The 144179-nt window shown below is 43.0% G+C and overlaps 1 protein-coding gene across 2 annotated transcripts; it reads left to right on the forward strand.

Annotated features, from left to right (window-relative positions):
- Positions 1 to 18802: 18802 nt before the first annotated feature.
- Positions 18803 to 117826, forward strand: LOC124711249 (dentin sialophosphoprotein-like). Of its 2 annotated transcripts, none has more exons than XR_007005447.1 (5): positions 18803 to 18903; positions 62146 to 62274; positions 77361 to 77463; positions 98001 to 101399; positions 117542 to 117826. XR_007005447.1 is itself a non-coding variant. In XM_047241219.1 (5 exons), exons 1-4 carry the CDS (start codon positions 18837 to 18839, stop codon positions 101320 to 101322), a joined length of 3621 nt encoding a protein of 1206 aa, XP_047097175.1. In that variant the 5' UTR covers positions 18803 to 18836; the 3' UTR covers positions 101323 to 101339; positions 117542 to 117826. The 2 variants fall into 2 exon arrangements, 1 of the variants encoding a protein (XP_047097175.1); XM_047241219.1 differs by having other exon boundaries at positions 98001 to 101339.
- The last annotated feature ends 26353 nt before the right edge of the window (positions 117827 to 144179 follow it).

A 144179-nucleotide genomic window follows, 5' to 3' on the forward strand; every position in this document is an offset into this window, starting at 1 on the left:
CTGAAACTGTTGCAGGAGAGCAACGGCTTGCTGAGCGATGTGTGGGGGAGCGTTGTGATGGAGAATGTGAACGCCCTCGCTCAACATTCCACTTCTCCGATTCTGAATTGCCCGTTTGAGTTTTTTCAGAGTCTCACAGTACTTGTCAGCGTTAATTGTGGCTCCAGCGATTCAACTCCGAAGTCGAGGTGAAAGAAGAGGTTCATAACTTTCTGAACAGCATGGCGGCGAGCTGGCACGACATGGGCACACAAAAATGGCTGGTGGTTCAAATGGCTCTGAGCACTATGGGACTTAACATCTATGGTCATCAGTCCCCTAGAACTTAGAACTACTTAAACCTAACTAACCTAAGGACATCACACAACACCCAATCATCACGAGGCAGAGAAAATCCCTGACCCCGCCGGGAATCGAACCCGGGAACCCGGGCGCGGGAAGCGAGAACGCTACCGCACGACCACGAGCTGCGGACGCACACAAAAAATGCCGCAGCGTCTATAAAAATGCATCGACAGAAATGGTGATTATGTCGAAAAAATAGCTACATATTCAAGCTGTAAACTGATGTAAACCATTGTAGAAATAAACGGTCTGTGTACTTACAAAAAATAGCAGACCTTACTTTTGGGATTACCCTCGTATGTAGAGAACAAACAACGGTTTCTGAATTTTATCTCTCTACCTGCAAATTATAGTCTCAACGCAAACTGAAGTTCATGTCAATCATTGTAGCATGTACCGTAGATACCTGAGTAGGTGGAAAGGTTTCGAACGTCTTTATACGTAGACAGTCAGACATAGTTTTACGTTGGTGGAAACTTCGTTCCAAATACTGTGTTTATCGCTCGAGAGCTCAGTGCGGCCGGTGGACAGCGGTTTTCGTAACCCCGCGGAAGGATGCGGTCGAGTCGCAGGATGCGGGCTGTGGCCGTCCGCTTCTGCGAAGCTCACACCGGCTGCCCCGGATTCCTGCCGCCAGCGCGGACAATAATAAATTCGTGCAGCCCAGCGGCCTGGTGCAATTCTTCCAATTGGACGCCACCTGGACGATTTGTGCATCCCTAACCTACCCCAGCACTACTACCGGGCGAAAGGCACCTACACTTTACCACGGAATGCGAACCGCGTGTCGTTTTGCGACGAAGGAAAAGCAAAGCATTTAATTAATCGTAGCCACAAAGCGACAAGTAGCAAGTGTAGCGGCTGCAAGAACAGCTTCCCAGCAGCATGAAGATAGAGACCTATAAGCCCACTCCCCAAGAAGGAATCCGTCAAGAAGTCCTCCGACAAGCAGCCCATTTGCTTCCTACCTGCATTACTAATTACATAAATTTGTAAACGAGTACCAATCAGATTTCAGAAAAAATCGCAACATTAACAGTTCTCATTTAAAGCTTACGGAAGAACTGAAAATACACTACTGGGCATTAAAATTGTTACATCACGAAGATGACGTGCTACAGACGTGACATTTAACCGACAGGAAGAAGACGCTGTCATATGCAAATGATTAGCTTTTCAGAGCATTCGCACAAGGTTGGCGCAGGTTGCGACACCTACAACGTGCTGACATGAGGAAAGTTTCCAACCGATTTCTCATATACAAACAGTAGCTGACTGGCGTAGCCTGGTGAAACGTTGTTGCGATGCCTCTTGTAAGGAAGAGAATTGCATACCACCACGTTTCCGACTTTGATAAAGGTCGCATTGTAGCCTATCGCGATTGCGGTTTAGCGTTTCGCGACATTACTGCTCGCGTTGGTCGAGATCCAATGACTGTTAGCAGAATATGGAATCGGTCGGTTCAGGAGGGTAATACGGAACGCCGTGCTGGATCCCAACGGCCTCATATCACTAGCAGTCGAGATGAAAGGCATCTTATCCGCATGGCTGTAACGGATCGTGCAGCCACGTCTCGATCCGTGAGTCAAGAGATGGGGACGTTTGCAAGACAACAACCATCTACACGAACAGTTCGACGACATTTGCAGCAGCATGGACTATCAGGTCTGAGACCATGGCTGCGGTTACCCTTGACGCTGCATCACAGACAGGAGCACCTCCGATGGTGTACTCAACGACGAACCTGGGTGCACGAATGGCAAAACGTCATTCGATCCCTGCGAAACCCTACATTTCAGCAGGATAATGCACGACCGCATGTTGTACGTCCTGTACGGGCCTTTCTGGATACAGAAAGATACTCTTGCTGAACTGTGGTGTCGTGTGGAAGCTGCATGGGCAGCTGTACCTGTACACGCCATCCAAACTGTGTTTGACTCAATGCCCAAGCGTATCAAGGCCGTTATTATGGCCAGAGGTGGTTGTTCTGGGTACTGATTTCTCAGGATCTATGCACCCAAATTGCGTGAAAATGTAGACACATGTCAGTTCTAGGATAATATATTTGTCCAATGAATACCCGTTTATCATCTGCATTTCTTCTTGGTGTAGCAATTTTAATGGCCAGTAGTGTAGTTATGTATTAGGTTGCTGCATAAGTTCGAGGCGTGTTTACTTATCATGTTGCCATTCCGGCTGCTATGGGTTTGTTTACCGATTGTCGTTATTTATTTGTAGTTGATTGCATCTATTTGAGTTTACATATTGTCATTTTGTGATTTGGAGATAGTGAGGGGAGCTGTGATCGCTAGAATACTGGTTGCCAAGTCGACAGATCGGAACATTTCCAACATATTCTGCTGTTCTACTTCAGTACAGGAGTGACAGTAGCGAAAACAGCCAGAAACACTTGTGTCGTGCACAGAAATAATACCATTGGACACAGCAGCAAAAAAAGATTTTCCTTTTTTTAAGGAGGACCCTTTTGATATTAGAGACTCTCCACGTTCAGGAAGACCTGCGGGGTTTGATAAAGATCGTTTAAAAGCATTAGTCTAAGGTGATCGACGTCATTGTACTACAGAACTGGTAAATGTGGTGAACAGCGTCCATCGCACTGTCGTGCAGTATTTGCATACAATGGGGAAGGTTCAAAAATAGGCTGTACGGGCGCCGCACGCTTTAAGGCCAAGTCACAAAAATCATCGGATGTCTAAATGTGCATCTCTGATTATCCGTCATAAATTGGCTCATGAACAACACCTATCATTCCGATCTTGCGCTGTTACTGATGCCGACAAATGATTTTTTATGCTAACACAAGGAAAAGAAAGTAATGGTTGAACTCGAACAAAGAAGCTACTCTTCCTACAAAGACCTGCGCGCATCCACAAAATATGATGTTATGCACCTGATGGAACAGTGACGGTGTGGTTTGCTACGAATTGCTTCCCCGATGCGTCACTATCACTGCTGACATGTACTTTCGACAACTCAGACGTCTTGCAGTCGCAGTCCAAGAACTGCGACCAAGAAGACTGCGTGAAGTGATATTAATCCATGACACCGGCTGCCCGCATTCTGCTAGAGTGACAGCAAACACTGTACAGGAGCTGAGTTAGGAAGTCATTCCGTGCCCACCTTGTTCACCTGAACTTGCGCCCTCAGATTTTCACCTTTTCCGCTCTCTGTCGAACAGCCTTCAAGGAACTTCCTTTCCGGGTAAAAATACTATCCGAACATGGCTCGATGTGTTCTTTCTTCGCCTCGAAACCACTCGAATTCTACATTCATGGAATCGAAAAGTTACCCCAGAGGTGGCACACTGTTCTACTTTATTAGTGAAGGTTCAAATGGTTCAAATGGCTCTGAGCACTATGGGACTCAACTTCTGAGGTCATTAGTCCCCTAGAACTTAGAACTAGTTAAACCTAACTAACCTAAGGACATCACAAACATCCATGCCCGAGGCAGGATTCGAACCTGCGACCGTAGCGGTCTTGCGGTTCCAGACTGCAGCGCCTTTAACCACTTAGTGAAGGAGAACATATTATAGATGACTAAAGTCTCTGTTACGTGTATCTTTTCTGTTTATTAAACTTATGGAGAAACGCTACGAACTGATATACCAACCCTGCAGAAACAAGAGCAACAATTACGCACTTTCTGGACCTCAGATAACCTTTCGACTGCCTCGAATTTGACATTCCACTTGCAGAACTCACAAGCCAAAGTTTTTCTTCAAATGCTATGCAGGGATTCCACTCATATATTACATTTCCCCAGCAATGTGTAATGATCAGAGGAATGAGTTCACACTGGAGGGAGCTAGCATCAGTGCTCCTCAAGCACCAGTACTAGGTCCATTACTATTACTATCGTATGTTAATGATGTTTCAACTAATCTCTGCCATTACAAGTATCATCCGTTCGCTGACGATCGTCACTTATACCTAATAAGCTCCTGCTGTCCTAGATCGAAATGGCGTTAGATTATCGTAACGAAATGAAAGTATTAAGCGTAAATTCTATGAACAGACAATTCTTGATGAGGTACGGAGAGAGTTCAGCTGCAGTGATTGGTACAGGGGATCTCGTTGTTTGGTCCCCTCCCCTAAATCAACCAACCAATCAACAATGATTCCGATCATTGTAAAGTCCTCGCCTAATATCATTAATAGCTGTTAAGATTAAGTGATTAGGAGAGTTTGATTTATCTTGCATCCCCTAAATTTTAAATAAAAAGCTGGGATTTTGATGACTGTACTATACCAGAACTGCAACGAAAACTTCCCCACACTAGTTATGGGTTAATTTGATCCTATATTGTATTTCTCAAGATATTTGCAATTTCGATTTCAGGGCTTCCAGAGTGGCGTCTCATCCATAACATTTCGAATTTGTGTACCTCCTCTTACAAAATCACGATTTCAATGACCGATCTACTTAAAGGACTTGTACTACTGTTAAGGGTGTCACTAACTAATCAGAGGGCAGGCAATGATTACAGTATCTCCAGTAGTCTCCCTTATAAATAAATGTTGATTCCCATGGTGGCGAAAATTAAAATGTCACGGAAAATACATTGATGGAGAAAACTGGAACATCAAAAAATAATCAGTGTAAAGTGATGAAATATCGGGAATATTTTTGTCAAAGTAACAAACCTATAAGAGTAGACTGAAGTGTAAGAGATCAGTCAGGAAGAATCAACACACAAAAAAGTCTATAGTTACTGCAATAAGAAATAGCTCAGTAGGCAGTTCAGTTGAATAGGGATGGACATCTCTAAAAAGGGCAATCACGGAAGTTGAAGAGAAAAACATAGATACAAAGAAAGGAACTGCGCAGAAACCATAGGTAAAAGAAGAAATACTACAGTTGTTCGATGAAAGAAGGAAGTACAAAAATGTTCAGGGAAATTCAGGAACACAGAAATACAGGTCGCTGAGAAATGAAATAAATAGTAACTGCAGGGATGTTAAAACGAAGTGGCTGCATGAAACGCGTGAAGAAATTCAAAAAGAAACTGTTGTGGGAAAGACTGACTTACGACACAGAAATCTCAAAATCCCACTGTTAAATGCAGACGAGAGAGCGGATAGGTGGAATGAGTACGTTGTAAGCATCTATGAGGGAGAAGATTTGCCTAATGTGATAGATGTTGGTATGTAGAATGTATGAGTCTATCGATATACTGTCGGACTTTCGGAAACATATAGTCTACAGAATTTCAAAGACTCGAGAGCTGAGAAATGTGAGAATTATCGCACAATCAGCTTAACAGCTCATGCATGCAAGTTGCTGACGAAAGTAATATAGAGAAGAATGGAAAAGAAAATGGAGGATATGCTAGATGATGTTTAGTTTGGCTTTAGGAAAGGTAAGAGCACCAAAGACATAGATATGACGTTAGGGTTAAAAGTGGAAGCAAGACTAAAGAAAAATCAAGACACGTTCAAGGGATTGTCGACCTGGAAAACGTGTTAGACAGTGAAAAGCCGTCCAAGATGTTCGAAAATCTGAGAAAAGTCGGGGTAAGCTATAGGGAGAAACGGATAATATACAAGTACGAGAGCCAAGAGGGAGTTATGAGAGTGGAAGACCAAGAACGAAATGCTTTCGCCCCTACCGCTCAATCTATAAGTCGAAAAACCAATGGTGGAAGTAAAAGAAAGGTCCAAGAGTGGAATTAAAATTCAAGGTGAAAGGATTTCATTGATAAGATTTCCTGATGATATTCCCATTCTCAGTGAAAGTGGAGTCTTATGAGCTGCTGAATGGAATGAGCAGTCTAATGAGTGCAGAATACGAATAGAGAGTAAATCAAAGAAAGACTGAAGTAATGAGAAGTAGCAGAAATGAGAACAGTGTGAAGCTTAACATCAGGATTGATGGTCAAGAATGAATGAACTTGAGGAATTCTGCTACCTAGGCAGCACAATAACGGACGGAGCGAGGAGAACATCAAAGCAGACTAGCACTGGCAAAAAGGGCATTCCTAGCCAAGAGGAATCTACTAGTATCAAACATAGGCCATAATTAGAAGAAGTACTTTCTGAGAATGCACGTCTGGAACGCAGCATTGTGTGGTATGGAAACATGACTGTGGGAAAACCGGAAAAGAAGAGAATCAAAGGATTTGCGATATGGTGCTACAGAAGAATGTTGAAAATTCTGTGGACGGATAAAATAAGAAACGAGGAGGTTCTGCGCAAAATCGGAAAAGAAATGAGTATATGGAAAACACTGACAAGAAGAGGGTACAGGATGATACGACATTTGTTAAGACAACAGGGAATAATAATTTCGTTGGCATTAGAAGGAACTGTAGTGCGTAAAAACTGTAGAGGAAGACAGAGACTGGAGTACATCCGGTACATAATTGATGACGTAGGTTGCAAGTGCTACTCTGAGATGAAGAGGTTGACACAGGAGAGGAATTCGAGGAGAGGCTGCATCAAACCAGTCAGAATACTGATGACTCAAAAAAGAGGGTAACATATTGTACTGAATAACATTGCACGATCACAGGTTAACGTAAGCGGGAGGTACGTCACTGCAAATGTGAAAAGTTGGCGCGATAATATCGATGTAACCGCCAGAATGTTGAATGAAAGAATACAAACGTGTGTGCATTCTACTATACCGGTGCCGGATGTCAGTTTGTGCGCTGGCGTTCCAAGTCTGTTGTACTTGGTGGTTTAGTATGGCGACTGTTAATGCTGGTTGTGGATGAGATTGCATTTTTCATCCGATTATATTACATATGTGCTTGATTGGAGACAGATCTGGTGATTGTTCAGGCCAAGGCATCTGGTTGACATTCTGCAGAACATGTTCGGTAACAACAGCGGTATGTATACAAGCGTTATCCTGCTGAAAACAGCCCCTTGAATGATGTCCATAAATGGCAGCACAACAGGTCGAATCACTACACTGACGTGCAAATTCGCAATCAGGATGCGTGGGACAGTAGCGAGAGTGGTCCTGCTGTCATACGAATTCGCACCCCAGATCGCAACCCCAAGTGTAGGTCCAGCGTGTTTAGCAAGCAGACATTTTCCAGGCTCTCACTGGCCTCCTTCTAACCAACACACGGCCATCACTGACACCGAGGCAGAACCAACCATTATCAGAAAACACAACAGGCTTCGACCTTACCCGGCAGTGAGCTATCGCTTGGCACCACTGGAGTCTCAAATGGCGTTGGTTTGGGGTCAACTACAGCACGTCTGGCTCGGAGCTGTATTTGAACTAATAGATCTGTAACAGTTCCTTACGTCACTGTGGTGCCAACTGCTGCTCACGTTGCCGCTGAAGATGCATTGAGATGTTCCAGAGCCCTGTATCCAATACTATGGTCTTTCCTCTCGGCAGTGCCACGCGGCTGTCCAGAGTCCGGTCCTCTTGAGACTAGACTTTCCAGTAACCACCACTTCCAGCAGTCATGTACAGTAGCTACATTCCTACAAAGTCTTTCTGCAATATCGCAGAAGAAACATCCAGCTTGTGGTAGCCTTATTACACGACCTCGTTCAAACTTACTGAGGTGTTGATAATAGCGTCTTCGCCGCAGTAAAGGCATTCTTGACTAGCACAACTCACCACGTCCAATCTCAAAGGTTGTAAGTAGGCTGTTTAGATTTTTGAGTTGATAAAATCACGTAGCGCTCTGTATGAAAATCACTGACTGTGCTGTGTGCAGTCTGTGGCTGGTTTGCATTGTTGGAATATTCGCTATTGTAGTGTTGGGCAGTTGGATGTGAACAGCGCGTAGCGTTGCGCAGTTGGAGGTGAGCCGCCAGCAGTGGTGGATGTGGGGAGAGAGAGGTGTCAGAGTTTTGAGAGCGGACGACATGGACGTGTGTCACTGTGCAGAAAGAGGAAATTTGTAAGACTGCATATCATGAACTGATATATATATATATATATATATATATATATATATATATATATATATATAATGACTTCTGATCATTATTAACGTAAATACTTTGTTTGTTCTCTATCAAAATCTTTCATTTGCTAACTATGCCTATCAGTAGTTAGAATCTTTCAGTTAGCTGGCAGTATTGACGCTCGCTCTATTGCAGTAGTTCGAGTAACGAAGGTTTTTGTGAGGTAAGTGATTCATGAAAGGTATAGGTTATTGTTAGTCAGGGCCATTCTTTTGTAGGGATTATTGAAAGTCAGATTGCGTTGCGCTAAAAATATTGTGTGTCAGTTTACTGATGATCAGAATAAGTAAAGAGAGAAATGTCTGAGTACGTTCAGTTTTACTCAGCTGTCTCTGTATCAAATAACGTAGAAGTTCACCAGCAAGGTAATTTATAATTTTTCTAAGGGGACGTTTCAAGGTAACTAACGCTTGCGACAGTTACAGCGTGTATTTAAAGCAAAGACGATTTGCGCCCTCAAAGTGGCGCTACTAGAGCCATTTTTATAGGCTATAAATGGCGCGAAATCATCTTATCAGAGGTAGGAACACACCTACCAACTTTCGTTTATGTCGCACAACTGCATCTTGGTGCTGTATTTTTTTCCGTCGGGTCATTTGATACACCTTAAGATAGGCAACCTAACTAAGGTTATTGTCTCCAAGGGCGGACGCTGTAATCTGGGTTGCCTACGTTAATGTGCATGAAATATTTTCCAGGATATTTTAATTTTTCCCTCCCTGTAGGTATCAAGACGTCCAGCATGGTAATCAGCTCAGCTGCCACGTGGAGCTTGTGCAAAGCTTATCACTAGATTTTTTGGTGGGTCCGACAGACGCTGCTGGTGCAAATAGGTGATTTACGCCCATCTGAGTATACTGCGAAAGTTACGTCGTTACGATAGAGGACAGGGGAAAGATTAATTCCGAAAACATATACACACGATTTGTGTATGCAGCCGTTTACAGGCTATTGAGTACCATAGTTATTTCACTTATTGGAAATAGAGATATATAGGTTGAGACAAGTAAGATGTAACACCCCTTTCATTTCGTGAACGGTGGCACATATCGAAATTCGGTTTTCGACAAATTTTAAAGCGTCGAGGGGCACGTATCTTTTTGTTTGGTTAATGCTGTCAGCACTGGTATCAACGCAGATACTGAAGCAAATACTTTTTTTATTTAATGCAACCGTATACTGCATTCGATAGCTCTTGAGAAGACAATTATAGTGATATAAACTTTGTTAACGTTGACGTTCAAAACCGTTGTAAGAAAAATGTAATAGAACTTGAGAACATGATGGCTGTAATTGGAATTAATGGGCCAAACACCGCCAGGCAGAGTTCTAGTGTTATCTTGCGTCAGAATGTCAAAACATTTGTCTATGTACTTGTCTGCACGGCTGGCCGATCATTTCTGCTTCAACTTTCGTACACCAACGAGGAGAAGTTGGATATACTACTTTTATGCGGTGGATGTAGACGAAATAAGTTAAAAACAGTACAGGGCTATCTAAGGGGATCTTCAGTGTCCGAGACGCCAGGCAACTGCACGAATTGTTACATCGCTAGTGCGGACAGCTGCTTGTACGTCGAAAAGAAGACAAGAAAGAGACTGCAACTGACAGAGAACACGAAAAAGCTGTTCTGACTGCGACGATAATGAATCGGCACAGTGGTAGAGGCATATTGTCCTGAATGTGGAATCGGTCAGACGAGTGTCATTCGCATCAAGCGCTTGGCGACTGTAATTACGAACGTCGTACAGAATTTTGCCGGTTTGCCCTTCAGCAACCGAGAGGCGATCCTACGAATTCGAACAGGCCTTTGTGGTCGAGTGGTTCTAGGCGCTTCAGTCCGGAACCGCGCTGCTGCTCCGGTCGCAGGTTTGCATCCTGCCTCGGGCATGGATGTGTGTAGGTTCTCACCTTCGTTAGGTTTAAGTAGTACTACGTCTAGGGGACTGATGACCTCAGATGTTAAGTCCCATAGTGGTTGGAGCCCACGAATTCCAACGTGTACTCTTTACCGATGAAGTAACATTTACTGAACACGCTAATGTAAATTTTCATAACAAGAACTACTGCGCAGCCGAAAATCCGCACTGGCTCCGTCAGTTGCTACATCAACGGCAGTAGAGAGTAAACGTATAGCGCGGCCTCATATGAAGTTACAATAAGGGACCTTACTTCATCTCAGGCATTCATATGCACACTTTCTTACATTCTGCCGGTGGCGGAATGGTTTGCTTCAACCCGCCACAAATTCCTCTCCTGTGCCAACCTCTTCATCTCACAGTTGTACATGCAATCTACCTCCTCAATTATTTGCTGGATAGATACCAATCTCTGTCTTCATCTACATTTTTTGCACTCTAAAGCTCCCTCTAGTACCGTGAAAGTCATTTCCTCGCGTCATAACAGATCATCCTGCCCCTTCTCCTTGTCAGTGCTATTTACATATTTCTTTCCTCTCCCATTCTGCGCAGAACCTCCTCATTCCTTACCTTATCAGCCCACATAATTTTCATCATTCGTCTGTAGCACCACATGTCAAATGATTCGATTACGTTCCGTTTTCCCACAGTCCATGTTTCACTACCATACAATTCTGTGCTCTAAAACATACATTCCCCGAAATTTCTTCGTGAAATTAAGGCCTATGTTTGATTCTAGTAGACTTCTCTTGGCCAGGAATGCCCTTGTTGCAGTTGCTAATCTGCTTTTGATATCCTTCTTACTTTGCCCGTCATGGATTACTTTGCCGCCCAGGTAGTAGAATTCCTTAACTTCGTGTGCTTCGTAGCCATCAATTCTGATGTTAAGTTTTTCACTGTTCTCTTTTCTGCTACTTCTCATTACTGTCGTCTCTCTTCGCTTTACTCTCAGAGCATATTCTGTACTTATAACACTGTTAATTCCATTCAGAAGATCATGTTATTCTTCTTCACTTTCACTCAAGATAGCAATGTCACCAGCGAATCGTATCATTGATATCCTTTCACTTTTGGATTTTAATTTACTCCTGAACCTTTCTTTTATTTCCATCAGTGCTTCTTCGATGCGCAGATCGAACAATAGAGACGAAAGACTACATCCCTGTCTTACAACCTTTTTAACCGATCCCTTCGTTCTTGGTCGTCCACACTCATTATTCCCTCTTCGCTCTTATAAATATTCTATATTATCTATCTCTCCCTGTAGCTTACTCCTATTTTTCTTAGAATTTCGAGCATCTTCCACCATTTTACACTGTCGAACGCTTTTTCCAGGTCGACAAATCCCATGAACGTAGAGATACCGCGTCATTTTACACTGTCGAGCGCTTTTTCCAGGTCGACAAATCCCATGGACGTAGAGGTACCGCTGGATATTCGACTGTGTATGTGGCTGCAACACGACGGTTGTCCAGGTAACTGGTCCCATGTTGCGACGCAAAAACTGAATAAGAACTTTCCTGGAAGTTGGTGAGCACGAAATTCTGTTGTCAAATAGCCTGATAGATCCCCTGTTTTGACTCTTCTCTATTTATTTCTTTGGGGAGCACTCAAAGATGCTGTTTATGACGATGCCCCAACTATACCAGAGGATATGTGTCGTCGAACCGCCAATGCATGCTTTACCATATCATCCACTGTAATTACAACTGTTCTTTCGCACGGTGATTGTGAATGTGCCTTTCAGTCCATCGTCAACAGTTTGACCATATGCGTAAATAAAGGATAAAGCTATTTTTTGGAAGACAAAGTTTATGTTAAGTGATTTGGGTGGTTACCAAATCATTATTGCCGCGCGGGATTAGCCGAGCGGTCCGAGGCGCTGAAGTCATGGATTGTGTGGCTGGTCCCGGCGGAGGTTCGACTCCTCCCTCGGGCATGGGTGTGTGTGATTGTCCTTAGGACATTTTAGGTTAAGTAGTGTGTAAGCTTAGGGACTGATGACCTTAGCAGTGAAGTCCTGTAAGATTTCACACACATTTGAACATTTGAACAAATCATTATTAGTAAATTGTTTATTTCATTTACGTGTGTACGAAAATGCATCGCAGTGTCAAATAAGTCGACAGTGTGTATTGCGCGTAGCTGGTAACACTACATTACACTCTTACGTTCAGTATGAAACGGTGGTGTGTTGAAGATATTTTACAACTTAGATATCGTACTTGCTTGGTGGCCAAACGAAGTATTGAAACACATTAAATGTATTCGCTGTTGCGAATGTGGACAACCATCAGCTGTATATTGGAATGACGACTGAAAATTTATGCCGGACCGGGTCTCGAACCTGGATTTCCCCCTTATCTGGTGCGGTCGCCTTAACATTTGGCTATCCGAGCATGACTCAGAGCCAAACCCAAATTTTCATATGTCGTAAACCATGTGCCTACAACTTGTACTCATACATCTGTTATGTATATTATTGTACAGAGTAGACATTTACTTGATAGTCGCTTGCGCAATTTCGGCGGATAAATACGATATTGCAGTGCGTGCGTTATTCCGAATTACTATGGAAGGTTCCTTTGGACATTCATGCACGCCCGAAGCAACTTTGCATCGTAATTAGGAATAACACAGGCACTGCAATAAGCCATGGTAAATATTGTAGTATTGAAACTGTTAGTCGGTAGTGACAGGTAGTTAACATTTCACGATCTCGTGAAGCGGCGGGATTGGGAGGGGTGTAGATTTTGATTTTAGGAAGATTCGGGTATTCACAGTGTTGTTGGCCATAATAGTACTACTAACACTCAATACTGGTATTCAGAGCTCCCCTATATTATTTTATGCTTTCCCATTTTAGCAATACATTTTTTACGTATTGTTGTGTACGTAGTTCCGCGTAGTCAGCGCATACACAACTTACCCAATAGAGCGCGCCCTGCTAAGCACAACAGCGCAGGCGCAGCGTTTGTCCGTCTCTGCACTACATGATGGCGCTGTCTTAGAGACGGACCAAATTCTGCTTCGATCTGTGGGGATCTGCGTATTAATATGTCATGCAGCCAATGAGATTGCTGCTAACGTAGAACATTTTCTCCTCCCGGATCGCACTCGCGCAGTGATACCTGAACGCTCGAGGTATTATAACGAGTGTGCAGACCTCCGATTAGTCAGTCTGCATTAGTCTGTATCAGTCTGCCTTAGTCTATAGTCAAATTTCAGTCTGCGCCTAATAAGATTATCATATTCCTGTACATAACCATGAAGAGAAATGTATAGTCACTTTGTCAAGTATCAGAGATATGTGAGAATAAGATCAACGTACCAAGACCAAAGGAACTTCAGATTGTCAATTGTTAACAGCATCCAGAATCAAGTTACGTAATATCTATGATTTTTATTATTCTAATAAATGTGTGTGAAAATTAATCAAGTTCTGTTTAAAGTTGGTCAACGTCAATCTGCTACTCTAAGCGTGCAAGTGGCATTTCTATCGTCTGACCTAACGGCAGAAGATAAACACGCCACGATAAGACCACGAGACATTTTGCTGACACTCGCCTACTTCGTTAGAGCGACAAGTCAAATAATCTGATGGTGTGTGTACCGAAGGTCTTACAGTACGCACGCCACACATATATTAGTTTCAAACTTTTAGTCATCCTAATTATTCTGGCCATTAACGTAATTTAAATTGTACTTGATACTCTATATTACAATTCCTTTGTTTATACCTGTACTGTGCTGATGCTTTCCAGATCTGAGGACGGTAACTCTGATTTACCTAAACCGGCTATTGAGAATAAAGGTTATTATTAGAGATTTTGACAAAGAAGTTTATCTTCTCTAATCTTTTAATGTGAAAATTTCATCAGCAATTTTTTTAGAACACCAGTCATCTATAATAACTGTTGTGGTTTGTTGCTATGAAAATATTTAGCTGTTGAACATTATCATAGCTCACTGCCTGCAGACGCATCTACCGAGAGCTCCATGCACTAGCCTTAGGGGCCTAGTATGTTTTCATATACAGTGTGATGCGTGCAGCCAGAATATGTACTACACGTCCGGCATATTTACGATGTAAAGCTTCACTGTAGGTCTGATCTCGTTTTGTGTGCACTGACCTGCTCCACATGCTGTAATAGTGTATTCTGCTGCTTCCTCCTTATTTCCAGTGTGGGTTTTGAATTTGTGGATAAAGTAGACTACACTTTTTTTTTAAGTACCTTTCGATTATCTTCTCTCTTACTCTATTTCATATGACACCATGCATTGTTTTTAAGGCTTTGACAAGGGACCTTTACCTGCTGGAATATTTTATGCGCTGTATCCCATGTGCCCACTGCTACCAAATATCAGTAAGTTGTTTTGTATTTTCTTGGTAATCCAGTATCACTAAATAATGTCACATCACTATTATGAAATTTTATTTCTTCCATAGATCAATCCGAAGAAACCTAAATAAAGGTGTGTGGATATTACGAGTCGTAGATCGATAATAACACATTTTTTGCAGTCGAATGAACATTTATTTAAACACTGAACAAGCTGAATACAATATGGCTGTACGAACATAGGGCGCAGAGAGAGCTACAAAGAAGCAGAGTAAAAGATCATCAGGTACAAAGACATGGCGCTTCACCCCAGAGGCGCCACAGGTGAAATGCTCATTGGGAAATAATAATACTTACTTACTAACTTACTTACTTATACTGGCCATATAAACCACAGCCGGTCCTTGGCCTCACTCAGTCCAGCCTTCCACATTTTTCCTGTCATCTGCATCTTCATCTCCCAGACCTAGTATCTGCATATCTCCCATGGAATTATACCTCTATCTCTTTCCTTCAGCTTCTCCACCCATTACAGCCTTCATTACCATGTTTCCCCTCCCCCCTCTCCTTCTCACATGTCCATACCATCTTAGTCTCTTAATTTTCACACTCTCTACGATGTCAGGTAGTGTGTCTAATTGTCTGAGTTCTCTTTTTTTCCTTATTCTCCACTGTTCATTCCATATATTTTTCTGTACTTTATTTTCAAAAGTGATGAGTTTTTTCTCTGTTTTCTTTGTCAGGGTCCATGTCTCACTTGCATAGCACACTATTGACTTGATGATGGTCTGATATATTCTTATTATTGCCTGCCTAGATGGTAACTTCTATCTTATGATGTTGTGCATAGCTCCTAGACATCTTCCCCCAGCTTGAATTCTTGTTACTATCTCTTGTTCTATCAGGTTTTTTGGGTTGATGTTGACACCGAGGTACGTGAATGTGTCTGTCTCTGTATTGTTAGATTCCCGATTTTTAGGTGGTTTGATCCCAAATGAGCTCTTCTTCCTACTACCAGGAACTTTGTTATACTTTCATTTATACTTAGACCTAGTTTCTTTGCTTCTTTCATTAGCACAGTCCCCATTTTCTCCAGTTCTTACATGTTATTTCCTATCAGCACAATATCATCCGCAAAAGCCAGGACATTTCTCTTTTCTTCCTATGGTGTCTCCTTCACTTTCTCATGTTACTCTCCTCAGGGTGTTGCTGAGGGCCATATTGAACAGGGTTGGTGACATAATATCTCCCTCCCTCACTTCTGCTTTTACTTCAAATGCTTCTGAGAACTCCCCCTGTACTTTCACTCTACACCTAGATTCCATCACACACATCTGAGTTAGCTTTATCAGCTTGTCAGGTATCCCATGCTCTGCCATTATCCTCCACATTTCTTCTCTTACTATACTGCCATATGCTTTGTTGAAATCTATAAACAGGCCAAAGGTACCATGATTGTGCTCCCAGTTCTTATCTACAATTTGTCTTAATGTGAATATTTGGCAGATTGTTGATTTAGCTTTTCTGAATCCTCCTTGTGCTGTGTCTAATATTACCTCGATGTATGGGTTGAGCCTGTTCAGTATAATTCGTGACATTAGTTTAGAGCATGCAGTTCTGTGTCAGCATTTTGTCTCCTTTCTTGTATATCGGACATACAGCAGCAGTTTTCCATTCCTCCAGCATTACTTCTTTTCTCCATACCTCTTTTATCAGTTTGGCTAACTATTCATGTAGCTTCTCTCCCCTTCTTTGATGAGCTCTGCTGATGTCATGAATGCCAAGGGCCTTTCCATTTTTTGGTCATTACATTGTCTCCTTCACCCCCATCACAGTTGGTTCTTTGATTAATGGTTGTAATTCTAATTGTTTTCTGCCATGTTTTCATTGTTGTAGATATCTACCGGGCTGTTCAGCAGTTCTTTGAAGTATTTCCTCCAGTTCTCTAAATTTCCTTCATTCATAGTGATCAGTTTTCCATTGTCATCCTTCATTATCACAGCCTTAGAGCTCTGTACTCTTTTCTATAGCTATTGATTGTCCTGTAAAACTGTTTACTATTGTTCTGGTTATAGCCCTCCTCAGACTTCTCTACCTGTTTATATATGAGTGCTCTTTTCACTCGCCTTATTATACTCTTCATTTCTCTCGTGGCTTTCCCGTATGTTGTTTGGTTTTCATGGTTGTTATTGTTCATCATTGCCTGTCTGGCTTTCTTCTTGTCCTGTACTGCTTTTCTACATGTTTCATTGGACCATGATTTTTCGCTTTATATTGCTATTATTATCATCAACTCCTAGTAGCTCATACGCTGTCTCCCTCGTAACTGTTGTCATCTTCTTCCACTTTGTGTTGATATCTTCATCTTCTTTTCTGTTGTTGACATTCTCTAATTCAGCGAATCTATTTTTAAGCTTAATCTTAAACGGTTTATTCACCTCCTCCTCTTTCAGCCTACTGACATCTACACTTTGGGTTCTTTTACCACTGTTGTTCTTACTTGGTGGTTTTGGCAATGATTCTTTCATCTTTATAAGCACAAGAAAATGGTCTGAGCCTATCTTAGCCCCTCTCGTTGTCCTAACATCTGTTATTGCCTTTTTATGCGTTTTCTCTATCAAAACATGGTCTATTTGGTTCCTAATTAATCCATCTGGTGAGGTCCATGTTGCTTTATGTATGTCTTTATGGGGAAAGGATGTACTTGCTATTTTCACGTTTCTAGCTGTGGCGAAGTTGAAAAGCCTTATACCATTACCATTTGATTCAGTGTGAAGGCTGGACATGCATATACATGTTTCTAGAATGAAATTTTCACCCTACAGCGGAGTGTGCGCTGATATGAAACTTCCTGGCAGATTAAAACTGTGTGCCAGACCGAGACCCGAGTTCGAGTCTCGGTCCGGCACACAGTTTTAATTTGCGAGGAAGTTTCATGCCTATACATGGTTGGCGTTGCTGTTCTTGTCCTATTTTGGCATTTGAGTCTCCCATCACAATTTTGATGTCATAATGTGGTAATCTGGAGTACATCTGGTCTGGGGTGTCATAGAATTCGTCTTTTATGTCTCCCTCCTTCCCTACAGTTGGGGCATCGACACTTATTAATGACAAAATTTTGTACATGGCTGCACATTCAGAGATCGTGAATGGTTGCAATTGAAAGAAAACAGCCCTCGGTCACTATTTTTAACGAATTAACCGGGTTTCAACACTGCCAAGAGTGTCTTCCTCAGAATTTAAATCAATGAATGGTCTATAACATGGTCACAGAATTATGACTAAAAACGTATGATACAGAGTATAAGTACAGAATCATCGTGAAAGACTGGCAGTACTTATATGTCATTTGTAAAATAATAAATATGCCAAAAGGGCATTAGTCACAAAGATATTTAAGATAAAAAGTTGTGATGTCGAGCCGCTAAGGGCTGCTCGTTACTTACGCAGTTACAGGTTGCGATCGGAGTCTGTAAGTAACGAGCAGCCATTAGTGGCTCGCCATCACAATTTTTTATCTTAAATATCTTTGTGACTAATGCCCTTTTGGCATATTTATTATTTTATAGAGGACATATAAGAACTGCCAGACTTTCACGATGATTCTGTACTTATACACTTGTATCATAATTCTGTGACCATGTTATAGACCACTCATTGATTTAAATTCTGAGGAAGACACTCTTAGCAGTGTTGAAATCCGGTTAATTCGTTAAAAATAGTGACTGAGGGCTGTTTTATTTCAATTGTACTTATTAATGAGATGTTTCTATATTTGCCTTTGATTCTGATGTAGCAAATTCTTTCATTCACATTTTCTAGTGTCATCACATTGGCCATTATTTTATTCTGAACCGCAAAGCCTGTCCCAAATATGTGGTGACTATGTTTCTTTCCGCTGTATATGATCGTATGGGAAATAATAATAATAATAATATGAATAAATAACACTGCAGCCAAGACTACTTTTTTCTTCGGATCACAAATACCGGTTGCTGTACCAACCCCGTTATGAACTGGAAAAGGGATTAAATGGAAAATGAAGTTACGGATCAGTGAGATGTTTGTCTGTGCTGGTGGGGAGGGTGAAGCGGACAACGACCTGCACGCTGCAGAGGGTTCTGAGGACGGAAAACGCTACAGGTGCGGTAGTCGACCGCGGTGCGCTTCCTCTGGCGGCCAGGGGGCGGAAGCGGTCGCCCTGCGCTTCTCCACATAACGGCGGATCCGCCGCGCACGATACCCAGTGTCCTGAGCGAAGCGACGCCATGAAGACAGTGGTTCTGCTGTGCGCCGCCGCGGCGCTGCTGTCGCTACCGGCGCAAGTGAACTCTGGTAAGGCGACATCGCCGCTACCGCACTCTCGGTTTCCCTGAGTCTGAGACTCAGGTGCCAACTTGTGAAATTCCTATTCCCAAAACTTGGCTCTGAGTTGTCGAAATGCCTTCTGCTGCCAGTGTTCCACGGGTGTTTAAATGTTATTTTAATAATATTAGTTATTTATTGGAATCAATCTGAAATTATCATCACATCGTGAATAGCCCAGTTTAAAAACTTTTACATATCCTTCGTTTTCGAGTAGCAGTTGCAGAATTTTTACAGCATAACAAGTTACGATCTCCCTGGGTATCTAGCCTTACTGTAAAAGTTCTGGAACTGGCACTGAAAAGTGAAAGATACATAAAAAATTTCAAATATCAATGTAGTTTCTGAATTGTCTCGCGACAAATATGTCGGCTATAGTGACAACTTAGTTTGTTGACGTACGATGTCTCGCTAAACAGTGCCTTTGGACAAATATCGACGAACGTCCCTCCCATAATACTGGGTGATCAAAAAGTCAGTATAAATTTGAAAACTGAATAACTCACGGAATAATGTAGACAGAGAGGTACAAATTGACACACAAGCTTGGAATGGCATGAGGTTTTATTAGAACCAAAGAAATACAAAGGTTCAAAAAATGTCCGACAGATGGCGCTTCATCTGATCAGAATAGCAGTAATTAGCATAACAAAGTAAGACAAAGCAAAGATCGTGTTCTTTACAGAAAATGCTTAATATGTCCACCATCATTCCTCAACAATAGCTATAGTCGAGGAATAATGTTGTGAACAGCACTGTAAAGCATGTCCGGAGATATGGTGAGGCATTGGCGTCGGATGTTGTCTTTCAGCATCCCTAGAGATGTCGGTCGATCACGATACACTTGCGACTTCAGGTAATCTCAAATCCAATAATCGCACGGTCTGGGGACATGGGAGGCCAAGCGTGACGAAAGTGGCGGCTGAGCACACGATCATCACCAAACGACGGGCGCAAGAGATCTTTCACGCGTCTAGCAATATTGGTGGTTCTAATAAAACCCCATGTCATTCCAAGCATGTGTGTCACTTTTTACCTCTCTATCTACATTATTCTGTGGTTTATTAAGTTTTCAAATTTATATTGACTTTTTAATCACCCGGTATGTTGATAATATTGGCACATCTTACGAAGATCCAAGATCTGAACTAGTCAAAAATAAAAAAATCATTCATACAAGAGCTTACGGCAGTCCTAATTTTGTTTTTCTGGTTCAAGAGTTGGTAGGCCCTATGTCGGAATTCCGTTTTACCACCATGACTGAAGAAAACGTGCTGAGCTACCATTTCAACGAAGCAGTGACGTTATAGAAAGGCAATTTTCTCGAGACTGGATGTTAACCCTTCATCCCTGAATTGTTAGATTACTTAATTTTAAAGTTTTATACTTTTCAAGATAACACATTTAAATTAATAACAGAATTGCGGTAGACCCCTCCAGTGCGAGTACACGCTTAGTGATACACGGAAAGGAATGCGTTTCAAGTCGAACGCAGGCCATTCTGTTCAAGGGGAGTAGTGACAGATTTTCGACATTCTCGACACCTGATTTCTTTTTAAAACGGAAATTGTGGAAAAACTGTAGTACTAACGTGATCTTAGATACCTAGCAACACGGTTTTTTTCAGAGATTTAGGTACCTGCCATGCACGTGTCCGTATTGCAGTGCGATAAGATTAGAATTGTCTTTTGGAGCTGTTGTTCAAACGGTAGCTACTGTTATCTAAAGGCAAGCAACTTTAAACGTAACATCTACAATCGACCATACATTTTCCAACACATAATCAAGACGCAAGATACAGTTTAGTATCGGCCTTATAGAGAACTCATGTGCACCTTCCTGCAAATGGCATTTTTCGCATGAGAAGACTACTCAATGAGGTGGTGTTTCCTTCGAGAACAGTCAATGAGAATGATCGACAAATTCTACAAATAAAAAACAAAAAAGTAAGAACTGTTTATTTAGGATCTTTTCATTTACTCTTCTTCTGTCGTTACGTAGCTGGTCCTTCCTCCAATATTTAATCCATGTCTGAATCAACTGAAAAGATGTGTAAGGGCGATGAAGAAGTTTCCGTTCTAAGGCCGTACAGTTCCAAAGTAGGTATGCTGATCAGGCAAAATTTCCGTTTAGCATTGAGGCAATCATCCCAGCGAGGTAACAGATCTGGCAAAACACCGTTACCTGCTGCGTACGAAGAACGTAACTGCCGGTTGCACATCTCCATCCGATAGGAAATGGAGAACCTTCAGTGCCTTTTATAAGGCATTTGCGATGTGGGGACGTTCGCTATGACGAATTTCGGCGCACCTTTCGACAACGGTGGTTTCGACAGACATGCTGGACCATAATCTTTGTTCAGTCACCGATAGGTGTGTACCGACGTTTGTCCTTCGGCAGCCAAGAAAAGAATAGCGTCATGTTGGTACTGCTTGGGCGGATTTGGTAACAACGTCGCCATAGTTCACGTTTCCATATTTACCGCTCGCACGACCGAAAGTCACGGATGCCACACTAATTGCTTGCCTACATGTAGGCGCTGATAAACCCGTATCTGATGCATATACCTGCAGCAACGCCCTCAAACAGTAAATGTTTGATCGCGTCTTATGTTTAGGTTGCATTTACTATGTAATAAAGTCAGTGATCTAGAATTTTTTTTAAAGTCTGTATTATCCCTTCGATTCGTGACTGTACTGTGATCGCTCAGGAACATTTAGGACGCTCTGAGAACTAAACCACTCAAACAGTTGTAACGAAATGAATTTGCTACGTCACAACTACGAGATAACCAAAATGCCGGATATTTAGGTGGTCATATGTACATAAAAACCATCGTTCTTCTTAATACAAAACAACTACATTTCACCCGATAACTGCACTGATTCTTTGATGTGTCAAGAAACAGCTCTTAGACCGTCTGTAAAGTAACTTACGTTGGACACAGATTACTGAACTCATTCCAGAACCGCATGTACCACTGTTTTGTAACACTTCTTTTCATATTGAAGCACTGAAGCACATATTATTAACTGAATGTTCTACCTAGAAGCAAAAATTGTGCTTAAGCAAGACAGCTATACTCTTAAAGACAATGTTATCTCTATTTACCTGACAAAAACTAACTGACCCTATAAAAATTTGAGTACAAGTGTCCCGACTTCAGGAAGTCGTTTGACACCGTCCCGCAATCATCATCATCATCAGTTATCTGCTATATTAGCAGGTCCTTTGCCTCTCCATTTTCTGCGATCCATTGCTTCCTTCTTAAGGCTGCTGTATGTTGTACCGTCCATCATGTCATCCAGTATCTGGTATCTCTTCCTTCCTCGCTTCCTTTTCCCTTCTACATAACGTTCTAAAACTGTTTTTATCAGTCCGTCATTCTTTCTTAATATATGCCCAATCCAGTTTCTTTTTCTTCTCTTTATTACATCTAGTAACTGTCTTTTCTCTCCCACTCTTCTCAGTACCTCTTCATTTTTTACTCTGTCCATCCAACTTATTCTTTCCATCTTCCGCCATGTCCAGATCTCAAAAGCCTTCCGCCTTTCTCTGTCTTTTTTCCTCATAGTCCATGTTTCAGCGCCATATAGAAGAACACTCCATACAAGACATTTTATGAGTCTCTTTCTGAGTTCTCTGTCCAGACCGCTGCAGAAGATTCTCCTTTTCTTATAAAACGCCTCTTTTGCCATTCCTATCCTTGTTTTAATTTCTGTGGTGCACTTCCAGTCGGTGTCTATCCTGCTTCCAAGGTACTTAAAATTTTGCTCCTGTTCTAGTGTTTCTCCATTCAGCACAATTTTTATTTCCTTATTTCCTCCTATTGCCAATACTTTTGTTTTATTTGTGTTAATTTTCATTCCATATTTTTTTCCGTTAGTTGCAATGGTGTCCACCAAATCCTGTAAGTCTTTTTCCCCTGTGGCTAGAAGGACCATGTCATCAGCAAATCTCAAGCACCCTACTCTTCTTCCTCCAATTTCTACTCCTTTGTCATCTAATGAGCATTGGTCAAGGAAAAAAAAAAAACTGAACTCCATCCGAACAGGCCTTGGAAAGTCTACCAGTTTCGATCGGTCGCCGTGTCATGCTCAGCCCACAGGCGTCACTGGATGCGGATATGGAGGGGCTTGTGGTCAGCATGAGTTTACGAGGCCGGAGCCGCTCCTTCTCAGTCAAGTAGTTCCTCAGTTTGACTCACAAGGGCTGAGTGCATCCCGCTTGCCAACAGAGCTCGGCATTACCGTTTAGTGAAAAAAATACGAGCTTAGTATCCGACGAGGTTTGCGACTGGTTTCAAGACTTCCTTACAGATAGAAATCAACGCGTCGGTTTTGAAGGAAAAAAAAATCGACAGATGTAAAGGTAATTTCCGGAGTACCACGAGGAAGTGTGATAGGACCATTACTCTTGTACACGGTACACAAAAATGATGTAGCACAAAAAGTCGGAAGTTCCTTAAGACTGTTCGCAGATGATACCATTAACTACAGCAAAGTACGAGGGTCATACCAAAAGTAAGGTCTATTTTTTTCATAAGTACATATACCTGTTTATTTGGTTCAAATGGTTCAAATGGCTCTGAGCACTATGGGACTTAACTACTGAGGTCATCAGTCCCCTAGAACTTAGAACTACTTCAACCTAACTAAGCGAAGGACATCACACACATCCATGCCCGAGGCAGGACTCGAACCTGCGACCGTAGCGGTCACGCGGTTCCAAACTGAAGCGCTTAGAACCGCACGGCCACACCGGCCGGCCTGTTTATTTCTGCAATGGTTTACACCAGTTTACAGCCTGAACATTTAGATATTTTCTGACATAATCACCATTTCTGTCGATGGATTTTTGTAGACGCTGTGGAAGGTTTTGTGTGCCCATGTCATACCAGCTCGCTGCCATGCTGATCAGAAAGTTATGAACCTCTTCTTTCACCTCGTCGTCGAAGCTGAATCGCTTTCCGGCCAAATATTCTTTTAAACTAGGGTACAGGTGATAGTCACTGGGCGACAAGTCAGGACTATAGGGTGGGTGGATGATTATGTTCCACTGAAACTGTTACAGGAGAACAACGGTTTGCCGAGCGAAGTGTGGGCGAGCGTTGTCATGGTGAATATGTACGCCCTTCATCAACATTCCTCTTTTCCGGTTCTGAATTGCCCGTTTGAGTTTTTTCAGACTCTCACAGTACCTGTCGGCGCTAATTGTGATTCCAGCGGTTCAGCTCCAACGACGAAGTGAAATTAGGGGTTCATAACTTTCTGAACAGCATGGCGGCGAGCTGGTATGACATGGGCCTACAAAAACTGCCATAGCGTCTACAAAAATGCATCGACGGAAATGATGATTATGTCGAAAAATAGCTAAATGTTCAAGCTATAAACTGATGTAAACCATTATAGAAATAAACAGGTCTATGTTCTTATAGAAATATAGGAGTCCTTACTTTTGGGATTACCCTCGTAGAACCGCCAGGAGACAGTATCAATTTTCATGACGACCTACAGAAGATTGATCAATGGTGCAGGCTCTGGCAGTTGGCCCTGAACTTAAATAAATGTAACATATTGCGCTTACATAACAAAAAAAATCCACTACTGTACAACTTCATTATTGATGACAAATTGCTGGAACCAGTATCTGCAGTAAAACATCTATCTAGAGCGTCCTTAAGTAGAATGACCATAGAAAACAAATAGTAGGAAAAGTAGATGCCAGACTGAGACCCACTGGATGAATCTGAAGGACATGTAATTCATTCACGTAGGGACTGGCTTGCAAGTCGCCTGTTTGATTTATCGTTCAGGATTGTTCATCAATCTAGGACCCTTACCAGGTAGGACTGATAGAACAGATAGGTAAGATCCAACGAAGAGCGGTGGGTTTTGTCACGGGATCGTTTAGTCGGCGCGAGACCATTACCGAGATTCTCAACAAACTCCAGTGGCACACATTACAAGTGAGGGGTTTAGTTTCACGGATTACTAATGAAATTCAGGGAGAGAAATTTCGGGGAAGAGTCGGAATACATATTACTTCCTCCCACATACATCTCGCAAAATGGCCACGACAAGAAAATGGAGAAATTAGAGCTGCTACGGAGGCTTGCCCTCATTCATTCTTCCCACGCGCCGTTCCCGAGTGGAACAGGGAAGTGATCATCAGTTTGTTGAACCAAAATGGTTCAAATGGCTCTGAGCACTATGGAACTTAACATCTGAGGTCATCAGTCCCCGTGAACTTAGAACTACTTAAACCTAACTAACCTAAGGACATCACACACGTCCATGCCCGAGGCTGGATTCGAACCTGCGACCGTAGCAGTCACGCGGTTCCAGACTGAAGCGCCTAGATCCGCTCGGCCACACCGTCCGGCGTTTGTTGAACCAGAAGTACCCTCGGTCACATACCGTCAAGTGGATTGCGCATTATTCATGTAGATATAGATATTTACCGTCACGTCACAACGCACACCAAGTCTAAGGACAACAGTATAGGCCTATAACAAAGACGATTAACTTTGTAGTGTCCGACTATATGAGTAGTGGCGAACGTCATTAGCGCGCCTCAACGTACTGGGAAAAAATTGATAAGCCCTAGGAAACACGAAGCTAATACCGTGCAAAACGGTGAGGAAGAGTGCACAATGTGTTCAGGTAAGCCATATGCACGTCACGGCTTGTATCCTTACGGCTACCAAACTGCGGGCCGTTGATTACTGCGCTTCACTCGCTGTTGTAACTACTGCCAGACGTTTTCCGTGGAATTAAGGTCGGGTGATTTACCGGACCAGCTGACGTGTGATAGGGCGGCAGAGTGATTTTCAAATCGGGAACGTTGGCGTGAAGTCCTGTTCACACCGTTGTTGCCATCTTGGAAAATGGGAATGTAGCTGACATAGAAAATGTCGAAATAAACATCGCGATTCATGTTTATGTTATCCTGAATGGGTGATCTGAGTCGATGCAAAAACTAGCACCAAATAATTAAACAGGGAACCGACTCGTGGAGATAACATCTTGGACCTACTGATAACAAACAGACCCGAACTTTTCGACTCTGTAAGCGCAGAACAGGGAATCAGTGATCATAAGGCCGTTGCAGCAACCCTGTATTTGGAAGTAAATAGGAATATAAAAAAAGAGCGGAAGGTTTATCTGTTTAGCAAGAGTAATAGGAGGCAGATTTCAGACTACCTAACAAATCAAAACGAAAATTTCTGTTCCCACACTGGCAATGTTGAGTGTTTATGGAAAAAGTTCAAGGCAATCGTAAATTGCGTTTTAGGCAGGTACGTGCCGAGTAAAACTGTGAGGGACGGGAAAAACCCACCGTGGTTCAACAACAAAGTTAGGAAACTACTGAGAAAGCAAAGAGAGCTTCACTTCAAATTTAAACGCAGCCAAAACCTCTCAGAGAAACAGAAGCTAAACGATCTCAAAGTTAGCGTAAGGAGAGCTATGCGTGAAGCGTTCAGTGAATTAGAAAGTAAAATTCTATGTACCGACTTGACAGAAAATCCTAGGTAGTTCTGGTCTTACGTTAAATCAGTAAGTGGATCGAAACAGAATAGCCAGACACTCCGGGGTGATAATGGCATTGAAACAGAGGATGACACGTGTAAAGCTGAAATACTAAACACCTTTTTCCAAAGCTGTTTCACAGAGGAAGACTGTACTGCAGTCCCTTCTCTAAATCCTCGCACGAACGAAAAAATGGCTGACATCGAAATAAGTGTCCGAGGAATAGAAAAGCAACTGAAATCACTCAACAGAGGAAATCCCCCTGGACCTGACTGGATACGAATTCGATTCTACACAGAGTACGTGAAAGAACTTGCCCCCCTTCCAACAGCCGTGTACCGCAAGTCTCTAGAGGAACGGAAGGTTCCAAATGATTGGAAAAGAGCACAGGTAGTTCCAGTTTTCAAGAGGCGTCGTCGAGCAGATGCGCAAAACTATAGGTCTATACCTATGACATCGGTCTGTTGTGGAATTTTAGAACATTTTTTTTGCTCGCGTATCTTGTTGTTTCTGGAAACCCACAATCTACTCTGTATGAATCAACATGGATTCCCGAAACAGCGATTGTGTGAAACCCAACTCGCTTTATCTGTTCATGAGACCCAGAAAATATTAGATACAGGCTCCCAGGTATATGCCATTTTCCTTTACTTCCGGAAGGCGTGCGATACAGTTTCGCATTGTCGCCTGATAAACAAAGTAAGAGCCTACGGAATATCGGACCAGCTGTGTGGCTGGATTGAAGAGTTTTTAGCATACAGAACACAGCATGTTGTTGTCAATGGAGAGACGTCTACAGACGTTAAAGTAACCTCTGGCGTGCCACAGGGGAGTGTTATGGGACCATTGCTTTGCACAATATATATAAATGGCCTAGTAGATAGTGTCGGAACTTCCAAGCGGCTTTTCGCGGATGATTCTGTAGTATACAGAGAAGTCGCAGCATTAGAAAATTGCAGCAAAATGCAGGAAGATCTGCAGCGGATAGGCACTTGGTGCAGGGAGTGACAACTGACTCTTAACATAGACATATGTAATGTATTTCGAATACATAGAAAGAAGGATCCTTTATTGTATGATTATATGATAGCGGAACAACTGGTAGCAGTTACATCTGTAAAATAACTGGGAGTATGCGTACGGAACGATTTGGAGTGGAATGATCATATAAAATTAATTGTTGGTAAGACGGGTGTCACGTTGAGATTCATTGGGAGAGTCCTTAGAAAATGTAGTCCACCAACAAAGGAGGTGGCTTACAAAACACTCGTTCGACCTATACTTGAGTAGTGCTCATCAGTGTGGGATCCGTACCAGATCGGGTTGACAGAGAAGATAGAGAAGATCCATAGAAGAGCGGCGCCTTTCGTCACAGGGTTATTTGGTAAGCGTGATAGCGTTACGGAGATGTTTAGCAAACTCAAGTGGCAGACTCCGCAAGAGAGGCGCTCTGCATCGCGGTGTAGCTTGCTGTCCAGGTTTAGAGAGGGTGCGTTTCTGGATAAGGTACCGAATATATTGCTACCCCCTACTTATACCTCCCGAGGAGATCACCAATGTAAAATTATAGAGATTCGAGCGCGCACAGAGGCTTTCCGGCAGTTGTTCCTCCCGCGAACCATACGCGACTGGAACAGGAAAGAGAGGTAATGACAGTGGCACGTAAAGTGCCCTCCGCCACACACCGTTGGGTGGCTTGCGGAGTATAAATGTAGATGGAGATCACGGAACTACCTCCGGTCTGAAATAAACATGCAACTTAATGCGTGTGAAACACCTCGTTGGAAAGTCTTTGCATCGCTTTGAAAATAGAGAAAATGGCAACTCGAGGAACAACTTTACACGCTTCTACTCAGCTATCGTCCAGCATCTGTGCTGTTTGGCCTATTCTCCAGCTGTATGAACCACTGCGAGCAGTAACCGTTTTGCTAGCTATCCGATACCAGAGCGCCACTACCTGCAGTTCCCTTAGCAACGTTCGTTCAGAATCTGGCAGAGACGGACCAGCATTCTCTGCCACTAGCATCTGCACATCAACAAATCGGGTAATGTCTTTCAGTCTGTGGTCCTGGGCACGTCAAAACACGGCAGTTCCTTTCTGTGTTACATCGTCGTCGACCCATATTACAGATTCCATGCAACCGAATGGACATACTGCTGAATAACTTCCATGACTTACGGCAGCTGTGCAGTGTCACGTGATCCCAATGTGACTTGTTCTGTTCCGCATATAATGCTCCAAAGTGACCAGTGTGCAATTTTTAGAGAGTGACGACGTTTTATTCGGGGCACTTATTTTCGGGTAACACCAAGAAGCGATATGAAATGAGACTAACACATGAAATATCTGATGGGTAACGTGCATGGAATATTTAGATTTAAATGATAATTAGTTGAAACCCGCAGCTGCCGACAGGTGTTGTTGATATACCTCGATGGGGACAGCTGAAAATGTGTGCCCCGACCGGAGCTCGAACCCGGGATCTGCTGCTTTCATGGCACACGCTCTGTCCATCGGAGCCACCGAGGACACAGATGAATAACGCGACTGCAGGGACTTATCCCTTGCACGCTTCCCGTGAGACCCACATTCCCAACTGTCCACTATCTACATACGTAATGTACCTAATAGATATTTGCCCATCCACTCATTACTCGCGCACACTAAGGTCACGATTCCCGTAAGAGTTCGGGCAACATGTGCGCATTCGCACAGACGAAGGTCAATGGCTGGGAAGCCTTTAACTATATATATGAAGATAGTAACTGTTCTCTAAAGAACAAGGTAAGAAGGTATATCAACAACACCTGTCGGCAGCTGAGGGTTTCAAGTAATTATTATTTATTGTAGAGGAGCTGCACAGTCATCAATGGTATCTGTTCTTTCGAGAACAGTTACAGTCTTCATATATTTATATTTGTTGTAAGGGTTTTGAGGAAGTACGTCTCGTAAACCAGATTAAAGGCAAGGTGCTAATGCGAACAATCTGTAGGACTGTGTCTGTGCTTTGAGCCTTTACCAAGAACGCATGACGACAGACAGTGGAGGGAATTAAACAAGTGGTGCTAAGACAGTAATAGTTTACAATAGCTTAAACGAAAGCGTAACAGAGGAGGTTGGCGTACTTAGGAAAGCCAGGAAAGAAACCGACATAGTTCCCTAGAAACCATACTGCCAAAATTTTGAGATCCGGTACTCGTGCAAGACTCACAAACAACCTCTTGAGTGCGAGGTTGCAAGTTCAACCTTCAGTAAAACTCATCTGGCCGGCCGGTGTGGCCGTGCGGTTAAAGGCGCTTCAGTCTGGAACCGCGTGACCACTACCTTCGCTGGTTCGAATCCTGCCTCGGGCATGGATGTGTGTGATGTCCTTAGGTTAGTTAGGTTTAAGTAGTTCTAAGTTCTAGGGGACTGATGACCACAGAAGTTAAGTCTCATAGTGCTCAGAGCCATTAAAAAACTCATCTGAAAGTATCGTGTTAACAATTATGACATCAAAATATTAGCAGTTAACGACTCACCTTGTGCAGAAAATGAGTGTCCAGGAGGTGCAGAGATCAATTTTCTATGGAATGTATGTATTACACTTCACAAAACGGACATAACCGACATTCAAGAAACGTTCAAAATAAATTGTCAGCTTGTACTATGAACACCGAATGAAAAATTGCGCCGGCCGGTGTGGCCGAGCGGTTCTAGGCGCTTCAGTCGGGAGCCGCGCGACCACTGCGGTCGCAGGTTCGAATCCTGCCTCGGGCCTGGATGAGTGTGATGTTCTTAGGTTAGTCAGGTTTAAGTAGTTCTAAGTTCTGGGGGACTGATGATCTCAGAGGTTAAGTCCCATAATACTCAGAGCCATTTGAACCATTTTTGAAAAATTGCACGCCAAAGTGATCACAAAGATCGAAAGAATCAAGATCGAAGGCGATCTCCCTGGTTCATCTAGGTATTCACTCTTAAAGAACACACATAGAATCATGTTGGTGTGCCGTGCTGATGAGAACTGATGGAATGTGATGGCACTCTTTCGTGGAGCTTTAAGGCGTAGCTGCAGATAGTGCAACGATATGTTTTACGGGTACGGAAAAAGAACAAACATTCAGAGACTGCATTCGTCGAGTGGTTCGTAAACTGCAATGTTTTCTCTAAAGGAGTACGACTTTTATAAGCAGACCAGGAATCAAGCAAAAATAAGTTATTTTGACCAGCTGTTGGCTTGAAGCAGTGCTCGTACCGCAGCTGTAGTTCTCTTACGCGTATTTTCCCAGTCTTGCCTGCTGTGACGTAAATATTCTCTACTGCCCTTGCAAGATCACGCACACGAGAAAGAGTCGTAGGGAGCGCAACAGCCGGCCGCTGTGGCCGAGCGGTTCTAGGCGCTTCAGTCTGGAACGGCGCTGATGCTACGGTCGCAGGTTCGAATCCTGCCACGGGCATGGATGTGTATGATGTCCATAGGTTAGTTGGGTTTAAGTAGTTCTAAGTCTTGGGGACTGATGACCTCAGATGTTAAGTTCCATAGTGCTTAGAGCCATTTGAACTATTGTTGGAGCGCAACACCTCCAACTTTTCACAGCACTATGAATAACTTTCCAACCATTTCACCACCTATATTAACAATTGGGATAATTATATATGAATGTGTTAAGGCGTCGATGTTAGCTGATCTGATCCAACTCTCTTGGTGCCTCTAATTTCCAGGGTTCCTTTCACATGCGTTTCCTCTCCAAATTCTGATTGTTACGTGTTAAAACCAAATTCCTTACTGAACGATCGGATAAGTTCGTTTATCTCGTTACGAATTTTCTGGTCGATTCCGCTGTTTGTTGCGCATCGTAAAGTTGACATTTCGTTTGTAATTTTGTTACCTTGTGCTTCCAATTGTGTTGCGCTGTCTGAAGCTATGCAAACATCCACTGCTTCCCTTGAAATCAATGTAATCTGTACCGCGCAAAATGTGATTTGCTATCGTAGTAGGCCATTATCATGCAAATCCTGTAAATTGTATCGAGCATCCTTCAAACGCACAAACACCAGTTTCTGTAACAAGTGCGCCTTCTCCTCCATTGAATATCCGTAGTTTTTCTTATACACTACATGGTATATTGCTGCGGACTTATTCGCAGTCTTTTCATAGTTACTTTTTTACTATGCTGTGGAAGATCATCCACATACGTAATGACGTTTAGCGTCCGCTCCTTGGGCAACGATTGTCCTTTACTACGTTTCACTGGAGACTGGATTTGTGGCAACCTGTCCGACAGGGGTCATGAACTACGTGGTTCGACGCCGGCTTCAGTATCACTTTCACGTGTAACGGACGTATCGTCATCATTGTATTCCTCAAGTACATTGCCCACACACTCGAACCAATACGACATCCAACATTCCACTGACTCATCTTGCAGAAACGCTAATATTTCATCTGCTACTTATTTCTCTGCGAAATTCCCTGGGTTCGTCTCTAACGAATGTCAAATTTGGCCCCTGTTGTTGTAGATATAATGCACAGTTTGCTTTGTTGATCGTTGACAGTGCTCTGTTTTGTATCAACACTGCTAGCACTGCAGCAATGTTGTGAGCCACTCGTCGACTAAGCAGTTCAACTACGCTCCGCAGCCTCATGCTGTGCTCACCATAGCCGGTCTGAGTGGCCGAGCGGTTCTAGGCGCTACAGTCTGGAGCCGCGCGACCGCTACGGTCGCAGATTCGAATCCTGCCTCGGGCATGGATGTGTGTGATGTCCTTAGGTTAGTTAGTTTTGAGTAGTTTTAAGTTCTAGGGGACTGATGACCACGGTAGTTAAGTCCCATAGTGCTCAGAGCCATTGTTTTGTGCTCACCATAAGATACATCCAGGCCCATCCCTGTTCCCATTAGCAGCCAAAATGCTGCCGCAATAGTATGTCTCGCTGAGTACCATGGGAATAAAATGTAGCGTGTATGGATGCGTACAACGATACATAAACAATCAGTTTAACTTCCCTCAGTATACGGACGGAACAGGGCAGAAAACGACTTATTTTAGTACGATATACTCTGCACCACGCACTGTAGAGTGGAGAGGGAAGCACTCATACTGACGTAGATTTTACAGACTAAAGTACATAAAAACGTATCAGAAACATCAGGATAATGACGAAGACTGTAACAGAATTTGCAAACAGTAGACTGAAACAATAAATATCTCAAGATAATAATGATTTAGAAAATAATCAGAGTCAAGACAAGAGACAAAGTAAGTAAAAGACGGATCAAATTCCGATAAAAGTAAACTGAAATACGAGGGTAAGTCAAATGAAAATCTTAAATTTGTAATAACAAATCGAAATTTCGCGCCGTTATCCTGTAAGTTGGTAAGCGTGCTACAAACAGCCCGCAGAATGGCCTGTAGGTGGCAGCATAGTGCAGATGCACTCATACCATCGCAGTATCAGTATAAAGATGGCCGCCGCACTTGCGACTTGCACCAGGCAAGAAAAGCCTTCTGTTATTAGGTTTTTGCGTAGTGGAGGTGTGAAACCTATTGAAATTCATCGACGAATGAAGGTTCAATACGGTGATGCACGTTTGTCACAGCAGCAAGTCTATGAATGGAGTAGGAAGTTCGCAAATAGTGTGACTTCAGTGGAAGATGCTCCTCGTCCAGGTCAGGCTCAACGAATTTGCACAGAACATTGCAGCAGTTGAAGCCATAGTGAAGGAAAACCGCCGAGTGACACTGAATGACATTGCAGCATGTTTACAGATTAGTCATGGGTCAGCACACCATACTGTGCACGATGTGCTCCAGTTTCACAAAGTGTCTGTAAGATGGGTGCCACGGCAGCTTACTCCTGAAATGAGAGAACGACGTGTTGATGCTTGTGAAGAACTTCTTCGGCGCTTTGAACGAGAAGGTGATGGCTTCCTTGCAAGAATTGTTACTGGGCTCAAAACCTGGGGTCACTTCCACCAACCGGAAAAGAAGAGAGCGAGCAAGGAATGGCGCCATTCCTCATCACCAAAAACAAAGAAGTTTCGAACAGAACCATCAGCAGGGAAGGTTATGCTGACTTTCTTTTGGGACAAAAAAGGCGTCATTTTGGAGCATTACATGCCTAGAGGGACCACTGTCACCAGTGCATCATACACAGATCTCCTAAAAAATCATCTGCGGCCTGCAATCAAATCAAAGCGGCGTGGATTTCTGTCAGCAGGTGTCCTCTTGCAACATGACAATGCAAGGCCCCACACAAAGTACAACAGTTGCAACAATCACATACCTGCATTTTCAGTGTCTTCCTCATCCACCATACTCACCAGACCTTGCCTCAAGTGATTTCCATATATTTGGACCACTCAAAGACGCAATGGGAGGAATGACGTTCCGTTGTGATGAAGAGGTACGCCACACGGTGCATGAGTGGTTGCGCGGACTACCAAAAGAATTTTTTCCTAAAGGAATTTATGCACTTTGTAAGCGCTGGAGGACTTGCATTAAGCGTGGGGGAGATTGTATTGAAAAGTGATACAGCTTTGTACCACTTCTGCACAATAAATAATATTTTAAAAAATATTTAAGATTTTCATTTGACTCACCCTCGTACTAACTCGGATTATACAGATATGGGAACAGAGTCAGCCGCCAGTTTGTTGAAAGACTTATCTCAAGCTGTGCGCGTAGGCTTCCGCGGACGTTGTCACAGTTAATAAAATTCTTCTGGGTGTGTGACTGCATTGTCAGTGTGTAAAATTCACCGACGTTTCGGCCACTGTTGCAAATGGCTTTTCGCAGTGTTTTTCTACTAACTACAGAATGAGTTATGTACTGGTGGAAGAGGGTGTTACCGCAATCTAATACAATAAAGTTGTGGGATAGACGAAATTTGCGAGACTAAGCTGCGATTCTGAGTATGGGATAGATGGCTATTGTAATAGAAGGTGGACAATTAGCTGTCTTTTGTAAATTGGAAGGGATTTGGTTTCTCTGATATTTTGTGGAAGACTGTTCCCGTTACGGATACGGTGAACGATTTAGGGTATGTGACAGTGTTATGTGCTGGTACAGAGAGAATTTTACTGTATTGTGAGCGGGTGTTTCTGCTGTGCTGTTCAGATAGTAGTGTAAAACTTGACGATATTAATCCATTGTCTTCACCTAAGAAGCACCTCACTCGGTAACTACACACGGGAACTAAATTTGTGAAATTATCATGACATGCGTAAGTTACTTCTGAGCTTATCTTCATTACCCGTTGTTAGAGCACATAAGAAATTACTGTTAATATTTTTGTGGCGTACAGGAAACATCATCTAGTGGAATGCAAAAGATCAGATTAGTGAGGGAGCAACACATTGCACTAGACGGAAATGTATACCGTCGCCAGACAGTAAAACGTATAGAGTTGGGCTTAACGATGGTATTACAGTTTCTGTATTGATGACAATTTTATTTTCTATGTCCAATGCCTGCTTTGATCGTTATACAGTCTTAACTTTAAGAGTCCCCTGACATGACAGCTCACGCATCTTAGTAGTTGCCACACGCACTGTCAGTGATGTATCGTATTTAGCATCTAATGGTGGGTTTTCTGTTAGTGTCCATGAAGCTAGTGCTCACCCCGTGGCTTTGGTTTCCTGTAACTGTTATCTTGTTGAGACTGCCAGGCGACGGTGTAGTTCCATGTATGATAGCGAGGCTTCCGACACGTACTACTTACTTCCTCCTTTTCTTCCTACAACTTCCCTCTCCGAAACCGCCGTACAGGAAGAGAGGCTTGGAAATGCTTTACCAGCTTCTAAATAATGCAAACTTTCACAATGCAGGACATTTTATTCTTTTTTCCGCACCTAATCGTAAAGGGGCAATAGTTGCTACAATATTCACGCGTCACAAAATTTGAATGTTACCTGAATTATTTCTTACGATGCTCAGGTTAGGAAAACTATTTTCATATCTTCGTCGTCTTACATACAGGGATTACTCAGCTGCATGTTCCGTCAAAGTTCGCCACTGCCCTCTCCGACCTTTGTCCGTTCTTATTTTCGAATTATAATACAAGATTATCTCGGGAGCTCTTCCATCCTTCAGTCTACTCACATGTTGTTGCCACCTACACTTGTATTCAGTTATTTCCCCATTAACGTACACTCATTCCTTTCTAATTAGATATCTTCTAGCACAGTCTTTAACTCCACTCAAGAATCTTGTCTGTGTTACGCTGTCTTTTCCCTTTTATTTTTCCATCTCTTGCTTCCTCACAACAGTCATAGTATCGTTATAGTTATAGGGTTCCTTGAGATGATCTGTTTAAGATGAATTAATTATTTAATTTTTTGTATATTCCTGGATTTTTAGTTATGCATACTGTTTATTGTTCCACAAATTGCTTGAAAAACACATCCTGACAAAAAATTTAGGTACACAGATGGCCACGAGGAAAAGAAATGTAACTTTCAGAATAGGGAGGGTATGTGGTGTTATTTCAGTGATTACAAAATCGAGTCAAAAATACCTTACAGTCTGAATCCAGTTATCGGTATGAGGAAGCACACCCTCTTGCAGGCTGTGCGGTTCTAGGCGCTACAGTCTGGAGCCGAGCGACCGGTACGGTCGCAGGTTCGAATCCTGCCTCGGGCATGGATGTGTGTGATGTCCTTAGGTTAGTTAGGTTTAATTAGTTCTAAGTTCCTGATGACCTCAGAAGTTAAGTCGCATAGTGCTCAGAGCCATTTTGAACCCGCTTGCATGGATGCATACACTTATTCGGTTGGGAAGGGTGTCTGGACGCCATTGTGTCCTCTCCTGAGACAAGCTCGCCCACAACCCTAACTCTTCCTTGATATCCTGGATACTGCCTCTTTGATGGCGTTGACGTTTGAGCTGATCCTGGGGTCCTGGGTTCGATTCCCGGCCGGGTTGGGGATTTTCTCTGTATGGGGACTGGGTGTTTGTGTTGCCCTCATCATTTCATCATCATAATTCGTGAAAGTTGCTAGTTTGGTCTGTGTAAAGATTGGGACTTTGTAAGGACGCTGAGGAACGCGCAGTTGAGCTCCCCACGAACCAAACATCCTCCATCCTCATGATTATGCTAAAGAACTTGCCCCCTTTCTATCAGCAATTTATCGTAGATCACTGGAAGAACGTAAAGTACCTAGCGACTGGAAGAAAGCGCAGGTCGTTCCCATTTTCAAGAAGGGTCATAAATCAGATGCGAATAATTATAGGCCTATTTCGCTTACGTCAATCTGTTGTAGAATAATGGAACATGTTTTGTGTTCTCGTATTATGACGTTCTTAGATAATACAAATCTCCTTCATCATAACCAACATGGATTCCGCAAACAGAGATCATGTGAAACTCAGCTCGCCCTATTTGCCCAAGAAATTCACAGTGCCGTAGACACTGGCGAGCAGATTGATGCCGTATTCCTGGACTTCAGGAAGGCATTTGATACGGTTCCGCACTTACGTTTAGTGAAAAAAAATACGAGCTTACGGAATATCGGACCAGGTTTGTGATTGGATTCAGAATTTCCTAGAAGAAAGAACACAACATGTCATTCTTAACGGTTCAAAATCTGCAGATGTAGAGGTAATTTCGGGAGTACCGCAGGGAAGCGTGATAGGACTTTTATTGTTTACAATATACATAAATGACTTAGTTGACAACATCGGTAGCTCCGTGAGGCTATTTGCAGATGACACGGTTGTCTACAAGAAAGTAGCAACATCAGAAGACTCGTACGTACTCCAGGAGGACCTGCAGAGGATTAATGCCTGGTGCGACAGCTGGCAGCTTTCCCTAAACGTAGATAAATGTAATATAATGCGCATACATAGGGGCAGAAATCCATTCCCGTACGATTATGCCATAGGTGGTAAATCATTGGAAGCGGTAACGACCGTAAAATACTTAGGAGTTACTATCCGGAGCGATCTGAAGTGGAATGATCACATAAAACAAATAGTGGGAAAAGCAGGCGCCAGGTTGAGATTCATAGGAAGAATTCTAAGAAAATGTGACTCATCGACGAAAGAAGTAGCTTACAAAACGCTTGTTCGTCCGATTCTTGAGTATTGCTCATCAGTATGGGACCCTTACCAGGTTGGATTAATAGAAGAGATAGACATGATCCAGCGAAAAGCAGCGCGATTCGTCATGGGGACATTTAGTCAGCGCGAGAGCGTTACGGAGATGCTGAACAAGCTCCAGTGGCGGACACTTCAAGAAAGGCGTTACGCAATACGGAGAGGTTTATTATCGAAATTACGAGAGAGCAGATTCCGGGAAGAGATGGGCAACATATTACTACCGCCCACATATATCTCGCGTAATGATCACAACGAAAAGATCCGAGAAATTAGAGCAAATACGGAGACTTACAAGCAGTCGTTCTTCCCACGCACAATTCGTGAATGGAACAGGGAAGGGGGGATCAGATAGTGGTACAATAAGTACCCTCCGCCACACACCGTAAGGTGGCTCGCGGAGTATAGATGTAGATGTAGATGTAGATACGCGTTCTGTTGGGAACACGGTGGGGATCTTGCAGGTCACGGAATTATCTCAACATCAGACAGTTCATACAGGAACGTGCCGTGAGTAGGCGAGCACTGTCCTGCTGAAAAGTGGGATCACGATACTGTCATGTCAGAGGTAACACGTATGCCCATGACGTATAGTTGTGCTGAAAGAGTTCCCTCATTTACTAGCAACCATGACCTGAAGTCAAACGCGATGTCTCCTCACAACATGACGTCTGGTGCAGTATCACTGTGCGTTACCAAACCATTGGAAGAATAAGACTTCTTCTTAGGTCAACGCTATACTCACTGATGATGGACATGCGGAGTAGAGCAAACCGTGATTAATTCGCAATGTGACAACATTCATCAGCAGTCCACACTTCTTGGTCATAGCATCACTCTCACGGTTCGTTGTTTGAGTTGTGGGAGGGGACCAAACAACAAGGTCATCAGTCCCATCGGATTAGGTAAGGATGGTGAAGGAAGTCAGCTGTGCTCTTTAAAAGGAACCATCCCGACATTTGCCTTAAGCGATTTGGGGAAAGCACAGAAAACATAAATCAGGATGGCCGAATGCGGGTATGAACCGCCGCCCTCCCGAATACGAGTCCATCATTCTAAACACTGCGCCAGCTCGCTTGGTAGCATCATTCTAAAGGCAACCGTTTGTGTTGTGGTGTGACGGCCATTCCCTATTCTAACTGCTGGAATCCACTGCCCAATGGTGTGGGACAACAAACGGTGTTGCAAGGAGTTCGTTACTTAGACTCGGGTGGTAGGAGGAGATCTGAAAGAGCTCCAGTGTGGAAATGCAGAGATCCTCCCTTGTGATGGTCAGACATGGACGACAGAAACCTTGAAGATGAATATTTCTGCACTTACATACCCAAGCCATCCAACATCGGACTGTCACATCTGAATGTCCCACAAATGCGAACACTGTACTATGCGACCGACTGCCCAAATGGGGCCCCACAATGAGCCCCTTTCAAACTCTGTCGGATGCGGATGTCGCTGTCCCACTCGAGACCGCGCCGTTTCCGTGTCCTTCGACGTCGTTCAGGCCCCTGATATTCCCTACTAGGGCTGGTAACAGCACTAAACACAAACAATACTAAAGCACTCTGATGGTGTTCTACCTGCCAAAGGGAATTACAACTGTAATCATTTACATACCCACCAATGGTGTATACATGTGCGAAGTGACATGTCTTCTGGCTGCTTCACTTCTTGTCAGTCTACATGCAGTTTTTCTCCTACATCGTTATCATATAATACAGGTTGTAAAGGGGAGTAAGTGCAGATATTTCTGTTGGTGACTGAGGACAGTATACTGAGCAACATTACATCAGTGTTTACATCATTTGCAGACTGATAATGATAGCTGTTGCAAGCTCTATGTTTTTAGGTTTGGTAATACCTCCTAGTACACTACTGGATATTAAAATTGCTACACCACGAAGGTGACGTGCTACAGACGCGAAATTTAATCGACAGGAAGAAGATACTGCGATATGCAAATGATTAGCTTTTCAGAGCATTCACACGAAGTTGGCACCGGTGGCGACACCTACAACGTGCTGACATGAGGAAAGTTTCCAACCGATTTCTCATACACAAACAGCAGTTGACCGGCGTTGCCTGGTGAAACGTTGTAGTGATGCCTCGTGTAGGGAGGAGAAATGCGTACCATCACGTATCCGACTTTGATAAAGGTCGGATTGTAGCCTATCGCGATAGCGGTTTATCGTCTCAAGACATTGCTACTCGAGTTGATCGTGATCCAAAGACTGTTAGCAGAATATGGAATCGGTGGGTTCAGGAGGGTAATACGGAACGCCGTGCTGCATCCCCAACGTCCTCGTATCACTAGCAATCGAGATGAAAGGCATCTTATCCTCATGGCTGTAACGGATCGTGCAGCCACGTCTCGATCCCTGAGTCAACATATGGGGACGTTTACAAGACAACAACCATCTGCACGAACAGTTCGACGACGTTTGCAGCTGCCTGGACTATCAGCTCGGAGACCATCGCTGCGGTTACCCTTGACGCTGCATCACAGACAGGAGAGCCTGTGATGGTGTACTCGACGACGAACCTGGGTGCACGAATGGCAAAACGTCATTTTGCGGATGAATCCAAGTTCTGTTTACAGCATCACGATGGTCGCATCCGTGTTTGGCGACATCGCGGTGAAAGCACATTGGAAGCGTGTATTCGTCATCGCCATACTGGCGTATCACCCGGCGTGATGGTACGGGGTGCCACTGGTGACACGTCTCCGTCACCTCTTGCTCGCATTGACGGCACTTTGAACAGTAGACGTTACATTTCAGATGTGTTACTATCCGTGGCTCTACCCTTCGTTCGATCCCTGTGTAACCCTACATTACAGCAGGATAATACACGACCTCACGTTCCAGGTCCTGTATGGGCCTTTCTGGATACATAAAATGTTCGACTGCTGCCCTGGCCAGCACATTCTCCAGATCTGTCACCAATTGAAAACGTCTGGTCAATGGTGCCAAGCAACTGGCTCGTCACAAAACCCCAGTCACTACTCTTCATGAATTGTGGTATTGTGTTGAAGCTGCATGGGCAGCTGTACCTGTACACGCCATCCAAGCTCTGTTTGACTCATTGCCCAGATGTTCTGGGTACCGATTCCTCAGGAGCTATGCACCCAAATTGTGTGAAAATGTAATCATATGTCAGTTCTAGTATAATATATTTGTCCAATGAATACCCGTTTATCTTCCGCATTTCTTTTTGGTGTAGCAATTTTAATGGCAAGTAGTGTACATGTGGCAAGAGCCATCCATTAACGCCAATTTTTCCCTTGGCAGCAGGTCAGGTGTTGAAGCGTCGATGCGGGTAGTCTATACTGACTGGCGTAGTCCACTTAGTGGTGCAGTAACAACCGTGCAGAAAACATCAGCTCTTAAAGTTTGTGATGTGTTTTTGAAAAGAATGTTCGAGGGACACATGAAACAATCATCACACTGATCTGTGTACATATTAAGGTACCCACACAAAAATATCTGCAACTTATAAACGTTACACCCTTTACATAGTGCCACAGCCAATATATGTAAAACGTGACATCTCTTCAACTATTGTGTTGTTTGTTACTATCCACATATGTATTAATATTTATCAACAAAGGCCATATATTTCATCTGACGTAATGATATTTTAAGACTGTATTCTGTACGCATTTCGCTTGACCATAATACTCATGGCTAGAAGTTATCTTCAGTTTATTGTATTATTACTTATCTTGATTTCCTCAATAACTCCCTGATTATCAGTTATAAAGGAATCATCAATGAAATTGACAGATTTTTATCTCATCTGTCTCTGTCTTCAGTATTATTTATCGCTATTTTTATTTCATTAATTAAGCTTTCGATTGCCCTTTTGATGTGTGGCCTGTAGCCCTGTTACTCATTGTGCCCATAGCATATTTCGATTATCTACCCAAAAATATATACAACAATGTGGGTTTAAAGATGAAATGTTCTTCTTCTGTCTACGAGTCGTTTTATTACAAAAAAACAATGGAAGAAAGTACTTTCCAAAATCAACTTACTTGGAGAACTCACTCAGTAAGAACTGTTGTTCTATTATTTCGGATTTTTGACTAGATCTTGTACACAGGATACAGTAGAATAAAGCTCTACTTGTACGACGTTTGATTCTACTGTCCTTTTCCAATAAAGAGATAACTTCCACTGTCTTCCACAGGTTTAGGATTTATCACTCTTTCATGTAACTGCATAATCAACATTTTATTGTTGTAGGATGCATTGAACGTTTTATATTAACTCATCATCAATTATTTTGTACTGCATGTTTAATGGTGGATGAATTTCATAGTCGTCGTTTATTATACCGAAAGAAGTTCTGGGTCACACATCGTTAGTTTAGTGCTTTTGCACACGACTTACTTTTTCCTTTCCGTCCGTTTCACTTCTTCTCACCATCCCCGCCGACAGCTGCACACTGACAGGTCTGCGGGCTGTTTGATGACTTAAAGTCCTTCTTCTGGTATAAGGCATTTGCTTAAGCTACCTTCATACGTATCTACAGCGATCTTGCAGTATTGCCAACTTAAGCAGTTCTAACATGTCGTATTTTTCTCATCGGTTATCCACTCTTCAAAAGCGGTTCTTGTGCACGTCTACTGTTCTTTGCCATGCTACATTTCATCGATGCTGAACTGCTTATTGTCTTATAGAATGCACCATCTTACTGGACGCATGCCATCCATTTGAAACGGTTTTCTCCGCACCACGTCTTCCCCAACAACTCAGCACGTCAGAACTGTTGGTAACATCATTCCTGCATGTGCAGTTCTAAGAAGCTTCCCGATTATTCGATACCTTGTGGGCTGTAGCAAATTACTTCTGTCTTAATCCGTCATAGCGATACAGAGTGGTTTAAAGATTGGCCAGTACCGTGTGCAATTATTAGTTCCTCAGGTCTGTTTTGTGACGAAGTGATTTTGTTTTCCCATGGTGATTCTTTCAAGTAAAATAGTTTTGAAGTAAGTAAATATATTGTTTCAGAGAAAGTCGACAAAGAAAAGTGAACAAGACAAAAATTTAAAGAGATAAATCCGTTTTAAGGTGTGAGTTACTCGAAGTGATAGGCATTTCCATGGGATGCTACATAGAGAGGATGAAATATTTATTTATATTTATCATCTTGGAAAGAGATTTCGTCAACACCTATCCTTGTAGAGTGTGTTTATAGCTAACACTAAGCGTGTGTTGAAATGTGCCTTCAAGTTCGAGAAAATTACATGAAAGTAAGAAATCATTCAACAGCGTGGCATTTAAAGATGCGAGTAATTTAAAAGTTTCAGGTAGAGATTTTGCGTCATGAAGAAATATTCCAACAGCGATGGGACTGTTTCTCATTATCCGAGTAGTTGCTACTAAAACAATTTATTTCAATGTTAAGTAATTAAGCTACCTGTTCTCCCATCGCTGAATGTTTGACCAATGCATGATGAATGGCTCACGACATTGTTCAATACACTTTTGACCGTGAGACTTCCGTGAAATGCTTACACCACGGAAAAAAGTTAATGCCGTCGGCCTCTGACTCAAACTTAGACAGGTTCTTTCTCTAATGAGTGAGTAATTTACGAAAAGGACAACATGGGGCTCTAATCGTTTTATCATTGATCAGTAGCGGTTGCAATCCTTTTGAAAACAGCTACCTGCAAAATAATAATTTACCATTTTGGTTAGTTAAAGTCATACAAAAAATGACTGCTTCGAATATAAATAAAACACTTCGAAGAAATTTAACTCAGTAATTTTTCAAATAAATTTACTGCATGAATGACACTTAACAGTTATTTACCAACCAAGAAAAGGACAGAGAATCAAGTAGCACAAATCTTGTCGTGACAGAAGAAATACAGAAGCAATTCTTTAAAAGATAAATGATAGAAGAAGCAAGTAACATCTTAGACAGCACAAACTAATTGGAAAATGTATTATTCCAGTGTGGTATTTGAGTTGAGTATAATTAGAACGGTATTAGCAGTAATAGTAATAACAAGCTATACTGATGAATTTAAGTAATATATATGTGAAGTAAGTAATGTAAGTAATATATATATATATATATATATATATATATATATATATATATATATATATATATATATATATATATGAAATGTTCTTGGGCTTCCATCTGCGTGCTTTGACGTCCGCGACGTTTCGACTAGTGCCACTCTCAACACCTTCTGGAGAAGTGCAGAGATTGAGCGAATCTCCCATACATACACCAGATCGGTGGCCATCCCTCCCTATCTCTTCCCCCAGGCGCGGAGTGCTGCAAGCTTTGGTGCGGGGCGCGGATTCATTCGACTCTCGGTGCATTCAATGCACCCAGACACGAGTAGCGTCAACTGCTGCTTGCGTTCTTGGTAAAGGTTCTAGTGCACGGTTCCATACCGAACTTACCTGTTATCTCTCGTTCATGTTGACGAGACTGTCAGTTTATTCTTTAATGATGCTCTCTCAAAAGGGCCAGCCGGTGTGGCCGAGCGTTTCTAGGCTCTTCAGTCTGGAAGAGCGCGACTGCTACGATAGCAGGTTAGAATCCTGTCTCGGGCATGGATGTGTGTGATGTCCTTAGGTTAGTTAGGTTTAAGTAGTTCTAAGTCTAGGGGACTGATGACCTCAGATGTTAAGTCCCATAGTGCTCAGAGCCATTTGAACTATTTTTTTTCTGTCAAAAGCCGCATTTTTGTTTCTTCAAATTCGTACGCACGTCCCTCACTTAGGCTGTGTTCTGCCACTACAGATTTGTTTTTATGTCCCAGACGTGCGCATCTAATGTGCTCCATGCACGGTTGTGAGATGCAGGGCATTGTTTGCCCAATGTACCGGCGCCCATACACCGGACATTTGCAGTTGTAGTTTTTGACACTCGTCGAAACGGCGCGGAATTTCGACGCAGTCACCTGAATGGAAGCCCGAGAAGGTTTCATCACAAGTTATATAGTTCTGTAATCTTGTTAATATTCTGTTAAGTACGTTTCCCACAAAATAACATTCCTTTTGAATGATAACAATTTATATAGTAAAAGAAATGTGTGACTTCAGTACAGAATGGATCAAATAGAAAGAAAAAGTTGAAGAAGTTAACTGTTCAGGTGAAGAGCAAGAAATAAAGTAGGCACATGAGGTGGAAGAAGGAAAACATCTATACAGGGTGGTCGATTGATCGTGACACGGCCAAATATCTCACGAAATAAGCGTCAAACGAAAAAAGTATAAAGAATGAAGCTTGTCTAGCTTGAAGGGGGAAACGAGCTGGCGCTATTGTTTGCTCCCTAGATGGCGCTGCCATACGTCAAACGGATATCAACTGCGTTTGTTTAAAATAGGAACCCCCATTTTTATTGCATATTCGCGTAGTACGTAAAGATATATGAATGTTTTAGTTGGACCACTTTTTTGGCTTTGTGATAGATGGCACCGTAATAGTCACAAACATATGGCTCACAATTTTAGACGAATAATTTGTAACCGGTAGGTTTTTAAATTAAAATATAGAACTTAGGTACGTTTGAACATTTTATTTCAGTTGTTCCTATGCGATACATGTACCTTTCTGAACTTATGATTACTGAGAATGCATGCTCTTCCAGTTTGATTACCTGCAAATACCACATTCATGCAATAAATGCTCAAAATGATGTCCGTCAACCTCAATGCATTTGGCAATACGTGTAACGACATTCCTCTCAATAGCGAGTAGTTCGCCTTCCGTAATGTTCGCACATGCATTGACAATGCGCTGACGCATGTTGTCAGGCATTGTCGGTGGATCACGGTAGAAAATATCTTTCAACGTTCTTCCCGCGCCCGGGTTCCCGGGTTCGATTCCCGGCGGGGTCAGGGATTTTCTCTGCCTCGTGATGACTGGGTGTTGTGTGATGTCCTTAGGTTAGTTAGGTTTAAGTAGTTCTAAGTTCTAGACTTAGACCATAGATGACCATAGATGTTAAGTCCCATAGTGCTCAGAGCCATTCTTTCAACGTTCGCCACAGAAAGAAATCCGGGGACGTCAGATCCGATGAACGTGCAGGCCATGGTATGGTGCTTCGACGACCAATTCACCTGTCATGAAATATGCTATTCAATACCGCTTCAACTGCACGCGAACTATGTGCCGGACATCCATCATGTTGGAAGTACATCGCCATTCTGTCATGCAGTGAAACATCTTGTAGTAACATGGTAGAACATTACGCAGGAAATCGGCGTACATTAAACCATTTAGATTGCCATCGATAAAATGGGGGCCAATTATCCTTCCTCCTATAATGCCGCACCATACATTAACCCGCAACTGTCGCTGATGTTCCACTTGTCGCAGCCATAGTGGATTTTACGTTGCCCAATAGTGCATATTATGCCGGTTTACGTTACCGCTGTTGGTGAATGACACATCGTCGTTAAATAGAAAGCGTGCAAAAAATCTGTTATCGTCCCGTAATTTCTCTTGTACCCAGTGGCAGAACTGTACACGATGTTCATAGTCGCCGCCATGCAATTCCTGGTGCATAGAAATATGGTACGTGTGCAACTTATGTTGATCTAGCATTCTCAACACCGACGTTTTTGAGATTCCCGATTCTCGCGCAATTTGTCTGCTACTGGCGTGCGGATTAGCCAAGATAGCAGCTTAAACACCTACTTGGGCATCATCATTTGTTGCAGGTCGTGGCTGACGTTTCACATGTGGCTGAACATTTCCTGTTTCCTTAAATAACATAACTATCCGGCGAACGGTCCGGACACTTGAATGATGTCGTCCAGGATACCGAGCAGCATACGTAGCACACGCCCGTTGGGCATTTTGATCACAATAGCCATACATCAACACGATATCGACCTTTTCCGCAATTGGTAAACGGTCCATTTTAACAAGGGTAATGTACCACGAAGCAAATACCGTCCGCACTGGCGGAATATTACGTAATAATAATAATGTCATGTGACGAGGGCCTCCCGTCGGGTAGACCGCTCGCCTGGTGCAAGTCTTTCGATTTGACGCCACTTCGGCGAGTTGCGCGTCGATGGGGTGAAATGATGATGATTAGGAAGACACAACACCCAGTCCCTGAGCGGAGAAAATCTCCGGCCCAGACGGGAATCGAACCCGGGCCCTTAGGATTGACAGTCCGTCTCGCTGACCACTCAGCTACCGGGGGCGGAAGGAATGTTACGTGATACCACGTACTTATACGTATGTGACTATTACAGCACCATCTATCACAAAGCGAAAAACGTGGTCCAGTTAAAAGATTCATATTTCTTTACGTACTGCACGAATATGTAATAAAAAATGGGGGTTCCCGGGCCAACCATAGCGCCATCTGGTTTCCCCTTCAAGTTAGACAAGTTTCGTTCTTTGTAGCTTTTTCGTTTAACGCTAATTTCGTGAGATATTTGGCCCGGTCACTATCAGTGGACAACCCTGTATGATGAGGAGAGCTATGGTCGTGTTGATAAGAAGACGGAAATGCAAGTTCGCTGTTTGACATACCGCCGACAGCTGGAAGATAACCGTAGGGAAGCTATGCCTGTGATGATTGGAAACCCCTCAACTCTCGTACTGAAAACAGAGTGTTTTTTAACCAGGTGCAGGTTACTGGATACTTTATTCGAGAGCCGTACTGTTGAAATGGAAAAGCGCCTTGCCTCAGTCTCCTGCTAGGAGCGCCACCTGCCGATCACAGCCGCTCGCTTGCGGTGCCACGCCCCCTTTCAACCGTGTGGACCGCACCTCGCAGCACGCTGTTTCGTGTGAAGACCCGACGGCTGTCATCTTACGTGCTCTATTATATTCTTTGAAGGCATGTACCGACCCTGCTATTAGGCCATCAGCTCTATCTCTGTCCTCTCTGATCTCTCGTAAACCGGCAGGGAACATTCTCGGCTTACGGGCCATCCATTTGCCTGGCTACTGATCCTGCCCACTACAGTTTGATTTTTATTGCAGTTATAATTACGTCTTCCACTTGAGCCTATTGTCTTGTCCATTTTTATGTCTTCTTGTCTCTCATACACTACTGGCCAATAAAATTGCTACACCACGAAAATGACGTGCTGCAGACGCGAATTTTAACCGACAGAAAGAAGACTCTGTGATATGGAAATGATTAGCTTTTCAGAGCATTCACACGAGGCTGGCGCCGGTGGCGAAACCTACAACGAGCTGACATGAGGAAAGTTTCCAACCGATTTCTCATACACAAACAGCAGTTGACCGTCGTTGCCTGGTGAAACGTTGTAGTGATGCCTCGTGTAAGGAGGAGAAATGCCTACCATCACGTTTCCGACTTTGATAAAGGTCGGATTGTAGCACATCGCGATTGCGGTTTAGCGTATCGCGACATTGCTGCTCGCGTTGGTCGAGATTCAATGACTGTTAGCAGAATGTGGAATTGGTGGGTTCAGGAGGGTAATACGGAACACCGTGCTGGATCCCAACGGCCTCGTATCACTAGCAGTCGAGATGACAGGCACCTTATCCGCATGGCTGTAACGGATCGTGTAGCCACGTTTCGATCCCTGAGTCAACAGATGGGGACGTATGAAACACAACAACCATCTGCACGAACAGTTCGACTACTTTTGCAGGAGCATGGACTATCAGCTCGGAGACCATGGCTGCGGTTACCCCTGACGCTGCATCACAGACAGGAGCGCCTCCGATGGTGTGCTCAACGACGAATCTTGGTCCGCAAATGGCAAAACGTCATTTTTTCGGATGAATCCAGGTTCTGTTTACAGCAGCATGATGGTCGCATCCGTGTTTGGCGACATTGCGGTGAACGCACACTGGAAGCGTGTATTCGTCATCGCCATAGTGGCGTATCACCTGGCGTGATGGTATGTGGTACCATTGGTTACAGGTCTCGGTCACCTCTTGTTCGCATTGACGGCACTATGAACATTGGACGTTACATTTAAGATGTGTTACGACCCGTGGCTCTACCCTTCATTCGATCCCTGCGAAAACCTACATTTCAGCAGGATAATGCATGACCGCATGTTGCAGGTATCACCAATTGAAAACGTCTGGTCTATGGTGGCCGAGCATCTGGCTCGTCACAATACGCCAGTCACTATTCTAATCTGTGGTATCGTGTGGAAGCTGCATGGGCAGCTGTACCTGTATACGCCATCCAAGCTCGGACTCAATGCCCAGGCGTATCAAGGCCGTTATTACGGCCAGAGGTGGTTGTTCTGGGTACTGATTTCTCAGGATCTATGCACCAAAACTGCGTGAAAATGTAATCACATATCAGTTCTAGTATAATATATTTGTCTAATGAATACCCGTTTATCATCTGCATTTTTTCTTGGTGTAGCAATTTTAATGGCCAGTAGTGTAGTATTTCCCAGAATGTCTCTCTCGGTTGATCACTGAGTAAACCACGGTGTTTGAATGGATTTCAGATTCAATGTCCATCTCTCGCTGACATACGGCAGTAGAGGAGTAGTGGATAACACAAAAAAAAAATGGTTCTGAGCACTATACGACTTAACTTCTGAGGTCATCAGTCGCCTAGAACGTAGAACTAATTAAACCTAACTAAGCTAAGGAAATCACACACATCCATGCCCGAGGCAGGATTCGAACCTGCGACCGTAGCGGTCACGCGGTTTCAGACTGAAGCGCCTTTAACCGCACGGCCACACCGGCCGGCAGTGGAGAACACACTAACTTAAACTTTCCTTGTCAGTCACACCGAAAGTACAGTTACAGAAAACACAGGTAGTGTTCCAAAAGCAACACCGTTCTCACACTTTTTCCCCAGTCAGTCCAGTCATTGTCTTCAATTGATCCGAATATAAAAATTCCTATAATTCTTCTATAAATTCGCTATTACTTTGAACTATTTTATTTTCGATACGTTTCGATTTTGCCTTCCTCCAATCTTGGTTCCAATTTATTTACGCTAGAGGTACACAGTACAATATCTTGCGCAAAATATATGTTTCGTTAACTCGACATTCCTTTTTCGTTCTCCCAGTTTCTTTTCCTGGAACCTATGGTTGGCCGAAATGCTTCTGATGATGCGAAGTACCTTTGCCTCAGACGAATTGCGGTTATGAATTTTCTACTATTCATCTGCAGTTCAGTAACGTATGTGTTGTTGTTGTTGTTGTTGTGGTCTTGAGTCCGAAGACTGGTTAGATGCAGCTCTTCACTTCCGTCTCTAAGCAGGTCGTAGGTTGTGTTCCAAAAATGAACAGCATAGGGACAGAAGTGATGACACTTCCTGTAGAACCTGACCATCATTTTGCAGGACAATGCTCAAGCACGTACAGTGCAAGCTGCTACTGATTTGTTTCACTGATGGGGCTGCTAAGTGCTATACCACCCCTGACTTAAGCCCTCGTAAGTTCAACTCTACTTCTAAATTGAAGGAAACACTTCATGGCATTCGCTTCAGAACTGCTACAAATTTATCGGGCTATAACCGCGCCGCCTGAACTGTCAACACAACTGGCACTGCTAAAAGTAGCCGGTCGGTGTGGCCGTGCGGTTCTAGGCGCTACAGTCTGGAGCCGAGCGACCGCTACGGTCGCAGGTTCGAATCCTGCCTCGGGCATGGATGTGTGTGATGTCCTTAGGTTAGTTAGGTTTAATTAGTTCTAAGTTCTAGGCGACTAATGACCTCAGAAGTTAAGTCGCATAGTGCTCAGAGCCATTTGAACCATTTTTGCTAAGAGTATCCTACGACTTCCACATCGCTGGTAACGGGTTATACAAAGTGCTGGTGACTACTTTGAAGGTCAGTAAAACTTTAAAACACGTATCTATTTTGTACGAGCTGTAAATAAATACTTGCCGCTATTAAAGTTCCAACCCTCGTATTATGACTCTCACGAGGCGCAATGTAGTAAACGTAACGAACTATTTAATGAAGATACGTAGGGGGATCTGTGAACAGAAGAGAATAAGCAAAATCAGTATATCACTACGGTTTCATTGTTCAAAATGTGTGGTCTCTAAAATATTTCAAAACAATGATGGACTCACAACGAAACTTTGATATGACTATTTGCTTTACAGGTACTTTACCTTTGTGTATGCTGCACTATCTGCGTTGCAAATCCAGAAACAAATACCGTCCGCCATCAAATTCTGCCATGGCCTCAGAAAACATCTGAAATCTAAGTTGCTGCTCTTTATTGTAAAATACTTGCCAACCGCATGTAGATACACATTGTAAGGAAATTAGATACCTCCTAAGTTGTTTTTTTAGAGGAAAATTATACTGTGCTCTATTTTTTTATCTTTTATTCAACAGGTAGATGTCCTACAAGAGTCAGGAGAAAAGGCGAGGCTACAGTTAACACCATTGTTACAGTACCATTGATGAATGCAACTTATTGGTTTAAGATTCGATACGATTATAAAATACTCCTGTTTTGGCACACATTCTCATCAGGGGAAAGAAAATAGGTTATAGAAACACATCCGACTTAGAAATGCAAGGAGTTGCTTTCAAACTTAAACGAATGTTAGATAATGTGACAAATAAATTATTAGGAATGACAGAGGATTGAACCCGGCATCTTTGGGTATATACGGTAGTATTTCGCTTACGCAATTACCTACCAAGCCACAAAGAGACACGGTATAAGACTCACTATTGTTGCTCTCTGCTTGTAACATTACATGTAGTAGCTAATACAGACCTTGCTGATCATCTTAGAACTGTAGACTTGCATTGCATTTAATTTAAAAAGTAATTTGCAGACAGCATTTCACCAACAAAGTAAATGATCAGTGCAAGTTGTAAACTAATAGTGAAGGGGAAGAGTCAGTTGCTAAGAACGAAATCAGGAATAAAAGAAGATAGCTGCCTAACTTCGTAATTCAAATTATCTGCTAAAGGAAACCACAGGTCAGAAATACAGCGTTTAACATACCTTTCCCCAGCTAAAATCCGTTGTGCGAGCGGCGTTACTGATTAAATAACTAAGTAATTGTTCACGCTGCACAATTAGAAGCCAGGAAAACTTTACAGTTTCTAGCCACCGATAATATTGTTAGACGCGATTTTTCTCTGATGCTTGTGAGTATTGAGTCAAGTACACTAAATTTAGCATAACTAATAGAAATTGTTTTGTGAAGACAGTAAGATGCAATACAGGAACATCACTACAGCATGGTAATCGACATGTGACAGCATTCAGTGCAATGTGTTTACTAAAGAATACTGACGCCAAAGAGTTTAATGTTTAAACTTCTTACTGAGGGCGTGAACGAACTTTCATTCAAACAAGGCCAGGAACTGTAATCTACCACGCTAACGAAAAAGAGGATATAAATTGATGTGTTGACAGAAGTGCCGACACAGTGTGATTTGAGGGTACCGCAATGCACGCTATAAACACACGAAGGATGGCGTGAAGTCTGAAACAGGATACGTAATGAATGCTATAAAGAAAAGTACGTAGCTTTTGGAATACTTAACTTTAATCCATCCTTGTAGTATACATCGTTCTTGATGAGACATGCTTTATACGGTAAGTATCAATTGCTATGTAAGGCTAATGGCGCCTTGCTAGGTCGTAGCCATGGACTTAGCTGAAGGCTATTCTAACTATCTGCTCGGCAAAGGAGCGAGGCTTCGTCAGTGTAGTCGCTAGTAAAGTCGTCCGTACAACTGGGGCGAGTGCTATCCCGTATCTCGAGACCTGCCTTGTGGTGGCGCTCGGTCTGCGATCACACAGTGGCGACACGCGGGTCCGACATGTACTAATGTACCGCGGCCGATTTAAAACTACCACCTAGCAAGTGTGGTGTCTGGCGGTGACACCACATAAATTACATACTAATTTTCTCAAACAGTTTTTAAAAAATGTCCGCAATTTCTGCTTCCAACGCCTCTACAAGTTGGCATCAAAGAAGAAATGTTTTGTTTCTCCCTCGCAAAAATTCCTGGCATGCTGCGAATGATTACTGCGGCCTCTAAACCTTTTTTACTCTTCGGTGGTGTAGACTTCCGTGCTTTCGTCGCTGATTTTGGCTATCGTTTTGTGGCCACAGCTACACAGCGGTGCCTTCTCGTCCACTGGTTATGTGAAACGTCTGCTGTATTCGGCATCACCTATCCTGTCAAGACGTTATTTTCAGGATGCAGCCTGTAAAGCCAGCTGCATTAGCCTTAAGTATGCAACGACATGTATCATTTGGGCTAACAAGCGCTTACAGGCCGGGATAATGCATCGTTAGTAATACTGCAAATAAGCCCGTTCTACGTGGAAACAGCGCTGTATTGTTAAAGGAAGGACAGTCGAAGTAGGAGGGATGCTTGGAACTGAGCCCATTGCTATGAAGAACGACAATAACAGTTAAAATGTCAGAATTTGATTCTCTGTATCTAAATCACCTGTACACACTTTCTGTATGGATATTACGATGAGATAAACAAAAGCTCCTGAACTTTGACTTTTGTTTACAAATGGTTGCAAGTACACTGAAATTCCGCTAGGTGTCTCTCCATACAACCCTCTTGAATCACTATGAAAAGTTGCCGCGAGCTGACTGCTTTGAATAGTTGTCAGCGAGCACATTTCCACTGTCATGTGTACGTGAATCAGCAGTTTTTCGATGTCTTATGTGAAGGAGGGAAGTTGTTGTTGTTGTGGTCTTCAGTCCTGAGACTGGTTTGATGCAGCTCTCCATGCTACTCTATCCTGTGCAAGCTTCTTCATCTCCCAGTACCTACTGCAGCCTACATCCTTCTGAATCTGCTTAGTGTTTTCATCTCTTGGTCTCCCTCTACGATTTTTACCCTCCACGCTGCCCTCCAGTACTAAATTGGTGGCCGACCGCGGTGGTCTTGCGGTTCTAGGCGCTGCAGTCCGGAACAGCAGGACTGCTACGGTCGCAGGTTCGAATCCTGCCTCGGGCATGGATGTGTGTGATGTCTTTAGGTTAGTTGGGTTTAAGTAGTTCTAAGTTCTAGGGGACTGATGACCTAAGATGTTAAGTCCCATAGTGCTCAGAGCCATTTGAACCATTTGAACTAAATTGGTGATCCCTTGATGCCTCAGAATATGTCCTACCAACCGATCCCTTCTTCTAGTCAAGTTGTGCCACAAACTCCTCTTCTCCACAATTCTATTCAATACCTCCTCATTAGTTATGTGATCTACCCATCTAATCTTCAGCATTCTTCTGTAGCACCACATTTCGAAAGCTTCTATTCTCTTCTTGTCTAAACTATTTATCGTCCATACATGGCTTTTCATCTCCAATACCCAATTCCGTTTGCGTAACCGCTATAAGACCACATGGATGCACCCACGCTCCAAACATTGGCATCTTATAGACTACGTTATTACGCGACAGCGTGACAAGAAAGTCATTCTCATCACAAAAGCAGCACTAAACATCGATGAGTGCTGGACGGACCATAGACTTTTAGTCAGCCGTTTGAGAGTACCAAAGTATCGCAAGCCACGATCCCACTTTTCAAACCCACCACGCAGAAAATTCAACATAAGCAACCTGAACAACAAAAACGTTCGCTCACACTTCCAAGACATACTGTCTGAACAACGTAACAAAGCTCCAGCAACCACAGATGACGTCGAACAAGAATGGACCACATTAAAGAACATCATCAAAGAAACTGCTGAGAATGTTGTTGGTTGTAGTGCACGGAAAAGAAGTGACTGGTTTGATGACAACCACGGAGAAATCCAAGCCATCATCAATGCAAAGCGGGATGCTTACCTATCCCTTGCTCAAGATCCATCCTGCGCAGAAAAGAAAGCACACTTTCAAGAACTCAAGCAGAAATGTCAAAGTGAAATACGAGTAATCAAGAACAAATGGTGGCAACAGAAAGCCACAGAACTCCAAAATCTTTCTGATGCAAGGAACCTGCGTGGCTTTTACGCTGGTATTAAAGAGCTGTATGGACCTATCTGCTCCTCATCAGGAGCACTGAAAGCTGCTGACAACTCCACCATTCTTACTGAAAGTCAGGACATCTTAAATCGTTGGAAAGAGCACTTCAGCTCACTGTTAAACAGCCCTTCTACTGCCGCTGGAGATTTTCTCAAAAATGTCCCACAGCACCCTCCAAAACCCTGGCTGGCTGATCCTCCAACTTTTCAAGAATTTTGCAAGGCACTCAAGAGTGTGAAACCTGGGAAGGCTCCTGGACCTGACAGCATCCCGATGGAGCTTATTGAGGGTGGCGGCTTGCCTCTAAAAACTAGACTCTTCTCACTTATTATATTAATGTGGGAAACCCGCAAGGTACCAGCTGACTTGAAGAACTCCACAATTGTCACCATCTTCAAAAAGGGTGACAGAAGCGTCTGTGGTAACTACCGGGGAATATCTCTACTCTCTGTCACTGGAAAAATTTTTGCAAGAATCCTTTTAAATCGCCTCCAGACACTTTCAGAGACTATACTACCTGAGTCTCAATACGGGTTTCGACCTTCAAGAGGGACAATTGACATGATCTTCTGTGCACGACAACTACAGGAGAAGTGCAGAGAACAGCAAAAGCCTTTACTACTTGTTTTCTACGATCTAGAAAAGGCCTTTGATACAGTTCCCAGAGAAGCCATGTGGATGGTCTTAAAACGCTTCGGCTGCCCTGAACATTTTGTTGACCTGATTGAAGCTCTCCACGTTGATATGACTGGACAGGTCCTCTGCCAGAATGAAATGACTGGTGAATTCCCAATAACAAGTGGGCTTAAACAAGGATGCGTTCTTGCACCTACATTATTTGCATTGTATCTGGCAGCTATGCTTTACGAGACAACCGTAAACAATGCAGGAATAGAACTAAAGTACAGGTTTGATGGAGGATTATTTAACCAGTCCAGACTCCATTCAAAAAGGTTCACCAGTACCACTCGTGTGACAGAGCTGCAGTATGCTGATGACAATGCCTCTCCAGCTCATTCACCTGTAGAGTTACAGCTGTCAGTTGATTCCTTCAGCAGGGCGTACGAACGATTTGGTCTCTCCATCAATATTCCAAAGACAAAGGTGATGGCGCAGCCAACTCCTGGCTCCTCCGTTCCTGACTTCAGCATATCCATCTACGATACACTCTTGGAACAAGTGGACCATTTCCTCTACCTGGGAAGCATACTGTCATCCAACTGCTCATCTGGAAAAGATGTGGAGAATAGATTACGTGCTGCACATGTAGCATTTGGTCGTCTTACAAAGCGTGTCTTCCTGAATAAAGACCTAACACTGTACACCAAGGCCACGAGGTGCCCCTCTCAAACGTTATAAGGATCAGTACAAGAAAAATCTGAAAAACTTGAACATCGATCCGAGTAACTGGTCCACAATAGCAGAAGACCGAAGTCGCTGGCGCTGAGTTACCTCAAATGCTCTTCAAAACTTTGAGCTGGAACGTCGAAGAATGGAGAATGACAAACGCCAGAGACGTAAACTCCTCCAGGCTCAGCCACGTCCTCCACCTTCCATCAGCTGTAATGTCTGTGGCCGCCTGTTCCACGCTAGGATTGGATTGCTAAGCCATCAACGACACTTCCACGCCTGAACCGTGACAAAGGAAATCTCAGGAGAGAAATGAAAACTCGGATACGAGTATCAGCCGACGACGATGGCTACACTCCATACAAATACTTTCAGAAAATACTTCCTGACACTTAAATCTATACTCCATGTTAACAAATTTCTCTTCTTCAGAAACGCTTTATTGCCATTGCCAGTTTGCATTTTATATCCTCTCTACTTCGACCATCATCAGTTATTTTGCTCCCCAAATACCAAAACTCCTTTACTACTTTAAGTGTCTCATTTCCTAAGCATCATCCGACTTAATTCGACTACATTCCATTATCAGAAAACAGTGAAGAACTTGGGTGTAACTTTGGATGAGCATCTCAACTGGGCGGAGAATACAGTCGCAGTGTGCCGAAAGACGTCTGCTTGTCTCTATGCTCTCAAAAAGTTTCGGAACATATTTCCACAGGACTTGAAACGCCAGCTCGTGCAAGCACTCGTTCTACCGAACCTCCAGTATTGTGATGTGATTCAACAAGGCATGAGTAGTGAAAACGAAAGACGGCTAGAGCTAACCATGAATGCCTGTGTGCGTTACACCTGCAACATTCACCGATATGATCATGTTAGTGCTTCATACTCCGAGCTACGGTGGCTGCGGCCGGACAAACTGCGTGACTACCACACTCTATGTCTACTCCACCGACTCCTCATCGCGAAAGCACCCCAGTACCTTGCTTCAGAGATTAAAAACCTGTCATGTCATCATAATCGAAACACGAGGTCACTCTTATTTGGTATCCTAACTGTGCCCACTCACAAAACAAAAACTTTTGCAAACTCCTTCTCAGTTGCCGCTGTCCGCCTCTGGAACAAACTGCCCCTTACCTTGCGCAAAATTCGATCTCCTGCTGCTTTTAAGAAGAAGTTGAAGCATTTCCTACTATCATCCTCACAAAGTTCTCCACAAAATTAATGTACAAGGACAATCCCCCCATCTGTCAAATAGCAAAGCTAGCGTCTCCTATCTTGCTCCTGAGATGCCTTCCTCTTCATCTTTCTCTATTAGCCAAGCAATCTTCTTTTCCTTTATATTTCCTTAATTATGTTTCATCATGTCTCTATTCTTCTCCTCCCTTCACCATGAGTCTCCCTCATACTCCCTGCTGCCGGCACTCCTATCTAAAATCTGTCTCTTCAATAATGTCTAATTATAACAGTACTTGTGACCTAAGAATATAAACTCTATATGTATGTATATTTCCAGGTGTACCTTTCAAATTGTTTATTTCACTTTTTGTACTAGATGTAGTTTAACATGCCTACTAAAACATATGAATGTAAAATAAATAGAATGCCTGGTTAGATGTAAGAGAGGGCCTGATGGCCCTAATCTTGCCAGGTTAAATAAATCAATAAATAAAAATAAATAAATAAATAAATTATCCTCGTTTTGCTTTTGTTGATATTCATCTTATACCCTCCTTTCAAGACACTGACCATTCCGTTCAACTGTTCTTCCAAGTCATTTGCTGTCTTTGACAGAATTATGTCATCGGTGAACCTCAAAATTATTATTTCTTCTCCATGGATTTTAATACCTACTCCAAATTTTTCTTTTGTTTCCTTTACTGATTGCTCAATATACAGATTGAATAGCATCGGGGAGAGGCTACAATCCTGTCTCACTCCCTTCCCAACCACTGCTTCGTGTCCCTCGACTCTTATAACTGCCATCTGGTTTCTGTACAAATTGTAAATAGCCTTTCGCTCCCTGTATTTTACCCCTACCACCTTCAGAATTTGAAAGAGAGTATTCCAGTCAACATTGTCAAAAGCTTTCTCTAAGTCTACAAATGCTATAAACGTAGGTTTGCCTTTCCTTAATCTTTCTTCTACGATAAGTCGTAGGGTCAGTATTGCCTCACGTGTTCCAACATTTCTACGGAATCCAAACTGATCTTCCCCGAGGTCGGCTTCTACCAGTTTTTCCATTCATCTGTAAAGAATTCGCGTTAGTATTTTGCAGCTGTGATTTATTAAACTAATAGTTCGGTAATTTTCACATCTTTCAACAGCTGCTTTCTTTGGGATTGGAATTATTACATTCTTCTTGAAGTCTGAGGGTATTTCGCCTGTCTCATATATCTTGCTCGCCAGGTGGTAGAGTTTTGTCAGGTCTGACTCTTCCAAGGCTGTCAGTAGTTCTAATGGAATGTCGTCTACTCTCGGAGCCTTGTTTGGACTTAGGTCTTTCAGTGCTCTCTCAAACTCTTCACGCAGTATCATATCTCCCACTTCATCTTCGTCTACATCCTCTTTCATTTCCATAATATTGTCCTCAAGAACATCGCCCTTGTATAGACCCTCTATATACTCCTTCCACCTTTCTGTTTTCCCTTCTTTGCTTAGAACTGGGTTTCTATCTGAGCTCTTGATATTCATGCAAGTGGTTCTCTTTTCTCCAAAGGTCTCTTTAATTTTCCTGTAGGCGTTCTACGGATTGGAGCGTGTAATGTCCGATCCCTTAATCGGGCAGGTAGGTTAGACAATTTAAAAAGGGAAATGGATAGGTTAAAGTTAGATAAAGTGGGAATTAGTGAAGTTCGGTGGCAGGAGGAACTTATTGTAAGGAGGGAAGTACATGAATAAATTTTTGCTTTAAACTAGTAGGAATCGCTGCACGATTGCACCAAATGTTGAGTGAAGAGTTTAGAGGCAATGCTTTAATGTCAGGTACGCACTTAATTTACGACTGTGAAAGTATTCTGTTAGAAGGATTGAACATAAGAAGGATTGTGGTAAAGTTTGTGCCACAAATATCTCAAGGCACACAGAGGCAGCATTGCGTATTTGCAGGGAACTTAACATCGTCTTAGAGTCGATCCGGTCTTTCTTTCAACGAAATCCCTCTGCAAGTCAGCTTCCAAGGTGCATTTCAAAAGTAGCAGGAACACTGAGGCCACTGTATTCGCTAGCAAGGGACTACTTGAAGATGATGATGCAAAATTAAATCCAAGTAATAATTTTAATTAATACACACAAACTGACCAAAAAATGGAACGCTCCGAACGGGAAGCCTAAAAGAAATGAAATTTCACTGGTTGAGAAGGAATGTGATGTTAGTTCATTAATTATAACATCGTATAATATTTGCAAAAACTTGGCAGTATGAGCCCACAAATCAATATGATATTGGACCTCCTCTGGCAGATACTTATGCCTCCCTTATTCCGTTGAAGAGGGTCTCATAAAGTCGTAGTATCACCTCGTGAGGCAAGTTAACCCACAATAGTTAGTAGATACTGGTGCTGGGGCCGAATGGATGCCAGAACTGGTCCCACACGGTTCTGTCGGGGAAACATGGCGTACTATTCACAGAGACAGGTGCTATCTATTGATGAGCATTGTCCTGTTGAAAAATGATACCTCAGTACAGTCGCGTGACAGGTAGCACGTGATGACACAGGCCGTCCGTGCTTCCCGTTGTGCCGTTACATTTACGATTGTCATCTGTCTTACAGCAGCACCGTGGTTCAGCACTGAACACACTGCGATGCCATTCGTCAGCAGAACACGCTAACCGTCCACGTAGGCACTCCAAACCCGGCGGATTGTACTGTGGTGTTAACGGTAGCCTACGCATCGTCTGGCTGCTGCTGGTCTGCGACCAATGATGGGGGATGGCACAGAATTGCTTGTTCTCGGATAGCAGTCGCAGATGAATTTGGTGGAGACTACGGCGATCTTCCCTTGTCGTTGTCAGGCGTGGAATACCCGGCAGATATTGCATGATGCGACCAGCGGGCCAAATTCAAGAAATAAATGATGCCACTTTCGCACTCTGTTAGCTGCTGATAATGCTGTCTCACACGAAACGCGGTTTCTCCTTCTCCTTCACAGTGATCACTCAATATCTGAACGCTGTTCGCACCTCTTATACAGTCTAACAGGCCCAATAACAACAACACCGAGCAAGGTGGCGCAGTGGTTAGCACACTGGACTCGCATTCGGGAGGACGACGGTTCAATCCCGTCTCCGGCCATCCTGATTTAGGTTTTCCGTGATTTCCCTAAATCGCTTCAGGCAAATGCCGGAATGGTTCCTTTGAAAGGGCACGGCCGATTTCCTTCCCCATCTTTCCCTCACCCGAGCTTGCGCTCCGTCTCTAATGACCTCGTTGTCGACGGGACGTTAAACACTAATCTCCTCCTCCTCCCCCAATAACAACACTAAATGCGAAACACACTAATACAGGCTGGTGGAAATGAAGGAAACTGACGGAGTTACAAAATGTTCAAAAGTGTGTGAGTTCCTAAGGGACCAAACTGCTAAAGTCATCGGTCCCTAGACTTACGCACTACTTAAACTAACTTATCCTTAGAACAACACACACACCCATTCCCGAGGGAGTACTCGAACCTCCGTCGGGAAGGGCCGTGCAATCCGTGACATGGCGCTTCAAACCGCACGGCCACATCGCACGGTTACGGAGTTACACATGAGGCGATGTAGACTAAAGTGCCACATGCATTGGAGAATGGCAGTGTTTGAATGTGGAAGTGAAACAGCTGTTGTCCGTAATTGTGAGTTTAAAGGCTGTAAACTATAGTTTCCTCAAAAAATGGAGTAAACATTAAAATATCAGTAAACAGTTGCTCAGTAGGTGTAATAGCATAAAGAAAACGAATGTCTCTCAGTAATTAAACACATTTTTTTGTTGGGCCATAATTATTAGACAAAACTACAGTTTCGTCAAACATGGAGTAAACATTAAAATGTCAGTAAGTAATCACTCTGTAGGTGTAATAGCATAAAGAAAACAAATGTCTCACAATAATTAAACAGCATTTTTTTTAACTTCCTGGCAGATTAAAACTGTGTGCCCGAGCGAGACTCGAACTCGGGACCTTTGCCTTTCGCGGGCAAGTGTTCTGCCATCTGAGCTACCGAAGCACGACTCACGCCCGCTACTCACAGCTTTACTTCTGCCAGTATCTCGTCTCCTACCTTCCAAACTTTACAGCTTCGCAGGAGAGCTACTGTAAAGGTTGGAAGGTAGGAGACGAGATACTGGCAGAAGTAAAGCTGTGAGTACCGGGCGTGAGTCGTGCTTCGGTAGCTCAGATGGTAGAGCACTTGCCCCCGAAAGGCAAAGATCCCGAGTTCGAGTCTCGGTCGGGCACACTGTTTTAATCTGCCAGGAAGTTTCATATCAGCGCACACTCCGCTGCAAGGTGAAAATCTCATTCTGGAAACATCCCCCAGGCTGTGGCTAAGCCATGTCTCTGCAGTATCGTTTCATTCAGGAGTGCTAGTTCTGCAAGTTTCGCAGGAGAGCTTCTGTTACGTTTGGAAGGTAGGAGACGAGTTACTGGCAGAAGTAAAGCTAGGAGTATCGGGCGTGAGTCGTGCTTCGGTAGCTCAGACGGTAGAGCACTTGCCCGCGAAAGGCAAAGGTCCCGAGTTCGAGTCTCGGTCGGGCACACAGTTTTAATCTGCCAGGAAAGTTTCATATCAGCGCACACTCCGCTGCAGAGTGAAAATCTCATTCTGGAAGCATTTTTTTGTATTTTGTTGGTCCATGATTATTAGATAAAACTCTGTATGTCTTACGTAATAAACTGATTTAAATGTCTGTGGATGTTTTTAACTGATAATTACTTTCGAGAAAGTAAGTCCAGAAACTGATTTAGCAGTAAACAGGGCGGTGTCTTACTAAGTTACTGTAGCGTGCAGATGTCGGCAAGGCAGCTAAGGACGTAACGTGCAGGTTATTGCCCTCACTTACCTGTACGTGTTCACTACTTCAAAAGGGCCACTGTTGATTGCGCTACACCTACAAACCGGAAAATAAAGGAAACAAGAAGTAAATTAATAATTTTGTACAGGCTGTATCTCCTCATCCTTTTAAGAGCAACCGTTGTTGCACCTCAGGAAGAAGAACGTGAGTAACACCGACGATGACAGAAACTTGACAGAAATGTCTGACTGAGGATAGTGCCTCAAATCAGTGCGGGTGCACACGACTTATCCCTTATGCTGCTGCTTCGAACTGATGGTACCTTCGTTCGCAGGTATCATACGGCTGTGCACCCCGAACGAGGTCAGCTGGAAGGAGTGCAACACCTGTAAGTGTGACCAGTTTGGGTCGTTCCAGTCTTGCACACAGAGGCGGTGCCGGGAACTCCATCGACTCCGCAGAGGTGAGTGTTCTTGCATATTGTTACATGGCCTCTAGGTGGTAAGTTATGTAGGTTCTCACAAATTGAATAAATATTTGATGTAATTAGGGTACGTTTGTCATTCTAGTTCTGACCATTTTTAATTACATGTTGTCACTCCGAATAACTCAAACATATAAACCAAATATTCCTTTGACAACTGACCATTACATGTCAGTAATTATCCCAAAAGTAAGGTCTCCTATTTTTTATAAGTTCATAGACCTGTTTATTTCTACGATGGTTTACATCAGTTTACAGCTTGAACATTTAGTTTTTTTTTTTTCGACATAATCACCATTTCTGTGGATGCATTTTTATAGACGCTGTGGCAGTTTTTGTATGCCCATGTCATACTGTAAGTAGGCTGTTTAGGTTTTTATATTGGTCACGCCATGTAGCGCTCTATATGAAAATCACTGACGTTGCTTGTGTGCAGTCTGTGGCTGGTTTGCATTGTTGAAAGTCGCTATTGTAGTGTTGGGCAGTTGGAGGTGAGCTGCCAGCAGTGGTGGATGTGGGGAGAGAGATGGCGGAGTTTTGAGAGCGGATGATCTGGACTTGTGTCCATCAGAGACAGTAAGTTTGTAAGACTGGATGTCATGAACTGATATATATATTATGACTTTTGAACACTATTAAGGTAAATACATTGTGTGTTTCTATCGAAATCTTTCATTTGCTAACTATGCCTATCAGTAGTTAGTGCCTTCAGTAGTTTATTTAGCTGGCAGTATTGGCGCTCGCAGTATTGCAATAGTTTGAGTAACGAAGATTTTTGTGAGGTAAGTGATTCATGAAAGGTATAGGTTATTGTTAGTCAGGGCCATTCTTTTGTAGGGATTATTGAAAGTCAGATTGCGTTGCGCTAAAAGTACTGTGTGTCAGTTTAAGCACAGTCATGTATAATTTTTCTAAGGGGACGTTTCAATACCAGCTCGCCGTTATGCTGTTCAAAAGGTTGTGAACCTCTTCTTTCACCTCGTCATTGGAGCTGAATCACTTTCCGGTCAAATGTTCTTTTAGCCTAGGGAACAGGTGATAGTCACTGGACACCAAGTCAGGACTATAGGGTGGGTGGGTGATTATGTTCCACTGAAGCTGTTGCAGTAGAGCAACGGTATGCCGAGCGATGTGTGGGCAAGCGTTGTCATGGAGAATGTGTACGCCCTTGCTCAACATTCCTCTTCTCCGGTTCTGAATTGCCCGTTCGAGTTTCTTCAGAGTCTCATAGTACCTGTCAGCGTTAAATGTGGTACCAGCGATTCAGCTCCGACGACGAGGTGAAAGAAGAGGTTCATAACTTTCTGAACAGCCAGCATGGCGGCGAGCTGGTATGACATGGGAATACAAAAACTGCCACAGCGTCTACAAAAATGCATCGACAGAAATGGTGATTATGTCTAAAAATAGCTAAATGTTCAAGCTGTAAACTGATGTAAACCATTGTAGAAATAAACATCTCTATGTACTTATAAAAAAGTAAGAGACGTTACATTTGGGATTACTCTCGTAACAGCGTATGACCTCCGTTGTGAGTTTTATCGGTTTCAGCATTAGACATAGGCCTGAATGACACAGACTTGGCATTAACGCTGTGGCTGCAAATAACCAGCTAACGAGCAAATGACTACTGATACTAGGTAATAACCGGTGTGCACTTCTACTGAAGTCTGTGAAATAGCACCATTTCCGTAGGACGGTGTTTTCCCATCTTGGAATATTCAGACAATGTCAATCTCCTGGAAATATCTTGCTGTGTGAAATTAGAGTTTGGCTGTCAAAGGTTAACGATTACCTTATGAAATTTAGCCAGGAGACTGGTGTGGCAGCAACAGACGATTGCCAGAAGATTCAGACCTGCCAAGTATTATGTCCAATATTCGAAGTGTGGCGACAGTGAAACTCGAATTTCGTGGAGATGCGCAGGGTAAAATCCGTGTCGGATCCGCTTTCTTATTGTTGAAACGCATTCTTTCATAAACAATGAAGCAACCTAAAGAATGTTTGTCCTATAATGCAAAAAGGAAATACAGACACCTGGTTCGGTTGAATAAGAAACTGAATAATATTGCATAACTTAATAAATACTGATCTATCAAACTGTTTAACATGTGCCATGATGCAAATATGTTTGTACAAAAACGCACTGGTTGTTGATTCGAAAGTAAAGTTCTGTGTACTGACTTGGCAGAAAATCCCAAGAAATTTTGGTCTGATGTCAAAGCGGTAGGTGCATCAAAACATAATGTCCAGACACTCTGTGACCAAAATGGTACTGAAACAGAGGATGACAGACTAAAGGCCGAAATACTAAATTCCTTTTCCCAAAGCTGTTTCACAGTGGAAGACTGCACTGTAGTTCCTTCTCTAAATTGTCGCACAGATGACAAAATGGTATATATCGAAATAGATGACAGAGGGATAGAAAAACAATTAAAATCGCTCGAAAGAGGAAAGGCCGCTGGACCTGATGGGATACCAGTTCGATTTTACACAGAGCACGCGAAGGAACTTGCCCCCCTTCTTGCAGCGGTGTATCGGAGGTCCCTAGAGGAGCGTAGCGTCCCAAAAGATTGGAAAAGGACACAGGTCATCACCGTTTTCAAGAAGGGACGTCGAACAGGTGTGCAGAACTATAGACCTATCTCTCTAACGTCTATCAGTTGTAGAACTTCGGAACACGTATTATGTTCGAGTGTAATGGCTTTTCTGGAGACTAGGAATCTACTCTGTAGGAACCAGCATGGGTTTCGAAAAAGACGATCGTGTGAAACCCGGCTCGCGCTATTCGTCCACGGGACTCAGAGGGCCATAGACACGGGTTCCCAGGTAGATGCCGTGTTTCTTCACTTCCGCGTGGCGTTTGATACAGTTCCCCACAGTCGTTTAATGAACAAAGTAAGAGCATATGGGCTATCAGGCCAATTGTGTGATTGGATTGAAGAGTTCCTAGATGACAGAACGCAGCATGTCATTCTCAATGGATAGAAGTCTTCCGAAGTAAGAGTGATTTCAGGTGTGCCGCAGGGGAGTGTCGTAGGACCGTTGCTATTCACAATATATATGACCTGTGGATAACATCGGAAGTTCACTGAGGCTTTTTGCGGATGATGCTGTGGTATATGGAGAGGTTGTAACAATGGAAAATTGTACTGAAATGCAGGAGGATCTGCAACGTATTGACGCATGGTGCAACGAATGGCAACTGAATCTCAACGTAGACAAGTGTAATGTGCTTCGAATACATAGAAAGAAAGATCCTTTATCATTTAGCTACAACATAGCAGGTCAGCAACTGGAAGCAGTTAATTCCATAAATTATCTGGGAGTAGGCACTAGGAGTGATTTAAAATGGAATGACCATATAAAATTAATCGTCGGTAAAGCAGATGCCAGAATGAGATTCATTGGGAGAATCCTAAGGAAATGCAATCAGAAAACAAAGGAAGTAGGTTACAGTACACTTGTTCACCCGCTGCTTGAATACTGCTCACCGGTGTGGTTGATAGAGGATATAGAGAAGATCCAACGGAGAGCAGCGCGTTTCGTTACAGGATCATTTAGTAATCGCGAAAGCGTTACGGAGATGATAGATAAACTCCAGTGGAAGACTCTGCAGGAGAGACGCTCATTAGCTCGGTACGGGCTTTTGTTGAAGTTTCGAGAACATACCTTCACCGACGAGTCAAGCAGTATATTGCTCCCACCTACGTATATCTCGCGAAGAGACCATGAGGATAAAATCAGAGAGACTGGAGTCCACACAGGCATACCGAGAATCTTTCTTTCCACGAACAATACGAGACTGGAATAGAAGGGAGAACCGATAGAGGTACTCAAGGTCCCCTCCGCCACACACCGTCAGGTGACTTGCGGAGTATGGATGTAGATGTAAATGTTCATGTACACGTACATGTACTTACTATCCAAGTAATTAAAAGTACGTAGTATCATAGCAGTTGAATAATCTTTGACATGTCAACTGTTGTGTGAAGTAATGGTGTTGTGCCTGTTCCTGTGCTACTAGTGGCAGATAAGGATATATTCCCGCAACATGTAAGTCATGATATCGTCCAGACTATCCAAATATAAAATATCTAGATTATAGCACAATAAAGTAAATTAATTTATCGAGACTGGGACATAAACATTCGAACATAACCTCACTGGCACTCTCAGCAGGAACCCTTCTCGTCATGTCACTGAAACCGATGTATAAATAACAGTTAGGCAGATGATGATGGCAACAGGCAGCCGAAACGCACTGGTTCTGATCAATATCGGATCATAAAAGTGACTGAAACTGAGAAATTGATATTTTATAAAATTCTTGTTATTGATGTTACATGACGTCGAACAAATTTCAACTCTGAATACAGCTTTCTTTTCGAAATAAACAGGTGCATTGTGTCTTCCTCTCTTCAGCTTATAATACCCCCTTCCACCCGTGTGTGTATTTTATACTATTGTTAGAAAATGAATTTGATCGTATTGTAAGAATTTTCGTTACTGTATCTGTCACGAAAGTGAAAGATGGTTAGGACCATGTGTGTGTTGCCTTGACTTTTATCTAAAAAACTCGGATTTTAGTTATATTAATGAAACGAAACAGACGCGAACACGACCACACATTCTCTATACGTGAACAGTTACACCGAAGGTGCAAAATCATAAAACTCCAGAAGAGCGCGAGTACTTCACTGAGATACTAATCATGAATAATGCAGTACGCCCTTTGTGGTATTCTTATAATAACGCACGCCAGTCATACTAGGATATTTACTTACATCTATCTTTCATTTCTTTAATAGTATCGGATAAACGCATTAATTCACAGAAATAATAGCACTCCATTTTTAAATTTTCATTCACGTTGTGCAAAGAGAGGCATGTAGTCAATTTCACAAGGTATCAACACTGAACAATTTAGAAGTGGAATAAAACTTCAGACTGAAACTTCAATCACCATAGTAGCGTGTATTATCTATTACCTCAATATTTTAGTACTGAGAATTTCTCTCACACATCAAATAAGAGAAATGGAACATAGCAGTGCTGGTATCAACACCGTACACAGTGTACAAAATAATCACGAAAAATATACCAAACATGACACAGTTGAAGATAATGGACGGCTTTAAAAGTTATTTTCAAATACTTTTCGCAGAGTTTTTAAACGGAGTGATTATTTTAAAACTGCAAGAAAAAGCGTCTTACTTTGATATTGCTAAAGTGCCCTAATTCATCTACCTTATTGTTCTGTTTTTTTTTTTTTTTTTTTTTTTTTTTTTAATCAAATTCGTTATATTACTCACAAAATATTAACAAGGCACTTTTATCACCATTCGTATTTTATTCTCTTATATGTTTATTGTTTCGATCCTAAAGTTCAGAACTGAGAATGCGGGTTATGAACCTGTCTCAGATAAGGTGACGTGTGCTAGTCGATGCTCGAACAACAATATGCAACAGAAAATCCATATACTGAAAAAAAAATTCTGACCCTTGCGCATGCAAGTCCAGTGGTTACTTTGCCTCAAGACAGTGGGACAATGAGTCGAGTAGAACGTACGAGGGCATGAGAAAAGTAATGCCTCCGAATTTTTAATGTGAAAAATTTAAAGCATTTTAAATAAAATAAATGTTATTAACCATGGACTTTGCGTGCCTCAGCGATACAGATAGCCGTACCGTAGGTGTAATCACAACGGAGGGGTATCTGTTGAGAGGTCAGACAAACGTGTGGTTCCTGAAGAGGGGCAGCAGACTTCTGAGTAGTTGCAGGAGTCACAGTCTGGATGATTGACTGATCTGGCCTTGTAACACTAAGCAAAACGGTCTTGCTGTGCTGGTACTGCGAACGGTTGAAAGCAAGGGGAAACTACAGCCGTAATTTTTTCCGAGGGCATGCAGCTTTACTGAATGGTTAAATGATGGCGTCCTCTTGCGTAAAATATTCCAGAGGTAAATCCTCCCCCATTCGGATATTCAGGTGGGGCGTACTCACGAGAAAGGAAACTGGCGTTCTACGGATCGGAGCGTGGAATGTCAGTCCCTTAATCGGGCAGGTAGGTTAGATAATTTTAAAAAGAGAGACGGATATGTTAAAGTTAGATGTAGTGGGAATTAGTGAAGTTCAGTGGCAGGCGGAACAAGACTTTTGGTCAGGTGAATACAGGGTTATAAATACAAAATCAAATAGGGGTAATACAGGAGTAGGTTTAATAACGAATAAAAAAAATAGGAATGCAGGTTAGCTACTACAAACAGCATAGTGAACGCATTATTGTGGCCAAGATAGATACGAAGCCCACGCCTACCACAGTAGTACAAGTTTACATGCCAACTAGTTCCGCAGATGACAAAGAGATTGATGAAATGTATGATGAGATAAAAGAAATTATTCAGATAGTGAAGGGAGACGAAAATCTAATAGTCATGGATGACTGGAATTCGATAGTAGGAAAAGGACGAGAAGGAAACGTAGTAGGTGAATATGGAATGGGAGTAAGGTATGAAAGAGGAAGCTTCCTGGTAGAATTTTGCACAGAGCATAACTTAATCATAGCTGACACTTGGTTCAAGAATCATAAAAGAAGGTTGTATATATGGAGGAAGCCGGGAGATACTAGAAGGTATCAGATAGATTATATAATGGTAAGACAGAGATTCAGGAACCAGGTTTTAAATTGTAAGACATTTCCAGGGACAGATGTGGATTCTGACCACAATCTATTGGTTATGAACTGTAGATTCAGTGGCAGGCGGAAGAAATTGAAAAAAGCTAGGAATTTGAGGAGATGAGACCTGGATAAACTAACAGAACCAGAGGTTGTAGAGAGTTTCAGAAAGAGCATTAGGGAACGATTGACAAGAATGGGGGAAAGAAATACAGTAGAAGCAGAATAGGTAGCTTTGAGAGATGAAATAGTGAAGGCAGTAGAGGATCAAGTTGGTAAAAAGACGAAGGCTAATAGAAATCCTTGGGTAACAGAAGAGATATTAAATTTAATTTATGAAAGGATAAAGTGCAAAACGCAGTAAATGAAGCAGGCAAAAAGGAATACAAACGTCTCAAAAATGAGTTCGACAGGAAGAGCAGAATAGCTAAGCAGGGATGGCTAGAGGACAAATGTAAGGATGTAGAGTCTTATCTCACTAGGGGTAAGATAGGTACTGCCTACAGGAAAATTAAAGAGTCCTTTGGAGAAAAGAGAACCACTTGTATGAATATCAAGAGCTCAGATGGAAACCCAGTTCTAAGCAAAGAAGGGAAAGCAGAGAGGTGGAAGGAGTATATAGAGGGTCTATGCAAGGGCGATGCACTTGAGGATAATATTATGGAAATGGAAGAGGATGTAGATGAAGATGAAACAGGAGATACGATACTGCGTGAAGAGTTTGGCAGAGCACTGAAAGACTTAAGTCGAAACAAGGGGAGTAACTACATTCCATTAAAACTACTGATAGCCTTGGAAGAGCCAGACCTGACAAAACTCTACCACCTGGTGAGCAAGATATATGAGACAGGCGAAATACCCTCAGACTGCAAGAAGAATATAATAATTCCAATCCCAAAGAAAGCAGCTGTTGACAAATGTGGAAATTACCGAACTATCGGTTTAACAAGCCACAGCTGCAAAATACTAACACGAATTCTTTACAGACGAATGGAAAAACTGGTAGAATCCGACCTCGGGGAAGATCAGTTTGGATTCCGTAGAAATGTTGGAACACGAGAGGCGATACCGACCCTACGACTTATCTTAGAAAATAGATTAAGGAAAGGCAAACCTACGTTTCTAGCATTTGTGGACTTAGAGAAAGCTTTTAATAACGTTGACTGGAATACTCTCTTTAAAATTCTGAAGGTGGCAGGGGTAAAATACGGGGAGCGAAAGGCTATTTACAATTTGTACAGGAATCAGATAGCAATTATAAGAGTCGAGGGGCATGAAAGGAAGCAGTGGTTGGGAAGGGAGTGAGACAGGGTTGTAGCCTACCCTCGATGTAATTCAATCTGTATATTGAGCAATCAGTAAAGGAAACAAAAGAAAAATTAGGAGTAGGTATTAAAATCCATGGAGAAGAAATAAAAACTTTGAGGTTCGCTTATGACATTGTAATTTTGTCAGAGACAGCAAAGGACTTGGAAGAGCAGCTGAACGGAATTTACAGTGTCTTGAAAGGAGGATGTAGGATGAACATCAACAAAAGCAAAACGAGGACAATGGAATGTAGTCGAATTAAATCGGGTGATGCTGAGGGAATTAGATTAGGCAATGAGACGCTTAAAGTAGTAAATGAGTTTTGCTATTTGGGGTTCAAAATAGGTGTTGATGGTCGAAGTATAGAGGTTATAAAATGCAGGCTGGCAATGACAAGGAAATCGTTTCTGAAGAAGAGAAATTTGTTAACACCGAGTATAGATTTACTTGTCAGGAAGTCATTTCTGAAAATATTTGTATGGAGTGTAGCCATTTATGGATGTGAAACGTGGACGGTAAACAGTTTAGACAAGAAGAGAATAGAAGCTTTCAAAGTGTGATGCTACAGAAGAACGCTGAAGATTAGATGGGTAGATTACATAGCTAATGAGGAGGTACTGAATAGAATCGGGGAGAAGAGAAGTTTGTGGCACAACTTGACTAGAAGAAGGGATCGGTTGGTATGACATATTCTGAGTCATCAAGGGATCAGCAATTTAGTATTGGAGGGCAGCGTGGAGGGTAAAAATCGTAGAGGGAGACGAAGAGATTAATACACTAAACAGATTCAGAAGGATGTAGATCGCAGTAGGTACTGGGAGATGAAGAAGCTTGCACAGGATAGAGTAGCATGGAGAGCTGCATCAAACCAGCTTCTGGACTGAAGACCACAACAACAACAGCGTACCACATTTTTGTACTTCATGTGCGCATATTCACTTCTCAGCACAGCATCCTGGCAACCAACACATTTCTTTCAACGAGAGCCCAGTTGCTTGATACCGTTACCGAAGGATGTTTTGCTTTGTTCACGGAGCCACAACCTCATCTCTCCTTACACCTCTTCATCGTTGTCAGGGTGATGTCCTCGAAGGTGTTCTTCAAGTTTTAGAAATTTTAACCATATGGTCCTTTCAACTACACTCCTGGAAATTGAAATAAGAACACCGTGAATTCATTGTCCCAGGAAGGGGAAACTTTATTGACACATTCCTGGGGTCAGATACATCACATGATCACACTGACAGAACCACAGGCACATAGACACAGGCAACAGAGCGTGCACAATGTCGGCACTAGTACAGTGTATATCCACCTTTCGCAGCAATGCAGGCTGCTATTCTCCCATGGAGACGATCGTAGAGATGCTGGATGTAGTCCTGTGGAACGGCTTGCCATGCCATTTCCACCTGGCGCCTCAGTTGGACCAGCGTTCGTGCTGGACGTGCAGACCGCGTGAGACGACGCTTCATCCAGTCCCAAACATGCTCAATGGGGGACAGATCCGGAGATCTTGCTGGCCAGGGTAGTTGACTTACACCTTATAGAGCACGTTGGGTGGCACGGGATACATGCGGACGTGCATTGTCCTGTTGGAACAGCAAGTTCCCTTGCCGGTCTAGGAATGGTAGAACGATGGGTTCGATGACGGTTTGGATGTACCGTGCACTATTCAGTGTCCCCTCGACGATCACCAATGGTGTACGGCCAGTGTAGGAGATCGCTCCCCACACCATGATGCCGGGTGTTGGCCCTGTGTGCCTCGGTCGTATGCAGTCCTGATTGTGGCGCTCACCTGCACGGCGCCAAACACGCATACGACCATCATTGGCACCAAGGCAGAAGCGACTCTCATCGCTGAAGACGACACGTCTCCATTCGTCCCTCCATTCACGCCTGTCGCGACACCACTGGAGGCGGGCTGCACGATGTTGGGGCGTGAGCGGAAGACGGCCTAATGGTGTGCGGGACCGTAGCCCAGCTTCATAGAGACGGTTGCGAATGGTCCTCGCCGATACCCCAGGAGCAGCAGTGTCCCTAATTTGCTGGGAAGTGGCGGTGCGGTCCCCTACGGCACTGCGTGGGATCCTACGGTCTTGGCGTGCATCCGTGCGTCGCTGCGGTCCGGTCCCAGGTCGACGGGCACGTGCACCTTCCGCCGACCACTGGCGACAACATCGATGTACTGTGGAGACCTCACGCCCCACGTATTGAGCAATTCGGCGGTACGTCCACCCGGCCTCCCGCATGCCCACTACACGCCCTCGCTCAAAGTCCGTCAACTGAACATACGGTTCACGTCCACGCTGTCGCGGCATGCTACCAGTGTTAAAGACTGCGATGGAGCTCCGTATGCCACGGCAAACTGGCTGACACTGACGGCGGCGGTGCACAAATGCTGCGCAGCTAGCGCCATTCGACGGCCAACACCGCGGTTCCTGGTGTGTCCGCTGTGCCGTGCGTGTGATCATTGCTTGTACAGCCCTCTCGCAGTGTCCGGAGCAAGTATGGTGGGTCTAACACACCGGTGTCAATGTGTTCTTTTTTCCATTTCCAGGAGTGGAGTATGGGTAAGTAATCTTAGGATACAATTCTATCCACCACACACGGATCACCGTCTCCTTCAGCACGGCAATGCCTGGCCACTCACGAGGGCTGCGACGTCTGCAACAATCCGACGCTTTGGGGTTAGTGTCACCGACCATCCTTCATGCGGTTTTCATGTCCCAAGTAAGAAACTGACGACGCTTGTGGGAAATGTGTTAACCAACCACTACTTCAAGGTTAGCGTTGGACAAAAACAGAGCAAGTCATTTACCTTGAAAAATGGGCTCCTCCAAGGGTCCGTCCTAGAATCCCTATTTCTCAATCTGTACAACAGTAACATGCCAAACTCTGCTAGTGAAACATTTTGCTTGCCGAAAACCTTGCCATAGCCGTACAAACCACCACACTTGAGTAAGGAGAAGCTATGTTATCTAGAGACTTAGAAACTCTCAACACATACTACAAAGCTTGGAGACTCCAGCCAAATGCAGCAAAGACGGAAGTCTGAGCATTCCATCTAAACAGCAGAATTGCAAACCGGCAGTTGGATGTACCTTCTGCCAGCAAAAGGTTAGATACAGTTTTCCAGCCTAAATACCTCGGTGTCACACTAGATCAGTCTCAGACGTATAAAAAAACGTTGGAAATGTTATATTGCTAGAGAAGGCCGAAATGCACGCTATAAGCTCACGCAGGATGGCGTGAGGTCTGAAACAGGATACGTAATGAATGCTATAAAGAAAAGTACGTAGCTTCTGGAATACTTAACTTTAATCCATCATTTGTATACATCGTTCTTGATGAGACATGCTTCATACGATAACTATCAATTGCTATGGCGCCTTACTAGGTCGTAGCCATTGACTTAGCTGAAGGCTATTCTATCTTCTCTGCAAATAAACGAGGCTTCGTCAGTGTTGCGTCGCTAGCTAAGTCGTCCGTACAACTGGGGCGAGTGCTAGTAAGTCTCTCGAGACCTGCCGTGTGGTGGCGCTCGGTCTGCGATCACTGACAGTGGCGACACGCGGGTCCGACATGTACTAATGGACCGCGGCCGATTTAAAGCTACCACCTAGCAAGTGTGGTGTCTGGCGGTGACACCACAGGAAAAAACAAGCCAAAAACTAAAGACCCGACACAACATTGTAAACAAACTACCTGGTACAACATGGGGTACCGGCGCATCGACTCTACGTACTGCAGTACTTACGCTGGTGTAACCACTTGCCGAATACTGTGCTCCAGTGTGGCAACATAGTGGCCACATGAGGAAGCTGGATGTACACCTGAACGAGTCAATGAGGATTATCAAGTGCACATTAAAATCCACCCCCTGGCTGTACACTATCAGCAACACCCCACCACCTGAAATACGACGCCAAGAAGCAATCAATCGAGAATGAAGGAAACTACACCACCCTGACTACCACAAAAACCGCCCAGTTCATACAGTCTTAAACAACCCTCCCCCAGACCGCTTAAAATCTCGCAGTCCACTGTGGCATAATGGAAGGAACGATAAGAAGTTCGACATCAGAGAAGAGTGCGCAGGAGGTGGAATGCTACAACAATAGCACATCAGGGAGTCCAAGACCCAGCTGCAAGCCTACCAGGATTTCATCTGCAGAAAAGTGAGTGGACAAGGCTGAACAGAATAAGAACTGGCCACGCCAGGTGCAACGCTATGATGCACAAGTGGGGACTCTGAGATTCTCCAGCCTGTTATTGTGGGGCCCAATAACAAAGTGTTCAACATATTGTTAAAGACTGTCCTCAGGGGAAGTATCCTGGACCATATAATGACTTTATTAATGCTACTCCCTCTGCTGTTAGTTGGCTTCAATTGTTAGATATTGAACTATGATTAAATGTATCTGTCTTTTTTTCTTTTAACTTGCAATTACATCAGTTAAAGTAGTAAGTAATTTGAAAGTAGTAATTTTCATAATTTAAAAATGTGTATAAAATTTGTGCCAAAAGTAAAACTAAACTATATGTAAATATTTAACTAGATATATATGTAAAATTAAACTTTATGTACCTGTCAATGTTTGCTGTTGTTGCCATAAGATAAATAAATAAATAAACTTTCAATTAATACATACAGGATAGAATTCGAAACTCGATTACAGTACATTGTTTCTCACGCAATGGCACAGTTGCGTTACACACCGCTATATTACGCGCTAAAATTCGGGGTCCTCTGGTGGCAGAGGGATGAAAGCACACAGAAACGAAGAATAAAGGTGCAGAATGTTAACAGTTTTTGTTTTACTTAAAAAGCTTCAAGAGTTTTCACATAAATTTTTAATGTCAAAAGTTTAAAGCATTTTAAATAAAATCTGTCGATAGACGTTACAGCCTGTCTGCTCACAGTACAACTTCTAATGGCTGATATCTAGCAGCCGACTGAATGTACTGTTCGTCGATCACGACACTCCTGATTCGGTGTGTCTGGCTTAGCAAGTATTCACTCCTGTTCTCCGCCTTTTACTTTTGGACTCATATTCGTACCTAATAGAGAGGTATTTTTCCCATGATTTTCCTTCACTAGCATTACAAAATTTATGTTTCAGACGAACAAAAATATTATTAAGTATATGTGTATAAGATCATGTGACAAATGAGCTAGTACTACAATCGCAGAAGCCTCCCATAACCGTCAGAATTCATCGAATTCCCCAATCTTCGTTCTAGCTTCAATGTCTGAATGAGGTAGATGTATTACTCTTCTCCAATTAGTTGACAATTTCCTTGTGTGTCATTCCAGAATAGCCTTTGGCACAGAGAAATTCAACTCTTCTGTAATTCCGTGGAGCTCAATAGCTTGGTAAAAATCCTATTGGACAACATTTCGACGACTTGCGCGTCCTTAACCTACACTATGTGATCAAAAGTAACCGGACACCCCAAAAATATACATTTTCATATTAGGTGCATTGTGCTGCCACCTACTGCCAGGTACTCCATGTCAGTGACCTCAGTAATCATTAGACAATGTGAGAAAGCGGAATGGGGCGCTCCGCGGAACTCACGGACTTGGAACGTGGTCAGGTGGTTGGGTGTCACTTGTGTCACACGTCTGTAAGCGAGATTTCCACACTCATAAACATATCCAGGTCCACTGCTTCCGATGTGATAGTCAAGTAGAAACGTGAAGGGACACGCACAGCACAAAAGCTTACAGGTCGACCTCGTCTGTTGACTGACAGAGACTGCCGACAGTTGAAGAGGGTCGCAAAGTGTAATAGGCAGACATCTATCCAGACCATCACACAGGAATTCCAAACTGCATCAGGATCCACTGTAAGTACTATGACAGTTAGGCGGGAGGTGAGAAAACTTGGATTTCATGGTCGAGCGGCTGCTCATAAGCCACACGTCACGCCAGTGCATGCCAAACGACGTCTCACTTGGTGGAAGGAGCGTAAACATTGGATGATTGAACAGTGGAAGAACGTTGTGTGGAGTGACGAATCACGGTACACAATGTGGCGATCCGATGGCAGGGTGTGAATGTGGTGAATTCGCCGTGAACGTCATCCTCCAGCGTGTGTAGTGCCAACAGTGAAATTCGGAGGCGGTGGTGTTATGGTGTGGTCATGTTTTTGATGGAGGAGGCTTGCACCCTTTGTTGTTTTGCGTGGCACTATCACAGCACAGGCCTACGTTCATGTTTTAACCACCTTCTTGTTTCCCACTGTTGAAGAACAACTCGGGAATGGCGATTACATCTTTCAACAGGATCATGAGTCTGCTCACAATGCACGGCCTGTGTCGGAGTGTTTACACGATAATAACATCCCTGTAATGGACTGGCCTGCGCAGACCTGAATCCTATAGAACACCTTTGGGATGTTCTGAAACGCCGACGTCGTGCCAGGCCCCATCGAACGACATCGATACCTCTCCTCAGTGCAGCACTCCGTGAAGAATGGGCTGCCATCCCCCAAGAAACCTTCCTGCGTCTGACTGGACGTATGCCTGCGAGAGTGGAAGCTGTCATCAAGGCTAAAGGGGGCTAACAACATATTTAATTCCATCTTTACCGATGCTATGAACTTGTAAGTCATTTTGAGCCAGGTGTCCGGATACTTTTGATCACATAGTGTACCACAGCAGTCCTACCATGGAAATAGACAACTTAACGTGAATTCTAACACACTTGTCGGTCTCGTCGAATTTTCACATCATTGGCAGTTGAAGGCTAGGTTAAAGACACACTGAAATGTTTCCGTGACACGATCATATTTTGAATCCGCGACCTTTCAGTTTACCACTGAACCACCAGGCATGATTGCTGATAAATTATTTCATGTACATCTAAGAGTAATAATTCATTTTCGAGTCACAGGATTCATATTTCTAGTTTCCCGAGGACGCTCCATGGATTTGTTAGAGTTTTAGGAGAGGTGAGCTGACCAGTTCCCTCATGTGCTGTAAAATCTCAGTATACTTCAACAGTGCCATTACATTAGTAGAGGGAGCCTAGGTGTAGCTGCCATAGCTGGTATTCCTTTCATGTTGCAGATACGCTGTGTCCACCGGGGCAGACTTTCCAGAGCGGCTGTGACATTTGCCACTGTGCGGACGATGGGAGCACCATCTGGTGTACCAACGATGGCTGTTCTGGGTAAGCTTCCGCGCCGACTCCTTCCTATATTTCTAAGGATATTTATGGTCTGATGTTTCATCGAGGCAACCGGTTTCTATAGAGGAGTTTTAACTCACATGTAGGTACACATAGGAAGCTGATTGTGTGCCCAGTATCTAGGTTCTTGTTGCTAATTTAATAAACTCTGATTATTACTCATTTCAATTCATTTGGATAATAATTAGTATGTAGACGGCTTATATTAAGTAATTCAGAAAGAAAAATTACGTAGATGTAATCAGTGTTTATATAACAAGCATTTCAGCTCTAACAGTTTCAGTTGCCACTCATAACCATTGTTACAAAACCTTTGTCACTACAGTCATTGTCACTCTCGTTTGTTCCCCTTGAAAACCATAAGAAGCTAGGTAAAACATTGTAAATTACATTTACTGTTTTTTCTTCATTCACACGTTACTCTTGAGCCACTTTAAATCTAATGGCTGATATCTTAATGATTCATTATTACCATCTGCGAACTACTATTTAACGTTCCTCTTCTCATCAAGTTTCCCCAGTGTCACTTAATGTCTACCTAAATCTCACATTTCACATTACAGTTGCAGTTGGCATTCATGACTGTTGTTTCAATATCATTCTGACTGTGGGCAGTGTCACTATGGATTGTTCCCCGTGAAAACCACTAGATGATATTCTCCTCATCACGTATGCGGTGTTACTTAACGTCTACCTGAAACTCACATATAATATTCATTAATATTCCACATAACACCGATCCTCAAAAGTTTGGCAGCCTGCACTGATGGGTCATCTGAGAACCGAGATCTACGAAGTACTCGATTACAAAGACTTCTTGGTGTTCTTGAGAATCGATTTCCGTTCTCGCTTCTCAATTCTCGAATCTCGGTTCTCTGTTCTCCGTTGCCACTCCTCAGTTTTCGCTCCACAGTGCTCCCTCCGCAGGCCTCAAATACGAATTCGTTTCTGTTAATCGAAACGAGACCAACGTTCTCGGTTTCCGGATTTGTACATGACTCAATTTGGTGTCTTCTGCTCCTTACCGTAGTAATTCGGCACTGATTCGCTTTTTTTACGAGGTAGAACATTGAATTGGAAGTGGCGTCAAAGATTACACGTGGAACACATTATATTTGTGATAAAAACAGAATTGCACTACGAAGTGTTTCATTAAATGTTATAAATGATTATGAAAAAAGCAGGGGACAAAGTATTTTGAAAACGGATGCTGGTGAATTAAATTAAGTGGTCTTAGGACTAACGGGATGAAAAGCGGCAACCATTTTTGAGCGATCCCTGAAAATACGAGTAAATGCTGCCTAGGAACATCATAGCGATCAAGTCACTGAGTCCATGAACGGCTGAAAATAGTCTCCAAGAAGCCGAGCATAACCATTTCACTATAAGTCCATCCTTGAGCAGATGTTCAATTTTTTTTTTAATTTTATCCATATTTTGCAGCTTCAAACGTAACTGTATTCAATACACTGGAAGTATGAATTAAAAAACGCCTTCAGTCATAACTTTTCGTGCTTTAGTAAATACACGATGCATTTCAGACCCTGTGGGTCCATCGTCAGGTGTAATTTGTCTTAATACTTGTTTCATTTGTTTTCTTGAATGAGGTGAAATGCATATTCCCGTCACGAAAAGGTTTAACGTTAGGTTATTAATTTCGTAAGTCGAACTTTGAAGGTATGTGCAAAATAGTGGAACAGATGAACAGTGTAAACTTACCACATAATTCAAGAAAAAGCGTTTTTAACGTTTTAGCACCATCAAACATGCTTTTCTCCGTCGTTTTCGTACATGTCACTTCAGTCGAGAGGCACATTTGCACACACATGTTTCTAAACACTTCACAGATATTTTGTACATGTTGTTGTCAAAGATGAATTTATTGAATTTATTCGTAGTGCTCATTCTGTTGGTAAACTTTCCTATTAAATGTAAAGTAATTGTCAGATGATATTAGCTGTGACATGTCCTGGATTTCTGGTATTTCAGCAATTGACAGTTTTTTATGTTTCATTAAGTTTTCAAAGATTATGTTTATTGTTTCTTGAGTTGGTCCATTTGTAAATAGGTTAGTTACATCAAAAGAGTCAAACCTGGCACCTGCAGGAACATTTATATCCTTTATTTTAGTTGGTAATTCATTTGTATTCTTAACCAAGTATGATTTTTCAAAAGTATAGCAGTGTTTCAGAATTCCACTCAGCAATTGGGGCTCTTTGGAGGCAGGTGTATTTTTAGAATTAACAATGTATCTCAATGGAACATGGATTTTATGGGTCTTAGGTTGAGCTCTTAGTCTTGGGGCTGTGGGGTTCATTAAAATGCATGTTTTTGCTTGTTTTTCTGTGAAGAGGAAATTGCATTTATTGACCATTTTTCTGATTTCGTTTTGGAATTTTATCGTTGGATCTTGTTTGAGCTCTGTTATGTTATTTTAGTGATGTATTCATCTTTGTTCAGAGTTACTATAGAACTGTTTTTGTCAGTTTTCAGAATCATGGCATTGTTACGATTGAGTTTCATGGTTATGCTATTTACCATCTTTGTCGCTTTATAAACTGCTTTGGCGGTTTCATTATACTCATTTACGCTTTTCTGGCTAATTTTATTTATATTGTTTGCTAAGACAGTTCAGTGTTATTTAGGTCAGCTAAATCAGCTGCGTTTTTAGTGTGTATGATGAGGTTTTGGAGGTTATTGTCACTTAATCTGGGTTTTACACTGTTTGTTAGCCGTTTCCTGAGTAGATGGTGTTCTTTTTCACTGAAGGCGATGCCAGTTTGGTTAATGACTCTTTCATAAACCTGTGTTTGTTTGATGGTTGGTTGTTCTGTTGCTGATGCAGTTTTAGTTGCAAGGCTTCTAGTTTCTTTTGGTATCTGTATGTGATTTCAGTTGGCATTTTGCTTACAATACTTTCAACATATTCTTCAGCAGCTTTTAGTTCTAATGGGTGTAATGTATTAGTTAATGAACCCCACAGCCCCAAGACTAACAGCTCAACCTAAGACCCATAAACTCCATGTTCCAAAGAGGACCATTGTTAATTTTAAAAATACACCTGCCTCCAAGGTCTCAAAATTACTGAATGAAATTCTGAAACAGTCCTTTATGTTTGATAAATCATACTCAGTTAGGAACACAAATGAATTAGCAACTAAAGTAAAGGATATAAATAATCCTGCAGGTGCCAGGTTTGACTCTTTTGATGTAACTAACCTATTTACAAAAGTACCAACTCAAGAAACAATAAATATAATCTTTGAAAACTTAATAAAACATAAAAAAACTGTCAATTGCTGAAATATCAGAAGTCAAGGACATGTTACAGCTAATAGTGTCTCTCAATTACTTTACATTTAATGGGAAAGTTTACCAACAGAATGAGGGTCTTGCCATGGGCAGTAGCATATCAAGTTTTTTGACAGACATATTTCTCAATCATCTGGAAAGTAAGTTCTTTAATGAAGACACTAGACTCAAAAGTAAAATAACATAATACTGGAGATATGTTGACGACACCTTGCTGCTATTTGATGGAACAAAAGATGAGGTCAAAGAACTACTAGCAGTATTCAGTTCTTTCCACAAAACATAAAATTCACAATAGAACACCAGGACCACAAAAGCATAAATTTGCTGGATCTTAAAATCACCAACCACCAAGAAAAACACAAGTTCAGCATACACAGAAAACGCACATGCACAGACATAACACAGTACAACTCATCATACCATCCCACCACTCAGAAACATGCTTCATTTAGGTCCATGCTACACAGAGTACACTCGCTTGATTGAGAAGGAAACACCATCGAGACTGAGATAGACACAATAAAGAGCATTGTCATGAGTAGTGGCTATACAGAAAAAATAATTGACAATTTAAGCAGACAAATACACAAAAGTAGGACAACGAATGGCCACACTGTGAAAGAAGGGAAAATATTCACTAACATCCCATACCTGGGCCTCATTATACAAAAAAACACTAACCTTTTCAGAAAAACAAATGTAACAGTTGCATTCTCAATTAATAATAATTTGGGGAACTCGCTCATCTATAACATAAAACCAAATACGGAAACATACGACAGCAGCGGAGTGTACATGCCCCAACTGTCCTGCCTACTATGTAGGGAAAACAGGCAGAAACTTCAAAATCAGATTTCAAGAACACATAAATGCTTCCAGGCTCAACCATTTCGAAAAATCAGTCATTGCACAGCAAATTTTGGAAACGAAACATGTCATCAACAGTCTTGAAAACAGTTTAGTATTACTACTTAACTACGACCCTAAATCTGTTAGAACAACTGGAGAGATACTTCCACAAAATCAAAAAATCCGAATCTATGTTAAATAAACAAACAGATTTCGCAAGCTACAGTTATTTCATTAATTTTAAAGACCTATTCTAAAGTTATTTCCTGCATGTGTCAATTGTTTACTAGTTATATCTTTAGCACTACGAATAAATTCAATAAATTCATCTTTGACAACAACATGTACAAAATATCTGTGAAGTGTTTAGAAACATGTGTGTGCAAATGTGCCTCTTGACTGAAGTGCACTTTCGAAAACGACGGAGAAAAGCATGTTTGATGGTGCTAAAACGGTAATAACGCTTTCCTTGGATTATGTGGTAAGTTTACACTGTTCATCTGTTCCACTATTTTGCACATACCTTCAAAGTTCGACTTACGAAATTAATAACCTAACATTAAACCTTTCCGTGACAGGAGTACGCATTTTACCTCATTCAAGAGAAGAAATAAAACATGTATTAAGACAAATTACACCTGATGATGGACCCACAGTGTCCGAAATGCATTGTGAATTTAAAAAGCACGAAAAGTTGTGACTGAAGGCGTTTTTTAATTCAGTTTCTTAGTGTTACCGGCTCGCGACCCGGCTATTTGCCACAAAAAACTGCCATTGGCAACGCACACAGTTGGCGTCAGCTGCTGTTCCTGGCTGCACACAGTAGAGTGTTGGAGTCACATTCTGAACTTAACAAATCTAATATTATTTGCTCAATAAATATCTTTTAAAACACTTTGGAACAAAACTTTTGGCCTGTGTACTTATTCCCGTAGGTACTAAGGAATGAAGAGATACGCCTGAAATCCTCTGACGGTACAGATACTGTGATAGGGAATGGCTGAGTAGGCAGTTCAGTCAATGAGGAAAGGACATTTCTAAAAAGGGCAGTCACAAAAGCTGGAAAGAAAAAAAGTAGGTACAAAGAAGGTAGCTGAGGAAAAACCATGGGTAACACAATAAATATTTTAATCGGCCGATGAAAGGAGATACAAAAATGTTCACGGAAATTCAGGAATACAGAAAAACAAGTCGCTTATGAATGAAATAAATACGAAGTGCAATGAAGTTAAGGCGCAGTAGCTGCTTGAAAAATGTGAAGAAATCAAAAAAGAAATAATTGTTGGAAGGACTGACTCAGCATACAAAAAAGTCAACAAAACTTTCGATGAAATTAATAGCAAGAGTACAGTCGGAATTCCATTCTTAAATGCAGACGAGAGAGGTGATGAGTGGAAACAGTACACTGAGGGCCTCTAACTGGAGGAAGACTTGTCTGAGGACGTGATAGAAGAGAAATAGGAGTCGATGTAGGAGAGACAGGATATCCAGTATTAGAATCAGAATTTAAAAGCGCTTTGGAAGATCGAATAAGGCAAAAGGGATAGCTAACATTCTATAAGAATTTCTAAAATCATTGTGGAAGTGGCAACAAAACGAGTATTCAGGTTGGTGTGCAGAATTTATGAGTCTGACAACATGCTATCGGACTTTCGGAAAAATATCAGCCACACAATTCCGAAGACTGCAAGAGCCGACAAATGCGAGAATTATCGCACAATCAGCTTAACAGCTTATGCATCCAAGTGTCTGACAATAACAATATACAGAAGCATGGAAAAGAAATTGGAGTATGTGTTAGATGACGATCAGTTTGGCTTTAGAAAAGGTAAAGGCACGAGAGAGGCAATTCTGACGATGTGCTTGATAATGGAAGCAAGACCGAAGAAAAATCAAAACACGATCATAGGATCTGTCGATCTGGAAAAAGCGTTCGACAATGTAAAATGGTGCGAGATGTTCGAAATTCTGAGAAAAATAGGGGTAAGCTATAGAAAGAGATGCGTAATATACAATATGTACAAGAGCCAAGAGGGAATAATAAGAATGGACGACGAAGAACGAAGTGTTCGGATTTAGAAGGGTGTAAGACAGGGATGTAACCTTTCGCCCCTACTGTTCAATCTGTACATCGAAAAATCAATGATAGAAGTAAAAGAAAGGTTCAGGAGTGGAACTGAAATTCAAGGTGAAAGTATATCAATGATACGATTCGCTGGTGACATTGCTATCCTGAGTGAAAGTGAAGAAGAATTACGTGATCTGCTTAATGGAATGAACAATCTAATGAGTATAGAATATGGATTGAGAGTAAATGGAAGCAAGACGAAAGTAACGAAAAGTAGCAGAAATGAGAACAGCGAGAAACTTAACATCACGAATGGTGATCAAGATGTAGATGAAGGAATTCTGTCACCTAAGCAGCAAAACAACCCATAACGGACGGAGCAAGGAGAACATAATAGCAGACTAGTACTGGAAAATACCTCGTTCCAAGCCGAGAGAAGTCTGCCTGTATCTAACAGAGGCCTAAATTTGAAGACGAAATTTTTGAGAATGTACGTTTGTAGCAACATGTTGTATGGTACTGAGGCATCGACTGTAGGAAAACCAGAACAGGATTGAAGAATTTGAGATGAGATGCTACAGAAGAGTGTTGAAAATTATGTGGATTGTCAAGGTAATGAGTGAGGAGGTTTTCCAGAGAATCAGAAAGGAAAGAGACATGTGGAAAACACTGATCACTGACAAGAAGAAGGCACAGGATGGTAGGACATATTTTTAGAGATTTAAAACTTGGATATAAGTTGTAGAGGAAAACAGAAATTGGAGTACATCCACCGAGTAACTGAGGACGTACGTTGAGAATGCTACTCCGAGGTGAAGACGTTGGCACAGGAGAGGAATTCGGTGCGGCCCATATCAAGCCAGTCACAAGACTGATGACAATATAAATAAATGAATAAATAAAATAAAAAATAATACAAAAATCTAATCTGAGGTGAAGGGTTTAGCACAGGATAGGAATTCGTCGTGGACCGCTTCTATCTGGTCCTGCTGTTTATCATGGATTTAATTTTGTTTTTGCGTTTACGACCGTAGATGTTCATGGAGGACAAGAAAAATGCTATGTTTATTACGGCACAGGAGAATATTCCTCCTCGAGATGGTGTGGCTTATAAAACTTCGAAGTCGAATTAATCCGTTTGGAGTTCCTCTTGTGCTGCTAGTGTACCTGTTGACAAAACTTTATGTCTTCTTTCGATATGTGTTTGTAAACTGAGTCTCCATAATAAGTTTACTATGTGGATTGAAGGTCATGGTGATGTTGTTAAATTTTTCGCAATGGCTGACTGTACTGCATATACTAATTTTTATATGTTGTAAATTTAAGACAAATGAAACTACACATTGATCTTACCAAAAACCGAAATGCGATTTCTTCTTTTCTTTTGTGTCCCCTCTGGCTACGCAACACAGTATCCTGTCACTGGGTGTGTTCTTAATGGCGAAGATCTGTTAGAATTGGTAACAATTCACTAAAATAAAGAAATAAGAAATAAATCCTAACGGAATATATATTTCATTTAAAGCAATCACAAGCGAATGAACTTCTATCCAAAGCACAATGATAATAGGAGAGTGCATCGTGGCAGACACATAAACGCACTAGTGTTCGTATACTGCACCGCCTACCTTAGCGATAGTCTTTACGAGTGGTTCCATAATCATCGTAGCGGTATTTAGACTCGGAGAGAACTAGTTTCAAACTAAACTTCCGACAATCCCTCTGAAATCGAACTATGAATACAAAGGTTTCGTTACCAGCTGTGAAGGAGCAAATGAATTTCATATTCCACAAATGAACCTGAATTTACGTTAAACTGACCAAGCCCTGTGTTTAGTGTAGAGGACTTTCACTTAGAGAGGATATGGATCAATGCTTTCACATTGTACGAAGCACTGTAACTACCGCCTTAAAGTTACGCAACACGTGAAATTCTAATTATTGAAAATTAAATATTCTAAATCACAAATCACTCGACAGCTAAACTGCGGAGTAGCAATGCGACTGTCATACGCAGATGAAACAGATTAGCTCTGAAAGATCAACTGCACTGTCACTGAATACTGGACTCATGAGACATAGGCGTTGTCGTAACAATTTCAACTATAAACAAACACAAATATTTACAAAATATTATGGTAAGGATACTGGATGTATATCGACTTTAGGTGATTAACTTTACAAATAATTTGAATAACGCGCATGTATTCAGAAAAAGATTTTACTATACCACATGAATCGAAATCACTGACAGCGCTTCTTAACAATTCTGAGTTACCTAAAACTGTGCAAAAGTTCATTTCTTTGGTGATGGTGATGCTGTATTGCTGTCAGTGTAATTTGGTGACTGATGGTTTCTTCTTCACGTCTCAGTAGTGGTGGAAGATAATGCCACGAGCCATTTTACGCGAAGCCACCGTTACGTTTGGCTGCTGCGTGCAACATTTCCATCTAGATGAAGCCCGAAAACTTTGCACCCTGAGCTTCCAATATTTTCATGCAAATGCTGTAGCCGCAGCAAATATTGGCGGCCAAGACACTCGATGAGCACATGCAAACTTTTACCTCAGAATGTGCACAAGGGCACGTGCTTTCGTTTGCAATCTTTACAAGACTCCCTGCCAGTCCCTATTAAGTATATTTCGCTTGCTCGCCCTGTGACACTCGAGACTCAACCAGATGACGGGCAGCTACACTGAAAGGCCAAAGAAACTGGTACACCTGCCTAGTATCGTGAAGGGCCTCCTCAAGTACGCAGAAGTGCCGCAAGACCACGTGGAATGCACTCTAATGTCTGTAGTAGTGCTGGAGGGAACTGACACCATGAATCCTGCAGGGCTGTCCGTAAGTACGTAGAAGTACGAGGGGGTGGAGATCTCCTCTGAATAGCACGTTGCAAGGCATCCCAGATATGCTTAATAATGTTCATGTCTGGCGAGTTTGGTAGCCAGCAGAAGTGTTTAAACTCGGAAGATCATTCCTGGAGCCATTCGGTACCAATTCTGGACGTGTGGTGTGTCATATTGTCCTGCTAGAATTGCCCAAATCCGCCGGAATGCACAATAGACATGAATGGATGCTTACCTACGTGTTACACCTCAGAGTCGTATCTAGATGTATCAGGGGTACCATATCACTCCAACTGCACACGCACCACACTACTACAGAGCCTCCTTCAGCTTGAACGGTACCTAGCGGACATGCAGGCTTCATGGATTCATGATGTTGTCCCCATACCTGTACACGTCCATCTGCTCGATACAATTTGAAACGAGACTCGTCCGAGCAGGGGATATGTTTCCAGTCATCAAAAGTCCTGTGTCGGTGCTGATGGGCCCAGGCGAGGCGTAAAGCTAAAGGGAACACTAGTACGACGCCTTCGGCTCCGAAAAGCGCATATCGATGTTTTGTTGAGTGGTTCGCACGCTGACAGTTGTTGATGGACCAGCACTGAAATCTGCAGCAATTTGCGGAAGGGTTGCACTCCTGTCACGTTGAACGATTCTCTTCAGTCGTCGTTGGTCCCATTCTTGCAGGATCTTTTTCCGGCCGCAGCGATGTCGGAGATTTGATGTTTTACCGGATTCCTGATATTCGCGGTACACTGGTGAAATTCTCGTTCGGGATAATCCCCATTTCGTCACTACTTCGGAGATGCTGCGTCCCATCGCTCGTGCGCCGACTATAACACCACGTTCAAACACACTTAAATCTTGATAACCTGCCAATGTAGCAGCAGTAACCGATCTAACTGCGCCAGACACCTGTTGTCTTATGTAGGCGTTGCCGACCGCAGCGCCGTATTCTGCCTTTTTACATATCTCTGTATTTGAATACGCAGTCATATATGAGTTTCTTTTGCACTTGAGGGTAAAAACCACAGTGGATACCTCCCTCTGTATACAATTTGTTCTTTGTTACTGCATTAGTTGAAATGTACGAATGCTTGCTGAAGTCATCGGTGTCTACACTTACACACTACTTAAACTAACTTATGCTAAAGACACACACACCCGAGGGAGGACTCGAACCTCTGGCTGGATGGGCGGCGGAATCCGTGTCATAGTGCCTCTAACCGCTCGGCCACTCCGCATGGCTATTGCATTAGTCGGAGATAGTCAAGTCACTTTATACTAAACAAAAATTCATTTGAATTAAAACTGATATCATATGGTTTATTCGTCCACTTTCAGTCAGAATCAATGAGTATTTAGGTGATGACTAGTTGATACGTCTGTATTGATCTTCCAAGATTTCACGTGTTTTATAATTGCTCGTTACAGTTTCAGCACTTACATTGCAAGCTGTACGAAGGTATGAGGCATATGTACTATTTGATCAAAAGTATGGGGACACCTGTTAGTGGATAGTAATATGGCGTGTGTGCACCTTCCGCCATTATGATAGGTTGAATTCTGCTGGGGACATTTCAGTAATGTGTCTGCTGAGGAATGGCAATCCATTCTGACTCACGAGCTAAAACCAGAGGTTGTAGTGATTTTGGATCTATATCTACATCTACACCTACATACATACTCCGCAATCCACCATACGGTGGTTGGTGGAGGGTACCTCGTACCACAACTATCATCTTCTCTCCTTGTTCCACTCCCAAAGAGAACGAGGAAAAATGACTGCCTATATGCCTCTGTACGAGCCCTAATCTCCCTTATCTTATCTTTGTGATCTTTCCGTGAAATATAAGTTGGCGGCAGTAAAATTGTACTGCAGTCAGCCTCAAATGCTGGTCCTCTAAATTTCCTCAGCAGCGATTCACGAAAAGAACGCCTCCTTTCCTCCACAGACTCCCACCCGAGTTCCTGAAGGATTTCCGTAGCACTCGCGTGATGACCAAACCTACCAGTAACAAATCTAGCAGCTTACCTCTGAATTGCTTCTATGTCCTCCCTCAATCCGACCTGATAGGGATCCCAAACGCTCGAGCAGCACTCAAGAATAGGTTGTATTAGTGTTTTATAGGCGGTCTCCTTTACAGATGAACCACATCTTTCCAAAATTCTACCAATGAACCGAAGACGACTATCCGCCTTCCCCACAACTGCCATTACACGCTTGTCCCACTTCATATCGTTCTGCAATGTTACGCCCAAATATTTAATCGACGTGACTTTGTCAAGAGCTACACTACTAATGGAGAATTCAAACATTGCGGGATTGTTTTTCCTATTCATCTGCATTAATTTACATTTATCTATATTTAGAGTTAGCTGTCATTCTTTACACCAATCGCAAATCCTGTCCAAGTCATCTTGTATCCTCCTACAGTAACTCAAAGACGACAGCTTCCCGTACACCACAGCATCATCAGCAAACAGCCGCACATTGCTATCCACCCTATCCAAAAGATCATTTATGTAAACAGAAAACAACAGCGGACCTACCACACTTCCCTGGGGCACTCCAGATGATACCCTCACCTCCGATGAACATTCACCATCGAGGACAACGTACTGGGTTCTATTACTTAAGAAGGACTACGGCTTGCAGCGAAGTCGACGTTCTGTTTCGTTCCGAAGGTGTCCAATAGGATTCAGATGGAGACTCTGGATGGGTCAGTCATTCTCATGAATGTTATTTTCTCCAAATTGTTGTCTTACAAATACTGCTATATGCCAGAGTGTAGTGTCAGGCTGATACAAAAAATCATCCGTCTCTGAACTGTTTCTCTACTGTACACACTACACAATGCTGTAAAATATCTAATGTCCTTCAGCAGTTATTGTTTTCTTAAGTGAAATAAGGGGACCATATCCCCCACGCCGTAACCTCATCTTCTCTCTGCGTCGCAGTTGGCTCTAAATAAGGCGGCGGGAGACGTTCTCCAGACATTGTCAAATCCAGAGTTTTCCAGCGGATTGCCTCAGGGAGTAGCGTGATTCATCATTTCAAGTCACTCGTTTTGAGGTATCCACAGTCCAGAAGCGTCGCTCAATAATGACTGCAGAAGTAAGTGACTTTTACGGAGCTCCTCAACCATTGTACGCCATTGCCTTTTAACTTGCCACGGACAGTAGTCATGTTACATGGACTGCTCGCGGCCGTTCGAAACTTGAGAGTGATTCCTTCCACCGATTTCATGCGATTTTTTACAACCAGTCTCTGAAGCGCTCGCTGTCTATCAATACTTGACGTACGCCTAGTTTCGTTGTGGCTGTTCATACGCCTTTCCACTTTACAATCATTCCGTGAACAGTCGACTCCGTCATCTTAAGAAGGCTTTAAATTTTCCTGATGGGTTTGTTACTTAGATGACATCCAGTGTCTAATCCAAGTACGAAGTCATTGAGTTCTCCAAGTTCACCACCTCTGTTAATACTGCTCATACGCTACTGGCCATTAAAATTGCTACACCAAGAAGAAATGCAGATGATAAACGGGTATTCAGTGGAAAAATATATTCAGTTTGGGTGCATAGATTCTGAGAAATCACTACCCAGAACAACCACCTCTGGCCGTAATAACGGCCTTGATACGCCTGGGCATTGAGTCAAACAGAGCTTGGATGGCGTGTACAGGTACAGCTGCCCATGCACCTTCAACACGATACCACAGTTCTACAAGAATAGTGACTGGCGTATTGTGACGAGCCAGTTGCTCGGCCGCCATTGACCAGGCGTTTTCAATTGGTGAGAGATCTGGAGAATGTGGTGGCCAGGGCAGCAGTCGAACATTTTCTGTATCCAGAAAGGCCCGTACAGGACCTGCAACATGCGGTCGTGCATTATCCTGCTGAAATCTAGGGTTTCGCAGGGATCGAATGGGGGTAGAGCCACGGGTCGTAACACATCTGAAATGTAACGTCCAGTGTTCAAAGTGCCGTCAATGCGAACAAAAGGTGACCAAGACATATAGCCAATGGCACCCCATACCATCACGCCGGGTGATACGCCAGTATGGCGATGACGAATACACGCTTCCAATGTGCGTTCACCGCAGTGTCGCCAAACACGGATGCGACCTCCATGATGCTGTAAACAGAACCTGGATTCATCCGAAAAAATTACGTTTTGCCATTGGTGCACCCAGGTTCGTCGTTGAGTACACCATCGCAGGCGCTCCTGTCTGTGCTGCAGCGTCAAGGGTAACCGCAGCCATTGTCTCCGAGCCGATAGTCCATGCTGCTGCAAACGTCGTCGAACTGTTCTTGCAGATGGTTGTTGTGTTGCAAAGGTCCCCATCTGCTGACTGAGGGATCGAGACGTGGCTGCACGATCCGTTAGAGCCATGCAGATAAGATGCCTGTCATCTCGACTGCTAGTGATACGAGGCCATTCGGAGCCAGCACGGCGTTCCGTATTACCATCCTGAACCCACCGTTTCCATATTCTGCTAACAGTCGACCAACGCGAGCAGCAGTGTCGCGATACGATAAATCGCAATCGCGATAGGCTACAATCCGACTTTTATCAAAGTCGGAAACGTAATGGTAGGCATTTTTCCTCCTTACACGAGGCATCACAACAACGTTTCACCAGGCAACACCGGTCAACTGCTGTTTGTGTATGAGAAATCGGTTGGAAACTTTCCTCATGTCAGCACGTTGTAGGTGTCGCCACCGGCGCCAACCTTTGGAGAATGCTCTGAAAAGCTAATCATTTGCATATCACAGCATCTTCTTCCTGTCGGTTAAATTTCGCGTCTGTAGCACGTCATCTTCGTGGTGTAGCAGTTTTAGTGTTCAGTAGTATATAATGACAACAAAATACTCCACGCCTCCTTTCTTACTGGCGGGTTCATCCATCGTGACGTCTAGTGGTCAATTCCGCAATCCGTGGGGTGTTCGGATACTTTAATCAGACTGTATATTTGGCAACTACGCCTTTCGGTAGCGATCTATGCAACGCAGAGCCGAGCTACGAGGACCGTAACAGGTCAGTTCTGTTGATGCAAAAGTGTGTGAATATGCTCGGTGAAGTGAAATAGTAATAGCTGGAAGAAAAATGATGTTGTCTCCCGAAACAAGATAGCGTTAATTTCAAGGATTGTTATTCAAGCACAGGTGTCTGACAAGTCTACTTCCATTACCATATTTCTGACTCATTTAGCGAATGGTTCAAGATATCGAAAGGTTTTCGGTAAACGGTGTTATAAAAGGGAAACGTAATCTTTTTGCATGTTTAATCATTTTAAATATAGTATCAACCGAAATTTTGAGCCAAATGCGCTTTATTTAGTGAAGCAATATACTTTTTTTACCTACGATCAAAAGATTTTTGCCGGCCGTTAGTGGCCGAGCGGTTCTAGGCGCTCCAGTCTGGAACAGTGCGACCGCTACGGTCGCAGGTTCGAATCCTGCCTCGAGCATGGATGTGTGTGATGTCCTTAGGTTAGTTAGGTTTAAGTAGTTCTAAGTTCTAGGGGACTGATGACCTCAGAAGTTAAGTCCCATAGTGCTCAGAGCCATTTGAACCATTTTTTGAACCAAAATATCTTGATAAGTTCAATGACATAACGTTTGATAATTATGGTACTCAAACCTTTTGCAATAAACTCCGAGTAAAAGCAGCACCAAATGGGTTTCTCATGTCAGGCTCCTTAGCGAAAGATCTGGCAGAGAACCAGAGAAAATTCTGGTCCTATGTAAAATCGCTAAGCGAGCAAAGGCTTCCATCCCGTCCCTTATCGATCAGTCTGATGTGGCGGCTGAAGATAACATAACGAAAACCGAAGTTTTAAATTTCACACTGAAGAAATCGTTCACACAGGGGAATCGTACAAACATACAGTCATTTGACCATCGAACAGACTCCCATATGGACGACATACCTGGACATACCTGACGTAGAGAAACTACTGAAAGTTTTGAAAGCAAATAAATCACCAGGTCCGGATGGAATCCCAATTCGATTTTGCAAAGAGTACCGCACGGCATTGGCTTCTCATCTAGCTTGCATCTGCCGTGATCTCTCGCCCAGCACAGAGTCCCAAGAAACTGGAAAAAAGCGCACGTGACTCCAGTATATAAGAAAGGTAAAAGAACGGACCGCAAAATTACAGACCAATATCCCCAATATCTGTTTGCTGCAGAATCCTTGAACATATTCTCAGTTCGAATATAACAAACTTTCTTGAAGCTAAGCAGCTTATGTCCACGAATCAGCACGGTTTTAGAAAGCATCGCTGTTGGGAAACTCAGCTTGCCCTTTTCTCACCTGACATACTGACAACAATGGACGAAGGGCAACAGGCGGATTCCATATTTCCAGATTTCCGGAAAGCATTTGACACGGTGCCCGATTGCAGACTGTTAACTAAGGTACGAGCATATGGAACAAGTTCACAGGTATGAGAGTGGCTCGAAGACTTCTTAAATAACGGAACCCAGTACGTTGTCCTCGACGGCGAATGTGCGGCTGGTCCTGGCGGAGGTTCGAGTCCTCCCTCGGCCATGGTTATGTGTGTGTTTGTCCTTAGGACAATGTAGGTTAAGCAGTGTGTAAGCTTAGGGACTGATGACCTTAGCAGCTAAGTCCCATAAGTTTTCACACACATTTGAACAATTTTTTTTCGACGGCGAGTGTTCATCAGTACAAGTATATCGTCGAAAATAAACCAGGGAAATGTGATAGGACTGCTCTTATTCTCTGTATACGTAAATGATTTGGCGGACAGTGTGGTTAGCAATCTGCTGTTGTTTTCTGATGATGCCGTGATGTAAGGTACAGTATCGGAGTTGAGTGACTGTAGGAAGTTACAAGACGACAAAATTTCCAGTTTGTTTGATGAATGGCAGCCAGCCCTTAATGTAGAAAAATGTTGGTTAAAGCGGACGATTAAGGGGCTCCGCAAAGGCTCAAAATCATGAAAAGTTCAATATTTACTTTTTTGCGTTTTCTGAATCTGCAGACTATTACCTTTTAATAGATATATAATTTATTCAATTCCGAAGACTACAACTATTTTTAAATTATTTTTGAAATGTGTTCTACATGGGCGTGACACACTGTGGCGCTGTTAAACTGCTGTCAAATGGTGTTATTATTAACGTCCGTGTTCATCAGGTACATTTTAGTGATGTGAGATAAAGTATGTGTTGTGGCTAACCTGTGATGGTTCTATATATATCGCTGGTGCGATTGTCGATTGTTTCATGTTTATTTACTCTGTCGTTATCTCGAAAATATTCGTAATTAATTCTGTTTCTTGAGTCTCTGATTTGTTGAAGTATAATAATGAGTAAAAGTAAAGTTATTAGAAATCCTCTGAAGGCTTTTAAGAAAAGGAGAAATGTTGGAAAGCCAAAGGTATTGAGAAATATGGGAATGAAGATAGGTTCTAACATGGTACGAGCGATGCTTGCTTTAGACAAGGAACGCCTTCGGGCTGCAGACAGGGCTGTAAAGAGTCTAGAAATACAAGCAAGAGTAAACAGGAGGAGGAACAAGAGGAAGCTGGAGGAGGAGTTTGCAGAGGATGAAGATAATCCATCCTATGGACCTGGAATGCACTAAAAAGTTAATCCAATCTTTGTCGCTCGATTCCCAAAACTTTTATTTTCTCATACTAATTACATGTTTTCTAAGGATCTTCCAAACATATTTGTTTCAAACTTTCAGTAAATGTTACACAGTACCTTCTGCATAATTTAACACAGTCATTTTCCAAAAAACTGTATATTTTTGAATATATAAATAAAAAATTGCAAAAAAATGTTGTGAATTTTCATTACAATTGAAAAAAAATCATCTTAAATAACTGAACTAAAATTTTGTAAAATCCCTGTGTTAAGTTGTAGCCCATATTCCAATAAATAATCTGTAAAAAGTTTAACTTCCTACCTCAAATACTTTGTGAGGAAAGATGTAATTTATAAGCGTTATTTTAACATTGCAAGTATAGGGCGTTCCGGAGCCCCTTAAGAAAAACAAACCAGTAATGTTCGGATACAGTATTACTAGTGTCCTGCTTAATACAGTCACTTCGTTTAAATATCTGGGCGCAACGTTGCAAATCGAGCATATGAGAACTGTGGCATGGAAGGGGCATGGTCGACTTTGGTTTATTGGGAGAATTTTAGGAAAGAATGGTTCGCCTGTAAAGGAGAACGCGTATAGGAAGCTGGTGCGACCTATTCTCGAGTACTGCTCGAGTGTTTGGGATCCATACCAGGTCGGACTGAAAGAAGACATCAAAGCAATTCAGAGGCGGGCTGCTAGATTTGTTACCGGTAGGCACGAACAATACGTAAGTGTCACGGAGAGGCTTCGGGAGATCAAATTTGAATCCCTGGAGGGAAGGCGACGTTCTTTTCGAGAAAACCTTTCGAGAAAATTTATAGAACCGGCATTTGAAGCTGACTGCCGAACGATTGTATTGCCGCTAACATACACTGCGAGTAAGGACCACAAAGATAAGATACGAGAAATTAGGGCTCATACGGAGGCATACTGGCAGTAACTTTCCCCTTGCTCTATTGGCGAGTGGAGCAGGAAAGGAAATTAGTGGTACAGGGTACCCTTCGCCACGCACCGTACGGTGGCTTGCGAAGTATCTATGTAGATGTAGATATATGCAGCAACAGGGTAGTCGTACGGTACTATGGTGTTTCCCTCCGGGCTCTACTTTATTCCTCGTAGATACAGCGTCAGCTACGAGTCCAACGAGTGTTGTATCTACAAGCGTATGAGAGAAATATTATTTCAGATATTTGTACTTACACATGTGTAAGCGGACAGCTTCTGAGGAGACAAATAAACAGAAGGAAGACCTTATACAACGACGGAGTCTGTCGTTGTATAAGTTGTACACTTCTCGGATACTTTTATAAAAAGTTAATATGCCATCATTAACAATTTCTATATTACCCAGTATTCTCTATTTCAAAACATTTGATTGCCTTTAAGAAACATATATCATTACACTTGAAAAAAGGAAATAGCATACCTCCGTTGCTCGGCTAGTGGACGAGTTAAGGAGATAAAATATGCGACAAAATTACGTAACTGTCTCTGCAGTACCATTAGCTGAAAACTAGTTCTGATACGTCGAACCGTTCACGAAATAAAAGAGGTGTTACGTCTTATGTGATTTTTTGTGCATATTTAAATGTATACGAGTTCGGAAAGTAAGGTACGATTGCTTGCGAAATAGAAGAATAAAGTGAAAAAAAAACGATTTATTTCCAGGAGTTTGCTACACCTCCCATCTATTTCTTTATAAAGTCACCGCTCTGACTGAAACGTTTGTCATAGCATTGTAGCAGCTTTCCAATACCCTCGTCATACAAGACAGCCACCTGTTCTTTCATTCAATTCTCTGCGCTGATCCGCAGTTCGTTGTCGTTGTAGCCAGAGTTTCATGTGAGCAGAGATGAGCATCAGAGGGAGCCAAGTCTGTCTTATACGTAGCTCGAACAAACACTTTCATCGAATACGTTGCAGGGGCGTCATCATTGCCCCTGCAGTGTACCGTCACGAATTATCATGAAGAAGGAAGTACACTGCTGGCCATTAAAATTGCTACACCACGAAGAAGACGTTCTACAGACGCGAAATTTAACCGACAGGAAGAAGATGCCGTGATATGCAAATGATTAGCTTTTCAGAGCATTCACGCAAGGTTGGCGCCGGTGGCGACACCTACAACGTGCTGACATGAGGAAAGTTTCCTACCGATTTCTCATACACAAACAGCAGTTGACCGGCGTTGCCTGGTGAAACGTTGTTGTGATGCCTCGTGTAAGGAGGAGAAATGCCTACCATCACGTTTCCGACTTTGATAAAGGTCGGATTGTAGCCTATCGCGATTGCGGTTTATCGTATCGCGACGCTGCTGCTCGCGTTGGTCGAGATCCAATGACTGTTAGCAGATTATGGAATCGGTGGGTTCTGGAGGGTAATACAGAACGCCGTGCTCGATACCAACTGCCTCGTATCACTAGCAGTCGAGATGACAGGCATCTTATCCACATGGCTGTAACGGATTGTGCAGCCACGTTTCGATCCCTGAGTCAACAGTTGGGGACGTTTGCAAGATAACAACCATCTGCACGAACAGTTCGACGACGTTTGCAGCAGCATGGACTATCAGCTTGGAGAGCATGGCTGTGGTTACCCTTCACGCTGCATCACAGACAGGAGCGCCTGCGATGGTGTACTCAACGACGAACCTGGGTGTACGAATGGCAAAACGTCATTTTTTCGGATGAATCCAGGTTCTGTTTACAGCCTCATGATGGTCGCATCCGTGTTTGGCGACATCGCGGTGAAAGCACATTGGAAGCGTTTATTCGTCATCGCCATACTGGCGTATCACCCGGGGTGATGGTATGGGGTGCCATTGGTTGCACGTCTCGGTCACCACTTGTTCGCATTGGCGGCACTTTGAACAGTGGACGTTACATTTCAGATGTGTTACGACCCGTGGCTCTCCCCTTCATTCGATCCCTGCGAAACCCTAGATTTCAGCAGGATAATGCACGACCGCATGTTGCAGGTCCTGTACGGGCCTTTCTGGATACAGAAAATGTTCGACTGCTGCCCAGGCCAGCACATTCTCCAGATCTCTCACCAATTGAAAACGTCTGGTCAATGTTAGCCGAGCAACTGGCTCGTCACAATACGCCAGTCACTACTCTTCATGAACTGTGATATCGTGTTGAAGCTGCATGAGCAGCTGTACCTGTACACGCCATCCAAGCTCTGTTTGTCTCAATGCCCAGGCGTATCAAGGCCGTTATTACGGCAAGATGTGGTTATTCTGGGTACTGATTTCTCAGGATCTATGCACCCAAACTTCGTGAAAATGTAATTGCATGTCATTTCTAGTATAATATATTTGTCCAATGAACACCCGTTTATCATCTGCATTTCTTCTTGGTGTAGCAATTTTGATGGCCAGTAGTGTATGCAGATCGAACAAACACGTTCATCGAATACGTTGCAGCGGCGCCCTCTCTGCCCCTGCAGTGCACGGTCACGAATTATCATGAAGAAGGAAATGCATTACACTTACGTTATGTGGGGTTGCATGAAACCAGGCGAAACTTCTCATTGGGCACCCATAATTCTCCTAAACATATTTACTTTCTCACCTTGTGCTCACAACTGCATAGAGCTACGTGGCACGATTGACAGGCACACCAGAGACACGGCCCAACACATCTGCGCAAAACTTCGTCCATGTTCGCTGTCGTTTCCATTTCGCGACTTAGCGGACCTTACTTTCCGAATAACGCTCGTATATACTGTAGACTTCGCTTGCTAACCTTTGTTTAACCTACGAAATGAACATTAGTTAAAAATTTATCGCTTCTCATTGTCCACAGGAAAGACTACATGCAGAACGTGGACCAGGTGCAACACCAGTACCAACAAGTCCGCAGGCTGGAACCAGGGCTCAAATTCGCGGGTGATAAGTTCTCTGAAATAGGAGATCTTTTGCGGCCGTACCAACACCATCAACGTTCAAATGCGTACAGCTTGCCAGCATGGTATAGAGATGTCCTGAAAGACAGGCAAGAGATGTGGCAGCAGATGCAGCATAACCAGATGCCCGCATTTGACCAGTCTGGGCAGCTGTACCAGCAGGGCTACGATTACGACCTGGACGACAGCCAGCAGCAGCAGCATCAAGACCCCAGTGCAGACTTCGATCAGGCGGTACAGCAGATTCATCAATACGGAGATCCTCAGTCTGGTAAACTGGTAAACGATCAACAAGAATCTGAAGAAGGTCTTCAGGTGTATCAGCAAAGTGAGACATCTGATGCAGATCAAATTGCACAGCAATCACTACAAAATCAATATTCTGAACAGGTTAATTGGCATCCACAGCAAGACCAGATTTCAGATACAGGAGACGTCGTGCAACAACATCAACAGATCGATACACCAAACAAAAACCAAGACCTTCAACAGACACAGCAAGAATTAGATTCTGATAATGAACAAATCAGTCAACATTCACAGCAGGATCAATCTTCCGATTCTGGAGACAATCTGCAACAGTATCAACAGACCGATGCATCAAACGGAGACCTGCAACAGATACAGCAAGAATTAGATTCTGATTCTGAACAACTCAGTCAGCATACACAGCAAGATCGATCTTCCGATTCTGGAGACGATTTGCAACAGTATCAACAGACCGATACATCAAATGGAGACCTACAGCAGACGCAGCAAGAACAAAATTCTGATAATGAACAAATCAGTCAGGATTCACAGCAGGATCAATCTTCCAATTCTGGAGACAATCTGCAACAGTATCAACAGACCGATGCATCAAACGGAGACCTACAACAGATACAGCAAGAATTAGATTCTGATTCTGAACAACTCAGTCAGCATACACAGCAAGATCGATCTTCCGATTCTGTAGACGATTTGCAACAGTATCAACAGAACGATACATCAAATGGAGACCTACAGCAGACGCAGCAAGAACAAAATTCTGATAATGAACAAATCAGTCAGCATTCACAGCAGGATCAATCTTCCGAATCTGGAGACAATCTGCAACAGTATCAACAGAACGATGCATCAAACGGAGACCTACAACAGATACAGCAAGAATTAGATTCTGATTCTGAACAACTCAGTCAGCATACACAGCAAGATCAATCTTCCGATTCTGGAGACGATTTGCAACAGTATCAACAGACCGATACATCAAATGGAGACCTACAGCAGACGCAGCAAGAACAAAATTCTGATAATGAACAAATCAGTCAGGATTCACAGCAGGATCAATCTTCCAATTCTGGAGACAATCTGCAACAGTATCAACAGACCGATGCATCAAACGGAGACCTGCAACAGATACAGCAAGAATTAGATTCTGATTCTGAACAACTCAGTCAGCATACACAGCAAGATCGATCTTCCGATTCTGGAGACGATTTGCAACAGTATCAACAGACCGATACATCAAATGGAGACCTACAGCAGACGCAGCAAGAACAAAATTCTGATAATGAACAAATCAGTCAGGATTCACAGCAGGATCAATCTTCCAATTCTGGAGACAATCTGCAACAGTATCAACAGACCGATGCATCAAACGGAGACCTACAACAGATACAGCAAGAATTAGATTCTGATTCTGAACAACTCAGTCAGCATACACAGCAAGATCGATCATCCGATTCTGGAGACGATTTGCAACAGTATCAACAGACCGATACATCAAATGGAGACCTACAGCAGACGCAGCAAGAACAAAATTCTGATAATGAACAAATCAGTCAGCATTCACAGCAGGATCAATCTTCCAATTCTGGAGACAATCTGCAACAGTATCAACAGAACGATGCATCAAACGGAGACCTACAACAGATACAGCAAGAATTAGATTCTGATTCTGAACAACTCAGTCAGCTTACACAGCAAGATCAATCTTCCGATTCTGGAGACGATTTGCAACAGTATCAACAGACCGATACATCAAATGGAGACCTACAGCAGACGCAGCAAGAACAAAATTCTGATAATGAACAAATCAGTCAGGATTCACAGCAGGATCAATCTTCCAATTCTGGAGACAATCTGCAACAGTATCAACAGACCGATGCATCAAACGGAGACCTACAACAGATACAGCAAGAATTAGATTCTGATTCTGAACAACTCAGTCAGCATACACAGCAAGATCGATCATCCGATTCTGGAGACGATTTGCAACAGTATCAACAGACCGATACATCAAATGGAGTCCTACAGCAGACGCAGCAAGAGCAAAATTCTGATAATGAACAAATCAGTCAGCATTCACAGCAGGATCAATCTTCCGATTCTGGAGACAATCTGCAACAGTATCAAGAGACCGATACATCAGTAGGAGACCAAGTCCTACAACAGACACAGCAGGAATTAGATTCTGATTCGCAACTAAGTCAGCATATACAACAAGATCAATTTTCAGACTCTGGGGAAAATCTACAGCAATATCAACAAAGTGGTACACTCAACGAAGAACAAGATTTACAACAAACACAGAAGAAATCTGATTCTGATTTTGAACTTAGCCAGCATACGCAACAAGAGCAGTCTTCAGATTCCGGAGAAAATCTGCAACAATATCAACAGGGCGAAGATCAAATTCTGCAACAGACGCAGCAAGAATTAGACTCTGACTCTGAACTTAGCCAGAACACACACCAAGAGCAGTCTTTAGATTCTGGAGATGATCTGCAACAATATCAACTCGGCGAAACCCAAAACAACGATCAAATTCAACAGCAGAACCAACAACATGTTGACTCAGATTTTGAACACATCAGTTTGTATCCCCAGAAACAAGATCAATCTTATTCTAGCGATGACCAGCAGCAGTACCAGCAGAGCAATATCTTCGGCTCAGGCGATTTAGAACAGCAAGCACACCAAGACGATACTGAAGGCAATAGTCACGATCGATATCAGCAGCATCAAGAACCTGGATCAGAACAGATTGTACAGCAATATGAGAAGGAACAGTTTCCCATCAGTAATCAGGACTTGCAGCAATATCAGCAAAGCCACTTTGGGAACGATGCGGACGTTTATCAGCAGTCCCATGAGCCAGACGAATTCCTTGATGGCTATCAGTACGATCAAAATAATCGCTTGCATAAAATAGACCAACAGCAGCATGAGGCTATATTCTAATAGCACGCATCAATAACGTAAGATTTTATATTTCTTTCCAAGACAACAGACACCTGGACTCAGTTGTACCTTAATATGTAAGTTATTTATAATGAAATCACCTCAATAAGTTTCTAACCGTCAACAGGGATCTTCATTAGTTTTCATTTTTCCTCTTCAATACGAATTGAGCTGGTGCTGTGTTAAATTAACTGATTACGTACATGGGACAAGCAAAGTTAAAATCCCAGTCTGGCCACATCCGTTTAATTTTTTCCATGATTGCAGAAATCACTTGCGACCAGTAGGGGGGAGGGTTCTATCATATTAAACGAGGGTTCCTGTCGAGCTGAGCTACTGCTCTGTCTGCTGTGATAAATTATACTTGAGCATTCTTTCCTTCCTTTATTTCTTGCCTTCGTTCCTTCCTTTCCTCATGTCTTAAATCCTGACTTCCTGCTTACACTCCTCCCTTCTTTCACTTCCTTTTCCTTTCCCAATATTCTACTATCCTTCCTTTAATTTTTCCCATTTTTTCCTCTGATGTAAGATAGTCGGTACTTGTGCCACACTCAGTAGAACTAATACGCTTATGATACGGATTAAATTTTTTGTAGATGTTTGAAATGAAGCTCTTGTGCTCAGATTAATTTGGTACATGTCTTATACACTTGTAGAACTACTTGTAGTTCGGTCATAATAAAACAAAATGCGGTCAGATGATTTTTCATTTAGGCAATATTGCGAATTACACTTAAAATATACTATCTTTGATGCAAAGAAGACGAGATTATTATGTGAATTTGTCTCCACTTCCCGCTTGTGAAACATATTTCTGTACTTTAACCAAGTTAACTAGTTCAGAAATATACACATGTGAATTAAATTCTCTTGTATTATTGTGTGTGGTGAGTAACGACATTTTTAGCATGTACTGCCAAGCTATTATGCATAACTGCCTTAGCTTAGTTAAGCAGGTACCTTTAATTAAATGTGTACAAATATATGATTGTTCTACTACAAGCAGTAGTTATACAGCGCATGCTGGGTGCTTGCAAAGTTTCATAACTACGGTGTATATACATACATACCGCGTGAAAAGTGAGTGATGTGTTGTTACCAGCTGTACATCACAATGGAAGCTGACAGATGGATATCAACAAGAAAGCCAGCCAACAGCCAGCATCCAGAATCACGCTTTGAAATAGTCAACTGATACATGGATATTAACAAAAAAGCCACGCATACTGTCGCAAGGCAGCATCCAGAATTATACCTCGATATAGTCGTGTATCATGTCGTGCACCATCTGAAGACGAGCCGGAAAAGATTCGAAAACCAGTTTATAGAATAAATAAGTATTTCAGTTGCCTGTGTTTATACTGAAGTATAGAGCCTGCACTATGCTTGGCCATCCTCTGTTAGAGTAGTGATGTGCGGTATGGGATCCTTACCAGATAGGGTTGACGGAGGACATCGAAAAAGTTAAAAAAAAGGCAGCTAGTTTTACACTTACGCCAAATAGGGGAGAGACTGTCACACATATGACAAACGAGTTGGATAGCAATCATTAAAACAAAGACGTTTTACGTTGTGGCGACACGTTTTCACGAAAGTTCTATCAGCACCATTCACCTCTGAATATGAAAATATTTATTGCTGCCAACCTACTTAGGAAGAAATGACCATTGTAATAACATAAGAGAAATAAAAACTCGTACAGAAAGATTTACGTTTTCATTTTTCCCACGCTCTGTTACAGAGTGGGACGGGGAAATGTTTTTATTAAAAATGAAATTCCTCCAGCTGTACTTAAAGATTTTATATTTACTTCGCTACTAGTTTCGACGTTGCGTCAACGCCATCTTCAGGCCCGTACGCTTTGATGAAATCAGTTGCGTGTGGCTCGGTCTAGAAGCCCACAGTGAGGCCAACACGTGCTCCCCATGGATGGAGGGATGGCGGGATGGAGTTACTGCCCGCCATCCAAGTGGAGCACGTGTTGGTCCCACCGCGGACTTCTAGACTGAGCCACACAGAACTGATTTCATCAAAGTGAACAGGCCTTAAGATGACGTTGACACAACGTCGAAACTAGTAGTGAAGTAAATATAAAATCTTAAGTACAGCTGGAGGAATTTAATTTCTAATAAAAATTATACCAGCTGTGACCCACCTTCATCCAATTTAAATATGGATGTACGAAGGGTAGAGAAATAGTCTGAAGGTGCCTCTGACAGGCACTTAAGTGTGAACTGCAAAGAAGTCGTGTAGTTGGAGATGTACAGTGTAAATGCATGGAGAGATGAGCCTCATCAAGTTCTTCGACGTGTCGATGACCTCTGTAGGCTATTTCAACAAGATGCAGTTATCATTATAGGAGATGACTAATGCTATCAACTTTATAGGAGACGACTGTTGCATATTGTTTTAGTGACTGAATGCGTCATTTGTGTAAGAAGTACGGACGTGTCGTGGATATCAGCATGTTTCGCTCTTTACTCTCTTTATGAATGGCTACTCTCTATCTTATACAGCAGCCACGATGCAAGAAGACAAGTAAAATGCCACAAAACGTAGCATAGCGCCTGCTTGAACGACCAGGACGTGGAACTTCCATACGAACAGACGAGTGAAATACTACAAAAACTAGCATTGCGTGTGCTTAACCGACCAGGATAGTGTAACTTCCGGTCACGTCGAAGTTTGACAGATCCACCACGTAGACACCTCGTACGTCCACCTGGCCAGCACTCGAAAACTCGGCTAAACTCTGACAAAGTGGCCGCGCCAAACACATCTTCCGCCGGGCGTTCCGTCTGTTATTTCATAGAAGGAGGTCTTCCGTACTGAGAAATGTTATCCTGCGCGAGTGCAGTACATATTTCAAAACAGGCGTTGCTAATGGATTTTTTTTTATCATCAGTCTAATGACTGGTTTGATGCGGCCCGCCACGAATTCCTTTCCTGTGCTAACCTCTTCATCTCAGAGTAGCACTTGCAACCTACGTCCTCAATTATTTGCTTGACGTATTCCAATCTCTGTCTTCCTCTACAGTTTTTGCCCTCTACAGCTCCCTCTAGTACCATGGAAGTCATTCCCTCATGTCTTAGCAGATGTCCTATCATCCTGTCCCTTCTCCTTATCAGTGTTTTCCACATATTCCTTTCCTCTCCGATTCTGCGCAGAACCTCCTCATTCCTTATCTTATCAGTCTACTTAATTTTCAACATTCGTCTATAGCACCACATCTCAAATGCTTCGATTCTCTTCTGTTCCGGTTTTCCCACAGTCCATGTTTCACAACCATACAATGCTGTACTCCAGACGTACACCCTCAGAAATTTCTTCCTCAAATTAAGGCCGGTATTTGATATTAGTAGACTTCTCTTGGCCAGAAATGCCTTTTTTGCCATAGCGAGTCTGCTTTCGATTCCTCCTTGCTCCGTCCGTCATTGGTTATTTTACTGCCTAGGTAGCAGAATTCCTTAACTTCATTGACTTCGTGACCATCAATCCTGATGTTCTTGCTGTTCTCATTTCTACTACCTCTCATTACGTTCGTCTTTCTCCGATTTACTCTCAAACCATACTGTGTACTCATTAGACTGTTCATTCCGTTCAGCAGATCATTTAATTCTTCTTCACTTTCACTCAGGATAGCAATGTCATCAGCGAATCGTATCATTGATATCCTTTCACCTTGTATTTTAATTCCACTCCTGAACCTTTCTTTGATTTCCATCATTGCTTCCTCGATGTACAGATTGAAGAGTAGGGGCGAAAGGCTACAGCCTTGTCTTACACCCTTCTTAATACGAGCACTTCGTTCTTGATCGTCCACTCTTATTATTCCCTCTTGGTTGTTGTACATATTGTATATGACCCGTCTCTCCCTATAGCTTATCCCTAATTTTTTGCAGAATCTCGAACAGCTTGCACCATTTTATATTGTCGCACGCTTTTTCCAGGTCGACAAATGATATGAAAGTGTCTTGATTTTCCTTTAGCCTTGCTTCCATTATTAGTCGTAACGTCAGAATTGCCTCTCTCGTCCCTTTAATTTTCCTAAAGCCAAACTGATCGTCACCTAGCGCATTCTCAATTTTCTTTTCCATTCTTCTGTATATTATTCTTGTAAGCAGCTTCGATGCATGAGCTGTTAAGCTGATTGTGCGATAATTCTCGCACTTGTCAGCTCTTGCCGTCTTCGGAATTGTGTGGATGATGCTTTTCAGAAAGTCATATGGTATATATATTAGGAAATAAGACACTAGAAGTAGTAAGTAAGCACTACTATTTGAGCAGCAAAAGTAATTGATGGTGGTCGAAGTAGTGAGGATATTTAAAGTCGAAAGTTTCTATAACAAGGAAAGCTACTCTGAAAAAGAGGAATTTGCTATCACCGAATAGAAATATGTTATGAAGTCTCCTCTGGAAGTATTTGTCTGGAATGTGGCCTTGTACAGAAGTGAAATGCGGATGATAAGCAGTTAAGACAGTTAGAGAATACAAGATTTTGAAAAACGATGCTGTAGAAGACTGCTGAAGATTTGATTGATAGATTGCGTAACTGACTAAAAGAAGGTTCAGGACACAACCTGATGCGCCAAGGGATCGTCAATCTCGTAATGGGGGGAAGTGCAGGTGAATAGAAATCGTAGACGGAGATCATTATTTATGTACGGTAAGCAGCTTCAGATGGATGTTTGTTACATTAATTACACAAAGAAACTTGCACAGGTTGCAACAACGTGGAGAAAAGCATCAAATCAGTCTTCGGATTGAAGACCACAAAAGCATCAACAATAACCTGACCTTTCTTGAACGAGGGCGATGTGGAAAGCAAGTTCCCCTTCCACGGAAGTTGGGAAGTAAGAGCATACCGCTGTCAATTAAAACAGCAACGCCGTGAAGGCGGCGCAGCAATTGCAACCTACATCGTCAAATACTTGCTGGATGTATTCAAATCTGTGTCTTCCTCTACAGTATTTAGCCTCTACAGCCCCTTCTAGTACCATGGAAGTCATTCCCTGACGTCTTGACATACATCCTGCCATCTTGTTGCAAGATCCCTTCGCTTCTAAACTGATACTGTTATTACTCAGCTTAGCCGCGAGTCCGTAGAGGGTGGTATATGTGACGTACAGTATAACTGGTCAGCATTTCCACCCGGAATTTGCGAGTGTAAGTCGGACCTTCCTTGATCCGCCTTGGTGGGTCGTGTCGTCGGATTTCCTCCTACCTGTGCGCGGTGCAGCTCTCGTAAATGTCGTCCCGTAAAGATTCTTCATTGGCGCATTGGATGTCTCTGTCGGTGGAAGCTAATTACCTGAAATTGCTGTCGATCAACTTTGGCGTATCTATTTACTCGAAATTAACATTCAGAATGCCGTAATATCACTTTCATTCCTATTAGATCCATAATGAAACACTCATGTCACGTAACCGAGATCATGGCTACCATCGAACAAGACAGGAAGAGCTCTTAACGCCGACTGCAGACTTTGGCGCGCAGTCCGTATCTCTTACTAGTTTCGTCACAGTTCGTGGATTTCCGATCAAGTTCGTACTTACTAAGATATGCATTTGTTAATGAACGGGTGTGAATTTTAACGACGCAAAATTATGATAGATGGTTTTAAACATCCAGAGGCTCCTCCTAGTATTCATGTTGTCATAAATGACTTTAATTATTAAATATAAATAAACAAAATCGGTGACTTTGGCGCCAAGATGGCGGTACTTCCCGTCATGTATATTTCCCAGGCTGAAGCTCTGCTGCTACGGTCCAGCGCCGAGCCCCACCCCACTACGCGCGACATATGGTCGCTTCGTCACCTAGCCAGACAGCGTACGAAATGCTCTCCGACTCATGGCCGGCTACGGACTACAGCACTTCCTAACTATCGTGAATACATCAATAAGAGACAATAATTTATTAAAACTAGTTTCCTCATTCCTTACCTTATCAGTCCACCTGATTTTCAACATTCATCTATAGTACCACATCTCAAATGTTCGATTCTCCTCTATTTCGATTGTCCCACACTCCATGCTTCACTACAATATCGCGCTGTGCTCCAAACGTACATTCTCAGAAATTTCATCCTCAGATTAAGTCCTACGTTTGATAGTTGCCCAGGCATGCCCTCTTTGTCAGTGCTAGTCTGCTCTTTATGTCCTCCTTGCTCCGTCCCTGATGGGCTACTTTGGTGCATTAACTTCGTCCACTTCGCCGTCCCCATTTCTGATGTTAAGTTTCTCGGTGCTCGCGTTTCTGCTACTTCTCATTTCTTTCGTCTTTCTTCTATTTAGTCTCAGTCTATATTCTGTACTCCTTAGACTGCTCAAGACAATTCCAATCAACACATCCTGTAATTCTTCTTCACTTTCGTTGACGATAGCAATGTCATCACCGAATCGTTTCACCTTGAAACCTATTTTTTTTTAATTTCCTTCATTGGTTCTTCGACGTATAGACTGAACAGTAGGAACGAAAGATTATCACTGTCTTACATGCCGGCCGCGGTAGCCAAGTGGTTCTAGGCGCTTCAGTCCGGAACCGCGCGACTGCTACGGTCGCAGGTTCGAATCCTGCCTCGGGCATGGATGTGTGTGATGTCCTTAGGTTAGTTAGGTTTAATTAGTTCTAAGTTCTAGGGGACTGATGAACCTCAGATGTCCCATAGTGCTCAGAGCCATTTGAACCATTTTGAACTGTCTTACACCCATTTTAGTCCGAGCACTTCGTTCTCGGTCGTTCAATCTTACTGTTTCCTCTTGGTTCCCTCTTGGTCTTCGATTATAGCTTACCCCTACTTTTCTCAGAATTTCGGACATCTTGTATCATTTTATATTGCCGAACACTTTTTATATGTCGATAAATCCTATGAACGTGTCTCTGATTTTCTTCAGTCTTGCTTCCAATATCGAACGCAGAGTCGGAACTGACTCTTTGTGCCAGTGTCTCTATATACTGACATGTGCAAATGATTAGCATTAACGCAACCGCAGAAAATAGGTAGGATTAATGCAAACTGAAATCCATATATATAGGCATGATTACGTAGCAGCTTTCTCATTCGTAAATCTGATTTGAATGTTAGTGATTTGAGAGAAGATCGTGTTATGCCTCGTGTAAGAAGGAGAAACGTCCGTCAGTATGTGTCGGGATTAGACAGCAGCAGGATCCGGGCCTATCGGGATTCTTGTTTATCGTTCAGTGAGATTATTTCTCGGGTAGGTCGATATGCCGCGACTGTTATACAAATATGGAATCGATGGAATAAGGAAGTTCACACTCAACGCCATGCCGTAGTTACATTGTCCCAAGCGTCTAGGCCTGCGAGGACATACACAATGCTAACCCTGCCGTTCAGGATTGTATAGACACATCACGTACCCTGAATCAGGAAATGGGATTGTTGGTTACAGGACGAGAATCCTCGCGGATAATGAAACGTGTGGAGCAAAGTGACCATGTTGCAGCTTTCCTGGACACGGAAGAACAGAGAGGCGCACCGCCACGTGTGGGATGCAATGGCAGCACAAGAGCACTACCACGTCGTCGTTTCAGAGGAGTCACGGTACTGCAGATATCACGACGGATGTATCAGTATCAGTATCAGAATCGGTACCATTGTCATATGCGCCCAGCAGCTGCCGTGTTGGTAGGGAGACGTCACTGGGTACGCAATACGGTCACCTTCGGTTCGAAAAGCCCGTTACTCCGACAGCAGTAAATACAGTTCTGACATGATAAGCTCGGTGGGTGTGCTCGATCTCCGACGTCACTGTGAGGCGTTATCTTTCAACAAAATAAGGCAAGACCTTCGTGGTGTCGCAACTTCATGTGCCTGTATGTACTGTGGGGAAAAAGAACAGCCGGTACGCTTTTTAACTCGGTACGCCAATGTGCTTAGAGCTGCGATAGCGGTAGAGCCGCATCACAACTCATTCGCCTAGAGGAGCCGTTCAAAGTGAGCGACACAACTAAAAATACTGCCAAATGTCACATCCCTTCTATAACAGTGGTCTAGGTGTAGCTTCCATGATTGGTAAACAAACCGTCCTCGGTCCAGCGTTCGAAACTCGGCGCTGCTTAAATTTTGAATAATAATCAACATTGGCGCCCGAAGACTTCCGGCATAAGAAGTACTCTCTTGGAAGAATCAGCAACGACCAACGACGTGAGGATGCATAAGGCACTGGAAACCGCAAAACGCGTAACGTGTATCCACAGGACATGTAGCCTGTAATTGGGAAAGTGTCATGATGATCTCTCCACTGGCAAAAGATTCCGGAATATTCCCCAGTTCCGGTCTCTAGAAGGGGGTTGCCAAACGGGGGTGACTGTGAGAAAAACATTGAATAACCAACGAGAGGATAATGTCTTACGAGTCGGGGCGTGACATGTCAGAAGCTTTAACGTGCTAGGAAAGCTACAAAATCTGAAAATGAAATTGCAAAGGCTCGGTGTTGGTGTAGTAAGGGTTGTAAAGTGAAGTGGAAAGAAGACAAGGATTTCTGGTCAGATGAATAGAGGGTAATTTCAACAGCAGTAGAAGATGGTATAACAAGAATAGGATTCGTGATGAACAGGAAGGTAGGGCAGAGAGTGATATACTGTGAACAGTTCAGTGACAGGGTTGTCCTTATCAGTATCGCCAGCAAACAAACACCGACAACGATAGTTTAGGTATACATGCCGACGTCACAAACTGTAGACGAAGAGACAGAGAAAGTGTATGAGGATATTGAAAGGGTAATACAGTGTGTAAAGGAATAGGAAAATATAATAGTCGTGGGGGATTGGAGTGCAGTTGTTGGGGAAGGAGGAGAAGAAAAGGTTACAGGATAATATGGGCTTGGGACAAGGAATGAGAGAAGAGAGAGACAATTGAGTTCTGTAATAAAGTTCATATAGTAATAGCGAATACTTTGTTCAAGAATCTCAAGGGCAGGAGATATACTTGGAAAAGGCCGGATGATACGGAAAGATTTCAGTTAGATTACATCATATGTCCTCGGAGTCTTTCGCGACGGCATACATGAATAAAACGTTCTAGGTTTTCAAGCCGCGTCAATTCCAATAATATCCTCGAGCTTTCGATTACCAGCTCCGTCATCGTCGTCAGGAGTTCACTGACTGCCAGGGCTGCTACGCTTTCGCCGGCCTTGGTGACTGAGCGGTTCTAGGCACTTCGGTCCGGAACAGCGCGACTGCTACGGTCGCACTTTCGAATCCTGCCTCGGGCATGGATGTGTGTGATGTCCTTAGGTTAGTTAGGTTTAAGTAGTTCTAAGTTCTAGGGGACTGACGACCTCAGATGTTAAGTACCATAGTGCTCAGAGCCATTTGAACCATTTGAGCTACGGTTTCTCGGTTATATAGGCTCCGCAGACATGTTGCGCCCTGTTAAAGACGACGTTGTTCTTCGAGTGTCCGGCGTGTATGGTGTAACCTATAAATTTGGCAGCATGTATAACGGACAAACAATTCGCACGGCTGCGGAGCGTTGAACTGAGCACAAGCGCCATACAAAACAAAGGGAGCTTGACAAGTCGGCCATAGCGGAACATTGCCTAGAAAACGGACATAAAATACGGTTCGAAAATACAAAAGTGTTGGCTCATGCGTCTGCATATTGGGACTCCGTTATAAATGAGGCGGCCTTTAAACAACTACAATTTCAACAGAAACCAGGGGTACACACTCAGCAGGGCATGGGGATGGGCGTTGGACATCGAAAAAAAGCTAAGACTGATGCGCGACGCGGGAGCGGCAGTTTCAAACGTAGCGCCTGCCCCTGGCGCCACCTGTCGTCACCGGTGCTGCCACGGGCAATAGCTCCGCTAGCTGCACGGGTCGACTTACGCGCTCGCGCCACATTGGGTGTATCTGATTGGCTGCTGATGATGTCATCATGCCTATATAAGCGAGAAACCGTAGCAGGCCTGGCTCACCCCCACCCTCACCTACCCTGGCCTCACCATTGACCGTCAATTCACCTGGATCCCTCATCTCCGCTCCACCCAATCCAAAGGCCACAACCGTCTCCGACTCCTCAAACTCCTCTCTGGCCGGACATGGGAGTTGCACCCCTCTACCATCCTCCACACCTACAAATTCTCAATCCGTCCCATCCTCTGTTATGCCAGTCCCACCTGGATATCTGCCCCCCCCCCCCCCCCAAATTCTATAAGTCCCTCCAGATACTTGAGCGTCACGCACTTCGCCTCCCCTTCCATATACGCCTCCTGTCCCCCACGCAGATCCTCTATGACCTCATTCCTTTCCCCCATCTGCTCCTACTCCTCGAACATATTCGCATACTCTACACCTCCCGCCGCCTTGATCCCCTTCACCCCCTGGTTGTTCCTCTCCTCTCCCGTCCCCACCCCCTGCCACGTCTTCACTGTTGTGTCCCCCCTACCCTCCATCTCTAACACCCTTAATCTCCTGTCGCAAGGTGACTTCCATCAACTCCCCCTCCCAGATGATGCCCTCTCTCCCTCCATTTATCCCTCATATCAACTCTGATCCTCATCCTCCCTCCTTTCCTCCGTCCTTTCCCTGGGCTCCCTCTTCCCCCCCTTCCATTCTGTGGTTCTCCCCACCTAACCTCTCCCTTCTCCCCCCCCCCCCCCGAGTCCTTTTGTCTTCCCGTCCTCTGCCTTCCCCACTCCCTGTTGCGTCTGCCCAGCACTCCCCACCCCTATTATGGGTCCTATTCCTCCAATGGCTCCTTTCCCCCTCCCCCCTTCGCTTTGCCTCACCTTCCCCCTTTCTTGTTTTACCATCATCTGAGCAGTTTCCACCCATCTGCTCTCGGCTGTGGTATGTCATATTTTAGTGCAGTGTTCCAGTGACTGTTCAGTGTTGTTTCGTCTTTTCCCGTGTTGCGAACAGAAACCATGCTTTCGCTGGGTGTGAATTTTATGTCTTTTGCGACCAGAAACCAGACTGTCACCGTGTTTTTTAATTGTCTGTCTATTATTTTACCTGTCTGCTTCATATGTATTTTATTAGCATCATCATCCCTTTGTTTCTCTGTTTTAAGTTCCACGATTTTTTCGCCATGTCTCCGATTTTGTCGCCTGTTTTTTTATTATATATTATCTTCTCCTTTTTTAAAACAAAGTATATAGGCTGAAGAGCATACTAAGCTGCTGCCAGACCGTCCCCTTCGGGGGGGGGGGGGGGGGAATCGAAATTCAATAAAGAAAAAAAAAACAGGCCTGGCAATCAATGAACTCCTGACGACGATGGCGGAGATGGTCACCGAAAGCTCGAGGATTCTATTCGAATTGACGCTGCTTGAAAACCGATAACGTTTTGTTTAGATAACATCATGGTCAGACAGAGATTCCGAAATCAGATACTGGACAGTAAGGCGTAGACTCAGATCACAGTGTAATAGTGATCAAGAGTAGGCTGGAGTTTCAGAGATTAGTCAGCGAAAATCAATACACAGAGAAGTGGGGTATGGAAGTACTAAGGAATGACATACGCTTGAAGTCCTCTAAGACTATAGAAACAGCAATAAGGAATAACTCAGTAGGCAGTACAGTTGAGCAGGAATGGACACCTTTAAAAAGGGCAGTCACAGAAGTTGGAAAGAAAAGCATAGGTGCAAAGAAAGTAGCCACCAAGAAACCATGGGTAATAGAAGAAATACTTCAGTTGATCAATGAAAGAAGGAAGAATAAAAATTTTCAAAGAAGTTCAGGAGAACAGAAATAGAAATCGTTGAGGAATGAAACAAATAGGAAGTGCAAGGAAGCTAAGACGGAACGGCTGCATGAAAAAATGTGAAGGAACCGAAAAAGAAATGTTCGTTGGGAGGACTGACTCAGTATATCTAAGTCAAAATAACCTTTGGTGAAATTAAAAGCAATGGTGTCAACTTTAAGAGTGCAACGGGAATTCCACCGTTAAATGAAGAGGAGAGAGTGGATAGGTGGAAAGATTACATTGACGACCTCTATGAGAGAGAAGGTTTGTCTGACGTGATAGAAGGAGAAACAAGAGTCGATTTAGAAAAAATAGGGGATCCAGTATTAGAATCGGAACTTAAGAGACCTCTGGAGGACTTAAGATCAAATAAGGCAGAAGGGATAGATAACATTCCATCAGAATTTCTAAAATTATTTGAGGAAATGGGAACAAAACGACTCTTCACGTTGGTGTATAGAAAGTGTATAGAGGTAAGCTAAAGGGAGAACGGTTAATACATGCAAGAACCAAGACCCTTACTGTTCACTCTGGACATAGAAGAAGCAATGATGGAAATAAAAGAAAGAATCAGGGGTGGAATTAAAATTCAAGGTTAAAGGATATCAGTGATACGATTTGCTGATGACGTTGCTATCCTGAGTGAAAGTAAAGAATAATTACATGATCTGCTGATTTCAATGAACAACCTAATGATAAACATAAAGTGGACTGAGAGTAAATAAAAGAAAGACGAAAGTAATGAGAAGTACCAGAAAAGAGAATAGCGAGAAACTTAACATCAGGACTGACAGTCACGAAGTAGATGAAGGCAGATAAATAACCAATGACGGACGGAGCAAGGAGGACATCGAGAGCAGTCTAGCACTGGCAAAAAGGGCATTCCTGGCCAAGAGAATTCTATTAATATCAAACGTAGGCCTTAATTTGAGCCGGCCGGAGTGACCGAGCGGTTCTAGGCGCGGCAGTCTGGAACCGCACGACCGCTACGATCGCAGGTTCGAATCCTGCCTCGGGCATGGATGTGTGTGGTGTCCTTAGGTTAGTTAGGTTTAAGTAGTTTTAAGTTCTAGGGGACTGATGACCTCAGATGTTAAGTCCCATAGTGCTCAGAGCCATTTGAACCTTAATTTGAGGAAGAAATTTTTGAGAATGTGCGTTTGGAACACAGCATTGTATGTTAGTGAAACATGGATTGTAAGAAAACTCAAACATATCTAGAATCGAAGCGTCAACGAATGTTGAAAATTTGGCGGACGGGTAAGGTAAAGAATGAGAAGGTTCTGCGTAGAATTGGAGAAGAAAAGAATATGTGGAAAACGGTGACAAGAGGGAGCGTCAGGATGATAGGACATCTGTTAAGACATCAGGGAATGATTTCCTTGGTATTAGAGGCTGTAGAGGGCGAAAACTGTAGAGGAAGACTAAGATTGGAAAACATCCAGCAAATAAATGAGGTCGTGTGTAGCAAGTGTTACTCTAAGATGAAGAGGTTGGCACAAGATAGGAATTCGTGGCGGGGCGCATCAAACCAGTGAGGAAACCAATGGCTCAAAAAATTGAAAAGAAATCCACATTCGTCGTGAAATTTGTGTCGTATACAGACGGAGTGTGTACAGTGAGTACCTTTAGCGTAATAATGTTAGGCCAATGGTGATGATGAGATATGCGGCCGTCTGTCTGTAGTCAGCAAGCAATTGCGGTGAGACATCGGTTTTCTCTGATGACGCGAGACAGGGCGGCAGATAATGGTGTAAAGTCATATCTTAGAGTCCAACAAACAAAACAAAAACATGACCACCTCCGCCAGCCACATGGCTTATAGCTGTTGTTTCTTTAGTATGCTAAAGGAATCTTCATTGTGGATAGAACGAAATGTAAAAGTACAGTCACTTCTGAAGCCTGTTGTGACATATTAAGTAAACTGGAAGGAGTCATTCAAAACAAGCGACGCGTTTTGTTAAACACCTGTGGCTTGACATTTACACTACTGGCCATTAAAATTGCTACACCAAGAAGAAATGCAGATGATAAACGGGTATTCATTGCACAAATATATTATACTAGAACTGACATGTGATTACATTTTCACGCAGTTTGGGTGCATAGATCCTGAGAAATCAGTATCCAGAACAACCACCTCTGCCCGTAATAACGACCTTGATACGCCTGGGCATTGAGTCAAACAGAGCTTGAATGGCGTGTACAGGTACAGCTGCCCATGCAGCTTCAACACGATACCACAGTTCATCAAGAGTAGTGACTGGCGTATTGTGACGAGCCAGTTGCTCGGCCACCATTGACCAGACGTTTTCAATTGGTGAGAGATCTGGAGAATGTGCTGGCCAGGGCAGCAGTCGAACATTTTATGTACCCAGAAAGGCCCGTACAGGATCTGCAGCAAGCGGTCGTGCATTATCTTGCTGAAATGTAGGGTTTCGCAGGGATCGAATGAAGGGTAAAGCCACGGGTCGTAACACATCTGAAATGTAACTTCCACTGTTCAAAGTGCCGTCAATGCGAATTTGATGTGACCGAGACGTGTAACCAATGGCACCCCATACCATCACGCCGGGTGATACGCCAGTATGGCGATGGCGAATACACGCTTCCAATGTGCGTTCACTCCGATGATGCCAAACACGGATGCAAGCATCACGATGCTGTAAACAGAACTTGGATTCATCCGAAAAAATGACGTTTTGCCATTCGTGCACCCAGGTTCGTCGTTCAGTATATCATCTCAGGCGCTCCTGTCCGTGATGTAGCGTCAAGGTTAACGGCAGCCATGGTCTCCGAGCTGATAGTCCATGCTGCTGCAAACGTCGTCGAACCGTTCGTGCAGATGGTTGTTATCTTGCAAACGTCCCCATCTGTTGACTCAGGGATCGAGACGTGGCTGCACAACCCGTTACAGCCATGTGGATAAGATGCCTGTCATCTCGACTGCTAGTGATACGAGACCATTGGGATCCAGCACGGCGTTCCGTATTAGCCTCCTGAACCCACCGATTCCATATTCTGCTAACAGCCATTGGATCTCGACCTATCCTGCGTGATAGGATACAATCCGACTACCTTTATCAAAGTCGGAAACGTGATGGTACGCATTTCTCCTCCTTACACGAGGCATCACAACAACGTTTCACCAGGCAACGCCGGTCAACTGCTGTTTGTGTATGAGAAATCGGTAGGAAACTTTCCTCATGTCAGCACGTTGTAGGTGTCGCCATCGGCGCCAGCCTTGCTTGAATGCTCTGAAAAGCTAATCATTTGCATATCACGGTATCTTCTTCCTGTCGGTTAAATTTCGCGTCCGTAGCACATCTTCGTGGTGTAGCAATTTTAACGGCCCGTAGTCGAACTGGTTGCTTGTATAAATCTGACTGCTACTGATATAAAGTAGTAATGCAGCGATATAGTGTTAAGATCTTTTAAATTTGTTTTAACTATCTAAGTATTTATTTGTTGGCTAATAGACTTTACTTTCCGCAAAGCCCTCCTAGGTTGGAGTGACATACAATGTGGTACACTTCGTTATTCCTGCCAGTTACGGTAAACTGATGCCAGAATAGGCGCCAGTCCCTGTACGTATTCACTTATTTACTACAGAATCTAACGGGGTCCGCATCAACGATTGTGGTCGTAATTCTAGCGAGCGATTTGCACTGTTCCTACCTCTATGCTTTTTCATTTCCGTAGTTATCGTTTAGGCGCTTGTGGTACATTCAAAAGTAGGAACTGCAATTTGATAATCTTACGTGGCGTAGTTTCTGAAGGCAGAATTCAGCATGGACAGATGGCCCTATTCCCTTGACTGATACTATGCAGAACAAAAGTTTCTAAGGATTTTGACAGCTCAGCCGGTAAAATCTTTCTTGCAGATTCTGTAAACGCTAGTTGCATTGATGTTTCTTCAAATAGCACGATTCTTTTAATTTAGTTTTAGCCGGCCGGGTGTCCGAGCGGTTCTAGGCGCTACAGTCTGGAATCGCGCGACCACTACGGTCGCAGGTTCGAATCCTGCTTCGGGAATGGATGTGTGTGATGTCCTTAGGTTAGTTAGGTTTAAGTAGTCCTAAGTTCTAGGGGACTGATGACCTCAGAAGTCAAGTCCCATAGTGATAAGAGCCATTTTATAATTTAGTTTTGTTTTTTCAGCCAGAGAAATTATAACATTTGTTTCTGGGAAAATTAGCTGAACTAGTCTTTTAGGTTATTCTAGGTGTATTAAGCGCACAAGAACCACCTCATGGTTAATCATATGAATCACTGTTATTGAAAACCCTGATACTTATTGCACATAAAAATTTCAAACGTGAACCGGTTTTTCTTCCAGTGCTTTTAAACAAGTCACTGTTAATCACGTCCCTATTTACCCAACTGTACGTTTTCCAAACTCTCTAAGTCACATGAAGTACATTGATCTTATATCATGCAATGTATGACTTCGGTGGTATGAACCACAACTGAGTCTGATCCAGCCTTCTCTGTTACAGGTGAGAGACTTCTATCTGTATCATCCGTCGGCTGCAGACAATAAACGGAATCAGTTTACTGAGATCCGTGAAAACGTCCTAAAAAGGGTTTTCGTTCTATCACAAGACCATGTGAAACTTCGTTTACGTAATAGGTGTCTCAACATAGTGTCCCCGTTACACAACTTGCGTATGAACGCCCAAATAGTGTTTTCTGATGTGACGAACATTACATTCGAAAAATCGAAAATTGTGTATTTTTTTAAAATAAATGTGATAAATGGGAAAAAAATTGATGGACCGATACCCAATGCTCTTTTATTTTATCATCCCTGTCGTTTAACTGCTGTCTAGAAAACATACTGTACGAGAGTCAGGTTCGCAGTTTGTTATAGAAATGCCACATCTTCACTCTACGAAGTCCACATTCTACTCTTGCTTCTAGGAAAGATAAGAACTAAATATTTTTTCTTACTAAACTATTATAATTTTGCTATCAGGATCAGTATAGCTATACTTATTGCAACAAAACAAAAATTAATTGATCATTTGATTCTAGGGTTCAAATCCACGTACAGCCATTCACATTTAGGTTTAACGTGATTTCCCTGAATCGCTCCAGGTAAATGTCTGACTTGTTCCTCTGACAGGGATGGCCATTTCCTTCCCCATCCTTGAAACAATCTAAACTTGTGCTTTGTCTCTAATTAGATTATTGTTAGAGGAAGTCCTAATCCTCCTCCCTTCCTTTAAATATGAGTTTGTATCATGAAACTAAAAAATATCGTAAATATTGTTGGCATTTGAAAAGTAAGGTTATTGTCTCTCAGGCGTAAAATGAAAAACCCATCTCCAACGAAGCCAAGGCACGACATACTAAAGAAGGAACGACTGTTCAGCGTCCGTGCTACGTGGTTCTCAGAACTGTCTTAACAGGTGAACTGTTCTCTATCATTACAGTGTATCGACGACGTTTATTTTCAGCAGAACAAGTGAAATATTTATTTGTAATTTACTAGATGCTGTCCATATTTTTTCCGAGAGATTTCTTGTATTTAAACTGAATAACAGAGAGGAAAAAAAGGTGTGTATCAAAAGTATTCAACCCATTTTGCAAGATTACACTTTCAACATGAATGGAGATACGAACTTGTGGTAGATTTTTAACTTATATGACGACATTAGCAGTCTACCTTGGAGTCAGCCGGTTCACATATTCGCCAGTAGGTGTATCCATGGTACAAGTCATTCGCACACTTCTCACTCACAAGGAGACCACATGGAGGCTGCCAAAACCCAGCGGTGTAGAATTTTCCTTAATCTTCCAAAGCCAGTATTGGGTACGCCACCTCTATAAGAACTAAGCTTTAAATGTCTGCGTGCCATGTTAAATGAATAACCCGAAAATTACAGCCCTAGGCATAGCTCTTAAAGTGGTGAATTTGCACAAAATTTCGCTCTCACGCTACGTGACTGGAGTATTATGTTGTTTATTATTTAGACTTGATTGCTAGCACCTTCTTGCAAAGACCCACAATATAACGTACGTGAAGAGGCGGAACAGAAAACAATGATTAAACTCAGTACTCATATTTCTTCATAATTACGTTTACATAATTACATTCCATTAGAACTACTGACGGCCTTGGGAGCGCCAGTCCTGACAGAACTCTACCATCTGGTGAGCAACATATATGAGACAGGCGAAATACCCTAAGATTTCAAGAAGAATATAATAATTCCAATCCCAAAGAAAGCAGGTGTTGACAGATGTGAAAATTACCGAACTATCAGTTTAATAAGCCACAGCTGCACAATAGTAAGGCGAATTATTTACAGACCAATGGAAAAACTAGTAGAAGCCGACCTCGGGGAAGATCAATTTGGATTCCGTAGAAATGTTGGAACACGTGATGCAATACTGACCTTACGACTTATCTTAGAAGAAAGATTAAGGAAAGGCAAACCTACGTTTCTAGCATTTGTAGACTTAGAGAAAGCTTTTGACAATGTTGACTGGAATACTCTCTTTCAAATTCTAAAGGTGGCAGGGGTAAGATACAGGGCTATTTACAATTTGTACAGAAACCAGATGGCAGTTATAAGAGTCGAGGGGCATGAAAGGGAAGCAGTGGTTGGGAAGGGAGTACGACAGTGTTGTAGCCTCTCCCCGGTGTTATTCAATCTGCATATTGAGCAAGCAGTAAAGGAATCAAAAGAAAAATTTGGAGTAGGTATTAAAATCCGGGGAGAAGAAATAAAAACTTTGAGGTTCTCCGATGACATTGTAATTCTGTCAGAGACAGCAAAGGACTTGGAAGAGAAGTTGAACGGAATGGACAGTGTCTTGAAAGGGGGATCTAAGATAGAACATCAACAAAAGTAAAATATGGATAATGGAGTGTAGTAAAATGAAGTCGGGTGATGCTAAGGGAATTAGATTAGGAAATGAGACACTTGAAGTAGTAAAGGAGTTTTGCTATTTGGGGACCAAAATAAATGATGATGGTCGAAGTAGAGAGGATATAAAATGTAGACTGGCAATGGCAAGGAAAGTGTTTCTGAAGAAGAGAAATTTGTTAACATCGAGTATAGATTTAAGTGTCAGGAAGTCGTTTCTGAAAGTATTTGTATGGAGTGTAGCCATGTATGGAAGTGAAACATGGACGATAAATAGTTTGGACCAGAAGAGAATAGAAGCTTTCGAAATGTGGTGCTACAGAAGAATGTTGAAGATTAGGTGGTTAGATCACGCAACTAATGAGGAGGTATTGAATAGGATTGGGGAGAAGAGAAGTTTGTGGCACAACTTGACTAGAAGAAGGGATCGGTTGGTAGGACATGTCGTGAGGCATTAAGGGATCACAAATTTAGCATTGGATGGCAGCGTGGAGGGTAAAAATCGAAGAGGGAGACCAAGAGATGAATACACTAAGCAGATTCAGAAGGATGTAGGTTGCAGCAGGTACTGGGAGATGAAAGAGCTTGCACAGGATAGATTAGCATGGAGAGCTGCATCAAACCATTCTCAGGACTGAAGACCACAACAACAATAACGTTTATGGGATCAACACATAAACAAATAATCAAAACATGTGATAGTTATAGCTATCCTAGTTTGCGTTAAGATTAAATACAAATCTGTGTCACTCCACTGTCAGTTAAATTACTTCTTGCTCTCTTAAGAATTTACACTCTCTCGATGTCCAATGATAACTGAAAACTATTTACTCCCGTAATTGTCGATCGGAACAGTAGCTGGAAGTTGATAACTAAAAACCCAGCACTCTACGCATTCATCACCAGGGCAAAGGAGATGAGACAGGCGATCGTCCAGCATTCCACAAGTGTGAAATCAGACTGAACTAGTCTGCCGGTGCTGCGAATTATGCTCACCGTGCGACCTTATGAGTTGTATGGAAATGTGCATGTGGTGTGGATGACGAAATAAAATACAATCTCTCTTATCAACTCGCCGAAAATCAGAATTATGTACTGTTTTCAAGTTCTGTATCAGCTCGGAGTCCCCGGGTGCTCTTGCGTGAATCGATTTACCCACGCATTGCACAGCACAAACACTTCAATAGCCCCCCCCCCCCCCCCACGTAAATGCGGTTGGAGTTAAAAGTTTGGCTACGTTTCGTCTAAGCAGCGCCAGCTCACTTTCGTAGCAAATGTACCCAATCTCCTACAAAAGTATTTAATATTAACGCAGGCAAGACTTGGTATTTAAAAATAACATACGCACTCACGTATTTTTTAATGTTTCATAAATTCGAGTTAATTTCCAATAAGAACATAGAAAAATTGAAAGAGACAGTTCACAATAAATTAACTTCAGAGCCTGACCGAGTTTCTTAAGATCTAGGAGGCGGTTGAATAAACGACGGCAAATTGCGTGAATTATCTTTCTAAAACCATTAAAGTTCCAAAGTACCAAAAATTTCAAATTTCGCAATGGCTACACACTGAAACCTTCTACGTAAGACTTGTGTCACACGCAACCCGAAGAGTAACAAGTCCACGAGATGCTGAAAAATTTCAGTGTCCGGAAGTAGGAACTCTGAATAATTCACACGCAAACTAGTGGCTATTTTACCGCTCATCAGATAAAACTTTCTCGTAACAAGACCCCACACCGCCTGATCCCCAACGGCGTCCGAACATAGACTCCCCTTCAAAATGCCGCTGTTCACCCAGTTAAACCACTGAACACGAAAATTGCTGAAATTCTTAAATCTTTTATGCACGTATTTTCCGAGAAATATTATGCTGTTATCAGTTTTCTTTTGTCTGCCAGAGTTTATTTATAAACAATAATTTCTATGGTTTTTCTGCGTTTTCGGATTTATAAGTGTGAGCATTAACAAACAATTTAAATTATATATTAAATATTTTTCTGTATATCTAAAGTTTACAGTACTGTCGCTATTTTCAATGTTTCTCTATTTATTTAGTAAGAAGAGCTGTTTTAATGGTACGAAGTCCACTTCTCAGGCTCTCATTTAAATATGATTTCAGTAAATCTACTATCACAGTCTGAAACAGTTCTACAACATGTATCCTTAAACACCTCGTTTGCTGCAGCCGCATAATGCATTGCCGAGATATTCATTTTTACAGTTCAGGAATTATTTGTAACACTTAACTCAAAATAACTCATAACTAATGCAGATATCGAAGGCGCGTCTTCACACACGCAATCGCCCGTTTTTCCGCTTCAAAAGAGTCTACTGGCCATACAGTGACAAATGTGGTTCAATATTTATTAAGTTTTGGGGTCAGCTTTAATTTTGCACTGGACGCGAAAAGCAGCCATGATGAGCGAGCAGCCATTGTGCTGCCCAACGGAAGGGTTTTCCTGGTCACGTGGTCCACCGTAGAGATCAGTGGAAGAGCAGACACAACCACATCTGTGGAGCCTAACGTGAAACTGGCCCTCCACGTACTCCTGTCAAGCCACCGTGGTACAACAACCGAATTAGAAAACTGCTGCGGAAGCAAAGGGAACTTCACGGCAAACATAAACATAGCCAAAGCCTTGCAGACAAAGAAAAATTACGCGAAGCGAAATGTAGTGTGAGGTGGGCTATGCGAGACTCGTTCAATGAATTCGAAAGTAAAGTTCTATGTACTGACTTGGCAGAAAATCCTAAGAAATTTTGGATCAAAACAAAATGTCCAGACACTCTCTGACCAAAATGGTACTGAAACAGAGGATGACAGACTAAAGGCCGAAATACTAAATCCCTTTTTCCAAAGCTGTTTCACAGGGGAAGACTGCACTGTAGTTCCTCCTCTAGGTTGTCGCACAGATGAAAAAATGGTAGATATCGAAATAGACGACAGAGGGATAGAGAAACAATTGAAATCGCTCAAAAGAGGAAAGGCCGCTGGACCTGATGGGATACCAGTTCCATTTTACACGGAGTACGCGAAGGAACTTTCCCCCCTTCTTGCAGCGGTGTACCGTAGGTCTCTAGAAGAGCGTAGCGTTCCAAAGGATTGGAAAAGGGCACAGGTCATCCCCGTTTTCAAGAAGGGACGTCGAACAAATGTGCAGAACTATAGACCTATATCTCTAACGTTGATCAGTTGTAGAATTTTGGAGCAGAAGAGCATAGCGTTCCAAAGGATTGGAAAAGGTCACAGGTCATCCCCGTTTTCAAGAAGGGACGTCGAACAGATGTGCAGAACGATAGACCTATATCTCTAACGTCGATCAGTTGTAGAATTTTGGAGCACGTATTATGTTCGAGTATAATGACTTTTCTGGAGACTAGAAATCTACTATGTAGGAATTAGCGTGGGTTTCGAAAAGGACGATCGTGTGAAACCCAGCTCGCGCTATTCGTCCACGAGACTCAGAGGGCCACAGACACGGGTTCCCAGGTAGATGCCGTGTTTCTTGACTTCCGCAAGGCGTTCGATAGAGTTCCCCACAGTCGTTTAATGAACAAAGTAAGAGCATATGGACTATCAGACCAATTGTGTGATTGGATTGAAGAGTTCCTAGATAACAGAACGCAGCATGTCATTCTCAATGGAGAGAAGTCTTCAGAAGTAAGAGTGATTTCAGGTGTGCCGCAGGGGAGTGTCGTAGGACCGTTGCTAATCACAATATGCATAAATGACCTTGTGGATGACATCGGAAGTTCACTGAGGGTTTTTGCGGATGATGCTGTGGTACATCGAGAGGTCGTAACAATCGAAAATTGTGCTGAAATGCAGGAGGATCTGCAGCGAATTGACGAATGGTGCAGGGAATGGCAACTGAATCTCAACGTAGACAAGTGTAATGTGCTTCGAATACATAGAAAGAAAGATCCTTTATCATTTAGCTACAATATAGCAGGTCCCCTGGAAGCAGTTAATTCCATAAATTATCTGGGAGTAGGCATTAGGCGTGATTTAAAATGGAATGATCATATAAAGTTGATCGTCGGTAAAGCAGATGCCAGACAGATTCATTGGAAGAATCCTAGAGAAATGCAATCTGAAAACAAAGGAAGTAGGTTACAGTACACTTGTTCGCCCACTGCTTGAGTATTGCTCACCAGTGTGGGATCCGCACCAGATAGGGTTGATAGAAGAGATAGAGAAGATCCAAAGGAGAGCAGCGCGCTTCGTTACAGGATCATTTAGTAATCGCGAAAGTGTTACGGAGATGATAGATAAACTCCAGTGTAAGACTCTGCAGGAGAGACGCTCAGTAGCTCGGTACGGGCTTTTGTTGAAGTTTCGAGAACATACCTTCACCGAGGAGTCAAGCAGTATATTGCTCCCTCCTACGTATATCTCGCGAAGAGACCATGAGGATAAAATCAGAGAGATTAGAGCCCACACAGAGGCATACCGATAATCTTTCTTTCCACGAACAATACGAGACTGGAATAGAAGGGAGAACCAATAGAGGTACACAAGGTACCCTCCGCCACACACCGTCAGGTGGCTTGCGGAGTATGGATGTAGATGTAGATGTAGAAGCTGATTTAAGCTGTCAACACGAGTATACCCCTTTCTTAGCCACCGCCTGCGCGTCCGCAGAATGGTGTTTGTGTCTGAATGAAGGGTCTCTTCCTTTTACAACAGTAAGATTGTGCTGCGCCAAGCTGTGCGCTACAGACGTTCTGGTTCCTTCGCATGGACAGAGTCGTCCGGCACTCTCCCGGTACTCCAAGATGTGGCGGTCTCTACCGCGCAGGTACGCAAAATCGGTGAGGACACCCTCACGTCCTATCGCAATGTCGAACCCGACAGTCTCGCGTCATATCGCCCAGTCTTTCATTTGGGGTACTCACGCATATTCCTTGCTGCCAAATACTGCAATTCGCAAACCGCAAAATTTCGGACCACTGCTGACCAATCTCGAGGGTTCCCTCCAACAGAGAATCCCGCCAAAAACGACGCGTCTCTTCCGGCCTCCAATCACATGACGCTCTCACCTACTACCAACAAGCATTCATTTCAACGCTGGGATCTAATATCACAAGCCTGCCGATGTGGCCTAGCGGTTCTAGGCGCTTCAGTCTGGAACCGCGCGACCGCTACGGTCGCAGGTTCGAATCCTGCCTCGGGCATGGATGTGTGTGTGATGTCCGTAGGTTAGTTAGGTTTAAGTAGTTCTAAGTTCTAGGGTACTGATGACCTCAGATGTTAAGTCCCATAGTGCTCAGAGCGATTTGAACCATTTGTGATATTACAAATACGTACGACAACCGTATGTTTGCCCAGAACTGGGTTCGAGAAATTCAGAGAGAATCGCTATTAGGGTAGAATTTCTTTCTGTGGCCTGCACTTATCTTGAAAAGAAGTCTGAAACGCATGGAATGGCGGCGCTCAGTGCCACATGCGGCACCGTACCACCCTTGACCAGACCTCAGCCACAAGGAGCCGTGTGGGAGGACAATGCTTGCCACCGCTTGTGGATTCCAGCCCGAATTCACTTCCAAGAATCTTACGCCACCCCTGTCACAATCCCGTCCACGGTCACAGACCTGCTTGGCCACAGTGTTTCCTGTTGCTCTGCATATTTGTATGCACCCCAGAATCATTTATAATCAATAAAAATCCGTCGCCAGGTTAATACAGAGAGACATGCAAATTACCCAGGGCATGCTACTGCCAGTCACAGTTTCTTATAACAACAATAGTATTCTTTATAACTATTTTCCCTGTCCTCATGCTCAGAATGATAAATATACTCTAATTACTGCTAAAACCTGCGAGCAAAATGCTTTCCACGTTTCTTCATTTTTGCTATCTTTTATATAAATAGTGCGTGAAGTTCAGAAGTCAAATATCGATGATCCGTGATTTATTTTCAAAGAATATTCTTAAGAATTTATTTTATTTACTAGCGATTTAACAAGAACATTAACACATTTAATCACACTATGTAAGCAGGGAAGTAGTTGCCAGGGAGTAACTGATGAAATCATAACCAAATTCCTTTTGACAAATGGAAATTTTAGTCACTTTAATAGTGCCAAAAAAATTTTTTTAAAAGAAACAGATTTACAATTATAATCAGAAAGCACCCTCTAAATATCAAAGTTACAATTTATTCAGAGGCAGAAAGAAACAAGTTTTGACTGTATGAGCATTCAGGCAGAGAACCTTACCGCTCCCTTTTGACACGGCCGTAGTTACGACCGCTCACAACAGCCTCTGAAAGACTACACTGGTACAAATCTGCAACACACCAGATAACTTTAAACTAAGAGTTTTAACAATTTACACAAGCACACAAACTATGCACCCCCCGTAGGAGGGATGGAAATGGTACAAAACACTAACAATTAAAATATTAACCTTGCCACCGAAGGTGCAACTTGATTTTAACTACTAAGAAAAGTCTTACGGTGAAAGGGTGGCAACTTTATACACTAAAATCATCATTTAAATAAAAGCCCATGAAATGCAATCTCATATAAAATTCTACAAGATTGGCCAAACAATAGTTAAGATGCTCTACAGTACACAGATACCGCCTCTCAAGATCATAGGCAATAATGTCAAAGTTTCCAAAGATCAAAAGATACTTCAGGTATTAGGCCGTTACACTCCAAGCAATAAATTCGTTAACACACCAAATTCGACAAACATGACAGAGGCAGCTACTAACGTAGGTAGATTGATAGGGAGATTACCGAACAACCCGAACCGCAGGTTGCTCTAACCGGCCCCTACTCCACAAGGGAAAATCGGACCACCCAATTTATAAACAACCACCTTCCCGTGGGTGGGCAAACAGAGAAGAATGGTGGGACGCCGCCAAAGCAAAACGACTGGTGACCTCGCCAAGAAAACAAGCAGAATTTAACAAGAGTAAATCAAACAACATGTCACCAATCACTTAACTTCTAATAAACTGCGATTTCTCGAGAAGACCTGGCGCAGCACCCTCAAATCGATCTCCCGAACCGTCCGCTGCCAGCCACTTCAACGGACGCAGGAAGGCGCGCCGATCTCCCTTCTCACGGCGTCGCAGCTCGCACCAGCCAGAGTGATGTGGGTTGACTCCTGTTGCTCTCGTGTCGACCGAGAAGTCACTACTCCTAGCTACACGCCGCGGCCCACTAGACTGACGTGGCGACCTCACATGCGCCGACCCTCAAGACGGACAAGTCATCTTGTGTCTCAGTGCGTGACCGACCAACCGATCGATCCAACCGCCAATGACCATTGCCTGAGCAAACTCGAGCAGACTGGCGACCTGACCGGGCGACCACTCGCTGAGTTCTCTTACTGGCGGAGTGGAAAGACTCTCATTTTGCCGGCTTTAAAGGTTGATCCGAACAACAGACATACTAGCACTCCGAAAGACAGACAGACACTAACTGCCTAACAAATGCGGACGAGAGACAGACCCAGACTGACCTACTGGCGAGCTCATAGCGCCCCTTAAATGCACGTGAACAGGCAACCTTTCCCCTTTCCCACTAGAGGGAGACACCAAAGCTGCGATTGCCACAGCGGCGCCACCGCCAAAAACGGAGGGCGACTGCTTCACACTATGCGCTGCGGCGGGCTCTTCAAAACAGCAACTTTTACCACGGCTCAATCGACTCTTCAAGGCATGCCGATGGAACTGTCAAAAATTGTCCAAAAAATCGACTTTGAAGTTTTCCCAGCCTCTCTAACATAGAAACTAAGGTCCACTATTCCACAGGTAGTGTGGCTTTGTGGTTGAATGCTCGCGGCCTTGGTTCGATTACCTACTTCTGCGAATGTTTGAACTGAGGTGCATTTCGATAAAGTGTAAAATAAAATAAAATAAATAAAACAGAGTAATAACTTCCGCTACTTCGGAGGGCCTCGATGACACTCTAGTGATTATAGGACATTGAAACTTTGTGTAGGCATTTGTACATGCGGAAGAATAAACCATTTAAGTAAACACATTTGAATTTCCACATGAGACGCTAAAATCTGCTACTTGTGTACCAACTTTAAATTCCATATGACTAACGTTGCTCAGTGCGACGACCATCTACATCCACGACAGCCCGGAACCGTCGTAGAGATTGCTCTGCTGCCGCGAGAAACAAATGTAGACCACGGAATGTTGAGCTGTCGTGACACAGACCGAGCACTGCCTGAATATAGTACTCTACGCGCAACATTCTCAGCCATGGCAACAAGCATCTTCTTCAACAACATGTGCTGCAATTGGCCGTCGGCCTCTCCAGGGAGCAATTCCCAAATCGCCAGTTGATTCCAACTTCCGAATCACGTTCTGCAACACCGATACGGAAAGAGGACCTCCCGGTAATCCTTAATATGTCGACACTCGCGAAGAGCAGAACCGCTGTTGGTGTCGTCGTGATAAAACAGTTTTTCGAGTACGCCCTGCTCACCTTGTCCGCACTCATGTCGACTGTCTGCAAGTGGAAGGCACACCGATGCTTGTGTTTCAACCCTACGTTGCCGTACCAGTACCGGCGTCTAATGACAAGCCATGACACTAACATTAGTAAAAAACCAAATTTCTCTGCCTCGTGATGACTGGGTGTTGTGTGACGTCCTTAGGTTAGTTAGGTTTAAGTAGTTCTAAGTTCTAGGGGACTGATGACCATAGATGTTAAGTCCCATAGTGCTCAGAGCCATTTGAACCATTTGAAGAACCCAAATCCTGGAATCCTACAGTCTGAACATCATTACTATGCAGCTGGGTACGCATACTGTAAACAGCTTACCATCTACACTATCTCATGTAGCGAAAACTTACACTACTGGCCATTAAAATTGCTACACCACGCGGATGACGCGCTACAGACGCGAAATTTAACCGAGATGGAGAAGGTGCTGTGATATGCAAATGATTAGCTTTTCAGAGCATTCACACAAGGTTGGCGCCGGCGGCGACACCTACAACGTGCTGACAGGAAAGTTTCCTACCGATTTCTCATACACAAACAGCGTTGACCGGCGTTGCCTGGTGAAATGTTGTTGTGATGCCTCGTGTAAGAGGGAGAAACGCGTTCCATTACGTTTCCGACTTTGATAAAGGTCGAATTGTAGCCTATCGCGATTGCGGTTTATCGTATCGCGACATTGCTGCTCGCGTTGGTGGAGATCCAATGACTGTTAGCAGAATATTTGAATCGGTGGGTCCAGGAGGGTAATACGGAACACCGTTCTGGATCCCAACGGCCTCGTATCACTAGCAGTCGAGATAACAGGAATCTTATCCGTATAGCTGTAACGGGTCGTGCAGCTACGTCTCGATTCCTGAGTCAACAGATGGGGACGTTTGCAAGACAACAACCATCTGCACGAACAGTTCGACGACGTAAGCAGCAGCATGGATTATCAGTTCGGAGACCATGGCTGTGGTTACGCTTGACGCTGCGCCATAGGCAGGAGCGCCTGTGAAGATGTACTCAACGAAGAACCTGGGTGCACGAATGATAAAACGTCATTTTTTCGGCTGAATCCAGGTTCTGTTTACAGCATCATGATGGTCGCATCCGTGTTTGGTGACATCGCGGTGAACCCAAATTGGAAGCGTGTATTCGTCATCGCCTTACTGGCGTATCACCCGGCGTGATGGTATCTGGTGCCATTGGTTACACGTCTCGGTCACATCTTGTTGGCATTGACGGAACTTTGAACATTGGACGCTACATTTCAGATGTGTTACGACCCATGGCTCTACCCTTCATTCGACCACTGCGAAACCCTACATTTCAGCAGGATAATGCACGACCGCATGTTGCAGGTCCTGTACGGGCCTTTCTGGATGCAGAAAATGTTCGATTGCTGCTCTGGCCAGCACATTCTCCAGACCTCTCACCAATTGAGAATGTCTGGTCAATGGTGGCCGAGCAACTGGCTTGTCACAATACGCTAGTCACTACTCTTGATGAACTGTGGTATCGTGTTGAAGCTGCATGGGCAGCTGTACCTGTACACGCCATCAAAGCTCTGTTTGACTCAATGCCCAGGCGCATCAAGGCCGTTATTACGGCCGGAGGTGGTTGTTCTGGGTACTGATTTCTCAGGGTCTACGCACCCAAATTGCGTGAAAATGTAATCACATGTCATTTCTAGTATAATATATTTTTGTGCAATGAATACCCGTTTATCATCTGCATTTCTTTTTGGTGTAGCAATTTTAATGGCCAGTAGTGTAATTATAACAACCCTGTATATGAAGGTGGAAAACAAAATAGGTAGCGTTCGAGACTCGCGACTAATAACTGTTGGATCGCTAGTTCCAGTCTCGTTTCGGGTATCATTTTTTTCTGCTCACCGAATACCTAAGTCATTTTAACACCAAATTCATCAAATATGCCCTGATTAGCATGTATCTACGAGCGTTATTCGGAAAGTAAGGAACGATCGGTCGCGGAATGGAAACCACAGTGAAAACCCGATGAAATTTTGCACAGATGTGTTGGGCAGTGTCTCTAGTATGTCCGACGATTGCATTACGTCGATCTTTTTAGTTCTCAGGACACAGGGAGCGTATAAAGATACCTAGAACAATAGTGTCTCCCGCCAAGTACGAGGGCCTGGTGAGAAATTTCGCCTGAAGCTATGCAGCCAACAGTACATAACTGTCGTGAATTTTCTTCTTCATGATAATTCTCAGCCGCATTCTGCAGGGGCAATGAAGATGCTCCTGCATCGTTTTCAATGGGAAATGTTGGATTACCCATAATACAGCCCGTAATTGTCTCCCTCTGAGTTTCATCTCTGCTCACACGAACCGCTGGCTATGAAGACAACATTTTGACACAGACAACGACCTGTAGGCTAGCGAAGAAAATTGGCGGAAAGCACTGGCGGCTGCCTTCTAAACGAGGGTACTGGAAAGTTGGTACAACGTTACGGCAAGCGTCTAAGTCGGATCGGCGACTATGGAAGTAAGTAGCTGGAAGTTGTTGCTAACTGTTGCAAATAAAAGTTTTGATTTTCACAATGGTTTCCATTTCGCGACCTATTGTTCATTACTTTCCGAATAGCCCTCGTAATTGCCATTTTTTTAAAAAATTCATGTCTTTCTTTATCTACTCACATATCGCATAAAATTCTCCAGTTCTCATTGTAAATACATGGTGCCCCAGAAAAACACTGACAAACAGTATGAATAGGTTTCTTACTGATGTCTCTCCATCTTCCACCATAATCGAGTCCATCAACATGGGGTGGCAAATATGAGGTAGCCAAGGAGGTGGAAACGTGCGTTCCACTATGCCAAGGCTGCTTCGTAGCTACAACAGGAAAACACAATTAATTATCAGGAGTACAAAATAAGAAAGTATTTATTACTTTGCTGCCGACCGGAGTGGCCGTGCGGTTCTAGGCACTACAGTCTGGAACGGAGCGACTGCTACGGTCGCAGGTTCGAATCCTGCCTCGGGCATGGATGTGTGTGATGTCCTTAGGTTCGTTAGTTTTAATTAGTTCTAAGTTCTAGGCGACTGATGACCTCAGAAGTTAAGTCGCATAGTGCTCAGAGCCAGCCATTAACTTTGCTGTAGTCCATGATCCGTTGGTTGACAATTATAGAATACGCGACTAGACTAAGCGTCTGTAGAATGACATAATTTACAAGTCACAAATCTTGCAGTGACGAATTATTCTCTCGTAATCTTGAATGTCGAATCCGGTGAAATTGAAGACTAACTTGTAACGGAGCTGCAAAGACTTGGTGGCAGCAATGACTGAGCTGCAGACGATGACTAACATCGACGCTGGCTGACTACTGAGCACGGCTACAAACTGTAGACTGGCGCAACTGCACTACTCTCCTGCTGCACATGAAGTGGCCTAGCGATGCCTCGCGGCGAGTATAAGTACTGCGACTGCCTGTGTACTCTCTGGCTAACACAGCCGTTCTTCTGTTCCGTTTATCGAGAGGATCGCATCCGGCGGTTCGATCTCTCAGGTGGCGGTGTGGTCGTATGACTGACTACATCACACTTACAACAGTACAAGAAATAAATATCCAGTTAACAAGGGCTGTAAAGTGCTTACCTTAAGCGATATGAGTACTTGTTCATCTTCGATATTGTTGTTGTTGTGGTCTTCAGTCCTGAGACTGGTTTGATGCAGCTCTACATGCTACTCTATCCTGTGCAAGCTTCTTCATCTCCCAGTACCTACCGCAACCTACATCCTTCTGAATCTGTTTAGTGTATTCATCTCTTGGTCTCCCACTACGATTCTCACCCTACACACTGCCCTCCAATACTAAATTGGTGATCCCTCCATGCCTCAGAACATGTCCTACCAACCGATTCCTTCTTCTAGTCACATTGTGCCACAAACTTCTCCCCAATCCTATTCAATACCTCCTCATTAGTTATATGATCTACCCATCTAATCTTCAGCATTCTTCTGTAGCACCAAATTTCGAAAGCTTCTATTCTCCTCTTGTCCAAACTAGTTATCGCCCATGTTTCACTTCCATATTTGGCTACACTCCTTCTCATATCTGAGCTGTGAGCAGAGTTTGGTTGCCCCTCCAGATCCTCGAGCGCCATGCACTCTGCCTCGCCTTCCGTGTACGCTTCCCTTCCCCCACGCGGATCTACGACCTCATTCCTTTCCCCCATCTGCTCCTATTCCTCGAACATATCCACATACTCTACACCTCCTGCCGCCTTGATCTTCTTCACTCCCTGGTTGCTCCGCTCCTCTCCAATCCCCGCCCTCTGCCACGCCTTCACTGTTGTGTCCCCCCTACCCTCCATCTCTACACCCTTCATCTCCTTTCCCAAGATGGCTCCATCAACTCCCCCTCCTGGATGATGCCCTCTCTCCCTTCATTTATCCCTCCTATCAACCCTGATCCTCACCCCCCCTCCTTTCCTCTGTCCTTTCCCCTGGCTCTCTCTTGCCCCCCCTTCCATCCTGTTTTCTCCCTGCCCAACCTCTCTCTGCCTCCCTCCTCCTCCTCCCCCCCCCGAGTCCTTTTGTATTCCCCTCCTCTGCCTTTCCCCACTCCCTGTCGCGTCTGCCCAGCACCCCCCCCCCCCTCTTATGGGTCCTCGTCCTCCATCAGCTCCTTTCCCCCCTCCCCCCCACATCGTTTTTCCACTCCTTCACCCCCTTTCCTTTCCCATCACCTGTCCAGGTTCCCCCTGTCTGCCCTCGGCTGTGGTATGTCATATTTTTGCCAACTTTTTCGTGCAGTCTTCAAGTGAATGTTCAGTGTTGTTCGTCTTTCCAAAGTGTTGCGAACAGAAATCATGCTGTCGCAGGTGTGAATTTTATATCTCTTGCGAACAGAAACCAGACCGTGTTTTTTAATTGTCCGTATATTATTTTACCTGTCTGCTTCATACGTATTTTATTAGCATCATCAACGTTTTGTTTTATGTTTTAAATTCCACGATTTTGCGTCTTTTTACCATTTAAGTCACCGATTTTATCGCCTGATTTTATTATTTATTATCTTCATCTTTTTAAAACAAATTCTGTCGGATGAAGAGCGGCGTACTAAGCTGCTGTCAGCCCGCCCCCTTGGCGGGGGGGGGGGGGGGGGAATTGAAACTCAGTAAAGAAAAAAAGTTTGGTAGCTTTCGAACGCCGAGTAGAGCACGTTCTTTCCCGGTTAGAGGATCTTTGGTTTCTACTCTGGTGGAAGAGAGGAAGTGGGTTGCGCTGAAAGGCAGGGAAGCGATCAGGACTGGCCGGTTATGGAGGATTGTGCGTTCGGTGGAATGTAGGGGCTTCCTGGAGAGCGACTGGTCAGCACTGCGGGCACACGGTTTTTCTGATGCTAGCGTTGATGGTCGGCGCTCTCGATGTAATGTGGTGCGTGCCGCGCTGGCGCAGACACCTCTCCTGCCATTGCTGTAATAGTCCGTGCAGCACCCGGATTCCCCCCGGAGAATGTGGTCCAATTCGGTGTAGCCCACAGGATTTGCCGGTCGCCGAGTCAACGCCTTCTTTGGGTTCCTTGGTCGAGGAAAGAGTGCGATTCCGATTCCTTATGTTTACGGTGAGCCTCATTTGTATGTTCTCCGGAGACATGTCTCCATTGCCTGCTGCTGCATGTTTCTGAAGCGCTTGGCTCTGGCCTTCCGCTCGATTTTTCAGTTTCTTTGCTGTATTTCGCTCACCCATTTTCCATATAATCTGATTTTAAAACGTTTTGTGGTACCTGCTTAACTCTCTTCCTTGGGGAAGAACAAACTTCAGAAGCAATAAGTGGAATACCTTATATGATGCTTAAATGATGCTTCCCTCTGTTAAATTATACGTAAAACTGTGCTAAAATAATTTATTGAGGACAATTGAGAAACTTTGATGTGATCATTAAGTTAATAATAGGCCATTTGTATAGCCTAAATTGTGGATGCTAGTCTGAAGGTTACTCCTATTTTTATGAAGAGTATACTGATATCTGTTCTACATTTTAGATACTAATAATTTTGATCCCTGGCAGGTAGCAATTCCAGTTTCACGTATGTCTCTTGTTAGAATCTGTGAACTTCATCTAGCATATTGAGGCGAATTAACATTCAGTGGCTCTTTAATCTTAACTTCAAATAAGTTATTTGATTTGTTTTACAACCGGGACAAAGGCTTCGGTTTTATTCAACCTGTTCACTGCTTAAGAGAACTTTGCTGTATATGTTGTAGTGAAGTATTTATCCTCTCTCGACTTGTTATCGCCGGGGAGTTGGGTCCCGAGGTTTACGTCGTCTGTGGGTTTGTGTACTGACCTTACGTGAGCCCGCTCTCTTACGCTATTGTAAATTTTCAGTTTATAGTGAGACTCGGCATGACTTTCATTATAAATTGTTAACATTTAATGTTTCGATGAACTGTAATTAAAGAACTGTAATGAATATCTGAAGTGTTCCATTTCTGATATTTCACTTTTGGTGCTGTAACGCGCCGACTGGCGGTACCCGAGATCGAACGTACAACGACAATGGATCGTACTGTACCAAAGTCGCTATGCCGTTAATGTATGGCTCACTGCCGCCCAAAATACTTGGGCGAACCAATCGACCACTACAGCTCTAATTAAGTACAGTTTTTAATTTTAGAGTCGATGTTATTACTGCGGATCACTATCTGGTTTAAGAAGATTCCGGTCGTAGTGGAGCGCCTCGTACCGTAATCGCACTCTCAAGGAACAAATTGAAGACAGATCACCCTTAGTATAATTACTACTGCGGCAACCTCAACCACTGACTATGCAGACGGCTCGAACATCGAATAATGAAAGACAGTACCCTTACTTTACACAACGTCGAGATCGAACAATGACACGATTACACTACGAATAGACACATCCAAACATTCTAATGACAATGATCACCAATATCAAGCAGTAATTACGATATAGGCCGATTTAGATAACAACTCTCGTTATCTAAGCTACTGGTCGAATCTAAGCATCAAATCTCTTTAAATACAGTACCTGTTTATATTAGGTCGAGATTAACGCCCCAACTAGCTTTCAGGTGTTCTCCCACACATAGAGTAAATATCTCTGGAGTCAACATTGCGTTCTGCGCATGTTGTCAACATTAAACCAGGATTGTCACGTGATCTGAGGACTTCGCTGTGCCTGTGTGCTTTCTGCAGCGTTTGAAGTTTATAATACCAAGAGTTTTTGTTGTGTTTCACGGTTTGTTGATAGTGTAATAGCGATGGTGAATTATGTTGTTGCTACGGATGCAAAGAAAAATATGTGAAAGGAGGAATAGTAACTTTTCATGGGTACATTCCATATAGCTCTAATTATAGTTTTCATTTTAGTAAGAAACACTGTATACGTTTAAAAACTTCAAGACGCATTATAGTTAAGACTTGATTCTGTAGACCTATTTTTTCTACGATTTTATGACTATATAATAGATATTACGGCTCGTACAAAAGCTTACAAACAATCGCTTCCTTTCGTAAATTTGCTAGTGGAACAGGAAAGGGAAAGGTTAGTTGTTTCAGTAAATACTATCCTCCATGCATTTATCAGTGACTTGTCAATTATGTATATAGATTACTCCGTCTACTATTTATTTAATGAACTGGGAGCAAGTACTTAAAATACGTTAAATAAATACCTCAAAGTGCCACCAGTAAGAAAAATTGTGCTTTAGGTCGCAAAAACGAGAAAATAAATACGCAGAAATACAAGAAAAAAGGACGAATTAGCAGGGATATAATCGCTAATGTGTGGTAAATTCGGTGTTTTTCGGACACTTGCGAAAGTACTAACGTACTGTCAAGTCGTTTTGCAGGACCATCACTGCAAAAATGTACTTCAGGCTCTGTAATACTATAAAGTGCGGTATCATACCAAAAACTACAAAAAATCGAGTGCATCTGAACTATGACACATATCGCAAAGAAGCTGAATGTAATATCACTTGCCCTTAAAAGTTACGTAGCTGGTTTATTCCCGGTATCAAATGGATACTGCTAAAATGTCTGCGCAACGTATATAAATAATCCACGACACGTACGAAAAGAATCCGTCTGTACTAGGGATGTAGTGACATTCTAAATATACGGGGCGCTATACGAACAAACACACGACGTCCCGAGATCACGTGACCAGGCCGGCAATGTATGTTGACAACACAAAATCTGTTCTGCGCACGTGAGTGCTCACTCCAGAGATATTTACTCTATGCTCCCACACAACGAAATTCTCACAACGCAGTACATTATCTCTGGAAAAGACTCGTAAGATTTTAATTACTTACAAAATTCCTATTCCATATGCCGTCGTGTTATGACCAGTTTGTATTAAGACGCTTCCACCAATATCAATAGGAAATGAAATAGTTTATGCCCTCACTAAATCTATTTCCATTTAGCCCAGCGTTGCTGCTGGCCGCGGTGGTCTCGCGGTTCTAGGCGCTCAGTCCGAAACCGCACGACTGCTACGGTCGCAGGTTCGAATCCTGCCTCGGGCATGGATGTGCGTGATGTCCTTAGGTTAGTTAGGTTTAAGTAGTTCTAAGTTCTAGGGGACTGATAACCACAGATATTAAGTCCCATAGTGCTCAGAGCCATTTGAACCAGCGTTGCTATGTAAATAATATGACATCACGTACTTCACAGATTTAATAATCTTTGTCCTTGGTGTAATCGTTAACCTTTCCGTAATAAATTACGACAACTTCAATTCTACTTGCATTTACTTAGACACTCTTGCCATCAATCCAATCGTTTTAACTTTTTAGATATCTACCCACTGTAGGTTTATCGTGGTTCCACTCAATCAATGAACTTTTGATTAGACAAACTTACAAATACCAGCGCATACTTGGATCGTGCAACGCGGTATTAAAATATCTGGAATTGACCCTTTTCTTTACCCGTAAAATATATGTACACACACCAGACAATAATTAAATACACGAAAGGTTTATGTTAACCCAAGAAAACTTGAATTTATTTTCTCTAGGTATTTCAATACAATTTCATTCACGTAAGTGAGCAAGTACCATCAAAGACTACACCCCACAACACGGAAATTCAGTAATAAAAAAATTAAACAAAAAGCCTAAGTGCCACCGCCACTTTAAATCTAACCTTAAGTTACAATTTAATACAATTCTGAACCTCTTCAGGCGCTGACAATACACGACCCACAAAGTTCCCTACTTGAATTCGGCCTCTCGTCACTTTGGCTAATCAAGTTTTTGTTTAGCTGCGTGCTGCTTGTAAAATGGTTCCTTTATTTTCTCGTCGTTTATCCACTCAACTACTGGTGCACCATATCACAATATAGTGAAACAGTTCGTATTTATTCGAGCCAATTCTCGGTCCGCTGTAAGATAGTGGTGTTTGAACAACAACTACGAACATGTATTCGAGACTTTCCCTTCTCGACAAACACACCAACCACTACCAAACCACTTCAACAAAACGGCTAACAACCCAATTACCTCTGGGCGAGCCGCGACCACTAATCGTACAACACGGACAGGATGTCGGTTCCACCGATTCCAATAAACTCAGCACCTACAAATCTACTTCTCTATCTAACCAGGCTCACGCTGGATTAACCACAGCAAACTTCACGACGGAAACTATCCACAAGGCGACAGTCAAGTGATAGCTCGTGCAACTAAATTCGCCAAAACCAGTGTATCACAAGCGACTACTCACAGGGGAACCTCCCCATCGCACCCCCCTCAGATTTAGTTATAACTTGGCACAGTGGATAGGCCTTGATAAACTGAACACAGATCAATTGAGAAAACAGGAAGAAGTTGTGTGGAACTATGAAAAAACAAGCATAATATACAAACTGAGTAGTCCATGGGCCACATACGCAACATCAAGGAATACGCGAGCTCAGTAGCGCCGTGGTCCCGTGGTAGCGTGAGCAGCTGCAGAAGGAGAGGTCCTTGGTTCAAGTCTTCCCACAAGTGAAAATTTTACTTTCTTTATTTTTGCATATTTATTATCTGTCCGTTCGTTCATTGACATCTCTGTTCACTGTAATAAGTTTAGTGTCTGTGTTTTGTGACCGCATCGCAAAACCGTGCGATTAGTAGGCGAAAGGACGTGCCTCTCCAATCGGAACCGAAAACATTTGATCGCAAGGTCATAGGTCAACCGATTCCTCCACAGGAAAACACATCTGATATATTCTATGCGACATTGGTGACGACATGTGCGTCACATGACAGGAATATGTTGTCGACCCACCTAACTTGTGCACTTGGCGAATGGGTAAAGGGATTCTTCTACCTTGCCCGATTTAGGTTTTCTTGTGGATGTGATAATCACTCCCAAAAAAGTGATGAAAACATAAGAGTTTTGTCACATAAACTGAAAATAAAAAATTAAACTTTTCACTCGATGGAAGATTTGAACCAAGGACCTTTCGTTCCGCAGCTGCTCACGTTACCACAAGACCACGGCGCTCCTGCGGTCCTAGTATCCTTGATATTGCGTACCTTGCCACGAACTACTCATTTTGTATATTTTGCTTATTTTTTCACAGTTCCACACAACTTCTTCCTGTTTTCTCAATTTATCTGTGTTCAGTTTTTCAAGGCCTATCCACTGTGCCAACTTATAACTAAATCTGAGGGGGGTGCGATGGGGAGGTTCCCTTGTCAGAAAATCCCACAGAATCTCTGTATATTCCGTTATTCAGCGCTGGGGGGAAACAATCGTCACAGCCACGTATATGAGCAGAGGCCTAACGGACTAAATAGCCACGCTGCCTCCGCGAACTGTACCCAAATTAAAATGCTGGTACTACCGATTTAAATTCCTTTGCCTCTCCCAAGCCTTAACCGTCAACTGCGGTGCCTCAATACACCACGCAGTGGGTCGCTCTACAATCGGATCTAGGCGCACACCGATATAACCACTTAGTCGGTGAGAGGTCCACATGGGAACTAACTCACTCCTTGTGTCATCCCATAGGAACCATTTAAAACGAGCAAACACGCAGCGCCACGCCAACTTTTGATAATTAATTATTCGTTGCTGCTGTCGGTTCTGTACGACAGCGGCCGGCTACTGCACGTCGCCCAGGCAGCATCTCTGGACCCAGCGAAGGCGACTTGTTGCATCGCTGAAGTCGCGCGCTCTCACCACCTGTTTTTTCGCCGACGTTTCCGGCTCATCTACGACATTTTTTTTGTTTATACATCATACACGTATATTTACAGTAACCACCAGATGTTATTACTAAGTTATCGTGTAAGATGCTCGTCCGCAGGTTGTGGTCGTGCGGTAGCGTTCTCGCTTCCCGCGCCCGGGTTCCCGGGTTCGATTCCCGGCGGGGTCAGGGATTTTCTCTGCCTCGTGTTGACTGGGTGTTGTGTGATGTCCTTAGGTTAGTTAGGTTAAAGTAGTTCTAAGTTCTAGGGGACTGATGACCATAGATGTTAAGTCCCATAGTGCTCACAAGGGAACCTCCCCATCGCACCCCCCTCAGATTTAGTTATAAGTTGGCACAGTGGATAGGCCTTGAAAAACTGAACACAGATCAATCGAGAAAACAAGAAGAAGTTGTGTGGAACTACGAAAAAAGTAAGCAAAATATACGAACTGAGTAGTCCATGTCTAAGATATGTAACATCAAGGACAGTGCGAGCGTAGGAGCGCCGTGGTCCCGTGGTTAGCGTGAGCTGCTGTGGAACTAGAGGTCCTTGGATCAAGTCTTCCCCCGAGTGAAAATTTTACTTTCTTTATTTTCGCAAAGTTATGATCTGTCCGTTCGTTCACTGACGTCTCTGTTCAGTGTAATAAGTTTAGCGCCTGTGTTTTGCAACCGCACCGCAAAACCGTGCGATTGTTATTGAAGTCGCGAGCTATATTTGCTGGATTCATATTGCCCATGGAATACATCTCACGTATTTGATGCACTCTCGTCCAAAGTAGTGAACAGTCAACTGCTAGCCAGGGAGCCTCGTTAGCAGGAATACTCTCTCTTCCGCGCGCTGTAGTCGACTGACGTCGTGTGTTTCGATGTTTGTTTAGGTGTGCCGCCCCCATACTACGGCGCAGTTACCTCGCATCGGACGGACGGACGGACATATAATAATTGTCTGAAAATAAAAAATTAAACTTTTTAGTCGATGGACGACTTGAACAAAAGACCGCTCGTTCCGCAGACGCTCACGCTAACCACGGGACCACGGCGCTCTACAGCTCAAATTGTCCTTGATGTTGCCTATGCTGCGCATTGACTACTTAGTTTGCATATTTTGCTTATTTTTTTCATAGTTCCACACAACTTCTTCCTGTTTTCTCGATTGATCTGGATTCAGTTTTTCAAGGCCTATCCACTGTGCCAACTTATAACTAAATCTGAGGGGGGTGCGATGGGGAGGTTCCCTTGTCAGAACCATTTGAACCATTTATTTTGTAAGATGCTCGGCACTAGCAAGAAATTGTTATTGGTTAGTAACTGTTATAAAGAGTACTTGGCAATAAGTGATGTTCAATAATTTTCTCCAGCCCTTCCAACAGGGCCTGTTAGTTGGTATCCCCCGAAGATACAACCGCTTGTTGCAAGCACCACTCATTTCGAATACCTGCGTCATTTCAATAGAAAAGTCATCGAGTATATTATGATTATATTGTTTTTGTGGTGGTCTTCAGTCCGAAGAAAGGTTTGATGCAGCTTCTCATGCTACTCTATCCCGTGCGAGCCTCTTCACATCCGAATAACTACTCCAGCCTCAGTGTTTTTGAATCTGCTTATTTCATTCGCCTCTTGGTCTCCCTCTACGATTTTTACCCCCCACACTTCCCTCCAATACCTAATTGGTGTTCCCTTGATATCTCAGAATGTGTCCTATCAACCGATCCTTTCTTTTGGTCAAGTTGTACCACAAATTTCGTGTGTCGCCAATTCTATTCAGTACTTCCTCATTAGTTACCTTCAACATTCTTCTGTAGCATCACATTTCGAATACTTGTATTCTCTTTTCGTCTAAACTGTTTATCGTCCATGTTTCACTTTGATACATGGCTTCACTCCAGACAAATACCCTCAGAAAAGATTCTGATTAACGCGTATCTAATTGCAATTTTTAAGAAAAACGCTACGTTCGCTTTTTTCTAATTACACATTGGATAAAACAACCATTGTTCGTTGCAAATATAGGGTGTCTCATAAAAATATTTACAAGTTTTAACAACAGGTTCCTTACATCAGTACAACGGAAAAATGACTAGTAAACAAGGGCTCTAAAGCGCATACCTTAAGAGATACTATCTACCATATCTCTTCAACTGAAAGCTCTTTGCTTCTCATATTTCGGGAGGAGGTAGTACGGACCTAACCGAGAAAAAATATCTAGTAAACATCAGCTCTGCATACCTCAAGAGCGATGAGCACTTGTTCAGTAGAAAAGATGTGTTTCACACTAACGAAGATGAACAAGTGATGATAGCTCTTAAAGTATGCGTTTTGGACCCCACGATTACTAGACTTTTTCTTGTTTTGGTCAAAATGTGGAAAGCAAAGACCTTGCAGTGGAAGAGATCTGTTTCATAGAATCTAAGATGAACAAGTGCTCATACCTCTGAAAATGCGCATTTTAGAGAAAGTACGCATTTCAGAACCCATGTTTACTAGACATTTTTTACTTATTCCTGCATAGGGAAATTGTCCCTAAAGTTTTTCCATGTTTTTTTTTTCAACGCCCTATATAAATTCTCAACTATCAGTATTTTATAAAAGATTATTAATAAAGATTGCTTAAATTAGAAATACATTACAAATGGATTTTTTCGTCTTTACATATTTTATGATTCATGGAAATGCCCGTAGTATTTGTACCTTTGTTTAAAGGCCTGCCCCAGGTAGGAACTGAACCTGGTCCAGCCACATGATGAACATTCTTCCAAATAGTCACATTACTCCTTCGAAATAACGACCTTATGTTAGGATATTAAACAGACTTGGAAAACTTCAAAGTCCGATTTCTCGAGAAATTTTGAGCGTTGCATTATTTTCGTTCGTGGTTTTACAAAATTTTCATTGTACATCCAGACGAATTCCGCGCTGGGATATATTTTGCCACAACTAACCTGGACACATAACTTTCCATGCATATTAGGTCAATTTTAGTTGTGTCACTCAAACTAGAATAGGAGAAGATCTCGAAATCCAGTGAAAAGATTATATCACGATTTTTGTAAGCAAACAATGCGCTAATCAGGAGAACAAATTTTTGACGGTAAATGTTTGTGTCTGTCGCACTACAGTCCTCATCTCGAAATTCTTCAGACTTCCACCCACCTACGCAGTACGTGTTGGCTCCTGCATACATACTTATGTTAGCCTTCAGATTAATAACGGAACAATGTTAATTTCCATGCACGTAGTGTATTGTCGAGACATGAAGTGTTTATTTAATGAGTCTGCGAAAGTTTAATTAGAGTAGGAAATGCCCCATTACTTTAGTGTTCTATAGTTAAGAATATGAAAAAAAAATCGTTTCTGTATGGTTTAGCTCGTGCTTAATTTGATATTATTTGTTATTGCGGAAAGAATACAATCTGACAAAGACCTAGGAAATCACTAGGCCTGAGGAAGGTTGATCTTTCTTCCTTATCGTCCCGTTTGGTGTTGGCCTTTCCTACAAGGGAAAAGGCTCAGTCGGTAGATCCGGTGGACAGTTTTGAGAGAGGAGCTAAAGGTGATCTTGTAGCGTTTCGCTTTGCGAGAACCTTTTATGGGGAAAAAAGTTTACCGCAGCCATTTTGGGCGGTGGAGGGTGCTCAGCCAGCAATGATAGCGAGGAGTCGAGTCTTGGTGAGCTCCGCAAGACATTCCTATTAATATGCACAAATTATTGGCAGAATTTGTTTATTAATACTTCCGCAATAGTTAAGGCGTCTCTATAAAATATTAGCCATCGTTGCAAAGCTAAATAATGACATTGCAACAATTGCACCTCTTTGCAGCAAGCAAGCTTAAAGAGGCCAGCCGTTACGACGTCTATGGCCTATTATTTTAACCCGAGACTTGAAGACTTTGCTGGTGTGTAAGTCGAACCATATCTTCAACGGTACTGCGCCTGACAAGGCAGGCTACAGACTGCTTACGTATTTCCAACATGACGTCAGTGCAGGACTAGCAACTTGTGCAACAAAAATTTTGCCACAGCTACGTTTTATAATGTCGGCGACTAGTTTCGAATTACGAAGTTCATTTTGAATCCAGGCTTATTAAAGCTGCACTAATAGCGCTTGGTTAGACGACAACCACATGGAATATTAGACCAATTTCACAATGTAGATGTATTTATGAAGAGTAGTCTAGTTCAACTGCATTTCACGAATACATCTACATTGTGAAATTGGTCTGACATTCCATGTGACAATGTATTATGTGTGTATTACCTATGAGTGAATCGATTATCGCCTAACGACGCACTATTAGTTCAGCTTTAACAGACCTGGCTTCAAAATGAACTTGACGTTTCAGCACATCACATTTGCTAATGTTTCCTTCATTGCATGTTGCCACTGCATCATACACTCTTTTGGGAATCATAAACCAAATTAAATTATTTACGCTTTCATTTTGATTTTGTGTTTTCCCATATAAACACTTTTCCAATAAACTTGGCTGTGTTAAATCTCTGATTATGGGCTTAATTACATCAATTACAGCATTTGGCAAACTGTTTTTATGGGCATATTCCTTTCCTGATTGGTACTTACACCATGAGTCATCACCTGT

This window comes from Schistocerca piceifrons, chromosome 8 (assembly GCF_021461385.2).
Source record: "Schistocerca piceifrons isolate TAMUIC-IGC-003096 chromosome 8, iqSchPice1.1, whole genome shotgun sequence".
Taxonomy (NCBI): Eukaryota; Metazoa; Arthropoda; class Insecta; order Orthoptera; family Acrididae; genus Schistocerca; species Schistocerca piceifrons.

Bases quoted from the DNA above. Each gene is read 5' to 3' on its own strand.
- LOC124711249 (XM_047241219.1), top strand. From the start codon at position 18,837: ATGAAGACAGTGGTTCTGCTGTGCGCCGCCGCGGCGCTGCTGTCGCTA. The intron at 62,275-77,360 runs GTGAGTGTTCTT...TTCATGTTGCAG, and splicing joins ACTCCATCGACTCCGCAGAG to ATACGCTGTGTCCACCGGGG. The intron at 77,464-98,000 runs GTAAGCTTCCGC...CATTGTCCACAG, and splicing joins ACCAACGATGGCTGTTCTGG to GAAAGACTACATGCAGAACG.